This window comes from Elephas maximus, chromosome 1 (assembly GCF_024166365.1).
Source record: "Elephas maximus indicus isolate mEleMax1 chromosome 1, mEleMax1 primary haplotype, whole genome shotgun sequence".
Taxonomy (NCBI): domain Eukaryota; kingdom Metazoa; phylum Chordata; class Mammalia; order Proboscidea; family Elephantidae; genus Elephas; species Elephas maximus.
In genome coordinates this window covers 1,701,604-1,845,782 of record NC_064819.1, presented here as the reverse complement: position 1 = coordinate 1,845,782, position 144,179 = coordinate 1,701,604, and the positions used below count along the sequence as shown (strand labels likewise).

Below are 144,179 nucleotides of genomic sequence, written 5' to 3'. Positions count from 1 at the left end.
TACAGATAAACACAAGTTTAGAGAATTTGCAAAAACTAAACCTAGACTGCAAGAAATGCTAAAGGAGATTGTTTGGCCTGATGACCAATAATATCAGGTACCAGCACAATACAAGGTCACCAAACAGAACGTCCTGATATCAACGCAACTCAAATAGGGAAAGCACAAAAACAAACAAATTAAGACTAACTCTAAAAAATAAATAAACAAAATAATACACATAACAGGAAATCATGGAAATCAATAGATAAACGATCACAATAATCAAAAAGAGGGACTAAATATAGGAGGCATTGAACTGCCAGATGGAGAGTGATACAAGGCGATATAGAAGGTTACAAGTTAGCTTTTTACTTAGAAAAATAGGGGTAAATAATAAGGTAACGACAAAAAGGAATATCAACTCCATAACTCAAGAAAAAAGCCGAGAAAAACGTAACGACTCAACAAACACAAAGTTAAACATTATGAAAATGAGGATCTCACAAGCTACTAAGAAAAACGTCTCAGCACAAAAAAGCATGTGGAAAAATGAAATGACCAACAACACACATGAAAAGGCATCAAAATGACAGCACTAAAAACTTATTTATCTATAATTACGCTGAATGTAAATGGACTAAATGCACCAATAAAGAGACAGAGAGTCACGGACTGGATAAAGAAACACTATCCATCTATATGCTGCCTACAAGAGACACGCCTTAGACTTAGAGACACAAACAAACTAAAACTCAAAGGATGGAAAAAAATATATCAAGCAAACAATAAGCAAAAAAGAAGAGGAGTAGCAATATTAATTTCTGACAAAATAGACTTTAGACTTAAATCCACCACAAAGGATAAAGAAGGACACTATATAATGATAAAAGGGACAATTGATCAGGAAGACATAACCATATTCAATATTTATGCACCCAATGACAGGGCTGCAAGATACATAAATCAAATTTTAACAGAATTGAAAAGTGAGATAGACACCTCCACATTTATAGTAGGAGACTTCAACACACCACTTTCGGAGAAGGACAGGACATCCAGTAAGAAGCTCAATAAAGACATGGAAGGCATACTTACAACAATCAACCAACTTGACCTCGTTGACTTATACAGAACTCTCCACCCATCTGCTGCAAAGTATACTTTTTTTTCTAGTGCACATGGAACATTCTCTAGAATAGACCACATATTAGGTCATAAAACAAATCTTTGCAGAATCCAAAACATCGAAATATTACAAAGCATCTTCTCAGACCACAAGGCAATGAACCTAGAAATCAATAACAGAAAAACTAGGGAAAAGAAATCAAATACTTGGCAAATGAACAATACCCTCCTGAAAAAAGACTGGGTTATAGAAGACATCAAGGAGGGAATAAGGAAATTCTTAGAAAGCAACAAGAATGAAAATACTTCCTATCAAAACCTCTGGGACACAGCAAAAGCAGTGCTCAGAGGCCAATTTATATCGATAAATGCACACAGACAAAAAGAAGAAAGAGCCAAAATCAGAGAACTGTCCCTACGACTTGAACAAATAGAAAGTGAGCAACAAAAGAACCCATCAGGCACCAGAAGAAAACAAATAATAAAAATTAGAGCTGAGCTAAATGAATTAGAGAACAGAAAAACAATTGAAAGAATTAACAAAGCCAAAAGCTGGTTCTTTGAAAAAATTAACAAAATTGATAAACCATTGGCGAGACTGACTAAAGAAAAACAGGAAAGGAAACAAATAACCCGAATAAGAAACGAGAAGGACCACATCACAACAGAGCCAAATGAACTTAAAAGAATCATTTCAGATTACTACGTAAAATTGTACTCTAACAAATTTGAAAACCTAGAAGAAATGGATAAATTCTTGGAACAATACTACCTACCTAAACTAACACATTCAGAAGTAGAACAACTAAATAGACCCATAACAAAAAAAGAGATTGAAACAGTAATCAAAAAACTTCCAACAAAAAAAAGCCCTGGCCCAGACGGCTTCACTTCAGAGTTCTACCAAACCTTCAGAGAAGACTTAACACCATTACTATTGAAGGTATTTCAAAGCATAGAAAATGATGGAATACTACCCAACTCATTCTATGAAGCTACCATCTCCCTGATACCAAAACCAGGTAAAGACATTACAAAAAAAGAAAATTTTAGACCTATATCCCTCATGAACATAGATGCAAAAATCCTCAACAAAATTCTAGCCAATAGAATCCAACAACACATCAAAAAAATAATTCACCACGATCAAGTGGGATTTATACCAGGTATGCAAGGCTGGTTTAATATCAGAAAAACCATTAATGTAATCCATCACATAAATATAACAAAAGATAAAAACCACATGATCTTATCAATTGATGCAGAAAAGGCATTTGACAAAGTTCAACACCCATTTATGATAAAAACTCTTACCAAAATAGGAATTGAAGGAAAATTCCTCAACATAATAAAGGGCATCTATACAAAGCCAACAGCCAATATCACTCTAAATGGAGAGAACCTGAAAGCATTTCCCTTGAGAACGGGAACCAGACAAGGATGCCCTTTATCACCGCTCTTATTCAACATCGTACTTGAAGTAATAGCCAGGGCAATTAGGCTAGACAAAGAAATAAAGGGTATCCAGATTGGTAAGGAGGAAGTAAAGCTATCACTATTTGCAGATGACATGATCGTATACATGGAAAACCCTAAGGAATCCTCCAGAAAACTACTGAAACTAATAGAAGAGTTTGGCAGAGTCTCAGGTTATAAAATAAACATACAAAAATCACTTGGATTCCTCTACATCAACAAAAAGAACACTGAAGAGGAAATAACCAAATCAATACCATTCACAGTAGCCCCCAAGAAGATAAAATACTTAGGAATAAATCTTACCAAGGATGTAAAAGACCTATACAAAGAAAACTATAAAACTCTGCTACAAGAAATTCAAAAGGACATACTTAAGTGGAAAAACATACCCTGCTCATGGTTAGGAAGACTTAACATAGTAAAAATGTCTATTCTACCAAAAGCCATCTATACATACAACGTACTTCCAATCCAAATACCAATGTCATACTTTAAGGGGATAGAGAAACAAATCACTAATTTCATATGGAAGGGAAAGAACCCCCAGATAAGCAAAACATTACTGAAAAAGAAGAAGAAAGTGGGAGGCCTCACTCTACCTGATTTCAGAACCTATTATACAGCTACAGTAGTCAAAACAGCCTGGTACTGGTACAACAACAGGCACATAGACCAATGGAACAGAATTGAAAACCCAGATATAAATCCATCCACGTATGAGCAGCTGATATTTGACAAAGGACCAGTGTCAGTCAATTGGGGAAATGATAGTCTTTTTAACAAATGGTGCTGGCATAACTGGATATCCATTTGCAAAAGAATGAAACAGGACCCATACCTCACACCATGCACAAAAACTAACTCCAAGTGGATCAAAGACCTAAACATAAAGACTAAAACGATAAAGATCATGGAAGAAAAAATAGGATCAACCCTAGGAGCCCTAATACAGGGCATAAACAGAATACAAAACATTACCAAAAATGATGAAGAGAAACCAGATAACTGGGAGCTCCTAAAAATCAAACACCTATGCTCATCTAAAGACTTCACCAAAAGACTAAAAAGACCACCTACAGACTGGGAAAGAATATTCAGCTATGACATCTCAGACCAGCGCCTGATCTCTAAAATCTACATGATTCTGTCAAAACTCAACCACAAAAAGACAAACAACCCAATCAAGAAGTGGGCAAAGGATATGAACACACATTTCACTAAAGAAGATATTCAGGCAGCCAACAGATACATGAGAAAATGCTCTCGATCATTAGCCATTAGAGAAATGCAAATTAAAACTACGATGAGATTTCATCTCACACCAACTAGACTGGCATTAATCCAAAAAACACAAAATAATAAATGTTGGAGAGGCTGCGGAGAGATTGGAACACTCATACACTGCTGGTGGGAATGTAAAATGGTACAACCACTTTGGAAATCTATCTGGCATTATCTTAAACAGTTAGAAATAGAACTACCATACAACCCAGAAATCCCACTCCTCGGAATATACCCTAGAGATACAAGAGCCTTCACACAAACAAATATATGCACACCCATGTTTATTGCAGCTCTGTTTACAATAGCAAAAAGCTGGAAGCAACCAAGATGTCCGTCAACGGACGAATGGGTAAATAAATTGTGGTATATTCATACAATGGAATACTACGCATCGATAAAGAACAGTGACGAATCTCTGAAACATTTCATAACATGGAGGAATCTGGAAGGCATTATGCTGAGCGAAATGAGTCAGTTGCAAAAGGACAAATATTGTATAAGACCACTATTATAAGATCTGGAGAAATAGAAAAAACGGAGAAGAACACACACTTTTGTGGTTACAAAGGGGGGAGGGAGGGAGGGAGGGAGGGAGGGAGAGGGCTTTTTATTGATCAATCTGTAGATAAGAACTGCTTTGGGTGAAGGGAAAGACAACACTCAATACAAGGAAGGTCAGCCTAATTGGACTGGACTAAAAGCAAAGAGGTTCCCGGGGTAAAATGAAAGCATCAAAGGTCAGCGGAGCAGGGGCTGGAGTCTGGGGAACATGGTTTGAGGGGACTTCTAAGTCAATGGGCAAAATAATTCTATTATGAAAACATTCTGCATCGCACTTTGAATTGTGGCGCCTGGGGTCCTAAATGCCAAGAAGCGGCCATCTAAGATACATCAATTGGTCTTAACCCACCTGGAGCAAAGGCAAAGGAAGAACACCAAGGTCACACGACAACCAAGAACCCAAGAGACAGAAAGGGCCACATGATCCAGAGACCTACATTATCCTGAGACCAGAAGAACTAGTTGGTGCCCGGCCACAATCGATGTCTGCCCTGTCAGGGAGCACAACAGACAACTCCTGAGGGAGCAGGAGACCAATGGGATACAGACCCCAAATTCTCATGAAAAGACCATACCTAATGGTATGATTGGGACTAGAGGAATCCCAGAGACAATGCTCCCCAGACCTTCTGATGGCACAGGACAGGAACCATCCCCGAAGACAAATCATCAGGCATGAAAAGGACTGGTCAGTGGGGGGGAGAGAGATGCTGATGAAGAGTGAGCTAATTAAATCAGGTGGACACTGGAGAGTGTGTTGGCAACTCTTGACTGGAGGGGGAATGGGAAGATAGAGAGGGAAGATGGCAAAATTGGCAAGAAACAAGAGACTGTAAGGGCTGACTCAATAGGGGGAGAGCAAGTGGGAGAAGGGAGTAAGATGTATGTAAACCTACATGTGACAGACTGATTGGAATGGTAAATGTTCACTTGAAGCTTAATAAAAATTAATTATAAAAAAAAAAAAAGAATAGGCTGCCAAGAGAAGCCTGTTTCCTATTGAAGGAAGGGTTTCTAGAATGATATAACTCCCCAAGTAAATGAAAGAGGAGGCTATGCTATTCAAGGACTGCGATCACACACTGTACACCAGGCATTATGATTTCTGTGGACCCTTTAGGCCCTTTGCCTTTGTAGGCCCCTTCCTCCATCCTTCCTCCATAAAAAAGTATTAAATTACAGTTTACTACTGCATTGGTGGAGCCCTGGTGGCACAGCGGTTAAGCATTTGCCTGCTAACCAAAAGGTAGACAGTTCGAATCCATCAGCTGCTCCTTGGAAACCCTATGGGGCAGTACTACTCTGTCTGATAGGGCAGCTCTGAGTAAGAATCGACTCGACAGCAATGGGTACTGCATTGGTAGCCAATTATACTCATTTATTTTCTTGTGACTTAAAAATAAACTAAAACATTTTCATGGGCCGCTGAAAGTACTGCAAGTTCTGGGCACTGCACCTATTGAATGTTGTCTTGGATCCAGGACACAGCAAAGGGGAGGCAGCATGAAGTGGGCCCAAGGTCCTTCCCACAGACGCTCCACTGCTGGAGCTTTCCATTTCCAATATCCGAGAGCTTAGGAATATCTCATATAAAATCTGTGACCACGGTTTCTTGTTTAGCAGCAGGAAGAAAGCATATTGCCATGATTAGGCGCATGATTCCTGCAGTCAGTCGGATTAGAGGTGAACTCCAGTTCTTCCACTTCTTATCTGTGTGACCATGGACAATCACTCACCTTTTATGAGCCTCAGTGTCCTCATCTATAGTATGGGGAAAATAACTTGTACCTTACAGTGTTGTTGGCCGAAGCTAAGGAGAAGGTGGATGTAAAATGGTTTAGCCTGTGCTTAGGCACTTTGGGTAAGCATGCGCTAAATAATAGCTGTTACAATTTACTTCTTGTTTCTCTTTTGGGGCTTTGACATGAATTTAGTCACTTGGTTCAAAGTGCAAGGAAATCTTGGGGTAAGGATGTGTCCAGGTGACTAAGAGTGAGGTGGTCCTGTTGGAAAAACTCACGTGATGATGTAAGACACATGGACTAGTTCGTTCCAGGCCTAACAGGCAGGTCCCTGTGCTAGTTTTCAACCTTTCCTAGCTGAACAGTCTGGTTCCAACTTGCCATGTTCTTGCTATGCTCTAGATACCTAGCTTAGAGGCCCCAGCTTCCCCTGGACCCACCCAGCCCACTGTTCAGTTTCTGTCTTCCAGATTCTTCTTTCCCCTGCTCCTTCCCGGTCTCAAGGTTTTCCATTATGAGACAGTGACAGAAGGCTGGTGAGCCTCAAGGCTGGCATAACAGGCCTGTTGACCTGGGACTCTATCCCGTGGGGGATGTTACAACCCACACATGCAGCCCGTGGTACACAAAGTACTACGTATCTCTCTCCCAAGTTGTTTTTCAGGACACCGCTACGAGGGTGGCATCCTGCATATCTCTGTCAAGTTTTTTTTTCAGGACCCCACTATGGGGGTGGCACCCTACATATCTCTCTTGTAACTTGTTTTTCAGGACCCCAGCATAGGGGGTAATGTTACAAGATAACCCATATCCTGGGCTCCGACGCATGAAGTTCCACGTATCTTCCCTACAAGCTGCTTTCCAAAGATGAAAAGAATCAGCCGATCCCTGGGGCATGCACAGTGAGAATGGGTGCGACCTTAACAGTCTTGTCAAGTGGCCACTGCACAATGCTGACGTGACATTGTCCAAACTGACTCCACCTTGGATTCCAGATGCACACACACCTAATTTCCTAACCCCTGTATTTCTCAGAAAGCCCCAACTTTATCCCCAGAAAACAATGAATAAAACATGACATCCTACCTGCCTAAAACCGCTTATAAATTCCAGCAAAACCTCCATTCCAGAGAGAGACTGGAGGCTAGGATACGCAGAAGCCCCTCTCCGTCTCTCCCTTGCGAGCCTCTGGTTTCTTTCTGTCACTAGTAAACCTTTGATTGTGTGGAATCTCTGAGCCTCTCCTGGTCATTCTTGGTCAGTAGAAAGCAAGAACCTAAACAGGACTTGGTCCCAAGCTGGGGAGCCTTGTTCGGCGACAATTATTTTTCACCCCCTCCCCAAATTTAAGTTTCTTGTTTCTCTCAAAATTGCATTTTTCTAATTTATCCCTGCATTCCTCCATGTGTCCATGTACCGCACACGCAACACCTCATTTGCTCTTCCCCAGATAACGCTGCAAGGTAGTTACAATTGCCTTTATGTTACGGAGTCCCTGGGTGGTAGAAACGGTTAATGTGCTCAGCTGCTAACCAAGAGGTTGGAGGTTTGAGTCCACGCAGAGAGGTGCCTCGGAAGGAAGGTCTGGTGACCTACTTCCAAAAACTCAACCGTTGAAAACCCTGTGAAGGACACTTTTGCTCTAACACACATGGGGTGACCATGAGTCGATATCAACTCAACAACTGGAAACCAGTCAGTTTACAGATGAGGAAACAAACACAGAGCAGGTAAGACATTTCACCAAGGTAACACTGATGGAATTTGAATCTATATCTTGTGTCAAAGGCTTAGTTTGCTTTCTCTGTTAAGTAGGACCAGAACCGCAAATCTAAAAGAACTTTATAAATCAGAAGATTTTTTTCCCCTCCAAAACCTCTGTTGGTATAAACCAGGCCTGAGCTGATGTGGGAAACCCTGGTGGCATAGTGGTTAAATACTACAACTGCTAACAAAAAGATCGGCAGTTCAAATCCACCAGGCGGTCCTTGGAAACTCTATGGGGAAGTTCTACCCTGTCCTATGGGGTCACTATGAGTCAGAGTCAACTTGATGGCAACAGGTTTGGCTTTCTTTCTTTTTTTTTTTTTGAGCTGATATGAGGCTGGTTGTGATATTTATCTATCTCAATTAACATGATAAAGTTAGAACTTCCCTGTGCACTCCTCTTTCTGCCATAACACGGTATTAGTCAAAGTTCTAAAAAGAAGCAATAAGCCCCAGACCAGAGAATTTCCCTACAGGCCTGAGCTGGCCAGGGCCCCGATGTCCTAGCTGTGGTCCTGCACTGGACTCTGAACCCTAACCCTACTGCTAAGCCAAAGTGATGTTCCGGGTGGGCTGACAATGGATTTCTCATCCAGGTCCCAGAAGGGCTGATGTGAATTGGCAAAGCAGCTCTTCCCAATGAGCAAACATGGGCCCTAAACCCAATACCATTGAGTCGATCCCGACTTGTAGCAACCCTATAGAACAGGGTAGAACTGTCTCATGGAGTTTACAAGGAGCGCCTGGTAGATCTGAACTGCGGACCTTTAGGTTAGCAGCTGTACCACTTAACCACTAAGCCACTAGGGTTTCCAACATGGGCCCTAGCAGAGTAGAATAAATCTCTCAACTTGGCTCTCGAGGGGAGAGGATTGAATTCTGCTGCGGCAAGTGGGCCCATTGGGACACCTCATGCAGAAGGCAAAATAGCCAACTGAGTGTCCTTTGTGGAGGGTGCCAAGGTGTGTGGGTTACATAAGACAGCACATTCGTGTGTGTCCAGCTGACTGCCCTTCAGTAACAATCCCCTACCCTTCGCTTTAAAACGCTGGATAGACAGAGGTATACTGAGTTGTCATGGATTTAATTGTGTCCCACCAAAACACATGTTGGAATCCTAACCCCTATACTTGTGAATTTAATCCTGTTTGTGAATAGGGTTTTCTTTGTTATATCAATGAGGCTGTATCAGTGTAGGGTGTGTCTTAAACCTAATCAATTTTTGAGACATAGAAGGAGCAGATTAAGCACAGAGACAAGCAAGCACAAGTGGGGAAAGATAGATGCCACATGGAGATCGCTCAGAAACAAGGAACACTGGGGTTTGAGACACTGAGAAAAGGATTTTCCCCCAGAGCCGACAGAGAGAGAGATTTCCCTTATAGCTGGTGCCCTGAATTCGGACTCCAGCCTCCTAAACTGTGAGAAAATAAATATTGGTTTGTTAAAGTCACCCACTTGTGGTATTTCTGTTATAGTAACACTAAGAAACGAAGGCATGAATGTTCAAAATGGAATTACAGTAAAACCTGCAAAAGCCGGAAACCGTGTAAGGGGGAAATCTGTCAGAGAAGGAAAACCCAAATGTTTTCCACTAAAACGAGCAATAGAAAAGTGTCAAAGGTGGAAAACTTGTAGGACCTGGAAAAACAAGACAGTCCTGTCAAGTTCTGGCTCTCACTGGTTTCACTGTTTGTGGGTTTGAGTGAGAAACAGAGAGACAGCAGGTCTGTGTAATTTCTGTCATTTTTCTCCATAGTTAGTGGTGCACTTTATTGCTTTCTTCCTGATAAGAGGAGCTGAAACTCAGCCAGAAGTATAGCCTTTATCCAAGTCCCTGAGGTTTGGAAACCTGACAAGAATGTGACATGGGAAGAGATTGAAGGGTTCTGAAGGTGGATTTCTGGTGGAAACCAACTGCCAAACTGTCATTGGTGAGGCCCATGAAGGGCTGCTCTTCCTTTGGGAGCCATCAGAAGTGAATCCTGGTGAAGCTGGTTTACAGGAACATGCACTAACAGTCATTTCCACTCACTGGCTGTAAGCCAGGAGAGCTGCAGAGCCTCATCAAGTGGAGAGAAAAATAAGAGTGAGATTTAGCTACAAAAGCTCTCAAATCAACCCCCAACTTTATATGTCAGTTCTTCATCCTTACTCAAGAAATGGCGTAGAGTAGACCCTTGGCTTCCCCCTGCTTGGGTGATGTCATTTACGTGTCTGAATTTTGCCTTAGTGAAAAGATGTGATATATTCCTCACCAGCACAGGAGAAATAAAAACACTGAAATGACTGGAACAAAGCCTAACTGAACATCCTCTTGGGCAGAAGTGCACCGAGTACCTTGTCTTTTATTTCCTGAGTTGTCTCAGCAGAGGGGAAGAGATTGAGAGAGGAGGTTCAGATGGAAGGGGATAACATTGAGTGTGGGTACTTGTTTATTCCTTTATACTTTCTTATGGCTTAGATGAAAAGGCACAAAAGAGTCAATCACTTCTAATATCTTGAAGACCACAAAGACAGGTGGATGCCATCAGAGTCAACTGCTAGTAATGGAATAAAGTATATTCACAGTTGGAGGATTATAAATTTAGAAAGAACCCTGGAGATCATTCTACATTGCTGCTTTATTTAAGCGATGAGGACATTGATGCCTGGAGGGGCCAAAGGACATTCTTAAGTGACTGAAGAAATGCAGATTGAGAAACCACATGGAATATTTATTTACATGGCCATAAAGGTATCTCGGCGTAGTCCAGGTTCTGCTACCCCTTGCTACATCTTCTTCTTGATAAAGGGGAAGGGAATTCACCCATGTGAACTTCTATTTTCTCCTAGGTAAAATGAGAAAGCTGGATAATTCCAAGTGTGGACAGGCATGTGGGCACACAGGACATTCATGGATTGCTGGTGGAAACACAGATAGTGTAGCCATTCTAGACAGCAATTTGGCTTGACTTAGTCAAATTAATGTACACATACATTGTGACCCAGAAGTTTTACTCCTAGTTGTACTATTCCAGTGAAATTTGTACAATGTTTCACAGGGATATTGTGTGTATTACCTTGGTTAGGCCATGATTCCCAGTACTGTATAGTTGTCCTCCATTTTGTGATTGTAGTTTTCCGCTGAGAGGATTAGAGTGGGACTGTAACACCACCCTCACTCAGGTCACCTCCCTGATCCAAGGTAAAGGGAGTTTCCCTGGGGTGTGGCCTGCACCACCTTTTGTTTCTCATGAGATAAAAGGAAAGGGAAGTAAGCAGAGAGTTGGGGACCTCATACCACCAAGAAAGCAGCACCAGGAGCAGGGCGTGTCCTTTGGACCCGGGCTCCCTGCACCTGAGAAGCTACCTGACCGGAGGAAGATTGAGGGCAAGGACCTTCCTCCAGAGCCAGCACCCTGAATTTGGACTTGTAACCTACTAGAGAGAGAAAGCCTTCCCCTGGAGCTGACACCCTTCATTTGGACTTTTAGCCTACTTTACTGTGAGGAAATAAATTTCTCTTTGTTAAAGCCATCCACTTGTGGTAATTCTGTTATGGCAGCACTTGATGACTAAGACAGATACATAAAAGAATGCTTATTCCAGCATTAGTAGTGGTAGCAGGAAGTTGAAGCCAACCTGGCAGGCTTTGGGGGTGGATAGATAGAATGTGGTGGAGTACTTTGCAACAATTAGAAGTAGCAGATTTGATGTGTATGTGGCAACATGCATAGTCATAACAAACTGGTGCACAGTGAGAAAAAAGTAAAAATAGAACATGATCTATATCATATTTCATCAAATCTACATACCATCTGTCTGAGGCTGGATTCTCTAGAGAAGCAAAACCAGGAAAATTTATAAATATGTATATATAGAGAGAGAGATTTATGTTATATTATATTGTATTATATTGTTTTGTATTGTGTCGTGTCATGTCATATTGTATCATATCATATTATCCAGGTTCCAGCACGCTCTCAATAGAGGTGGAAAGCCACAAGCCATCTTTGGCTTTTCTGACACTAGGAATCCATTTGCATCTTTGTTTATAGAAAGACATAACCACAGTGATAGGGGTGGTGATGACAACGATGATGATGAATATTTCAGGAATGTCTAATTTCCAGAAGCTCTTTGGATGGTTTTCCAGTTTCTCTGAAGGAACATTACCAAATCAACCCAGTAAACAAGCAGATAATATACAAGTGAAGACTCTTCTGGGGGCCACCAGGAAACAGGCTGACTCCCTGGAAAGAGCCTTACACATTCCTGAAATAATAACATGTTCCCCTCGAAAACATAGAGCCTCTGCTTGAAGGAGAATTAAGGAAAAGAAAATGCTATGCATAAGGTGCTCTGGAAAGGAAGAGCGAGGACTAACGAGGTGAAATGAAAAGTGTATAATTTCTTCCTTTGGATTACAACAAGGAGTATAAACCCCTCTTAATGAATCAAATAGACCACTGATAAACATGCTGAAGGACTGTCCCCCCGCCAATGAGTTGTCGTTGTGTGCCATTGAGTTGATTTTTGACTCGTAGCAACCCCATGTGACAGAGTAGAACTACCCCGTAGGGTTGTCTAGGCTGTAATTCACAGGGAGAAGCCCTGATGGTGCAATGGTTAAGTACTTAGCTGCTAATCTAAAAGTTGGCCGTTGGAACCCACCAGATGCTCCACGGGAGAAAGACGTGGCAGTTTGCTTCCGTAGAGATTACAGCCTTGGAAACCCTATGGGGCAGTTCTAGTCTGTCCTCTAGGGTCGCTATGGTTCAGAATCAACTCGACGACAATGGGGTAGGTTAGGTTAGGTTAATGATGACAACGCTGGGAACCCAAGCTCCAGGTCAAATGTCTCTGTGTAGGTTTGGTGAGTGAGATTCTCGCTTTATGTAGGATGACTGGGTGAGATATTTAGAAGCTCCCAGGGCAGTAGCCTAACTTGTTGACTCTCAGTGCGGATAAAGCCCCTGGATCAATGAAGATTTTAATTTTAATTCCTCCCTCTTTTTTTTAAGGTCAAGATTATGTTTAAATACGTAGGATGCCATTTTTTGTATGTTTTTCTACTGCTCAGAGTGGGGTGCTGCAAAAGGAACTTGAATCATAAGGTAACCTGATTTTGCTGCTTATTTTAGGAACTTAATGTTTGACCCAGACCTTAAGATGAGAGGCAGAAAGGTATACTCTCATGACCCCTTTATCTCATCTAAGTACAGCAGACACCAACCTCCACACTTAAAATCCCGTTTGTTGAAACGTCTATTATCCAAAACCAAACTCATTGTCATTGAGTCAATTGCAACTTACGGTAACCCTACAGGACAGGATAGAACTACCCCATAGGGTTTCCAAGGCTGTGACCTTTATAGAAGCAGACTGCCTCGTCTTTCTCCTTTGCAGCTCCTGGTGGGTTTGAACTGCTGACCTTTCAGTTAGCAGCTGAGTACTTAGCCACTGTGCCATCTGGGCTCCTTAACAGTCGATTACTGGTGTGTGACATGGAACTTAAGATTCAGGGTTTTCTCTTGCTAGGATTGCTGTGAGTCGGAATTGACTCCACAGCGGTGAGTGGGAGCATTAAACAAGCAGCTGAAGAAAGCTCCACGTGAAATCCTTTGGGAACTGTGCCGTGTGTGAGTTAGCCCCACACTCTCACACACTGCAGTGTCTGAAGAAAGCAACCTTTTTCAGCATTAGGAAGGTGTTGGTGTGTATATAGGTGTGTGTGGAGCAATAGGCTCTGAGCAGACAGGGAGATGGAACAAGCAGAAGAATCTATTGCTGGTTTGGTTCTCCCTCTTCATCTCATCTGGGCAACCATTTTTGTTTATTCAAGTATCAGCTACAGTCAGAGAAGATAAGGTGTATGTAAAAACACTTCAAGGTTCACATAAATTAAGATGCATAACGCTGCCCTGTTTGCTGGCGTTTCTTTGATGCTGAGCCCCAGGTAACTGGGACCATGTGTCCATTGCGAGAGTGGAATCTATCTTCAGGAAAGCTCGAACAGTTCACACAGCTTCTGGAGAAATGTTCAAAGAAGACTGAGGCCTTCTTACTCAGCCACCTCATTTCATAAGATCTAACCATCCTTGGCCTCGCTTAGATTGTTAGTTAGAGTGCTTGAAAATCTGAGGAAAATTTGGAAAGGAATTTTTAAAGGGATTATTTTGACCTTATGTTCCTAGAAGGAGCCAGGGGATGGGAAGCAGACTCAAAGTAAAGAGGGCAACAGGCAGAGAGGTGGTAGTCACAGCGGTTTGCTCCTCCAAGGCCTGTACTTTTCTGTTTATTTTTTATTGAAAGATAATTCACACACTATACGAGTCAACATTTTAAAGCGCATAATTCAGTGGGTTTTAGTATATCCACAAGGTTGTGCAGCCATCACGGTGAACTGTAGAACTGTGCTCCTTAGAGCTCTCAAAAGCTGGTTTTTGGGAAGTAGACTGCCAGGCCTTTCTTCTGCGGTGCCTCTGGGTGGACTTGAACCTCCAACCTTTTGGCGAACCATTGAGTACTTAACCATTTTTACCACACAGGACTCCGTGCAGCCACTATGAGGATGGTACAGGACCAGGCAGTGTATTGTTCTGTTGTACGTATGGTCACTACTACGAGTTGGAACAACAAATTCCAGAACATTTTAATCACCCTAAAAAGAACCCTTGTACCCATTAGCAGTCTTATTAGCTTGTATATAGGCCTGCTTCAAGTATACAACATCATTCATTCAACAAACATTGTTGAGCACTTATCGAGCTCCAGAAACAGGGTACCTTACCCCTCTCCCCACCCCGGCCCGCTTTCTCAGCAGAACCACCCACAGCATAGTGGCTAGCATTATTTTAAGGAGCAAAATCTCTTAGAGTTACGGTAAAGTCTGCGGGTGTGAGACTGCGGGAGGTGGAAATGGGTCATTTGTCCACAGCCCAGTGAGGGTCACAAAAGATAAACTGTGATTGACAGAGAGTATACAGTGGGGTTACATGTACTTCAGGAAGGTTTGCTCTGCTGCTTAAAAAAAAAAAAAAGCTGCTTAGGTCCCTTTTAAATACTCACAGGATTTCGGGAGTCATTGCCTCCTGAAACACCAAAGGACGTGTTTGCCAGCCATCCAAACCCTGCACTTTTCCAGACTCCTACGCCTCACGTCCACATTTCCGGCTCTGTCTAGATCCAGCTGCAAAACTTCTTTCCAGCTTTGATGACTCCCATGTTCACTTCTTTCACTTAGTTTTCCTTTGCCTGTCTTTTCCGAATTCTCCCCTCCTCCCCCGGGCTGAATCTCCTTTGCTTTATATCAGCTCTTCCTGTCTTCTTTCATTTTCTTCCTTTTTGCTACCCTTCACCTCACACTCAAGGTACCCAGCAGTTTTGGGTGGGGTAGCTGCCACAAAAGTGACTGTTCAGAGGGAAAAGGTGTTACCTTCTCTTGGTGCACACTCAGGTTTGGAGAAAGTGTGACCTCTCCTCTGTGATCTTGTTTGCACAATGCCATTGTATCTAATTATATGAATATAAGATAATACTTAGGAAGCTTTAACTGTGAACCAGACACTTCTGCTAAACTCCTTACAGGCTTTATATTATTTACTCCTCACAATAAGCCAGTTGGGTTAGCGCCATTATTACCTCCAGCTCACAGATGGGAAACCAAGCCTTTGGGTGGCTGAGTCACTTGTTCAATGCCATAAGCTTGTAAATGGTGGAACTCACACCCCAAAGCTGCCCTGTTAGACTGCACAGCCGAAGCTGTAACTCTATCATGCCTTACTTTCTGTGTTTCCATCTTTCCTCTGACCCACGTCTCACACTAGCTCCCTCCTCTCTTCCTGAAGAGAACTTTGCAGGCAAGTTGGCCTCTTTCCAGCTTTGGTGAGCTGGAGTATCCTTGGCATGGTCTCAGCTCAGAGTTCCATGGGGCATTGTAACTGCTGGTACTGAAGCAATAAAATCTTAACGGTCTCCAGAAAGACGGCTATAAATTCTTCTGAAGTCCCATTCTGGGTGTAAAGGCTCACGCCTCTCTTCCCTTGCCTCTTTTCCTTCCACCCCCACCTCCGTTAACTCCCCCGGGTTTCATGAAAGGGGCCATGCATTAAAACCAGGCACAGAAATTCCAGCAGCTTCCAGCTACAGCCAAGGTTGTGCTTTGTCTGTGAAACGTTCTTAAACATATGCACGACAGACACACACAACTTTTGGTATCATTTTTGTTCAGGATCACATGTGGTACTTTTGGAAACAATATGAAAGACTAGAGAAAGAAGAAGCATCCGAGGAAAATGACCAAGGAGGACAGATAGGAAGCAAAGAATCACCTGAGCATATAAGGCCGCCCAGAAGAAAACTTTGTGAAAATGATACCCAAGGGATGCTCTGACAAGCCAGCTATGGTCTTTCTGAAAAATTCATTTGGCTGTTTGGAACTGAGCAGGGAAGTAAATATTAGCAGAAGCCTGAGAGGAAATGAAAACTCACTTCTTCCTTCAGGGGGCGAGGGAACAGGTCTCAGGAACACCTGGGGCCTGGAGCACAGAGAGTTACCAAGAGGCCCCTTTCTGAGTCTCCTTTCTGCCCAGCCCAGTAATTGACTTCCCTGCCTGAGAAAGTGACCGTTGGGATGGATACCTCGGAAGCCAATTGACTTGAGTTCCAGGCATCACCACACAAGTTCCTTTGACTTACCCCCCAAAGAGAGAGGCAGTCTGAAGGGGGAGCTTGAAGGCTGAGGTTCAGACAGAATGTCTGTGCTTGTCAAGGGTGGGTTAAGCCAAGTGGGCTGGAGCTTAAGAAATACAACAAAAGAGTTATACATCCTGTGTGGATAAAACCCAGAATGTGTTTCTCCAAATCCAGCTTTCCCCGTACCTTCTAAACCCTTGCGTATCTCACAGGAAATTAAATCTGTGGCTGTCAGGTTCCTTTACCCTTACCTCATTGAATGCAGGTTGGGTTAGAGAGCGGGCTCATGAACCAGAAACTGCTAGAATTTGTTTCTTTAATTAACTTCAAATGCCTTTCTCATCAAGATTGAAGAGTGGTGGTAGGGCCAGCAGCAACGAGGGCCCCTTCTTCACTGGCCAGCTGGATAGGTCTGCTTCTGAGGGGTGTGTGTGTGTGTATACATGTATACGTGCTTGTGTGTGTGTGCAAGTGTGTGTGTGCGTGTGAGAGAGAGAAGAGGAGGGATCAAGAGTGGATAATTTGCACCGTGCTTGTTTGGTGAACCCCAAATTTCAAATTTGAACCAAACGCTTAGAGAAACATTGGGAGCTGCGTTGTTCTCTTCCTCTCTTTAGACATTACTTTGGGGGTGGGTGGGGAATGCGTGAGCTTTTCTCTTCTAAGTCTTTTTTTAAGGGCCCCTCGAAGGCAGGAATTGTGTCTTATGCATTTCTGTTCCCTCAGAGTCTAACACAGTACCTGGCCCCCTGTCGTGCTCAATGAGTTTCTGCTGAAGGGAATTAGAAATCTTTTTTTCCTTTATTTTGGAAGTTGAAATCTTTAACCAAGCACAAGAGCCGTCCCTTTCAGCCTACTTTGGCCTTTTTTTCCCTTCTTTAAGTTTCTCTCCCAAGCTCCCAAATTTCTCTCTCCTATTTTTTTTTTTATACCTGTAGATGACTTTGGAAACCCTGGTGGCATAGTGGTTAAGTTCAAATCCTCCAGGTGTCCCTTGGAAACTCTATGGGGCCGTTCTACTCTGTCCTATAAGGTCTCTATGAGTCGGAATTGACTCAACAGCAGTGGATTTTTTTTGTGTGTGTGTGTGGTAGATGGCTTCAAGAAATCAAATCACATATTGCATTGGGCAAACCTGCTGCAAAATACCTCTTTAAAGTGTTGAAAAGCAAAGGTGTCACTTTGAGGACTAAGGTGTGCCTGACTGAAGGCATGGTATTTTCAATCACCTCATATGCATGCGAAAACTGGACAATGAATAAGGAACACCAAAGAGCTGAAGCCTTTGAATGATGGAGTTGGCAAAGAATAATGAATATACCATGGACTGCTAGAAGAATGAACAAATCTGTTTTGGAAGAAGTACAACCAGAATGCTCATCTCACATACTTTGGACATGTTATCAGGAGGGACCAGTACCTGGAGAAGAACATCATGCTTGGTAAGGTAGACAGAGGGTCAACGAAAAAGAGGAAAACCCTTGTCGAGATGGATTGACACAGCGGCTGCAACAATGGGCTCAGGCATAGCAACGATTGTGAGGATGGTGCAGGACCTGGCAGTGTTTCATTCTGCTGTATGTAGGGTCGCTAGAGTCAGAACTAACTCAAGGGCACTTAACAACAAAAGACTTCCAAATTCTTTTGTTCCCACCCTCTTATCCTGCCCCCATCTCTTCTTCTGCTCTTTAGGAACACTTACCATGGGAAAAGAAAGGCACTAACCAGATACTCTTTTAGTATCTCAAAGCAATATGGCTGAAATCACCCTTTTATGACTCTTTCCCCATCAGGGCTTCCCTTTCTGCACAGAGTCTAGGGCAGAAGCCTCAGACTTCTCTGCTCCTCTCTTCTGGCAAGTGGGGCAGTACAGTCCTGGGTGTTGGGGACACCGCTGGGCCTTGGAATCTGGGGAGGGACTAGAGGTATGGGAGAGAGAGGCTTTGTGAGGTAGTGAGGGTTGTGAGATGCACTCTGTGGTGGGGCTTTGCAAACTATGCTGCTGAAACGGGCGTTATCGTTACTGGTGAGAATCTCACCTCCTGGCTGGACACTCCAGGTTGGCAGTGCCTCTAAGATTTCTTTCCATCCCGTCCCAAATTCATAATAGTGTGTGACATCTTTGCCTTCAGTTTCCTATAGAGACCTAAGTCCGACTCTGCCATGAAGTGCTTAACTCTACAGAAGCATCTTATTGGCTGCCAAGACTCCTGTCCTTAACCTACCCCAGTTCTCCAACTTAGCATTCAACAGAAGCTCCTGAAGGGTTTGTTAAAACAGAGATTACTCGGTTCCACTCCCAGAGTTTCTCATTCAGTAGGTCTGGGGCAGGGCCCGAGAATTGGTATTTCTAACAAGTCGACAAGTGAGGCTGATGCTGCTGGGGAAACAAGTCACGCTGCTCAGTGCTCAGCGGGGTCTCTCGGGATGCGAGTGAGTGCCATTTATTGAGCTGGCTTTCTGCTTACCTCTTTGCGTGCTTCACTTCTTTGAATTCTCACCACGACCCTCTGAGGTAGCTTCTGTTAATATCCCCCATTTTAAAGAGGAGAAAACTGAGGCACAGAGAGGTTACCCAAGACCTTGCCCAATGTAAGTGGTGAAGCTGAGATTCAGAGCCAGCCAGTGTTGACTCTGAGGTGTGTACATTTAATCACCCTGCCATACTGCCTTAATGGTCTAGGGATTTTTCTCCATAAACGTCTCAGGTTACCTACCTTAGAAACACAGAGTTTTGTGAACAAAGTGCCCTTTCATTCTGGACCATCTCCTCCCCAAATTTCTCTTTGCTGCTGGCTAAGTGCAACAGGAAAAAACATACATTTAATCTACATTAAGGCCTTCAGACTATTTAGAGGGGAAGTCTGGTCTGACTTGGGAAAGAAGCCTGAAATTTTGAAAATTTTAAAGAAAGGCAGTTTTATTGCTTCCAACAACATATGATAATACAAATGAATGACTAACAAAGCACTTCCAGGAATTCCTCTCAGCTTTTTAAAATAAACAGATATGGCTCATTTGCATACAAACAACTGTACTAAAGATCAGGGGCTGATATATTTGAGTTCTTGTTAAAAATTCCTAAGAATTTTGCTGCTGAAGGATACGAGATAAACATACAAAAATCAGTTGGATTCTTATACACCAATAACAAGAAGTAGGAAAAGGAAATCAAGAAAGCAGTACCATTTATATTGTTGTGGTTAAGTACCAAAGAGCCAGCTCCGACTCATAGCAATAGCAAAAAGATAGAAACAACCTAAGTGCCCATCAACAGATAAATGGATAAACAAACTATGGTACATACACACAATGGAATACTACCTAATGATAAAGAACAATGATGAATCTGCGAAACATTTCACAACGTGTTGAATCTGGAGGGCATTATGCTGAGTAAAATAAGTCAATCACAAAAGGACAAATACTGTATGAAACCACTATTATAACAGTTCATGAAAAGGTTTACACACAGGAACATTCTTTGATGGTAGTTAAGTGGTAACTTTGGTGAAGGGTAAGACAGTACATAATACTGGGGAAGTCAGCACAGTTTGACCAAAGCAAGGTCATGGAAACTTCATAAACACATCCTGAGGGCTGGGGACCATGATCTTGGGGGACCTCTAGCTCGACTGGCATATCGTAGTTTATAAAGACAATGTTCTATATCCTACTTTGGTGAGTATCATCTGGGGTCTTAAAAGCTTGTGAACGGCCCTCTAAAATACTCCACTGGTCTCACCCTGTCTGCAGTAAGGGAGAATGAAGAAAACCAAAGACACAAGGGAAAGATTAGTCCAAAGGACTAATAGACCACAACTACCACAGACTCCACCAGACTGAGTCCAGCACAAGTAGATGGTGTCTGGCTACCATCACCTTCTGACAGGGATTATGATAGAGGGTCCTGGACAGAGCTAGAGAAAAATGTAGAACAAAATTTAAACTCACACACATACACAAAAAGAAGACCAGACTTACTGATTTGACAGAGACTGGAGAAACCCTGAGAGTATGGACCCTGGACACCCTTTTAACTCACTACTGAAGTCATTCCTTAGGTTCATCCTTCCACTAAAGATTAGACCCATAAAACCCGTTGCCACTGACCCTATAGCACAGAGTAGGACTGCCCCATAGGGTTTCCAAGGAGCCGCTGGTAGATTTGAACTGCTGACATTTTGGTTAGCAGCTGAGCTCTTTACCACTACGCCACCAGGGTTTCTAAAGATTAGACAGGCCCATAAAACAAACAATAATACACGTAGTTCAACCATATACACGAGACTCAATGGGAACACCAGCCTAGGGACGAGGATGAGGATGAGAAGGCAGGAAGGGCAAGAAAGCTGGAAGACTGGAATTGGGGAGCCCAAGGTCGAGAAGGGGAGAGTGTTGACACTTTGTGGGGTTGGCAGCCAATGTCACAAAACAGTATGTGTATTAATTGCTTAATGAGAAAGTTTGCTCTGTAAACTTTCACCTAAAGCACAATAGAACAAAACAAAAACAAAAATACCAATTCCCAGGCTGTACCCACGAGCAATTAAAACAGGATTTTTTGGGATGGGCCTAGACGTTGTACAGCCAGGGCAGAGAACCAGTGAGACAGTGTGTTTGGAGCAACACAGTAGGGTGCATGTATCTGGGAGCACAAGGTGTAAAAGGAGAAGGCAGGGCCTTTGCCAAATTACAATGAACTCCTGGGATGGGAGACTCTGTTGCTGCCCTGCTAGAACTCCTCACCTGCCCTTTCTATGCTAACATTCATTCTACCCCAGTCTTGGGGTGCTGGGTCCCAGCCCAGGCCTCCTCTTGGTCTGTGGTGCCTAGGGGCCTCACACTCACTTCCACTGGGCCCTGACTGGCACTCAGTGCTCCGACCTGAGCTGCTGGGTGGTTGCTAAAATCTGGCAGCCGCACAAAGCCCTGCAAGGCAGCGGTTTCTGAGTGATAGCCCTTCAGCCTCAGCCCAGGGTCTCTGGCTTTTCTGTTTGTTTTCTTTTTACTTTCTTATTTAAGAAGCTCAAGAGAACTTAAAAGCAGATCCTTGAAAGCTAAGCATTTCTAAGCACATAAAGGTGTCTCTGCAGGGCTTGGGTTGAAGAGGGTTTATTTGGGGGCTTTCATCTTTCTGTGGCTCCCCTTCAGTCTTCAAACAGCCCTTCTGGGATCTCATCCACCCAGCTCCTCCACTGGACGACCACCCCCACCACCTCCACATTTGAGGCCCAGAGGGTAAAGAAGTGGAGGGGGTGGCCAGAGGGGAGAGAGGGAGCCTTTGGCCCCATACTGGGCCCAGGGAGACGGTGTGAGAAAGCCCTCTCTGTCTGCAGCCCAGCCCGGTGGGAGTCAATTAATTCTGAATAAGCTAAATGGACAGAGGTATTTGCATTCACAACCTGACTGATGACCGTATAAAATTGATTTATGAATTAAAGTGCTTCCCCTCCCTTTATCCCAATTCAGGCTGTTAATTGATTATATGTGCTGCAGCGAAATTAAAGAAAAGAAAATTAAAAAAGAAAAGAAAAAGGAAAATGAAAAAAAGAGAGGGCCTTGCCCGGCCACCGCCAGTCTCAGGGCTCCCCAGGATCAGCCATTCTATTCATCACTTATCATTTTTTTATTTAAAAAGTTACTTTTCTCTTTGTCTCTACCCCACCCTGGCCCCCCATCGCCACAGGGCCAGTCTTCTCTGCTCGGCTGCCTCCCACTAGCTGATCCTTTAGGGTGTGAAGAGCTCCTGGCTGTTACCCTCCTGTCCCACCGGCAGGGAGGCGGGTGTGGAGGGATAGCCCACGGCCCCAGGAGCAGTGGATCCACAAAAATTTGAGGAGTGAGCAAAGGTGTCTTCCATCTCTGCCTCTCCATTGGTGTTGGTCCTTCATGTTGTCCCTTTTCTGACTATCACCTTTTTCTTTTTTGACTGCCCCCACTCCACATGCGCACAGTCAAAATTTCCTTCTAGAAAATTCTCTCCACAACCAGTTCTCAAAAAGGAACGCTATAATGATAAAATGATAAACATTTTCATGGCTCACTTTTCTCAGCAGAAATTTACCAAAGGAAAAAAGTTTTAGATAAAGGAATACATCTCTAGTTGTAAAGTTTTTAGGTCCTTCCAGCTAGGGGAGCAAGGTTTTCTCTGTGGAAAGAAGGTCTTGAATAGGGGCAGTGGCTGGTCACGGAGCTGAATTTAAAGCACCTAGATAGCACGAGGAAACCCTGGTGGCGTAATGGTTAAGTGCTATGGCTGCTAACTAAAATGTCAGCAGTTCGAATCCACCAGGTGCTACTTGGAAACTCTACGGGGCAGTTCTACCCTGTCCTGTAGGGTCGCTATGAGTCGGAATCGGCTCGACGGCAGTGGATTTGGTTTAGATAGTATGAGAAGAGGTTTGGGAACTTCTGGGACAGAGGCTCTGAAAATGACTAGCTGTATGTCTTTGTGCAAGTCAATGAGCCTTTCTTGCCTTCACTAACTTCTATTTGAAACAGAGATAACTGCCTAACAAAGCTGCTGTGAGGTAAGGTGATGCACCTGTTGAGCTGAGGTAGTGTATGTAAAGCCCCTTGAAGAGTGGCTCAGCAAATATCACAGGTGCTCTGCAAACATTACAGCCTACTTCCTTGCTTATTCTGCTTATGAAACAAGTCAGAGCTGACCCAAGAGTTTGCTGGTAGTAGAGTGAACAATGGCTTTCCCTGAATCCAAACCCAGTGTTGTTATTTAAGCGACAAATGGGAGAACTATTTTTCATTGCCAAAAAAGATCTTGAGGCCTAGATGGTCTTCTATGCCTCTGTATCCTCAGAGTTCCTGGTACACACATGTGCACGTGTGTGTGCTCACACACACAGACACACATACAAAACCCGTTGCTGTCGAGTCTATTCTGACTCATGGCAACCCCATATGTTACAGTGTAGAACTGCCCCATAGAGTTTTCTTGGCTGTAATCTTTACGGAAGCAGATCGCAAGGCCTATGTTCCAAGGCACCGCTTGGTGGGTTCAAACTCCCAACCTTTGGGTTAGGAGTCAAGTGCAAACCATTTATTCCATCCAGGGTCCTAGGTACATAAAATACATCATAGTTAAAGCATCTCACTCAATGCATCATAGCTGCTTCTTGTCCTTTTCTTTTCTCCCTTCTACCTCAGAATTGCCAAGATTTTATCTCAAGTTTCTACTACTTCTTTTCCTGCCTCAACTGCTGCCTTTAGAAGCCCACTTCCTACTCCACTCCTTTTACTGTATTCTGACGGGTGCAGTGTTGACTCCTTTCCTCTAACGTTTTCATGGGAAGTTTTATGGGTAATCCCATATTAGGTGCTGTTTGTTGGCCATATTTCACAAAAAGTTAAACCAAGGTAGGGGGAGTTTGGAGTCCCCAGGTAGTGCAAGCAGTTAACATGCCTGGCTCCTAACCAAAAGATTGGAGGCTTGAGTCCACCCAGAGGCACCTTGGGAGAAAGTCCTGGGGACCTACTTCTGAAAAATCAACTTTGAAAACCATACAGTACACAGTTCTACTCTGACATGAGTTGGAGTCCCCATGAGTTGGAACCAACTCAAAGACAACTGGTTAAGGAGATACTGATTGGGCCTGGCCAGAAGAAGCCCACTTTATTGACACCTGACACGATGCTGTCATTCCTCAGCCAGGAGTCGTTCCAGAACAGACCTCTGAACAAGAATGTCAAGTGTGAACTTGGAAGAGCCACCACGAGAAAATTGGAAACTGAACCCTCTTTGGGGAATGTTCAAGAGGTGAGCTTTGTGATGGGAATGCTTCAGGTGCATGTGTAGGCAGCTCCAAAAGAGGAGCTAACCTGGGGGGGAGGCTGTCTCCTTACAGCCTCAGGACAGCCAACCTGCTATCTCCTTGATTCTGGGCCAGGCATCTATCACCTGGCTGGTCCTCACAATTCCTTACTGAAATGCAATAAGGGGAGGAAAACGCTTGGAGCTCTTTTCAGCCCTTTACTGCTTGGGATGCTTAGGGTGGCTAGAAAATCTGAGAGCAGATGAGCATTGAGGGCAAAACCTGTGGTGAGTTCAGAAGCACCATGGCGTAGGTGGGCAGGGACCGGCCAACAACAGGGCACCTCCACAGTTTTGCTGGTGGAAGACCTACATTCATAGAAATGAGCAAAAAAAAATTTTTTTAAATACACATGGAATTCAAGATGACAACAAATTAGCAGAAAGGAGGAATTGATGGAAGAAATCTAAAGTGGATAAAAAAAAAAAGTGGATAGCTCTAATTAATAAGAACCTCCCTTTTCCAGGTGGAACAAAGAATTCGATGACTGTTTCCTTGACACAGAACCAGGGTTAAAAAACATACATGTGGCCTCCTAGATGGCACAAACCTTTAAGCACTAAGCTACTAACAGTGGTTTGAGTCCACCTAAAACCCACTGCCGTCGAGTCGATTCCGACTCATAGCGATCCTATAGGACAGAGTAGAACTGCCCCACAGAGTTCCCAAGGAGCGTCTGGAGGATTCAAACTGCCGACCTCTTGGTTAGCAGCCGTAGCACTTAACCACTACGCCACCAGGGTTTCCAGTAGAAGGCACCTCAAAAGAAAGGTTTGGTGATCTATTTCTGAAAGGTTATAGTCACTGAAAACCCTGGGGAGCATGGTTCTACTCTGATACACAGGGGCTCGCCGTGAGTCAGGATCAACTCAATGGGAATTGGTTTGGTTTTTTTTTTTTTTTTTGGAAAGGTGTTAAAAGTAGGGTTTAAGTACAGCATCTAGCTAGCTGGGGATTGGCTTCAGAAGATGAAAGAGCTGTCTGCAGCACATTTCTGGAAATGGCATTTCCAAATGGTTTCTAGAACATTCTAGAATGTTCTCCACAATGGCAGCCCCTTGGAGCTCATCACGCTCTGGTCTAGATCAGCCATCAGGCGGTTGGACATAATTATGACTTTAATCTCTGCGATGTGTGGAGTTTGGAGGAGGACCAAGAATAATCATGAGAAAACAGTCATCAGAACCTTGGAACCAGCCCACAGACGGGAAACTGTGGGGATTAAAATCCTGAGAGGCTGGCTTCTGCTGTTCACCTTCAAAATGACAGCCATTTTGCCATTATTGACTTTTGATCTGCTTGTTTGAGAGATCCTGCATACATGTTAAATTTTTTTTATGATCTTTAATGAGGGCAGAAATGATTTCTAAAGACATGGAAACAGCTTGCTAACACGTACAGAAAGGGCATAAAGTCGTCGCAAGGGTTGGTCTGAGTGGCATCTCTGCAACCGAGCTCAGGACGGGCCACAAGATGTGGATTCTGCTCTCACAAGCAGAATCTGATCCTCTTAAACAGCGACTTCCTTGGAGATTTCAGGGACAAAGAGGATGAAACGGCGAAACCCATACTTACGGTGAGGAGTGCAATCTGCACAGAACGAATGAAGAGTTGTTAAAACCACAAAAATGAGGTTCCAGAATCAGTTCTGTCATAATAGGCCAATCAGACATTCCTGGTGGGTCACTCAGCCACGTGGATGGTTTCTTTGAACACCTCCATCTCTGGTGTCCCGTGGATCAGTTTCCAGGGTTGTTTGCTTTCCAGGCCCAGTGAAGATATTTCTCCTGGTCTATCTCCTCCATAAATGTTACAGAGACTGCCTCTTCTTTTGTTTAGAGGAAACTCCATCTTACTTCTGAGCTGTAACTTCACCGTGTTCCAAAATTCTAGACAGTCTTCATCATACAGTCCCACTACTACAGAGGAGTCCAAGCTCTTCTCCAGCTGCCATCTCTGCTGCTGTGTAGACTTCTTTTCCACCTCAGGTTATCTTCCCAGATGCCAAAATATGGCCCAGCCCAGACCAACTTTTCTCCTATCCCAGCTGTAATATTTTGTCTTTGCTCTTGTTCTCAGCAGTCATACTTCAGGGAAATGTGTGATTTATATATAGCCTCACCCTAACTTGGCTCAACAAATCTGTCTAACCGACAGAATCAAGCTTTGTAGACTCTGCAGAGGAAAAAAAAGAGCCCTTTTGCTAGGAACCTAGTTGTGAAGCTAACATGTGCATGTATTAAGTGACTAGAGAACAGTTCCAAGCCAGATAATAAACATGAACTTGTTGGTGAGACGTTGACTATGCACATTTAAGTGCCAAGAGAATCCAAGAAAGGAATAAATACCCATGGGAAAGGCTTTCAGTGAAAACGTTAGGAAGAAAACTGATGTGTAAACAGATCCCTGAGAAAGATCTAATAGAAAACTTGCTTGGTCTAACGTACCTAGTTTCCTTTGGCCAACAAAAGTGATTAAAAACAATCACAGTTTGAGTCTCAGGGACAAAGATACGGTATAAGAGTAAAACCAGCCCAGAAGAAAAGAAGTGAGGTGAAATAATAACAAAAAAAGTCACCAACTGTATATTTTTTTCACTTTGAGTTCTTCAGAACACTTTCCGCGCTTTATCTGATGCTGACGTTTCCCAGGTGATTTCAGAATGCCTCCTATGTTATTCTGTCCTTGTGCTTTCATCTTGCCTTAACTCAGAGTGGTACTGGAATAAAAATTAAAAGGGTAAAAAGAAAACCAGTAGGTCCAAAAGTGAAGTTGCCCGTCATACCAAGGGAGACCCAAATAGCAAGTCACAAATGGTTGAGAGCAGACTGAGAGGAGAGGTGAGGGGTAGGGAAAGCGAGAAGGTGAAGAACAATATTGATTATGTTTTGGAAGACAAATTACTTGCAACTCTGCAAAGGAACAGGCTGTTGGAAAACCTGGTGCTTGGCATAACCTCCAAGGGCGAAAACAGATGTTCTCACAACAGAGTTTACGCAATTAATATTCTGTCTTTGAAACAAGAGGGTAAAAATACCTCATAGGAGTTGTGATGATAACCAATGCATAGAAAGCAGTTACAACAATGACTGGCACAGAGTAAGTACTGCAGAAGTATGGGCTTTTATCATTCATATGTAAGAAATAAACACAAAAGAAAAAAAAGCAATCACAAAATCCAGATACTCTTGATATTTTGTTGGTGTATTATTTCAAGTAACCACATATTGGCTCTTTCCCAAATAAATAATATCGAGGATGGGAATGAGACAGGATCTATGTATGTCTGCGTGGGTTAGAAAGCTTAATACAAATCCATATCTTCGTTCAGATGAAGAAATAAATCTTCACAATTATATCAAAATGACTTTTGATTGCCTGATATTAAGAGGTCCAAACCCTGTGAGTGCTCAGCCTATTTTAAAACACTCTAGTTTTTTGGATTAAAGACTGGTTATGGATAAAACAGCTTTGATGAGAATTAAGAGGGGCTTGTTCTATTTTTTTTTTTTTTGTTCTATTTGTTCTATTAGTGGAGCTCTGGTGGAACAGTGGTTAAAAGCTATGGCTGGAGAGGTGGAGCCAAGATGGTGGACTAGACAGACGCTTCCGGTGAGCCCTGTTTACAACAAAGACCCCAAAAAACAAGTGAAACGACTATATTTGTGACAAGCTGGAAGCCCTGAGCATCAAAGGCAAGCTTAGAAAACGAACCGAGGGGCGGGGGAGGAAGAGACCGTTCTGCAGTGGAAAGGAGTTACCAGACCTGAATCACAGGGAGCCCTCAGGTACCATTCCCAGAGAGGTGGCGGCGGTGGGCTGGTACTAGTGTTCGGCCGCAGTTTCCTCAGGGAGAAGCAGCCAGCCATACAGGCTACTCACACCTCCAGAACCTGAGAATAACGGCACTCTCGGCAAAAGCTAAGTACTTCCATATATTTTACTGCGCCCCCTGCCCCCAAGCCAGCTTCAGCAGCTGAATTCCCTGGGCATGAGATAGGCCCTGTTGAGCACCTAGAGCCATTCTCCCAGACTTGGGGAAGGAAAAAATTTGCAATTGGGGAAAAGATAATTTGCTAGCTCCACTAACTGGGGGAGTTCAGGACAGATGTGGCTCCTGTCCAGGCATAAACCATCCGTGGACTTTGAGCACCTTTCCCTTCTGCATGGACCTGTGTGGGCCTATTTCAGGAGAATAGGCCCCTGTTGGCAAACTCCAACCATTTCAGCTGTGCGTGGGGGAGGTGGGTGTTTGATGTTTGACATTGCTTTGCCTATGAAACAAGGTCCTCACCTACCCACATCAGGGACCTAAGGACTGGTAGCTCCACTCAGGTCACCCAGCCACCCGTGACAGGGGTCCAAGGATAACTGGTACCTCCCAGTCCTTTCAACCAAAAACTTTGAGTGCCCATGGTCCATCTGCAGAACCCACACACCTGCACGCTCTAGGGAACAGGGATGCATTTTCCTCAGAGACACTCAGGGGTGGGTTCTCAGCCCCCTACCTTGTTCAGAGTGTGACCCCCTGCTGCAATCAGATACCGGTATATTCACCAATCACCCCTGCCCCCTAAGACTGTAGGACAGAGTCTGTACCACACACTTGATCATCAGCTACCTGGAAACCTGAGCTGATTTTATACAAGAAAACTGAATGGACTCCTAGACTGAATGATAACAGCTCTAACCAGCTGGGGACAGGACACCAGAGCTCCAAAAGCAAAAATAATCAAGCTAGCTCACTCAAGCAACCCACAGGGGTATACTAAAACAAAACAAAGCAAGCAGCTATGACACAGTAAGCAAGCATAAACTAATACAATAACTTGTAGATGGCTCGGAGACAACAATCAATATCAAGTCACATAAAGAAACAGACCATGATCACCTCAACAGGCTCTCATAACAAAGAATCCAGGGATCTTCTAGATGAAAGTGCATTCCTCTAATTACCAGAGGCAGAATACAAAAGTTTAATATACAGAACCCTTCAGGACATCAGGAAGGAAATGAGGCAATATGCAGAACAAGCCAAGGAACACACAGATAAAGCAATTGAAGAAATTAGAAAGAGTATTCAGGAACATAATAAAAAGTTTAATAAGCTGGAAAAATCCATAGACAGACAGCAATCAGAAATTCAGAAGACTAATAATAAAATTACAAAATTAGACAACTTAATAGAAAGTCAGAGGAGCAGAACTGATCAAGTAGAAGCTAGAATTTCTGAACTCAAAGAAAAACCAGTTGGCACTAATATATTTGAAGAAAAATCAGATAAAAGAATTAAAAAAAAATGAAGAAACCTTAAGAATCATGTGGGACTCTATCAAGAGAAATAACCTACGAGTGACTGGAGTACCAGAACAGGGAGGGATAACAGAAAATACACAGAGAATTATTGAAGATTTGTTGGCAGAAAACTTCCCTGATATCATGACAGAGGAGAAGATATCTATCCAAGATACTCATCAAACTCCACACAAAGTAGATCTAAAAAGAAAGTCACCAAGACATATTATAACCAAACTTGCCAAACCAAAGATAAAGAGAAAATTATAAAAGCAGCAAGGGATAAACGAAAAGTCACCTACAAAGGAAAGCCAATAAGAATAAGCTTGGACTGCTCGGCAGAAACCATGCAAGTAAGAAGGCAATGGGATGACAAATTTAAAAAAATTAAAGGAAAAAAATTGCCTGCCAAGAATCATATATCCAGAAAAACTGTCTCTTAAATATGGAGGTGAAATTAAGACATTTTCACATAAACACAAGTTTAGGGAATTCATAAAAACCAAACCAAAACTACAGGAAATACTAAAGGGAGTTATTTGGTTAGAAAATCAACAATATCAGGTATTGACCTAAGACTAGAACACTGGGCAGAGCAACCGGAAGTCAACCCAGACAGGGAAATCAAAAAAACAACAAAGCAAGATTATAAAAAAAAAAAAAAAAACCTCAAAACAGGGTAACAGTGATGTTATTACATAAAAAAGACAAAATTAAAGTAATAAAAAGGGACTAAGAAATGTAATCATACACCTTCCACATGGAGAGGAAGATACAGCAATAGAGAGAAATAAAAGTTAGGTTTAAATTTAGAAGAATAGGGGTAAATAATAAGGTAACCACAAAGGAGACAAACTATCCTACTCATCAAAATGAAATAAAAGAAAAAAAACAGAGACTCAGCAGTAACAAAATCAACGACAACAAATATGCAGAAAGGACAATATATAAAGATAATCTACTTGGCACATAAAATTAAGTGGGAAAAAGAAACTCAACAACACACGAAAAAAGACATCAAAATGATAGCGCTAAATTCATACCTATCCATAATTACCCTGAATGTAAATGGACTAAATGCACCAATAAAGAGACAGAGAGTGGCAGAATGGATTAAAAAACAAGATCCGCCTACATGCTGCCTGCAAGAGAGACACCTTAGACTTAAAGACACAAACAAACTAAAACTCAAAGGATGGAAAAAAAATATATCAAGCAAACAACAATCAAAAAAGAGCAGGAGTAGGCAATATTAATTTCTGACAAAATAGACTTTAAAGTTAAATCCATCATAAAGGATAAGGAAGGACACTATATAATGATCAAAGGGACAATACAGCAAGAAGATAAAACCATATTAAATATTTATGTGCCCAATGACAGGGCTGCAATATACAGAAAACAAACTCAATCAGCATCGAAAAGTGTGATAGACAGCTCCACCATGAAAGTAGGAGACTTCAACACATCACTTTCAGTGACGGACAGGGCATCCAGAAAGAAGCTCAATAAAGACATGGAAGATCTAAATGCCACAATCAACCAACTTGACCTCACAGACATATACAGAACACCACCCAACAGCAACCAAGTATACTTTCTTTTCTAGTGCACATGGAACATTCTCTGGAATACACCACATATTAGGTCATAAAGCAAGCCTTAGCACAATCCAAAACACTGAAATATTGCTAAGCATCTTCTCTGACCATAAGGCCATAAAAGTGGAAATCAATGACAGAAAAAGCAGGGAAAATAAATCAAACATGTGGAAACTGAACAAAAAAAAGACTGGATTATAGAAGACATTAAGGATGGAATAAAGAAATTCATAGAAGCCAGTGAGAATGAAAACACTTCCTATCAGAACCTTTGGGACATAGCAAAAGTGGTGCTCAGAGGCCAATTTGTATCAATAAATGCACACATCCAAAAAGAAGAAAGGGTCAAAATCAAAGAATTATCCCTACAACTTGAACAAATAGAAAGAGAACAACAGAAGAAACCCACAGGCACCAGAAGAAAACAAGCAATAAAAATCACAGCTGAACTAACTGAAATAGAAAACAGGAAAACAATTGAAAGAATTAACAAGACCAAAAGCTGGTTTTTTGAAAAAATCAACAAAATTGAAAAACCACTAGCCAAACAGACAAAAGAAAAACAAGAGAGGAAGCAAATAACCCAAATAAGAAATGAGATGGGGGATATTACAACAGACCCAACAGAAATTAAAAGAATCATACCAGATTACTATTAGAAATTGTACTCTAACAAATTTTAAAACGTAGAAGAAATAGATGAGTTCCTAGAAACACACTACCTACCTAAATTAACACTGACGGAGGTAGAAAAACTAAATAGACCCATAACAAAAGAAGAGAGTGTAAAGATAATCAAAAACATCCCCCCCCAAAAAAGCCCTGGTGCGGATGGCTTCACTGCAGAGTTCTACCAAAGTTCAAAGAGTTAACACCACCGCTAATAAAGGTATTTCAGAGCATAGAAAAGAATGGAATACTACCAAACTCATTCTATGAAGCCACCGTATCCCTGATACCAAAACCAGGTAAGGACACCACAAGAAAAGAAAATTATAGACCTATATCCCTCATGAACGTAGATGCAAAAATCCTCAACAAAATTCTAGCCAATAGAATTCAACAATGTATCAAAACAATAATTCATCATAACCAAGTGGGATTCATGCCAGGTATGCAGGGATGGTTCAACATTAGAAAAACAATTAATGTAATCCATCACATAAATAAAACAAAAGACAAGAATCACATGATTTTATCAATTGATGCAGAAAAGACATTTGACAAAGTTCAACACCCATTCATGATAAAAGCTCTCAGCAAAATAGGAATAGAAGGAAAATTCCTCAACATAATAAAGGGCATTTATACAAAGACAACAGCCAACATCACCCTAAATGGAGAGAGCCTGAAAACATTCCCACTGAGATCAGGAACCAGACAAGGATGCCCTTTATCACCGCTCTTATTCAACATTGTGCTGGAAGTCCTAGCCAGAGCAATTAGGCTAGAAAAAGAAATAAAGGGCATTCACATTGGCAAGGAAGAAGTAAAAGTATCTCTATTTGCAGATGACATGATCTTATACACAGAAAACCCTAATGAATCCTCAAGAAAACTACTGAAACTAATAGAAGAGTTCAGCAGAGTATCAGGACACAAGATAAACATACAAAAATCAGTTGGATTCCCCTACACTAACAAAAAGAACATCGAAGAGGAAATTACCAAATCGATGCCATTTACAGTAGCCCCCGAGAAGATAAAATACTTAGGAACATATCTTACCAGAGATGTAAAAGACTCATACAAAGGAAACTACAGGACACTTCTGCAAGAAAGCAAAAGAGACCTACGTAAGTGGAAAAACATACCTTGCTCATGGATAGGAAGACTTAACCTTATAAAAATGTCTCTTCTGCCAAAAGCGATCTATACATTTAAGGCAATTCCAATCCAAATCCCAATGGCATTCTTTAATGAGATGGAGAAAAAAATCTCCAACTTCATATGGAAGGGAAAGAGGCCCAGGATAAATAAGGCATTACTGAAAAAGAAGAGCATAGTGGGAGGCCTTACTTTACCTGATTTTTTTTTTTTATACCCCACAGTAGTCAAAACAGACTGGTACTGGTACAACAACAGATACATGGACCAATGGAACAGGATTGAGAATCTAGACATACATGCATCCACATATGAACAAAGGCCCCAACACAGTGAAATGGGGAAAAGATGGTCTTTTTAAAATATGGTGCTGGCATAACTGGATATCCGTCTGCAAAAAAATGAAACAAGACCCATAGCTCACTCCATGCACAAAAACGAGCTCAAAATGAATCAAAGACCTAAATATAAAATCTAAAGTGATAAAGATCACAGAAGAAAAAATAGGGACAAAGTTAGGAGCCCTAACACATGGCATAAACAGTATACAAAACATTATTAACAATGCAGAAGAAAAACTAGATAACTGGGAGTTCCTAAAAATCAAATACCTATGCTCATCCAAAGACTTCACCAAAAGAGTAAAAAGACATTTTTACCATTTTTCCTATTCTTAGAGAAATAAGAGCCTTTACACAAACAGATATATGCACACCCATGTTTATTGCAGCACTGTTTACTATAGCAAAAAGATGGAAGCAACCAAGGTGCCCATTAAGAGATGAATGGATAAATTATGGTATATTCACACAATGGAATACTATGCATCGATGAAGAACAGTGAGGAATCTGTAAAACATTTCATAACATGGAGGAACCTGGAAGGCATTATGCTGAATGAAATTAGTCAGTCGTTAAAGGACAAATATTGTTTAAGACCACTATTATAAGATCTTGAGAAATAGTTTAAACTGAGAAGAAAATATTCTTTTGTGGTTACAAGAGGGGGAGGGAGGGGAAGTGGGAGAGGGGTATTCACTAATTAGATAGTAGATAAGAACTACTTTAGGTGAAGAGAAAGACAACACACAGTACAGGGGAGGTCAGCACAACTGGACTAAACCAAAAGCAAAGAAGTTTCCTAAACGAACTGAATGCTTCGAAGGCCAGTGTAGCAGAGGCAGGAGTTTGGGGACCATGGTTTCAGAGGACATGTAAGTCAACTGGCATAATAAAATTTATTAAGAAAACGTTCTGCATCCCACTTTGAAGAGTGGCGTCTGGGGTCTTATACGCTAGCAAGCAGCCATCTAAAATGCATCAATTGGTCTCAACCCACCTGGATCAAAGGAGAATGAAGAACACCAAGGACACGAGGTAATTACAAGCCCAAGAGACAGAAAGGGCCACATGAACCAGAGACTACATCATCCTGAGACCAGAAGAACTAGATGGTGCCCGGCTACAACTGATGACTGCCCTGACAGGGAACACAACAGAGAACCCCTGAGGGAGCAGGAGAGCAGTGGGATGCAGACCCCAAATCCTCATAAGACCAGACTTAATGGTCTGACCGAGACTAGAAGGACCCTGGTGGTCATGGCCCCCAGACCCTCTGTTGGCCCAGGACAGGAACCATTCCCAAAGCCAACTCTTCAGACATGGATTGAACTGGACAATTTGTTGGAGAGGGATGCTGGTGAGGAGTGAGCTTCTTGGATCAGGTGGACACTTGAGACTAGTTTGGCATCTCCTGCCTGGAGGGGAGATGAGAGGGTAGAGGGGGTTAGAAGCTGGCGAAATGGACACGAGTAGAGAGAATGGAGGGAGAGAGCGGGCTGTCTCATTAGGGGGAGAACAATTTGGAGTATGCAGCAAGGTGTATATAAGTTTTTGTGTGAGAAACTGACTTGATTTGTAAACTTTCACTTAAAGCACAATAAAAAAAAAAAAGCTATGGCTGCTAACCAAAAGGTCAGCAGCTCGAATCTACTAACCACTCCTTGAAAACCTTATGAGGCAGTTCTACACTGTCCTATAGGGTTACTATGAGTCTAAATCAATGGCAACAGGTTTGTTTAGGGTTTAGTTTCCGTTAGTAGAATCCTCTTCTAGCCTTTGAGCCAATGCTTCAAATCTGCCAGAAGAATGAGTTGACCACATCCTTGAATTTCCCTGGTGGCCCTCAAGTCCTTGTACCGCACCAAGGGTTTCTCCTTGGTTTGGGAGGGTTTCCTCACCTTGGAATGGCCCCTGCGGGTCTAGCCTCATCCTGGTAGATGCAAGGAGAAGAAAGAGTTCCCCGATGGTGCTGACTCCACAGTTGCGCCTTTGGTGGAGGAAAACAACATGTGGCTGGAAAGCACCGCTCGTCTGACAATTTGGAGAGCAACATCACAGCAACTGCCTCACTGAACTTTGCTTACTTACTTTCATGGAATTGCAAAGTGGGGATAACAACATCTTAGCTGCCTGGATGATGGTTCTTCCCATTCCTTCCAGCTTTCAAGATCTATGAGTCTAATAGATTGCACCTCCAAGGACAGCCCTCTGGTCCTCAGTTCCTCACGGCTACCTCAGAAAGAGGGAGAGCCCTCAATTCGTATTTCAACCCCTAATCTTTCAAAAAGTCACATTTCAGTCCTCCAAAATTGCTTTTTCTCAAAGTTCAGGAACTTTGCTTCATCTGATTTCCTAGAGACATTTCCCAGGAGACCAGAGGCAAATCTACCATGAAATGACGTTGGCTAATGCAGCTCCAACGTGTAGAGCAAGGAGTCAGTCCCACTTCATGGGGGAAAACTCGTCTTTGCAGAAGTTGGTGAAGAATTCGAGCTGTTTTAGGAAAAACTAGTCCTGTAAGAAAAATGTACAGAAAATTCACCCCTGATGTCAATAAGCCAAAATTTATGGTTAAATTTTTTGTGTGTGAGAAATTGAATGTTTATGTAAATATTCTTTTTGAAATGAAGAACAAATGCAGAAAAGAAAATGTAACTAGAAATAAAAGTTGAAGTCCTAAGTTTATAGGCGCCTTATAAATAATTCTGGTTTTGAAAAACACCTTGAGATTCTTAAAATTGTTTCAACATTTACAACTTTACATGATGTTCACAGTGGAGGTAACCGCTTTTACTTTTATGTTGAACATCTTTATATTAAAGGCTATATTCCTTAAAGGCATGAATTTTCAAAACATAAAAATCCTTTGAAAGAAGGTTTTCTGTGAGTCTGCAGGATCGTTCTTCAAGGTGGGGTAATGGTGTCCCTCTTCCAATTTGTAATTTGGAATAAACAGTTTTAGTGCATAAGTATAATCGTTAACAGAAAGAAAAAAAAGTCCCGTCTTATAAACACATGAAACTGCTCAATAAATAAAGTCTTTAGAACAAATTTTGATTTCAATTCTGAGAATGAAGTTTTAAGAAGCTGGCTGTTTTTGATGCCGAAATGGGAGTCTGTAGCTGTTTTCTGAACCCCTGGAAGAGAGGGCTGATTTGCGGTGGAATCCTTGGAGCCTGCCATCATATATTACAATATGTTGTAAATCCAGAGGGTACAATATAGATTTCACAGGAGGCTCTGGGGTTAATTGAAATTCCATCTGTTTCTTCTCTATGGCAGACCCAGTATCCTGGGATATTAGCTCAGGATAAGATAGGACAGTTACAATTTTTTGTTTGTAGGCTAAAGTAGAAGTTTGCCTAAATTTGCTCTTCCCTACTTTCTACATCGTGGCTTCAATTAAAAAAAAAAAAAAAGTTGAAAAGACAGGCTTTATTTTCCCCCGCAGCTGCCCCCAGGCAGCCCCCTCCCTCCCAGTGCATGCCGGGTAATGCCATGTATTCTCAGGCTCCCAAAGGCCCCCATTACTGTCAATTAGTTACGGAATGCTATAGGGATTCATGCCTGACAGCTCGGTAAAGGCAGGAGAAATGGGCTCAGTAGGGAGCGAGGGGCCTGATTCTTTTTTGTCCACAAGAAATACCTTTCTCAGCAAGGCTTTTTAACAGCCTTCCCTTCTTTCTTGCCCTCTGTCCAAGTGCCCCCCACGAGCCCAACACACACCATGTCCATATGCTCATATATTCATACACCGACGTGTTTTGCGTGAAGACCCCGCAGCACTGTGAGAACTTTCTGAGCAGGGGCTCAGAAATGTGGTAACCTCTGAAAATGACAGAGCTTAAAAATTCCCATTTATGTCTGTGCTAGAACCTGACACCTAGCTTCCTCTCTTCTACAGCTTTGCTACTTGAAAAGCAGAAACTAGGGCTGCTTGGCCACAGACCCCGAGTTGGGGGCCCATGGCACCTGTGGCTTGGGCAGTGGGTTGTGGTTGGTGATCTGCTACCACGCCCAGGTCTTCCTGACTTCTTTCTCTTCTTGCCTTTCTCTCCTCTCCTCCCTCCCCCTCCTCCTCCTTCCAGGCCTAGGTCACACCACTTACTCTGGAGACACAAGGTTCTTGAGAACAGGATTTTGTTTTATTCATCCTTGTTCTTTCTCTCCCATCCTTAGCCATCCCCAGTACTTACCATCACAGCACCTTCCTCATGACCTTTGCATTTTCTGTCCCTGTGCCTGGAACACCTTCCCCAGGTACAAATACTGCCTCCTTCTCTTCATTTATATCTTAGCTCAGAAAACACGAAGGTCTTCCCTGACTTCCTAAGCGAAAGTAGCAACAACTCATTCCCAATTGCTCTTTCCTATTATTTTATTCTACTCATAGCCCTATACATGATCTGATATTGTATTATTTAATGATATAAATTAAAAAACCAAACCTGTTGCCTTTGAGTCTATTCTGACTCATAGGAACCCTACAGAACAAAGTAGAACTGCCCTATAGGGTTTCCAAGGAGCCACTGGTGGATTTGAACTGCTGACCTTTTGGTTAGCAGCCGACCTCTTAACCACTATGCCACCAGGGCTCCATTTGATGATATGGTTATATGCTTATTGTTTGCCTCCCTCTTTAGAATAAGTCTTCACGAGAACAAGAGTTCGCTTTGTTCACCATCGTAACTCCACTCTCTAGAATAGCACCTGGCACAAGTAGGAGCTCAATAATATTTGTTGAAAATGACTGACTGACTGAATGAATGAACGAATGAATGAACATTTAATGTCATTGGTGGTTTTTAGGGTTAAGGAGAACCCAGCATCACATCAAAATGGCTTACCTATTCCTGGCCTCTTGTCTTTACTCTTTTATATGAGTACAAGGCTTTTTTTTACTATCTAAAACAAAGATACCCCTACGAAAAGGCTAACAGGAAAATAACAAATTCTATAATGCTTAAGAGGCGGTGGCTCAGTGTGGTAGGATCCTTCCTTTTATGCGGGAGACCTGGGCTTGATTCCTGGCCAATGCAGCTCATGTGTAGCCACCGCCCGTCTGTCAGTGGAGCCCTTCATGTTGCTGTGATGCTGAAGGGGTTTCAGTGGAGCTTTCTGACTAAGATAAACTAGGAAGAAATGCTTGGCGGTCTACTTCCAGAAATCAGCCAGTGAAAACCCTATGGATTACAATGGTCTGTTCCACATCTGCTCATGGGGATGGTGCAGGACCAGGCAGCATTTCATTCTGTTGTGCATGGGGTTCCCAAGAGTCAGGGACTGACTTGACAGCAACTAACAATAACGTAATGCTTAGAATGATTATATTTCTCCAGATGGATTCGAGAAAGATGACAGAATAAAAATTATAGAAGACGACACACTAGGGAAGAGACGTTCCCTGGGTCATTTCATGGCTGGGTTCTGAGCAGTGCTGGTCCCTTCCTCCCCTGGTGCCTGGCTTCGCACAGGTGTTGAGAGGAGTCACCCAAGGACAGTAGCAGGGAGACACACTCATCCTGTCTAATCCAGGCATCTATGTGCATGCAGAGAGGCAAGGACCAAGAGGACAATGTGGTAGAAACAAATGAGGACCCAGAGGGGGATGTGAGCCTTGGAAGGATTCCCGGGTCCCAAAGTAATCCATTAATTTATTTCAGGGCTCTTGAAATCTTGGTCGTTATTAGGAAGACAATACCTAGAGCAGGACTCTGGTTTGCAAAATATAGCTATTTTGTATTGAGAACCCATCACCACCCACGTATTGCTTTATGATGCCTGCAGAATCATCAAGCTTCACATCAGTGAACTTCCAGTGATGTCTTCTTAACAAATTCTGTGTGACTTCAGTGCTTTTCAAAGTTTAATGTGTCTGTGACTCACCTGGTCAGTTCTAAGTAGGGCCTGAGAGTCTGCATGTCTGACAAGGTCTCAGACGATGCTGTTGGTGGTGGTCTTCAGAAAAGCATGACTTCACCACCATGGGAAGCAATGAAGGGAGCTTTGTGAAGAATGGATTGGTTTTAATCTGAATTAGAGAAGCTACAGTTTCATTAATAAAGACTTTGACACCTCAGAGGAGAAAAAAAGATGTATGTTATATCTCTGATTCTTGCGTCTCTTTTGGTAAATAAGCATAGGAGGTGCTTGGAGATAGTATTATCTCATGACCTAGAAATACTGAAGTTGTTTTTTCCACTATGATTTTTGTTTTTTTCTACCTACCTGAATCAGATCCGATTAGAAAAAAAAAATTTTGGGGGGGGGGTGGGGGGGTGAGCCCTAAACAGTAGAGTTATTTGACATGACGTTAAAAAAAAAAAAAAAAAATCTGCCATTCTGTGACAAGTGACATTACATGGAAAAGAAAAATAACCATCTGCCTAGTTTCTCCTTTCTTGGTCTTCTGCTAAAGACTGTGATGAAGTACCACACATATAGTTCCACTGGCAGCCAATAAATAAGATTTTGTTAGGAAAGAAATACAAAAGAACATTCATACCTGCACACAGTTAATCCTGCCCAAGGTGTTTGCTCTCATAAACAGACAGGCTTAGGGCTCAAGCCACAGAGACAACTTGTATTCATAAATCCATGGAATCGCAGAAGAGGACAGCTAGCATTTACTAAGTCTGAGCTAGGCACCATGAGGAGGGGGGTCTGGATACAAAAGGAGCTGACCATCTAGTTAGGATGATAAAGTAGGAAAAATTAATCAATAATTTAAAGTGTAAATGATTAAAAAATGTAAACTAATTGTAATGGATTAAATTGTGCCCCCCCAAAATGTGTGTCAATTGGCTAGACCGTGATTCCCAGTATTCTGTGGTTGTCCTTCATTTGTGTTTGTAATTTTACCTTAAAAAGGGTTAGGGTGGGATTGTAACACCACCCTACTCAGGTCAGATCAGCGATCCAATGTAAAGGGAGTTTCCCTGGGGTGTGGCCAGGAAAGGGAAGCAGGCAGATAGCTGGGGAACTCATACCACCAAGAAAGTAGTGCCCAGAGCAGAGCGCATCCTTTGGAAATGGGGTCCCTGAGCCTGGGAAGCTCCTCGGCCACGGAAAGACGGGGGACAAGGACCTTCCTCCAGAGTCCACAGAGAGAGAAAGACTTCACCTAGAGCTGACACCCTGAATTTGGACTTTTAGCCTACTTTACCGTAAGAAAATAAATTTCTCTTCGTTAAAGCCACCCATTTGTGGTGTTTCCGTTACAGCAGCACTAGATGACTAAGACTAATTTACATAATTTCATAAAGTGCAGAATAGCAATGTTTTGAGAATTTATAGGACGAAGAGATTCATTTCAACTGAAATAGCCAAGGAAGGTTTTCCAAAAGGTCGGATTTGAATTGGAATTTAAAGGAAGGTTGTACCAGGAAAAATGGAAATAAGAGGGAAAGAAAGGCCAGCCTTGTGTAAGGACGTGAGTAATTGTGTGGCTACAAGAGAATGTGAATTGTTTGGGAATTTATGAGCAGGGCAGTTTTTCTAGTGTGATTTATTTATTTAGGGGAAATACGGTAGAGAAAAAAAATGGTAGGAATGACAGAGTTAGGATCAGATTAAGGAAGGTCTTAAATGCTACACCAGGGCAGTTGGATTTGATTCTCTAGGTAATGGTGAATTCTTGGGTATTTTGAACAGAAGAGCACATTGTTACAAAGGTGTTTTAACAGGTTCTTTGTCCATAGTCCAAATATGAGGGATAAAGACCAGAATTAGAAGGTGGCAAAGGAATCTGAGTGGATGGAATAGAGGGCTCATCTAAAGGAATCCTAGACTTTAATGACTTTTGGGACATTATAGTGAATGGGGGCAGAGTCCAAAACGAGCTTGAGGCTTGAAGTTAATAGCATGGTAAAGGAATGATTGGGGGGGGGGATAAATTCAGTTTGAGACATTTTAAGTTTTACGTAATAGTAAGACAGGCGAGTGGAAAAATCTAGCAAATGATTAGGTGTGACAGTGTGACCGTGCTGAGAGGTGGTTTGTAACTGAAGTCGCGGCAGTGGAAGGCATTACCAAGGAAAAGTGTGCAGAGACTGGATCTTGGGAAATGCCTGTCTGGAGAAACAGCAGCCGTAGAAGAAACAGACACACACGGAGTGGTCAAAGAAGTCAAAGAAAGGGGGAGTGTCAAGACAGAGGCAGCAGATCACAGCATCCAGTACTACAGAAGAGCCACAGAACCTCCATCTAAGGAAAGGCTCTTGAAGGCAACTAGTGCCTTTCCTAGTGTGGCCACCACAGTGTGATAAGGGTGCGAGTCAGGCGACAAGAGATGAAGACCTGAGCAAGTCATAGCAAAGTGGGACAGAACTTTGAACTTTCTATTAAAAAAGGAAATAATAGGATGGAAATTAAAAAGTACAGTGAAGTCAAGTGCTTTTGTTTTTTTTATTTATTATAGCGGTAACATAGATGTATTAGTTTATTGATTAAGGAGAAGAAAGAGGAGAGAAAAACTGATGGTGAATAAAAACTGCAGAGGGACAAGGCCTTGAGGTAGTATTTTAACCTGGAAGTGAAGCCACACCTGGAGGTCACCTTTCAGCCAAATAATGGATTGGCCTACAAAATAAACAATTAACACTCCTGAGGAATGTGCTCCTTTAAACACCCAGCTATAGGAAACAAACAGTCAGGTCAACATTTACATAAAAGCAAAGATGAGAAGGCAAGGAGGGGCAGGAAACTGGAGGGATGGGAACGGGGCAGGCACGGTGGAAATGGGGAGAGTGCTGACATGCTGCAGGACGGTAACCAATGTCATGGAACAATTTGTGTATGAATTGTTGAATGGAAATCTGATTTGCTGTGTAAACTTTCACCCAAAACACAATAAAATTTTTTTTAAAGATTAAAAAAAAAAAAAGACTTCGAGGTGTGTCTTAGTCATCTAGTGTTGCCATAACAGAAATATCACAAGTGGATGGCTTTAACAAAGAGAAATTTATTTTCTCACAGTCTAGTAGGTTACAAGTCCAAATTCAGTGTGTCGGCTCCAGGGGAAGGCTTTCTCTCTCTGTTGGCTCTGGAGCAAGGTCCTTGTCCTCAATCTTCCCATGGTCGAGGAGCTTCTCAGGTGCGTGGACCCTGTGTCCGAAGGACGTGCTCTGCTGCCAGTGCTGCTTTCTTGGTGGTATGAGGTCCCCAACTCTCTGCTTGCTTCCCTCTCCTTTCATCTCTAGAGAGATAAAAGATGTTGCAGGGCACATCACAGGGAAACACCCTTTACCTTGGATCATTGAGGTGACCTGAATAAGGGTGGTGTTACAATCCCACCCTAATCCTCCCAACATAAAATTACAATCACAAAATGGAGGACAACCACAGAATACTGGGAATCATGGCCTAACCAAGTTGATATACACATTGTGGGGGAACATAATTCAATCCATGACGAGGTGGTAAAATCCCAAAGGAGTCAGACCCTCTGGAAGGAGGGTGCAGCGATGGAGTCACCCATCACCTCAATAAAGGAACATGTGAGATTGTTTTGAAGTTCTGGGTCTTCAGGTGGAGGGAAGGAATGGAGGTGCTTGGCCTGGCCATTGTGCTAGGAAATTGGCAAAAAGTGAATGAAAGTATTGCTAAGCAACAGTTGAGTGTAAATTTGCAAAGTCTCTGCATGAACCCAGACCTAAAGATGGTAGACAGTGAGCATGACTCAGGGATGAGAACCGGCACAGCAGCCTGGACGAGAAGACGTGGGCAATCAAATGCGAGGTGCTGTCAGAGTCCACATGGGGTTACCACATCTCGTTTAAGAGAATCCAGAAACTACCACATATCAACAAGAGGAGGATGACTGAGGATGGTGAGCAAGAGCCACTGAGAGACCGTTCCAGCCCTGAGCATTGCAATTTAAAAGGCACTTGCAGCACGTCAACTGAAGGACGCTGTTTACTGAGCACCACGTACTTGCACTGGGTGTAGGCGTATTGGGGATTGAGAAGTATGAAGCAGTCTCCACCTTAAGAGCCTGCAGTGTCATTAGGGAGAGGAGCTAAGCACAACTGGACCCTGGAGAACTTTCACATTTTGCAGTAGAGATGTTGTTTTCAGCTGCTGTCCAGTTGGCCCCCAACTCATAGTGACCCCATGCACAATGGAACAGAAAGCTTCCCAGCCTTGTGCCAACCCTAATGATCAGCTGGAGAATCGAACCATTGTGATCCACAGGATTTTCAGAGTTAAGACTGCCAGGCCTGTCTTCCTGCTCCCTCTTACGCCAGAAGCTCTGCAGAAACCTGTCGCGCATCACAACAACACACAGCCTACACAGACGGATGGGTGGTGGCTGCACACAAGGTGCGTTGGCCAGAATCCAACTTGGTTCTCCCACTTGGAAGGTGAGAATCCAACCACTGAGCCACCACTTCCCTTGCAGTAGAGATAGGACTTTAGATGAGGAAGAGTCTGCTGGAGCTGAATGAAGCGGCCAAAGGGGCAGAACAGAGTCATTTCTTTGGCCACCTTCTTCACATTCTCCCCAGCTCTCTACAACCAGGCCACCCAGCTGTGGCTTTCAGATTGGACATGGAGCTGAGAAAAATGTAACTGTGTTTTTTTTTTTTTTTTTCCTTATCATATGAGAGGGGGGACCTGAAACCTATACTTACCTTCCTGCCCAGAGAAAGATTAGAAAACAGCACCACCTTCCCTCTGTGCTGGCTTAGGGTGCTTTGCTCAGGAGAGCAATCTGGATTAGGAGGCAGCAACAGGTTTGCTGGAGGTTAGGAGAGGCTTGGCAGCTTTGGTGAGAAGGCAACAGCCCTGAGCAACCCCACTGCTCACCGACTGAGTGAGTGAACAACCCTCCAAGCATCCCTATGGGCTGTGCGGGCCAGCCAGCTTTGCAGTTACTCTCTCACTCCCACCCCCACCCACTCCCACTGCTGCCTCTCTGCTCCCCCTCCAGCTCAGAGCCTGCTATTGTGATCGTTCAAGCCAGGGGAGGAATCCTGGCTCTGCCACTTCCTAGCTGTGTGGCCTTGGGCAAGTTGCTTAACAAGACTGAGCAATTTTTGCGTAACAGATGCCTGGCACTAAGCAAGTGCTCTATATTATTGTCATTTTTCAATTTCACTTTCCTTCCCATCATCTTCATTTATGACTAATGAAAATGATTATTTTCATCCAGCCACATGGCTCAGTAGCAGAGCTTTATTCCACTCAATTGATCTGGTTCAAGCAGCCCAGCACTGAACTAACCCATTGCTGTCGAGTCGATTCTGCCTCCTAGCGACCCTATAGGACAGAGTAGCACTGCCCCATAGGGTTCCCAAGGCTGTAATCTTTACAGAAGCTCACTTCACATCTTTCTCCCACAGAGTGCCTGATGGGTTCAAATTGTCAACCTTTTGGCTAGCAGCTTAGCAGCTGAGTGCTTAATCACTGCACTACCAGGGCTCCTTAATGCTAGACTAAAACAAACAAAAAACCAAACCTATTACCATGGAGTCGATTCCGACTCAGAGCCACCCTAAAGGACAGAGTAGAACTGCCCCATAGAGTTTCCAAGGACAGCTTGGTAGATTTGAACTGCCAACATTTTGGTTAGCAGCTGTAGCTCTTAACCACTATGCCACCAGGGTTTCCAACGCTAAGCTTATAACTGTTATTTGACTAATGCCTCTGTACCCAAGTGAAGGTGAACACCTTAACCAGTCCTGAGAATTTCAAATGACTGTGTGCCTCAACATCACCTGGAAAACCACACACACACACACACACACACGCACGCACACGCACACACACGCACACACACACACACACTGAGCCCCACCCAGACCTACTGAATCAGAATCTTGAAGAGGTGAACCCTGGAATCTGTGTTTTTGAAAATCTTCCACCCCCGGTTAAAAACATTGTACCTGTGAGAATACATACCAATATTACTTAAATAATAGAATTATTCCCTATTAAGCGATGTAAGCACAGAGGCTTGTGTTGCCTCAGTGACAGGCTCAGTAACAAATCAAATGGGATTTATCTAACCGGGGACTCCACATTTCAGAGGAGTCTATCAATAAAAAATTTTTTGCGTCTTTTTTATTCGTTCTTTCCTCTAAGCTAAATAGAGTTCAGGCTTGTGTTCGAGCCAATCTTTTATTTTTGCTGTTTTTTTGGTTGAAAATCCCCATTACTCCATCACGGATCTCTACTTTACCTGTCCTCAGGTGACTCTCTTTCTAAAGAGTCAAGGACCTCCTCCCTGTTCAACCTCTCTTGACTTTCCTAGGTGGGAGGAGGGTGCGTAATAGATGCAGGAGGGATTAGCGGCTAAGTGTGGGATGCCTGGGGAAGAGGGGAGAGAGCCAGGGTGGCCCATGGCCAGGAAGTGGGGTTCCCCGAAGTACAGGTCTAGCCAGCTGATGGAAAATTCAGCAAACCTATGCTGAGTGAATAACTTTTCAGACGTTTCTAATGTCTTGCTCAGTGCCCCACACTTTTAGGGGTGTGTGTGTGTGTGTGTGTGGTGCAGAGGTGGGGTGGCTGTATACTTAGAGTTGAAAATAAAAAAGCTCCCTCTATTGACTCCTGAATGGCTGAGATAAAGAGAACCACATGGAACTCATTGTGAGAAATGAGAGCTCAGAAGCTGGCCTCCTTTTTCTCATTATTGGGCTATTCTTTCCTTCCTCCCACCCCTCCCACCTCAAAATGTTCTCCCAGCCCCCACCCAGCCCCCCAGACCCCTTTCCCTCCAACAGCCCAAAGACTCTCTTTTCAAGCTCTCACTGCCATGGCCCCTCAACGGAGCCCAAGACCTCCATTCAAAGTCACTGGTTTGGGTAAAATCCCTTATTCTCCCCCTCCCCACCCCCTGCCCCCTCAGTTGAGGCCTGGTTCAGACCTTACAAAACAAAACAAAACCAGCCCTATAATTGATGGTCGCTGCTGGAGGACCTCCACTCTTGCCCGGGGACTCCTACTGAGGGGGAGCCCATTCCCCAGGAGTCCCCCCTCCCTGCCCCCACGCCCGCTGTATCCCCCTGGTTAACAAGTGCGCACTGCTATTATCCTGCCCCCTATCATATTTATTCCCTTTCAGAGCTGATCTGCACTTTTGTCAGTGGCAATGGAGGCATCTTTTGACATTTTAGCCTCCTGCCTCCTGGGGGGGTGATGACAGCACTGGCCACAATGGCGACCTGGTGCTTCAGAGTCCAGCAAGCAACGCGGAAATGAGGAAGACTAGAACAAAACCCCAAACAAGGGGGACTGGAGAGGAAAGAGAAAACCATCGTCACTTGTTAGTGACCCAATGGGAAAGAGGCAAGGGAAGGGGGGCGCTGATGCTTTGGATGACAGTCGTATTTCAAAGAATTTTATTTCCCAGCCAGGTGGCCAAGTGGTGAGCTTTGTTATCACACCTCACTCAGCTAAGCTTCATTTCTCAAGTTTGCTAAATCTCGAGCAAATGAGGGAGAGAAACAGAGGCAGAAGCTCACAGGATTCAGAGAGAAATCTTGGCAAAGAGAGAAAAAGGGAGAGAGAAATAAAATGTATTTTTGGCGTTCTTAATATAACACACAGTTACTGTGGCTAATAAATTTGGCAAGGTCTCTTGTGTCTTTTTAGATATAAAACACAGGGAATGTTACCAGAACCCCAGACTTTAGTGATTACCAACCTTTCCGGATTCTTCCATATTCATTTCCAGTAGGAATTTCGTGGTCATGGGACAGAAATAATGCCTAAGAGTGTTGTTTCAATTAAGGACTGCAGAGAGTGCTGAAATATCCATGGAGAGGAACATAAAGGAAACTCGGCTGATTAATTTTCACTTGACCTCCCAGAGAGCAGCATTTGGATACCAACTGCACAAGGCGAAAGGAAGCTGAAGCCAGCGCGGATTCGCAGGAGGCCGAGATAGAGCTGGGCTGGAGAGCTGCTGAAGGCAGGGCCCACAGCCAGCTCCTCCCTGGACCACAGCCTTCGTCTTTCACGATCTTATTTCTAGGAAAGAATGTATTCATTCTGATGAGGAACTCTGAAAGACAAAATTCCAACACACTCCTCTGTATGTTAGGAGAACGCTAAGGGGAGAGGTCAGCCTGTGGGATTAGTCACCCCCTGACTCGGTTTTCTTCCCTTATGAGACAAAATGAGGAGCCTCATTCAAAGGTGAGGCAGAGGGAGACGCTCCAGGTCTGTCTTCTCTGATCATGTTCTTTCATTTTTCCAAATGGTACATTGTATTCATAAAACCTGCCCTTCCAAATTGCTCAAAGCATTCACAAACATAAATTAGGTCTGACAACAGTGGTAGGTTGCAATTATTGTTACCCTCATTTTACAGATGGAGAAACAGATTTAGAGAAATTAAATCTTGATGCAAGGTTACCCAGAAGCACCCTGGTAGAATTAGGCCTGGGATCTGTAATTCCTTCTGTGAAACCCACCCACCTTTCTGTAAGAGCAATGGCTTCCAACACATCCTTCAATAATTCCCATAGCCTATAGTTCAGCGCACAGCAACAATAGCAATTCATAATTTTATGCCCAAGCCTCCCTCTTGTCTCCTTCTGGACAAGCTTATAGAGTGCCCATCAATGACAGTATCCTGTAGGGTACTGTAATGGTGGACACAATGTTATGCATCTCTCAAAACCCATAAAACTGGATATCACAAAGAGTGAACTCTAAGGTAAACTGTGGACTTTAGTTAGTCCTAATGTATCAATATTGGTTAATCAACTGTACCAAACTTGAGATGTTACTAACTGGGGAAACTGTGTGCAGGGGGTAGAAGGGGCGTGTGAGGACTCTACTTTCTACTCAACTCTTCTGTATATCTAAAACTGCTCAAAAATAGTGTATTAACAGGCTGATGACTAAATAAAGATGCCCATTATACATTTTAAAATCTCTACTGCAATATGAAATCTAAGATTCTCACAGGTTTACTTCAGAATAAGCCCTTCACTCCAAAAGAAAGACCAGACTTGCTGGCCTGACAGAGACTAGAGAAACCCTGAGAGTATGGCCCCCGGACACCCTTTCAGCTCAGTAATGAGGTCACTCCTGAGGTTCAACCTTCAGCCAAAGATTGAACAGTCCCATGGAACAAAACAAGATTAAAGGGGTGCACCAGCCCTGGGGCAGGGACTGGAAAGTAGGAGGGAACAGGACAGCTGGTAATAGGGAACCCAGGGTTGAGAAGGCGGAGTGTTGACATGTCACGGGGTTGTTAACCAATGTCAGACGACAATGTGTGCACTGTTTGATGAGAGGCTAGTTTGTTCTGTAAACCATCTAAAATTCAAAAAAAAAAAAAAAAAAGCCCTTCAGTCTTTACTTTGTTCTCCAACACACAATCTGAACTCACGCTATGCTTGACTTACTTGTATTTGGAGGCAGAAACAGGCTGCCTGGCCCAATTTCCCATTCTCAGAAGTATAGATACTCCAATTGGCATTAGCAAAAAAAAAAAAAAAAATTGTTCCGTGATATTTGTATAGAGCTTCACAGTTTATTAAAAAATCCATAAAGTGCCCTTCAGTTGAACATCACTAAAACCCTGAGTTTTACAGATGAGGAAGCTGAGTCAGGCTTAAAGAGGTTGCATGTCTGAGGTCACACAACTAGGAAGCTGCATGGAGGAACAAGCACCCAGGTCTCCTAGGACTTCCCATCAGAATGCTTCATGCTACTGCTGGAGAGAGTGGCTAGGGAATGAATTCTTCCTGTTTCTACTGATGAAGTTAACCTCAGTAATATAGCCTCTGAAAATCACTCAGCCTCAAAGAATATTTGTAGGTTCCATAGAACAGAATATTTCTCCAGTCTTGCTAAGGAACCTAGGATAGCTACTTAAAAATCAGAAAGACTACAATAACCAAAACCAAACCTGTTGCCGTGGAGTAGATTCTGACTCATAGCAACCCTAAAGGACAAAGTAGAACTGCCCCATAGGGTTTCCGAGGCTGTAATCTTTACAGAAGCAGACTGCCTCATCTTTCTCCCCAAGGAGTGGTTGGTGGGTTCGAACTGTTGACATTTGGTTTGCAGCGGAGTGCTTAAAATTAACCTTTGTGCCACCAGGGCTGTAGAAAGACTGCCACGAACATAAAATAAGCTGTAATCTAATCTTGATGTGGGGACATGAGATTTTGGTGACATTGAAAATGTTGAAATGCTCTGCCACTTTGTGGACCTACGTTATTCAGACAACCTATACATGTTCTGGGGTCAAAACTATCACCAATTTCAGAAAAGAATATGTGTTCTGTAGACGTTGAATGAAGTGTTCTATAAATGTCACTTAGTTCAAGGACATCATCTATGTCTACTTTTTTCTTTTTTTTTGGAATGTTTTGGTCTAGTTCTTCTATCAATTGCTGAAAGAAGAGTGTTAAAATCTCCAACTGTGACTAGATTTTGTCTGTTTCTTCCGTTTTCTTCCTCTTTAATTCTGTCCGTGTGCTTCATGCATTTTGAAGCTCTGTTATGAGGTACAAACTCACTTATGATTGTTCTGTCTTCCTAATGAATCGATTCCTGTGTCATTATGACGTTGTGAACTATCCCTCTGGATCTCTGGAAATACTATTTGTCTTGAAGTCTATTGCATCTGATATTAATATTGCCATTTGGCACTATGCCGTTTGTCCCTCTTATGCTTACGGCTTGCCTGGTTTCCCTTTTCTATCCAGTTACTTTCAACCTATATATCATCCACTCTGAATCACTACATCTAAATTCCTGTTTATGTAACAGCCTTTTGTGAGCTTAACTAGAGTAGGATGTTGAAAGTATGGTGATCTCTACATCATTCAATAAGACAAAGTTTCTGAACCAAAAAAAAGTCAAGATCAGCACCCCAACAAGGTGCAGATGGCCCAGCTGACCAAAGTGGTTGCTCCTTTGACCCATCGTCTTAGTCATCTAGTGCTGATGTAACAGAAACACCACAAGTGGATGGCTTTAACAAAGAGAAATTTATTTTCTATTTTCTCACAGTCTAGTAGGTGACAAGTCCAAATTCAGAGTGTCAGCTCTAGGTGAAGGCTTTCTCTCCCCGTCAGCTCTGGAGGAAGGCCTTTGTCCTCAATCTTCCCCTGGTCAAGTAACTTCTCAGGCACAGGGACTCTGCGTCCAAAGGACGCACTTTGCTCCTGGTGCTGCTTTCTTGGTGGTATGAGGTCCCCAACTCTCTGCTTGCCTCCCTTTCCTTTTATCTCTTGAGAAATAAAAGGTGGTACAGGCCACACCCCAGGGAAACTCCCTTTACCTTGGATCAGGGAGGTGACCTGAGTAAGGGTGGTGCTACAATCCCACCCTAATCCCCTCAACATAAAACTACAATTACAAAATGGAGGACCACCACACAATACTGGGGATCATGGCCTAACCAAGTGGATACATTTTGGGGGGCACATAATTCAATCCATGACACCCGTGTTAACCTCATCATCTGAGTTCTCCATTTCTTTTCTCCTTCTTCTCATTCAGACTTTCCCCAAGCCTTCTCACACTTCTGATTGCCATCTTTTCTCTTCCTTTCCAGAAAATAAACACTAGTCCATGACCTTGTCCCCTTCTACCAAGATCATTAAGTTTTTCTTCACTCCAGCATCCCTCCCTCTCAATCCTCCAACCGAAAGGCAAAAAGTAGGGCATCTCATTGAGTTCTTTCTTCCTCCTGGGACTTTCTCCTCAATGCTGCCTTTGTTTTCTTTTTAACCCCTGGGTTTGGTAACCTATCTTGTATGCCTTTTAAAATAGCTTGCATTTTTCATGCCTTTTCTCTTCTTTACATTCCTCCATAAAACTCCTTTCTCCTGATTTCCCAGTTTTTTCCTCCTTCCCAGCCACATCAACTTGACTGGATGTCTCACTGTTTATTCAGTGTTTTGTTTATATCTAAATCAGACAGTCAACGCCTTAAGGCTGGGGTTTCATTCTCAGAGTTCCATGCTTTGCCAAATGCCATCTGTACTTACCACACTCTATAAATAATAAATAATCAGGCCAAAGAATCAGTAAACGGGTGCCAGATTACTGATTAGCGTTAGTACTCAACACATCGAGAGAGCTGCTGCTGCTGACACAAGAACTTTGTCTCCAAGAAAACCAGAGCAATGAAAAAACCTTGGAAAAGATACTTGGTCACAATTCAGTTTGGATGAGGGAAGAGGACAAACTGACTCTAGAGAGGAAGGCTCCCAGGTTTCTCATCATCTGTCTCTTAAAGGCATTTCCATGTATACATCCACGTACCTATTCCCCTCTCTCTCTATGTATCTATCTACCTATGTAGGCATGTACCTATCTATCTATCTATCTGTCTGTCTGTCTGTCTGTCTGTCTATCATCTATCTGTCTACACAGACACACACCCCTGGATCCCATCATTCCCACTGAATTCAGGTAGACCATTTAGGTGGCAACACAAAGTAGGTCAAGGATGCTGGAGTTTCCCTCATGAATACATTCCTCACAGCCTTGGTAGAAGGAGGGTCCTCTGAGCTCTCCTAGGGATGTAGTTTGGGGTGGTCCCAAATCCCTTTGCATTCTTCAAAATTACTGAGGCCCCCAAAGAGCTTTTGTTTATTTAGGTTCTACCGATTGATGTAGACCATGTTAGGAATTAAAACTGAGAAGTTTAAAAAATTCACTCAATAATTCGTTAAATAACAATAACGAATCCATTACATGTTAACATAAATACCGTTTTATGAAAAATAACTATATTCTCCAAAACAACAACAAAAACTTGTAGTGAGAAGCGTGACATTACTACTTGTTTTCAGATCTCCTTCACGTCCGCTTAGTGTAAGATAGCTGAGTGTTCCAATTTGCTTTGCATTCAACCTGTTGCAATCTGTTGTTTTGTTTCAAGTCAACAGTGCAGCCTCATACAGATACGTACTTGGAAAAAGGAAGAACATTTTAATACCTTTTTCAGGTAATTGTGGATATTCTCCTTTGATACTACACCAAAACTTGTAAGTGGTACTTTCTGTAAAGGTTAGTTACCATATGAAATCTAAAATTACATCATGAATATTTTAACAATCTGTTGGGTGGTGTAGTGATTAAGTGCTATGGCTGCTAACCAAAAGTTAGCAGTTTGAATCCACCAGGCGCTCCTTGGAAACTCTATGGGGCAGTTCTACTCTGTCCTATAGGGTCGCTATGAGTTGGAATCAACTCAATGGCAGTGGGTTTGGTTTTTGGTTTGGTTACATCAAAACACATTGGTCTGTCATGAATTTTGAATGGATCTTTTACCCACTCATGATTTTGAAACATCATATATGGACCATTTGCAAAATCTTGATTCATTGAGTTATGCAGACCTTCTGGATGCCAACGTATTTCATTCGACAATGTTAAAAAGGATATCTGTTCACATCAGAAATTGAAAGGCTGTCAAGCTCAGAGTGGCAGATACAAGTTTTCCACAACTTTTCACTTGAAAATTGCTGCCAGTTGTTTTCCCTGAAGTGGCAGGCTCACTTCATCCATTTTCAAGAGAGTATCTGCCAAATACCCATTCTTTCACGAAAAAAAAAAAAAAAAAAGAAAAGAGTATTACATTAAAAAAAAAAAAAAAAAGCCTGGTTGAGCTCTCGACTCAAATAGTCAAAGAAGTTCTTTCTCCCAGAGGAGCGTCATATTTTAGTAGGTAGCAGAAGTAGTTCACGTGTACTTTCCATTTCATTACACAGAATGCTGAAAAGATGTGCTTTCAAGGCTTGAAATTGCAATACAATTAATATTTTTACTGCTTCATCAAGGACATTCTTAATTGAAACTGGCGTTTTTCTTTCTACTGTGAATGTGTGGCTGTGAAGGCTACCATGACTGCCAGGACAGTTGGGTGATGGTGTTGTTTCTTGGGAACGCACCAGCGTCTCTACCCATTGTTACTTTTGTACTATTAGTGCAAATATCAACACAGTCAAAAATGGAAAATGACATCTTCATATTATTGTGAAAATGGTTTGACCTTATGGACCCTGTGAAAGAGTGTTGGGGATCCCCAGGGGCCTGAGGACTACGTTTTAATAACCCCTGCTCTATAGTGTACCAAGGAAGTCCTGGCACTTTATTTTCCTGATTGCATCCAGGTTTCAATCAATCAGAGCTAAGTTAGATCCACTATTAGAGCTACTCCTAGCCATTCTGGTTAATACTTTGGATCCAGAATCTCTGTTTAGTGCACCCACATCAATGAATTAGACCGGTCTAGCATTATATTTTTTCCACCTTGATCCATTGGATCCTGTCATTTCTCCAGGTTCCTGTCAGAAAAAAATGGGTAAAACTTGATGAATATTGAAACTCTTCATGGGTCTTCAACTTTGTGCATTACCCTATGGGCCTGTTGGGACTTGAGATTGGTTGTAGGTCTAAAAGCAAGAAGAGTATGTGAGGGTAGGTTTTGGAAAGATCAGCAAGGCTGTCCATGACAGTTTTGTCTTAGCTTCCTGTTGTTAGGTGTCGTGGAGTCAGTTCCAACTCGTAGCGATATTATGTCCAATAGAAACACTGCCTGGTTCTGTGCCAATCTCACAGTTGTTGCAAAGCTTGAGCCCATTGCTGCAGCCACTGTGTCAATCCATCTCATTGAGGGCGTTCCTCTTTTTCACTGTCCCTCTACTTTACCAAGCATGATGTCCTTGTCCAGGGACTGGTCCCTCCTGATAACATGTCCAAAGTATGTGAGACAAAGTCTCACCATTGTTGTTTCCAAGAAGAACCCTGGCTGTACTTCTCTCAAGACTTGTTCATTTTTCTGGCAGTCCATGGTATATTCAGCATCCTTTCCCAACATCGTAATTCAAAGGCATCAAATCTTTTTCAGTCTTTCTTTTTCATTGGTCAGTTTTTGCACGCATATAAAGCAATTGAAAATACCACGGCTTGGGTCAGGCGAATCTTAATCATCCAAGTGATACCTTTGCTTTTTAAAGATTTTAAAGAGGTCTTTTGCAGCAGATTTGCCCAGTGCAATGCATAGTTTGACTTCTTGACTTCTGCTCGGATGTTGATTGTGGATCCAAGCAAAATGAAAATCTTGACAACTTCAATCTTTTCTCCGTTTATCATGATGTTACTTATTGGTCCAGTTGTGAGGATTTTTGTTTTCTTTATGTTGAGGTGTAATCCATCCTGAAGGCTGTGATCTTCTTCACTAAGTGCTTCAAGTCCTCTTCACTTTTAGCAAGCAAGGTTGTGTCATCTGCATATGGTAGATGCTTCTTAGTGCTTAGTCTCCTAGTGCTGGTGTAACAGAAATACTACAAGTGGGTGGCTTTAATGAACACAAACTTATTTTCTCGTGATTCTGTAAAACAAGTCCAAGTCAGGGTCTTGGCCGTGTCAATTCTTCCTTGTAGGTAGTCCCAGACGTTCCTTGGTTCCTAAGCCTGTGGATGATCCTCACACAGTATTTCTTGCCCCACTCCCTGTGTGGGGCTCTGTGTCTATTTTGCTCTTCTTATAACTCAGAAGTGAGTAGGTTTAGGATTCACCCTACACTGGTCCGACTTCAACTGATTAATTGCTTACATTACATTAGATTGCATTTTGGTAGGTCATTACACTGCGTTTCATTACATTATGGAAGATGATTACATTACCTTACATTAAATGTAGAAGTCCCTGGGTGATGCAAATGGTTAAACACTGGACTATTAACTGAAAGATTGGTGGTTCAAACCCATCCAGAAACTGCTCAGAAGTAAGGCCTGGGGATCTTTTTCTGAAAAGTCACAGTTTTGAAAACCATGTGGAGCAGTTCTAGTCTTCACACACGGGATCGCCATGAGCCTGAATCAACTCGACAGCAACTAACAACAGCAATATTAGAAGTAAGGTCATTACATTACGTTACATCCATAGGTATACAGGTTAGAATTCCAACACATATTTTGGGGGGACACTATTTAACCCAGAACAAGATTCTTCTTCGGGCAAGGGGAGACTAACCTCCTCAGACACAGAGGAAGGACTGCTTTACTAGCAAAGAAGACCCAGCAAAATTTAGGAACTTAAGGTCCCCAGTTTTATCCGGATTTGGCCACATGTCCCCATTCAAATTTGAGTTGGAAATTTCAAGCCCTGAGCTCATTATTTTTTTTCTCTCAAGTCCTCCAGCATAATAAGAAGTATCCAATGGTTAAACTATTTCTTCACAAAATTCCTGAATATTTACAAATTGGCCTTGCTGGCCGGTATAAGCTGACTCCAGCAGGTCACTGCCCGGAACCTTCCCTCTTTTACCTTCATTTCTCTCTCATTTATCATCTTACTCTTCTCTCCACTCCTCCTCCTTAGTCAGAAAAGATGGGCTTTCTTTCTTTCCAATATACCACATCTTTCTTCTATTATGGAGAGTTAAGTGTCTTGGTTTAACCATACAATTAATCACCCAAACCAGGAGTTTTCTGAGCAGGAAAGGGGCACTATGCATTATTCACTGGGACAACAAGAATAGACAAGGGCTGTACCAGGAAGCTGGAACGTATGGTTACCCTACCCATCACCTAATCTTACAACCGGACATTGTACCTTCTATAAAATATAGGAGATATTTTATGATCTGTGGTCTCCATGATTCCTTCCTAAAGAAACTTAAGAAATCTGATTTTCAAGCCTGTTGTCTTGTTAAATAGGCTTCAATGTGGAGGGCTACAAGGAAGCAACCTCCAGTTTCACATTTGCACATCTTTTCTGTCAATAAACCTAATTCTCCTTACAGGCCATTGAAAGGAAAGTCCTGTTGAAGTCAGGGTAGGATACAAAGTCAGGTCTGCCATCAAATAGTATGTGACCTTGGTAAGCTCCTTAACTTCTTGGAGTCTCAGTTTCTTAGTAAGTGAACTGGGGAACTGGAGTTTAATGTAGAGAACCAGGCAGCAAGGAGTGGGACAGCCCTGTAGGGTAACCAGTGCATCTCGGTTTGTTGGGGATCATCCTCGTTTTAAAACTAAAACTTAGTGTTCCAGGAACCCCTCAGTCCCAGGCATACTGGGACGATTGGTCACTCTACAATTAAGCGGAGTTGTTATGAAAATGATCTATCTTGTGTCCCTGGGTGGCACAAACCGTTAACGAGCTTGGCTTTTAACCAAGATGTCAATGTTTGAGTCCACCCAGAGTCTCCTCAGAAGCCTGGCAATCTACTTCCAAAAAATCAGTCACTGAAAACCCTATGGAGCACAGTTTTACTCTGACACACATGGGGCCGCCATGAGGTGGAACTGACTCAATGGCAAGTGGTTGGGGTAACAGTGCGTCTCACCTGGATGGTGCTGCTGCGTCAGGGTAGGGCGAGTGGGCAGCCCGAGGACAACCGCACAGCAAGTGGTTTCCTTTTGCTTTCCTCCCCATCTTTGCAGCCCTACTTCACTCCCAACTGTTTGGGGGTCACCATCTCTTCAGTGGACATATGTATGGATGATGATGAGCTGGTCCCTTCAGTCATTTCAGTAATGCAATTAACTATTAGGTACAAAGTAGGAACTTTGAAAATTGAGCTCAGTTAATCTTTTTTTCTCCAGTCTAGGCCCCAAAATGAGCCACTAAAGAAAACCCCTGCGCTGCTCTTACCAAGACAAGTCCACACCACCAAAGCAGGGCTTTTATTTGTTTTTTCACTTTTGTTGGAATGACCGCTGCCATCACAGAGGCAGAACGATGGAGCTGCGCATCCTGACCATCCCTCTGGGGACCAGTATGGAGTTGTTCCTTCACAAGGACTTTATTTAGCCTGGCTTAATGAGAATCTCTCTCCTTAAAATATAGCATGATTTTAATGCTGATGAAAGGGGCTGGATGGTAAGTGCAGAGCCAAATCTTCCATTCCTGGAGAAGGTCTAGCTGGTGTGGTCACTGAGCATGTTTCTCTCCCCGAATCTGAGAGGTGCAAGCCTGACTGGTGGCAAATAGCTATAGAGGGGACCCTTTAACCTCAGGGACTCTTTCTAACTCTGACACCCCTGCCTCCGCTGCCCATTGTGCTGGGCAAAATAAATGACTCTTGCAGAGGTAAGGTTTGGGACGACACCCACCTTTGCCATCTGGAAGGAATTGAAATAGCCAGCTCTTTTTTGGGTAGTCTTTGGAAACAAAGGTTGTGATTTAAGAAATTATGGCTTGGACTTCAGTTTAGGACAAAAGACACTGTTTTCTAATTACACCAGATGGAACATACTTAGCACCTCGGTTATCAGGTCTTTCACCATGCATCCCTTTTCTAAAGGGATGTCAGAATTAATAAACCTAATTCTTCTGAGACAATACATACCCTTGTGCAAGTTGGAAAGAGGGAATCCATGAGCTTCAGTCCTTCCTTTAATCCTCCCCTACCCAACTTGTGAGGGAGTCATACTGGAGGTCACAGTAAGGAAGAGCAAAGATCAGGAATCAACACGATACCTGGCACATAGTAAGGATAATGGATGAGACTTGGTTCTCAGCCCTGGCTGTGTCATTAACTAGCTGTGTGACCCTGGTGCCATTTCACCTCTTTGCTCTGTTTCCGTAAGTGCAAAGTGAGGGTGTCAGGTTGGGTAATCTTCAAGGTCCCTTCCATCTCTAAGAGCCAATGAATTCTATGCTTCAGTAGCTTCTCTACCTTTTCTTCTTTGTTTGTATTCTTCTCTGCCTCTTTCCCTGGAAACCAAACTGGCTGATGGACGGCCCTGGCTGGGGATGAGGAGGAGATGGCAACTAAGGCTGGCTAGGAAAAAACTCTTATGTTCCTCTCCTCCCCTGCTTTCAAGAGGAGCTGTCTCATGACACCAGATGTCCTTGCCCTCTTCTGGAGACTGGCTCCACAGAAGCCCCACTGTCCTTTCTTGGACACTCCTCATGTTCCTTCCAACTAACTCTACCATCCTCAACCTTGCGGGTGCCTCTGTATATTCCTGGCGGTGGTGTGCTAATAAACTGGCTCTCTGAAAACAAAGCCCTGGTTTGTAGTGTTTGTCCATTTTCATGGTGTAAACAGACCTTTCACGGCCAATTTCAAGCTATCAATAGTTTAACAACCAGCTCAAGAAATTTCTAAATATTCAACAATCTGCTCTCACAAGCAGGTATGAAGCAGTTCCAGCATGCCGCTGGCCAGACATAGATCTAAAGAGAGTCTAAGTAGAGCCTCTACTTCTTTCCTCAGTCCATGCTGTCAACACAATGCAGTGTACACAGCTGGGAGCCCAAGTGAAGTCCTTGGCTGAGTGAGCCTTTTTGTGCCTTGACCAGTACAATCTTCCTTGACTACATGATCTCTTTGGGCAGTAACTGTAATAATTGTAATAATCCTAGACCCTAATTTATTCTACTTATTGTGGCATTTTTGTCAGGTTACAAATTCATTTGGTTTATTTCTTTTTCTTTCCTCTCCTGGTCCTTTGATTTTTAACACATACACACACCCATGAAAACAAAATAACTGCTAAGCTTCCTTGTTTGTATATTAGAAAAGAGAAGGTGCTTCCAGAAGCTTAAAGCAGCGTGAATTCCACCACACACTGGAGTTCTCCTGTGGTCTTGTCAGTTTGTGATTTACCGAAGGATTTGTTCTTGAAACTCCATACATGGAGATCTCTGAGAATGGAGGGTCAGGTAGGGGGAGGATTTTAGAGACCAACTTCCCATTACTAGCAAATCAGATGGGACTACACATTGTAGGCCTTTCTCCAAGCCGTACTAAGTGAAAAAGCCGCCATCGGTTGGGCTCTTTCTCCTTTTACCTCTTCTCTTGTTTAACTTTTGCCCTAACTTTGTTGTGCAAGCTTGCTCAGCAGGGCTGTGCCACTGGTGGCTCAGGGACAAAGTGTCCTTTTTCTAGGCTGAGATGTTTCCTTTGAAGCCAGTCTTGACTTTTCTTTCGACTATAATGTAAGCATGAAAATATGAAAATGAATAGCACAAATAAGGTTTTGGCTTTCTCCAGCAACACAGGGAGCCAGGAAAGGCAAGAGCAGAATTCAATGGTTCACCCTCCTTTTCCATTAATTTGCTTTCGATTTCTCTTCCAGGATAAATATCTGACAAATTTCCTCATTAGTGAGAAGCTGGAAAAAATGCAACAACTTTGACTCAGGTGGGTTAATGCTACTCTACCCTGGAAGTCTTGGTCTGTGGAGTTTAGTGTTGGGCTTAAGATTTCTACCAGGCCACATGGCAAAGACTAAAGAAGACAATGATGTTGCCTAGTGGGGATTCAAGGTTGGGATAAACACGGACAGACATCATACATCAAGGCTCAGGGCGCTGGCAGAAATGTGCCCACGACAAACTGCGTTGCCTGCTTATACTCATTCCCAGGAGTACAGTCCACCGTCTAACGTGGAAAAATACAAGAAGTCCTCTAGAAATAGAGTAAAGCCTTCAACATTAAAAGTAGTCAATGTTCTTCACAGACTTCAGGAGTCAAAGCATTAGGAGGTCAATTTCAAGTTAGATTAGGGAGCAGTGACTCGTGCACATTTTAAAAAATTTTTTATTGTGCCTTAAATGAAAGTTTATGAATCAAGTCAGTCTCTCATACAAAAATTTGATATATATAAAAAAATTATACCTTGCTATATACTCCTAATGAGACAGCACACTCCTTCCCTCCACTCTCTTTTTTCATGTCCATTCAGCCAGCTTCTGACGGCCTCTGCCCTCTCATCTCTCCTCCAGACAGGAGATTCCAACATAGTCTCATGTTTCTACTTGATGCAAAAAGTTCCTTCTTCGCCCGTGTCATTTTCTATCCCATTGTCCAGTCCAATCCCTGTCTGAAGAGTTGGGTTTGGGAATGGTTCCTGTCTTGGGCTAACAGAAGGTCTGCGGACCATGACCACTGCCAGGGTCCTTCTAGTCTCAGTCAGATCATTAAGTTTGGCCTTTTTATGAGAATCTGAGGTCTGCATCCCACTGCTGTCCTGCTCCCTCAGGGGTTCTCTGTTGTGTTCCCTATCAGGGCAGTCATCAGTTGTAGCCAGGCACTATGTAGTTCTTCTGGTCTCAGGCTGATGTAGTCTCTGGTTTATGTGACCCTTTCTGTCTCTTGGGCTCTTAATTACTTTGCGTCTTTGGTGTTCTTCATTCTCCTTTGCTCCAGGTGGGTTGAGACCAACTGATGCGTCTTAGGTGGTCCCTCGCTAGCGTTTAAGGCCCAGACACCACTCTCCAAAGTGGGATGCAGAATGTTTTCTTAATAGATTTTATAATGTCAATTGACTTACATGTCCCCTGAGACCATGGTCCCCAAACCCCCTCCCCTGCTACGCTGGCCTTCGAAATTTCTTTGCTTTTGGTTTAGTGCAGTTGTGCTGACCTCTTCTGTATTGTGTGTTGTCTTTCCCTTCACCTAAAATAGTTCTTATCTACTATCTAATTAGCGAAAGCCTCCTCCCTTCCTCCCTCTCCCCTCTTGTAACCATCAAAGGATATGTTCTTCTCTGTTTAAACTATTTTTCGAGTTCTTATAATAGTCGTGCACATTTTTAAGGGGGCATTTGAGGTAATTTTGAGTGGGCATAGTCAGAGCCAGCCTGAAGCAAAATTACAAGATTTATCTTGGCATCCTTTACTTGGGCTATTCTATCATCTTGTCTTCCTTTTCAAGTCTTATGACTCCCCACCATTTCCAGCACCCTCCCAACTCCATCCTTAACTGTGTGTGAGACACTGAATACCTGCTAAACAGGGAGGCTTCCAGAAGAATGTCATATGGTGGGTTTGTTAATTTAGTACCCAGTATTGATGTAAATATTTTCTTTGTATTGCTTCCAGCCCATTGATGTTCACCTCTGCCTGCATACTTAGAATCTCTTGGGAAGTCTTTAAAAATGCTAATCCTTTCCCTTTCTATCTTCCCTTCTCATCTTCATCCAAGAAAACAGGGCAGTGAAGGAGAGGGAGTGCTGTGATGATTTGGTGGTTGGAGGCACCCTGGTGGTAGAAAAAGAAAGTGGGAAAGATGCGGAAGAGGCAAGAAGAAGAGGAAGCTGGAGGGTTGAGGATTGGTTACATTCAGCAAATAAGTTAATTGATAGAGCAAGTAGCTAAATATACTGAGAATAGTCAGATCCAGTTTCTCACCATCTGAAGAGAGATTTACAAACATGGAAACAGGTAAAGTTAGAAAGATCCTGAGATGTTGGGTTAAACTTGGAAGTATTGATATAAACTCATAAATACACAGATAAATGTAAAAATAGTTATAGCTGTATGTAGCAATGAACACACTGAGTGTCCTGATCGTGGTTTTTAAAATACTATCCTCCACTAAAAGGAGCCATGATCTTTGGATAAATGGCCAATTCTAAGGCTATGAACAAGGAAAGAACAAGACGAGCCTAAAACATGTTTGCGAGTGTGTGTGTGCTTGGTCAAAGTTTACACAACAAATTTAGGTTTCTATTTAATTTCTATAAATATTGTTGGGTGACATTCATTACATTTTTCACATTGTGTCAACATTTGAATTATTTCTGTTCTGGTTGTTCTGTTTCCATTAATCTAGCTTCCTTGCCCTCTCTTAGCTTTTCCTCTTTGCTTTAAGGTAAATGTTGACTGTTTAGTCTCAAATAGATGATTTTTTAAAGGAACACAGTACTCGTGGGGGATAGTGTTTATTTTATGAGCCAATCTGTTATTTAGCTGAAAGGTAACCTTTGGGAGTGGCTTCAGGTCCAAATTTAAAGGGTATCTCAGGGTGATAGTCTGGGGGTTCCTCTAGTCTCCACCGATCCAGTAAACCTGGCCTTTTCTGAGAATTTGAGTTTTGTTCCACATTTTTCTCCCATTCTATCTGGGACCATCTATCGTGTCCCTGGTCAGAACGGTCGGTATTGGTAGCCAGGCACCATCTAGTTCTTCCGGTATCAGGATAGATAAGGCTGTGGTTCCTGTAAGCTATTAATCCTGCAGGCTAGTTTCTTCTTCGAGTTTGTTTCCTTCTCCCTCCCCGCCCTGCCTTTTTTTGAATCAGAATCTTTATTTCACTAAAGTTACAGAGTAGATATATGTTTACTTTTGTAAGAAACTGCCAAGCAGTTTTTCAAAGTGGTTGTACAATTAACACTCCCATGTGCAATGTGTGATAATTTCAGCTGCATCATATTCTTGCTAACATTTTGTATTGTTAATCTTCTTGATTATAACCATTCTAGTGAGTGTTTAATGGTATCTCATTGTGAATTTTATTTGCATTTTTGTGAGAACTAAAGGTATTGAAAACTGTTTGATGTGTTTATTGGCCATGTGTCGATTGTCAAGTGTTCCACCCAACTTTTCTTTATTTATTATCATTACACAGGGTTTATTTATTTGTTTGTTTTTACTAAAACAGCATAACAATGGCAACCGTAATCTACTGGGCTCCATCTATATTTCCTGGGATATTGATATCGCTTTTTTTAAATTTTATTTTGTTGTTGCTGTTGAAAATATATACAGCAAAACATACATCAATTCAACTGTTTCTACATGTGTAACTCAGTGACACTGACCACATTCTTCAAGCTGTGCAACCATTCTCGCCTTCCATTTCTGAGTTGCTCCTCCCCTATTAACATAAACTCACTGCCCCGTAAGGTTCCTATCTACTCTTTCAAGTTGCTGTTGGCAGTTTGATCCCATATAGACAGCTGGTAAAAGAGCATAATGCTCAAGGCAGACTTTTTTTTTTTTTTTTTTACTAGTTAAGCTAAACTATTATTTGGATTTAAGCAGACTTAAGGAGATATTTTTGGTTTAAGCTTTAGAGATTATCTGAGGGCAATAGTTTCAGGGCTTCATCCAGCCCCTATAGCTCCAGAAAGGGTGAAGCCAATGAGAATTTGAAATTGTCTGCATTTTATCCCTTTTGATCAGGATTATTTTATAGAATCTTTAACCAAAATGTTCAGTGATAAGTCCTAGCTAGAGCAATAAGGGGAAACCCTGGTGGCATAGTGGTTAAGTCCTATGGCTGCTAACCAAAGGGTTGGCAGTTCGAATTTGCCAGGCGCTCCTTGGAAACTCTATGGGGAAGTTCGACCCTGTCCTATAGGGTCGCTATGAACCAGAATTGACTCAACGGCACTGGGTTTGGTTTTTGTTTAGAGCAATAAGGAAATGAAAAGAAATAAAGGGCACCAAAATTGATAAGGGAGAAATAAAACTATCCCTATTTGCAGATGATGCGATACTATGCATAGAGAACCCTTAAGACCCCACAGGAAAACTACTGGAACTAATAGAAAGATTCAGCAGAGTAGCAGGATAGAAGATAAACATACAAAAATAAGTTGGATTCCTATACACAAATGAGTATTATAATGACATGTGCAAAGACCTGGAGATAGAAAACCAAAAGGGAAAAGCACACTCAGCATTTCTTAAGCTGAAAGAACTGAAGAAAAAATTCAAGCCTCGAGTTGCAATATTGAATGATTCTGGGGGAAAATATTAAAGGATGCAGGAAGCATCAAAAGAAGATGGAAGGAACACTGTCACTGTACCAAAAAGAATTGGTCGACATTCAAGCATTTCAAGAGGTAGTACATGATCAGGAATTGATGGTACTGAAGGAAGAAATCCAAGCTGCACTGAATGCATTGACAAAAAACAAGGCTCCAGGAATTGATGGGATACGAATTGAGATGTTTCAATAAACAGATGCAGTGCTGGAAGTTCTCACTCTTCTATGCCAAGAAATTAGGAAGACAGCTATCTAGCCAACTGATAGGAAGAGATCCATATTTATGCCTATGCCCAAGAAAGATGATCCAAATATGCAGAAATTATCAAACAATGTCATTAATATCACACTCAAGTAAAATTTTGCTGAAGATCATTCAAAAGCAGCTGAAGGAATATATTGACAGGGAACCACCAGAAATTCAAGCCAGATTCAGAAGAGGATGTGGAATGAGGGATATCATTGCTGAACTCAGATGGATCCTGGCTGAAAGCAGGGAATACCAGAAAGATGTTTACCCATGTTTTATTGACTATGCAAAGGCATTCGACTATGTGGATCATAACAAATTATGGATAATATTGCGAAGAATGGGAATTCCAGGACACTTAATCGTGCTCATGAGGAGCCTGTAAATAGATTAAGAGGCAGTCATTTGAACAGAACAAGGAGATACTGCTTGGTTTAAAGTCAGGAGAGGTGTGTGTCAGGGTTGTATCCATTTACCATACTTATTCAGTCTGTATGCTGAGCAAATAATCCAAGAAACTGGACTATATGAAGAAGAGCTTAGCATCAGCATTGAAGGAAGACTCGCTAACAACCTGCAATATGCAGGTGACACAACCTTGCTTGCTGAAAGTGAAGAGGACTTGAAGCATTCAGTGAGGAAGATCAAAGACCAGAGTCTTCGGTATGGATTATACCACAACATAAAAAAAAAAAAAAAAAAAATCCTCACAGCCAAACCAATAAGCAATATCATGATAAACGGAGAAAAGACTGAAGATGTCAAGGATTTCATTTTACTTGGATCCACAATCAACACCCATGGAAGCAACAGTCAAGAAATTAAATAATGGAGCCCTCTTTAATACATGGCATAAACAGTATACAAAACATTACTAACAATGCAGAAGAAAAACTAGATAACTGGGAGCTCCTAAATATCAAACACCTATGCTCATCCAAAGACTTCACCAAAACAGTAAAAAGACTACCTACAGACTAGGAAAAAGTTTTTAGCTATGACATTTCCAATCAGCACCTGATCTCTGAAATCTACATGATACTCCAAAAACTCAACTACAAAAAGACAACCCAATTAAAAAACGGGCAAAAGATATGAACAGACACTTCACTAAAGAAGACATTCAGGTAGCTAACAGATACATGAGGAAATGCTCACAATCATTAGCCATTAGAGAAATGCAAATCAAAGCTACAATGAAATTTCATCTCATTCCAACAAGGCTGGCATTTATCTAAAAAACACAAAATAATAAATGTTGGAGAGGCTGTGGAGAGATTGGAACATTTGTACACTGCTGGTGGGAATGTAAAATGGTACAACCACTTTGGAAATCGATTTGGCGCTTCCTTAAAAAGCTAGAAATGGAACTACCGTACGATCCAGCAATCCCACTCCTTGGAATATATCCTAGAGAAATAAGAGCCTTTACACGAACAGATACATGCACACCCATGTTCACTGCAGCACTGTTTACAATAGCAAAAAGATGGAAGCAACCAAGGTGCCCATCAATGGATGAATGAATAAATTATGGTATATTCACACAATGGAATACTACACATCGATAAAGAACAGTGATGAATCTGTGAAACATTTCATAACATGGAGGAACCTGGAAGGCATTATGCTGAGTGAAATGAGTCAGTTGCAAAACGACAAATATTGTATAAGACCACTATTATAAGAACTCAAGAAATAGTTTAAACAGAGAAGAAAATATTCTTTGATGGTTACAAGAGGGGGCAGGGGGGGCGGGAGAGGGGTATTCACCAATTAGATAGTAGATAAGAACTACTTTAGGTGATGGGAAAGACAACACACAAAACAGGCAAGGTCAGCACAACTGGACTAAACCAAAAACAAAGAAGCTTCCTGAATAAACTGAATGCTTCAAAGGCCAGAGTAGCAGGGGTGGAGGTTTGGGGACCATGGTTTCAGGGGACATCTAAGTCAATTGGCATAATAAAATCTATTAAGAAAACATTCTGCATCCCACTTTGGAGAGAGGGATCTGGGGTCTTAAACGCTAGCAAGCAGCCATCTAAGATGCATCAATTGGTCTCAACCCACCTGGAACAAAGAATAATGGAGAACACCAAGGACACAAGGTAATTACAAGCCCAAGAGATAGAAAGGGACACATAGACCAGAGACTACATCGGCTAGAGACCAGAAGAGCTAGATGGTGCCCAGCTACAACCAATGACTGCCCTGACAGGGAACACAACAGAGAAGCCCTGAGGGAGCAGGAGAGCAGTAGGATGCAGACCCCACATTCTCATAAAAAGACCAGACTTAATGGTTTGACTGAGACTAGAAGGACCCCGGTGCTCATGGCCCTCAAACTTTCTGTTTTCCCAGGACAGGAATCATTCCCAAAGCCAACTCTTCAGACAGAGATTGGACTGGACAACGGGTTGCAGAGGGATGCTGATGAGGAGTGAGCTTCTCGGATCAGGTGGACACTTGAGGGTATGTTGGCATCTCCTGCCTGGAGGGGAGGTGAGAGGGTAGGGGGGTTTAGAAGGTGGCAAAATGGATACAAAAAGAGAGAGTGAAGGGAGGGAGTGAGCTGTCTCATTAGGGGCAGAGCAATTGGGAGTATGCAGCAAGGTGTATATAAGTTTTTGTGTGATAGACTGATTGGATTTGTAAACTTTCACTTAAAGCACAATAAAAAAAAAAAAAAAAAGTACCACACTGGGCAAATCTGCTGCAAAAGACCTCTTTAAAGTATTGGAAAGCAAAGATGTTGCTACCGGGTGGAAACCCCAGGCGTTTGGTCGGCATGACTTGTACTGGCCAATAACAAGAGACTGAGGTGAGAGAACAGGAAAGGCACCTTTATTTCATTGTACAAGAAAAGGAGTCAGAGCTGCTGCTGCCAAGACTGCTGGACAAAGGCAGGCAGGCAAGTTACTTTTAAAGGGGTTTACAAGAAGGGAGTTCATATAAGTTACATCAGCAACATTCTTAATTACACTATACAGGCACAATGGGGTTTACATATAACCTCCAAGCAAGAACAGGATTCAAATGCAAAGCTGAGGGAGGGGGCGAGGGAGGGAGCCAAGCAAAGGAAACGATTTTTTAGTACAATGCTGTAGAGGAGGAAGCTAGGTAAAGAAACAGCACAGTGGAGGCTCTGTCTCAATGTCACCTTGAAGACTAAGGTGTGCCTGACCCAAGGGCCCCCAAAAAATAAAATACTTAACAAGAAATCCAACCAGGGACATAAAAGATCTATACAAAGAAAACTACAAAACACTACTACAATAAACCAAAAGAGAGCTACATGAATGGAAAAACATACCATGCTCATGGACAGGTAGACTCAACATTGTGAAAATGTCAATTCTACCAAAAGCAACCTACAAATACAATGCAACCCTGATCCAAATACCAACAGCATTCTTTAATGAGATGGAAAAAGTAATCATTAACTTTATATGGAAAGGAAAGTGGCCCCAGGTATGTAAAGAACAAAGCAGGAAGCCTCACACTACCTGATCTCAGAACGTACGATGCAGCTACAGTACTCAAAACAGCCTGGTACTGGTACAGTGACAGATGCATTGAGCAATGGAACAGAATTGAGAACCCAGATGTAAATTCGCACACCTACGGTCACCTGATCTTTGACAAAGGCCCAAAGTCCACTAAATGAGAAAAAGTTAGCCTTTTTAACAAATGATGCTGGCCAAACTGGATGTTCACCTATAAAAAAAAGAAACACAACCCATATATTACACCATACACAAAAACAAAACTCAAAATGGATCAAAGGCCTAAATATAAAACCAAAAACTATAAAGATCATGAAAGAAAAAATAGGATCAATGCTAGGATCCCTAATATATGGCAGAAATAGGATACAAACCATAAGTAACAATACACAAACACCAGAACATAAGCTAAATAACTGGGATCTTACAAAAATTAAACACTTAGGCTCATCGAAAGACTTCACCAAAACAGTAAAAAGACAACCCACAAACTAGGGAAAAAATTTTGGCTATGATATATCTGACAAAAGTTTAATCTCTAAAATCTGTAGGAAAATCCAACACCTCTACAACAAAAAGACAAATAATTCAATTAAAAAATGAGCAAAGGATATGAACAGACACATCACCAAAGAAGACATTCGGGTGGCTAACAGACACTTGAGGAAAAGCTCATGATCACTAGTCATTAGAGAAATGCAAATCAGAACTACAATTAGATACCATCTCACCCTGACATTACTGGCACAAATCAAAAAAACAGAAAACAACAAATTTTGGAGAGGCTGCAGAGAGATTGGAAATCTTATGCACTGTTGGTGGGAATGCAAAATGGTACAACTGTTTTGTAAAGTGATAATGCTGTTTCCTTGAAAAGACAAAAATAGAAATACCATATGATCCTGCAATCCCTCTCCAAGGAATATACCCTAGAGAAATAAGAGCCATCACATGAATAGATATGTGCACACCCATGTTCATTGATAGCAAAAAGATGGAAACAACCTAAGTGTCCATCAACAGATGAATGGATAAACAAACTATGGTACATACACACAGTGGAATACTACACAATTATAAAGAACAATGGATTACTGGGCTGAAGGCCGAGGACCATGGTCTCAGGGGACATATACCTCAACTGGCATAACATAGTTTATAAAGAAAGTATTCTACATTCTACTTTGGTGAGCAGCTTCTGAGGTCTTAAAAGCTTTTAAGCGCCCATCTAAGGTACATCTACTAGACCCAACCCGTCTGGAGCAAGGGAGAATGAGCAAAACTGTAGGCACAAGGGAAAGATTAGTCCAAAGGACTAGTGAACCACAACTACCACAGCCTCAACCAGTCTGAGTCCAGCACAACTAGATGGTGCCCAGCTACTTCCACTGACAGGGATCACAATAGAGGGTCCTGGGCAGAGCTGGAGAAAAATGTAGAATAGAATTCTAACTCACAAAAAAAAACAAAAACAAAAACCAGACTTACTGCTCTGACAGAGACTGGAGAAACCCTGAAAGTACGGCCCCCAGACATCCTTTTAACTCAGTACTGAAGTCATTCCTGAGGTTCATCCTTCAGCCAAAGATTAGACAGTCTTATAAAACAAACAATAACACACGTAGTTCAATCATGTATATGAGACTAAATGGGCACACCAGCCCAGCGGCAAGGACAAGAGGCAGGCCCAGGCCCAAGCCAACTGCCGTGGAGTCGATTCCGACTCATAGCGACTCTATAGAACAATGTAGAATTGCCCCATAGAGTTTCCAAGGAGTGCCTGGTGGGTTCGAACTGCAGACCTTTTGGTTAGCAGCCATAGCTCTTAACCACTACGCCACCAGGGTTTCCAAGAAGGCAGGAAGGGATAGAAAAGCCAGATAAACAGAAATGGGGAGCCCAAGGTTGAGAAGGGGAGGGGGGAGAGTGTTGACATGTCTTGGGGTTGTCATAAAACACCATGTGTATTAATTATTTAATGAGAAACTAATTTGCTCTGTAAACTTTTACCTAAAGAGTGATAAAAAATAACAAGAAGAAAAAGGGGGGTGGGAGGGAAAGTTCAGTAATGGTAGCTGGGCACCATCCAGTTTTCTGGTCTCCTGGCAAAGGAAGCAGACATTTATGGAGGCAATTAGCCACCATTTCCATACCCTCCTCCTATTCCTGACCCTCCTTCTTCCTCTGTCGCTCCAGGAGAATAGAGGCCAATTGTTATGGTTTGGATAGCCGCTTGTAATCTTTTAACACTCCAGGCACTAGTGAATGACTAGGAGGTAGAGCAGAAGCACTAAACGCTTTCTTAGACCAATTAACTGTTTCACCCAATTTTTAAGTTGGATTGTTTGTCTTCGTATTGTTGAAATGAGTCCTTAATATATTCTGGATGTGAGTCCTTTGTCAGATATATGTTGTGAGGTGGTTGCATTTTTTTTTCCCCAGTCTGTGACTTCCATTTTTCTTCTTTTTTTAAATTACTGTGCATTAGGTGAAAGTTTACAGTGCAAATTAGATTCCTGTTCTAATAAAGTATTGCATGGCCTTGGCTTCATTCCCCACAATGTGTCAGCACTCTCCTCATTTCCATCCTGGATTCCTCATTTCCTTTTGTCCTGATCTTCTACCACTTCCTCCCTCTTCATCTTTGCTTTTGGGCAAATATTACCTTCTTGAGCTCGTATAATTGATTGTTCTAAGGAGCACGTTACCCTCGGGTGTTATTTTCTTTTTATGGACTGGAAGGTTGTCTCCAGGAATGGCCTCAGTTCCAGGTCAGAAGGGTGTCTTAGGACAATAGTCTTGAGGAGTCCTCCAGGCTCCGTCAGACTAGTAACTCTGGCTTTTTTTGTGAATTTGATTTTTTGTTTTACATTTTTCTCCCACTCTGTCCAGGACCCTCTATTATGATCCCAGTCAGAGCGATCAGTAGCGGTAGCCAGGCACCATCTAGTTCTTCTGGTCTTGGGGTCATGTAGACTGTGGTTCATGTGGTCCATTAGTACTTCAGACTCATTGTTCCCTTGAGTCTTTAGTTTTTTTTTTTTTTTTTTTAACTCTCCTTTGCTCCGGATTGGAGGAAACCAATAGCTGTAACATAGATGGCTGCTTGCAAGTTTTTAAGACCCCAGACTCTACTCACCAAACCAGAGCCTGCAACATCTTGTTATGCCAGAAAAATAAAGCTCAGAGAATGATAGGAAACTGTCAATAGGACATACAAGTGTGCTTGAAAGGGCTCCCACTGTCCAAATCTAGGACAAATAAAACATCAAAATAAATAATGAAAAACTTTGGGTTGAAACTCAATGAATAATACAAGAATCCCTGAGTCAATATGTTACAAATAAATGAATGAATAAACAAATGAGGGAGTAGAAAAGCTCTTCCCTACAGTAGAATGCCAACTAAAAAGGTAGAAGCATGGTGGAAATAGATAAGCACTATTTGGCAATCATTACTGTAGTGGTTGGCAAAGGCAGGACTCATTAATGGATTGTAAAGTGATCATATGTTTGATGAGGAATAGTATATTAGTATAATATTAGAATATCTCCCTCACAAGATACTAATCAAGTGCTAGGGGATATGGTGAGTTCACAGTGGAAAACTTGGCAGACACAAATTTGACTAGGTGTTCAAGGTTAACATCACTGGGATAGGCTGACCGAGTATAGCCTCCTGAAAAAAGCACAGCAGCATTCAGTGGTATTTCTGCCAAGAATAAAAGGCTTGAGTCTGAGAAAATATTGACTAATCCAAGTTGGGGGTCATCCTGCCGAGTGAAAGGTCTGTACTCTTTAGGACTGTTAAGAGCAGGGAAAGGAAGGAACTTTCCCATACTAAAGGAAAACAATTCATGTTTCAGGGGTCAGTGGAATGGAAGGTGGTGTTGTTAGGTGCTGTCAAGTTGGTTCAGACTCACAGCGACCCAGTGTACAACAGAACGAAACACTGCCCAGACATGTACCATCCTCACAATCATTGTTATGCTTGAGCCTATAATTGTAGCCACTGTGCCCATCTATCTCATTGAGGGTCTTCCTCTCTTTTGCTGACCTTCTTTACCAAGCATGATGTCCTTCTACAGGGACCGGTCCCTCCTGATAATATATCCAAAGTATGTGAGAATTATTCTTGCCATCCTTTATTCTGAGGAGCATTCTGGCTGTACTTCTTCCAAGACAGATTTGTTCACTCTTTTGGCAGTCCATGGTATATTCAATATTCTTTGCCAACACCACAATTTAAAGGCATCAGTTCCTTGGTCTTCCTTATTCATTGTCCAGCTTTCATATGCATATGAGGCGATTGAAAATACCACAGCTTGGGTTAGCCGTACCTTAGTCTTCAAGGTGATGTCTTTGCTTTTCAACACTTTAAAAAGGTCTTTTGCAGCAGATTTGCCCAACGTAACGCGTCTTTTGATTTCTTGACTGCTGCTTCCATGGCTGTTGATTGTGGATCCAAGTAAAATGAAATCCTTGACAATTTCAATCTCTTCTCCATTTATTATGATATTGCTTATTGGTCCAGTTGAGAGGATTTTTGTTTTCTTTATGTTGAGGTGTAATCCGTACTAAAGGCTGTGGTCCTTGATCTTCATCACTAAGTGCTTCAAGTCCTCTTTACTTTCAGCAAGCAAGGTTGTGCCATGCATAACGCAGGTTGTTAATGAGCCGCCCTCCAATTCTGATGCCCCATTCTTCTTCGTATAGTTCAGCTTCTTGGGTTATTTGCTCAGCAAACAGATTGAATAGATATGGTGAAAGGATACAACCCTGATGCACACCTTTCCTGACTTTAAACCATGCAGTATCTCCTTGTTCTGTTTGAATGGCTGCCTCTTGATCCATATACAGATCCTGCATGAGCACAATTAACTCTTCCAGAATTCCCATTTTCTCCAGTGTTATCCATAATTTGTTATGATTCACACAGTCCAATGCCTTAGCATAGTCAATAAAACACAGGTAAACATCTTTGTGGTATTCCGTGCTTTCAGCCAGGATCCACCTGACATCAGCAATGATATCCTTCATTTTATACCCTCTTCTGAATCCCTCCTTTTTTTTTTCTGAATCCCTGGTAGTATAGCGCTTAGGAGCAACAGCTGCTAACCAAAAGATTGGCAGTTGAAATCCAACAGGCACTCCCTGGAAACCCTATGAGGCAGTTCTACTCTGTCCTATAGGGTCGCTATGAGTTGGAATTGACTCGACGGCAATGGGTTTAGTTTTTTTTTCTTCTGAATCCGGCTTGAATTTCTGGCAGTTCCTTGTCAATATACTGCTGCAGTTCCTTTTGAATGCCCCGTTAGGGACAGTCCAGAGCACCCAGGACCTCTCCCCACCTCCAGTCCTTGATTCTAGCCCCAGGTAGGTCAAATGTCATATGTTTGTTATTTGGAGGACACAGGCAAATTAACTGGGGCAGTCAGTGCTTCAACCTAACCCCTCCCACCCAAAGGAATCACCATGTCCAGAATAGACCAAGGTCTGTGTTATATTATTGGAAGGTAGTGCTGTGCTAACCTTGATTTGCAGACTGGGAACATTGTATGATGGCACTGTAGAAGAGTGCTCCTGTGTTTGCCAGGTACACACTGGAGGATTTAGCAATGATGTACCCTTCTTGCAACTTTTCTGTTGGTCTAAAACTATTTCAAAAAGTAGAATACATCTCTGTTCTTATAAACCACCCCATTTGTGGTGCTTTGCTACAGCAGCCCCAGGACACTAAGACAGGCCCCATGGGGAGTAAGTGCAAGAAACAGAATGATGACTTCTGCGATTTTTCTCACAGTCACTTGTTTTCATTTGGATCAAATGCGCACAAGACATGATGGCCCTGTTCTACCTCATCAGAATCTCTGAAATATCCCTTCTGATTGTCCTGTTAGAGTTAAAATCTACGATCCCATATCATTCATTCATTTACACTGATAACAATCTTAAAATTACAAGCAGCACTCATTCACACAAATGTTCATTGAGCACCTGCTATGTGCACACCCTGGTCGGGTACCTATGACACATCAATGAACAAAAGGAGGAACATTCCCTGCCCTTGTAGCCCTTCTCTGTTAGGTGGTGATTTAAGTGTATTGTACATAGGATGATTGAAGGCCAGCCTGTCCCATCTCACACAGTTGTGTAAGACATACTGTGTTCATTTTGTCTGAAGATAGGAATTACTCATACTGTTCCCATAAGCAACACCCTCCCACAATACCAGGAAGCTTCAAGAAGCTCTTTTGAAACTTCAAGAAGCTCCTTGGTAATTCCTATGACCCACACCCCTTCTCCTTCAGGCTGTGGTGGACACTTGTGGTCTTCAGAAGCAATCCAACACTTCTTAGCACTGGCTGGCTACTGAGTAGGCCCACATAGCCTGGTGTGTCTGAGGTAAACACATGTTTTCCGAGTTAGAAATAGAGCACTACCTCTTCATTATCGTAACTTCCAAATACATGGCCTCAGAAGGGGTGAGCACAAACCCTACACAGGCTGTCTTACCTCTTCAGCCCTAAAGACCCTGGGGCTGGCTGACAGAGGCCGGCTGAAGAGCCCAAGGTTTTGCTGGGCTTAACACAGTGTCAATTCAGGAGAGGTGGAATGTTGACGCCTTGGGCCTGGAGGGAGATTGGCAGCCTGAAGGTTGAAATGGCCCCTCTCCTCTGGGTCAGCTTGGATAGGAGCCCTGGCTTGGCCTGGAGCCTGGCCTGACTTCCCCAGGGTGGCCCCTGCAATGACCCCAGCCTGACTAAGGCTGCCCCGGATGTGAGAAATGCACGTTGGGGAGATGCAGGCCAGGATGAGGTGGGGGCCGGGGCAGAGGGATGTTTGATGAGAAACTCAGCTAAGGGTTTGTTTTACCACAGTGTAGACATTGTGGTTTTGCCAGAATCACATTCAGGTTCATGTGCATTTGATTTCATGAAAAATCCAGGGCCATTTGCCCAGGAGTGAAATGAGTCGACCCAGCTCAGCCACAAATGATATTCTGGCTAGAGATAAAGTTCCTGTGGAGATGGAGGAAATCTCCCTTTTCTAACTTTAAAGGGTACTGAGGGGCAGTGTGGTCAGGGAGGAAGGACAGTGGGAACCTGGGTTCCAGTGCTGCTTGGCCACTAACAAGCCCTGTAAAGTAAGGCAGGCCAGTTCTCCTCGCGCCTCGGTCTAAAATGGCGGGAGTGGAATGGATGGCCGCAAGGCCCCTTCCAGCCTAAGCATTCTGTGAGTCTATGCAAGACTGACTACATAATGTATGGGGCCCAGTGCAAAATGAAAACGCAGGGTCCCTTGTTTGAAATTCGTTAAGAATTTCCAGACAGTGACAGCCAATGGAGCATTTAACTAAGTACAGCCCTTCTAAGCACGGGTCCTGTGAAACTCAGCATTATGTCCATGAACCCAGGCTTGATTCTCCGCATGTCCCAGTCACAGCTCTTTTCTGATTACATTTGATGGAGAATCTTGGCCTTGTTGTTTACTAGTGTGTAATCCTGGGTTACTCACCCGACTGCTCTTTGCCTCAGTTTCCTCACGTGAAAAATAGGGATAATAACATGCATCTAATGGGAGCCTGGTGGCGCATTGGTTAAGACTTTGGCTGCTAACCATAACGTCAGCAGTTTGAATCCACCAGCCTCACCTTGGAAACCCTATGGAGCAGTTCTACTCTGTCCTATAGGGTCGCTATGAGTCGACATTGACTTCACGGCAACAGGTTTGGGGTTTTCTGGTTTAGTAGGAACATTTCAAGGACAAAAGAAAGCCAAGCAGAGCATGTTGTAGGGTTCAGTAAACATCAATCGCCAGGGTTGGAAGGTGCCACGGATTCACATTCAACTGAATTCCATCTGAGGCAGGATTTTACAGAGCTGTTGCTTTTTAAAGCAAGGTTGTGTGCTGCTAGAGGGATACTCAGATTCAAAACAGACTTTCTTTTTTTGCCAGAAAAAGTCATGAGTGGTTTTTTACAGTAACTGTATCTGCAGCACTCTGCTTTCTGGACCACACACTCTACGGTTTAGGAAGTCGTTCCATTCTCAATTGTAGATTATATTTTAGGCTTGTTACTTTTTTCACACAGTTCCCCATCCTCCCACCGCTGTCTCCAGGCGTTCAGGACTGCAGACGGGTTTTGGGAAAACTTTGTGTTTCACATCCATTTAATGGGTATTATTGTTTTCATTGGCTTTTACTTCATGTGTATCCATACTTGCCTTTTCTTCTGATCTTGTTTAGCCAGAGAGGATGACCAGTCCTTCTTGGGGCACTTCTCTGCTCTAGTTAATGCTCTGTAAGGAGAAGTCAGCTTCCATGGTGTAGGAAACACCACTCATTCATATATTCATTCACCGTCTCATTACTTATTGTGTTAGACATGTTACCAGACACTGGGAACACAGAGATGAATTACGACCTTTAAGAAGCTGACCACCTAGGGGGAGTGGCAAATAAGTAAACAGAAAAAAGCACAACAAAGTAATTATTGTTACAAAGATTGGGGGGATAAGAGGGAAGGACTCTCATGAGTTCAGTTTCTTCCTGGGTGAGTCAGAGATCAGGATATTTGAGCTGGGTCTTGAAGGACGAGTAGGGGTTTTCTAGAAAAAGATATGTCCAGCTGAGATTAATCCTGAGACCTCACTGCTGCTTTGCAATGCTTTAAATCCTCTCTTGTCAATTACTGGAAACATTTTCATATGCAGTGAACTCCCAGCTTCACACACCCTTGAGGCCTTTGCTTGGCACCCCATCTACACTCCTACTTAAGCAGAATGATAATTCTAGAGGTGTGGCTCCTCCACTCCCCTCCTCCTTTATCTTAGTTATGTGGTTTTCACTACTTCCCCTTCTTTCCTTCTTTCTCAGATAAACGGGGTCCTTACTCTTTCAAAAGCCAAACCTTCCTCAGGGAGCCCAGTCCCATCCAACTGCCCCCAAGACTTTGCCCATGAAGTGTTCTCTCTCATAGCTTCAAAATCTCCTAGTTTCCAGTTCCTTTCCCTCCATCAACAAACAAGTTCCAGTCTCACACAACCAAAAAACAAAACCTTTTTTTGAACCCTGCTATCCCCTCAAGCTATTGTGTTGTGGCTCTCCTTCCTCTTAGCAACATGCTTCGTGAGGAAATCTGTTTCTTCTGTCTCAGCCATTATTTTCTCCCTGCTCTGCCACTCCTCACGTTCTAACAGTCTGGCTTTTAGCCCCTTCACCCCCTGAAACTCGTCTCTGAAAAGTCAGCAGGCCTACAGATCAACAAATCCAGCAGCCTGTCTCCAGTTCTCGTTCTCAGCAACTTCTGCATCATTTACATCTGTGGACTGTTTCCTCCTGGAAATGTTATTCCCTCTCAGCATTGTGCTTCCCAGCTCCCCCCTTTCTCCTGCTTGCCTCCTTTCAGCCCTCACAGTTCTGACTCGGTGCCTCTTCTCCTGTCACAGCCCACTCCTCAGTGATCCCATGTCCTCCCTTGGCCTCAGCCATGTGACTGGCTCCCAAGCCCTGCCTTTGGTTTCTCCAGTTCTCTAAGCCTCACTCTCGTATTTCCAACTGTTCTGTGATATTTTTATTGGGGTGGCTCACTGACACCTTGTCTTAGTTTACAAGGGCTGCCATAAAAAAATATCACAAAGTGGGTGGCTTCAAAGAACAGAAATGTATTGTCTTTCAGTTCTGAGGCTAGAAACCCAAATCAGGGCATCAGTCTTGTGGGTTCCCTCTGAGGGCACAGAGAGGAACTGTTTCTGCCTCTCTCTTAACTTCTAGTGGCTGCTGGCAATCCTTGGCATTCCTTGGCTGCTTGTAGACCTATCTGTCTTCACACAGCACCCTCCCCTTGTGTCTGTTCTCTCCTTTTATAAAACAGCCCTCAGTCAGGGAAACCTCTCAGACATAACTAAACATCTCACAGGATAAAGTTCCCAAGCTCAAAGGCAAAGGACCATTGATCTGGGGGACAGCTACATCGACTGGCACAACATAGTTCTTAACGTCAATGTTCTACATTCTGCTTTGGTGAGTGGCATCTGAGGTCTTAAAAGCTTGCAAACGGCCATCTAAGATACAACTATTGGTCTCTTCTAGCCTGGAGCAAAGGAGAGTGAAAAAAACTAAAGACTCAGGGAGCAATTAGGCCAAAGGACTAATGTACCACATGAACCAGAGCCTACACAACTCTGAGACCAGAAGAAGTAGATGGTGCCCAGCTACCACTACTGACTGTTCTGATTGGGATTACAACAGAGGGTCCCTGACAGAGGGAGAGAAAAATGTAGAACAAATGATCAAATTCACAAAAAAGACCAGACTTACTAATCTGGCAGAGACTGGAGGAACTCCTGTAATTATAGCCCACAGGCACCCTTCTAACTCAGAATTGAAGCTGCTCCCAAAGTTCACCTTTCAGCCAAAGATTAGACACACCTATAAAACAAGCAAGAACATATGTAAGGATCATGTTTCTTAGATCAATCGAGTATAGGAGGTCAAACCAGCAACAAAACAAAAAAGAGAAGGCAGGAACGGACAGGAAAACTGGATGAATGGAACCAGGGAACCCAGGGTCAAAAGGGAAAGGGGGAGAGTGCTGACACAATGTGGGATTGCAACCAATGTCACGAAACAAGTTGTGTATGTATTTTTGAATGAGAAACTAATTTGCTCTGTAAACTTTCACCTCAAGCACAATTAAAAAATAAAATAAAATAAAAGCACTCAAAAGGGATTAGAGTTAGGACACACCATAGTCTGGTATGGTTTCCTTAACTGATAACATCTGCAAAGAGTACCCTGTTTCCTCAAACAAGGTCACATTCACCACTATGAGGTTTAGGACTTCAGCATCTCTTTTGGGGGGACACAATTCAATCCACAGCATACCTCATAGGCTGGACTCATTTCATTCTCCCCTTTGCTCCTAAGTGATGCTGTCACCATCCCAGCACTCACCCAGCATGACATAGTTATTCCTTACTCTTCTCTCTCCCTAGCCCCATAGCCAATTAAGTACCAAGTCCTGTCCAGTGTCATTGTGAAATGGTTTCTACCATCTTGGCTCTTTTAAAAGTAACGGTTCTTACCTTACCCATGGACTACTGTGGTTACCTGATAATGCACCTCCATTCTTTTCCACCCCAGGTGAATTAATCTTTCTAAAGCTTCTCTCTGATGGTGTCACAACCCCCTTCCTTTAGGCACTTGGGGCACAGTGGTTAAAGCGCTCAGCGGCTAATCGAAAGGTTGGCAGTTCAAATCCACCAGCAGCTCTGTGGGAAAAAGATGTGGCAGTCTGCTTCTGTAAAGATTTACAGCCTTGGAAACCCTATGCGGTAGCTCTGCTCTGTCCTAAAGGGTCGCTATGAGTCAGAATTGACTTGATGACAGTGGGTTTGGTTTGGCCTCTAGATAGTAACTGTTTTTAAAACAGCCTCTGATTTTTTTATTCAAGTCAACAAATTCTTACTCAGAGGCTAGTATGTGCAAAGCACTATATGAGGAGCTGCAGAAGTAAAGAGGAAGACACACAGTCTTTGCTTTCAAGGAGGAGAATCCGGTTTTAAGAGAGAACCTTGGAGAACCAGAATGGGGACAGCTAGCAAAGAAGAGAAAAAGCAACGGCCCTTTGAGAAGGAGATCACTGTGTGTATGTGTGTCTAGGGTTGTGAAAAGTAGAGGTAGTGTGTGGAGCAGGATCCTGACAGGTAGAAATCAAAGTAGAACTTTCCAGGTGAAGAAAATAATTTCAACAATGGTGTAGAGATGGGAGGAGTCCCTGGGTGGCACAAATAGTTAAGTGCTCAACTACTAACCAAAAGGTTGGTGTTTCAAACCCACCCAAAGACTCCTTGAAAGAAAGGCTTGGCAATCTACTTCTGAAAGTTCACAGCCTTGAACACCCTATGGAGCACAGTTCTACTCTGCACACGTGGGGTGACCAGAAGTTGGAATCAACTCAGTGGCAACGGTTTTGATTTTTTTTTTGGTAGAGATGGAAAAAGTATCACACGTTTGGAAGAATAGTGAGTAATTCTGTTTGTCTGGAGCATAGAGGCCTAATGGAGGATTGAAATTTAACTTAGTTTACCCTCCTTGGTGAAAACTAAAATCCACATATTTCTTTAGGAAACGTACAGTGAACGATATAACTCAGGACTTGGCTTATACTTCAACAGAAACATTTATTTGAGGGCTGTGTGCTTGTTGAGTCGGGATCAACTCCACAGCAACAGGTTTGGTTTTTGGTTGGTGTGCTTGTTGTGTGTGTGTGTGTGTGTGTGTGAGTGCACACACATAGACACACGTATGTAAGACACCATGGTTAGTGTGGTTACACACGCCTTGCTATTGAGGAGCTTGGAGTCTCTTCAGAGAAAGAGGGAAGAGTGAACAAATAACTGCAACTTCACATGCCAGATGCTATTAGTCCAAGCAAAGATTTGTGCATGTCTGGGGCTGCCTCGAGGAGGGAACGGAAATTAAATTGGCATGGATTGTAAGGAAAACCATGTAGGTAGGTAGCTTTGATTTAAGATTTAAGGAGTAAGTAAGAGTCAGTCAATGGAAAGTGGGAGAGCAGGGTGTTTAGGTAAAGGGAACAAGAAGAAGTGTATGTGAGAAGGTGTGTGAGAATGTGCTCACAGGAGGTCAAGTGGTCCCAAAGGGCCAGAGCAGTGGTTCTCTGTGGAGGGGTCATTTTTCTCCCCCAGGGGACATTTGGCAATGGCTCCAAACATTTTAGATTGTAATGATTTCGTCTGGGGCATGATGGGGTGGGTGTGGTGAGGTGGGGGGGTAGCATGCTGCTAGTATCTAGGGGGTAGAGGCCAGAGATGCTGCTAAATATCCTACAATGCACAGGACAGTCCACCACAACAGAGTTACCCCATCTAAAACATCTCTAGTGCCGGGGTGGAGAAACCCTGGGCTGGAGTGCAGCAGTCCTGGGAAGAAGCGGCAGAAGATAAAAGAAGTGGCAGGAGACTGGTGTTAAATTGTGAAAGGCAAGAACTTAATTTTTATTAATTTAATTGGTCTAATGTTATTCAACAGTATTCATTTATAGTAGAGTTCAATAAAAAGTGACAAATGCTTAGAAGTGACAAAACAGCATTTTCTTTATAAAATTCTATAAACTTTGTGCTCATTTGGACAAAGCACTCAGCCTTACCCACTCCCTGGTCACTGGCTGGATTCCTCTGCCTCCCTCCACCTCTCCACTTCCGCCACCCTGCCCTAGGCACCAAGGGTTATCCACAGAGCCTTCCACTGAGCTAACCCACCAAGTACTTGACCTGAGCTCAGGGTAAATGCAGACTCAGTCCCTCTAACACTGGAACCAGGAAGTGATCACTTGTCTAAGATGAGAGGTGGATATGAATTCTCAGGAAAGCCTGGCTCTGGTTCAAGCCTAATATTGGATGTTTGTTAACAGAAGTCTGGTGATTGCTTTTTCAAAGCCCTGTTAATGTTGGGAAAGCACTGAATTCAGGCACAAGAAGTGCTCTCTCCACATCCTTCTATTATGAATTCCCCCTTCCCCCGGATATTAGATCCACTCTATGATCAGGAGGTTAATAACTGGCATTAAGTTACTAAGGACACATAGGGACTCTATCACTTATCTGTCGGTTTGTCGTACTGGGACGGCTTGTGTGTTGCTGTGATGCAGGAAGCTATGCCATTGGTATTTCAAACACCAGCAGGGTCATCTCACCCCTGGAGCACAGGTTTCAGCAGAGTTTCCAGACTAAGACAAACTAGGAAGAAATGCCTGGTGTCTACTTGTGAAAATTACCCAATGAAAATCTTATGGGTCACAAGAGAATATTGTCTGATATAGTGCAAGAAGACGAGCCCCCTAGGTTGGTAGATACTATGCAATAGCTGCAACAACGGACTCAAACATACCAACAATCATAAAAAGGTGCCAGATTGGATAGTGTTTCATTTTTCCATATACAAAGTGGTCATGAGTTGGAGCTCACTTGATGGCAACCAACAACAACAACAAGAAGACTATTTTGAACCTTTAAACACACAGTCACTGTACCAAAAAGAAACGATCAATGTTCAACCATTTCAGGAGGTGGTATATGATCAAGAACCAATGGGACCGAAGGAAGAAGTCCAAGCTGCACTGAAGGTATTGGCAAAAGACAAGGCTCCATGAATTATTGATGGAATGCCAATCGAGATGCTTCAATAAACAGATGTGAAGCACTCACTCGTCTATGGCAAAAAATTTGGAAGACAGCCACCTGGCCAACCAACTGGAAGAGATCCCTATTTGTGCCCATCCCAAAGAAAGGTGATCAAACACAACGCAGAAATTATTGAACAATATCATTAATACCACACGTAAACAAAATTTTCCTGAAGGCAATTTAGAAAAGGCTGCAGCCATACATCAACAAGGAAGTACCAGAAATCCAGGCCAGATTCAGAAGAGGATGTGAAGTGAGGAATATCCTTGTTGATGTCAGATGGATCCTGGCTGAAAGCAAAGACTACCAGAAAGATGTACCTGTGTTTTATTGACTATGCAAAGGCATTCAACTTTGTGTGAGTCATAACAAATTATGGTTAACACTGAGAAGAATGGAAATTCCAGGACACTTCATTGTGCTCATGTGGAACCTATACGTGGATCAAGAGGCAGCCATTTGAACAGAACAAGGGGATATGGCGTGGTTTAAAATAGGAAAAGCTATGTTTCAGGGTTGTATGCTTTTACCATACTTATTCAATCTGTATGCTGAGCAAATAATCCAAAGACTATATGAAGAAGAATACGGCATCAGGATTGGAAGAAGACTCATTAACAACCTGTGATATGCAGATGACATAACCATGCTTGCTCAAAGTGAAGAGGACTTGAAGCTCTTACGGATGAAAATCAAAGACCACAGCCTTCAATATGGATTACACTTCAACACAAACCCAAACCAAACTGAAACCCATTGCAATCAACGCAATTCCAAATCAGTGACTTCAAGATAAAGAAAACAAAAATCCTCACAACTGGGCCAATAAGCAACATCATGATAAACAGAAAATACTGAAGCTGTCAAGGGTTTCATTTTACTTGGACCCACAATCAATGTCCATGGAAGCACAGTGAAGGAATCAAATGATGTACTACATTGGGTAAGCCTGCTGCAAAAGTCCTCTTTAATACCGTAATAAGCAAAGATACCACTTTGATGACAAAGGTGCACCTGACACAAGCCATGGTATTTTCAATTGCCTCACATGCATGTGAAACCGGACAATGAAAAAGAAAGACTGAAGAAGAATTGATAAGTTTGAATTGCGGTGTTGGGGAAGAATAGCGAATATACCATGCATTGCCAGAAGAATGATCAAATCTATCTTGGAAAAAGTACAACAAGAATGCTCCTTATAAGTGAGGATGACAAGACTATGTTTCACATACCTTGGACATGTTATCCGGAGGGAGCAGACCCTGGAGAAGGACATCATGCTTGGTAAACAGAGGGTCAGTGAAAAAGAGGAGGACCTTCAACGAGATGGATTTACACAATGGCTGCAACAATAAGCTCAAACATAGAAAAATTGCGAGCATAGGGTAGGTCTGGGCAGAGTTTCCTTCTGTTTTACACAGAGTCGCTGAGTCAGAACCAACTTGATAGCACCTAACAACAACAAAGCAATGTTATCATTTCCCAAAGTACAGGGAAGAACAAGGGCAGAGCCTTTGTTCAGCTTAAAAAAAAAAAAAAAAAGACTGATTACTAAAGGCTATATACTAGTGGTTCTCAAGATTTTGAACTCAGGGAACATTTTCAAATTCTGGAGTTTTTGATGACACACCTATAGGGGTTAAATGGGATCCACTGTTATCACACTATAATGACACTAATACATTGATGTTAAAAGGATACAACCCACGTGTCCACAATTTGAAAAGGCAGACAATTCTCCCAGGCTTAGAAAGTATATGACCCAGAGTAGTGTTTCCAGATGAAATACAGGTCACTCACTTAATTCTGAATTCCAGATCAACAATGAAGATTTTTTAGCCTAAGTATGTCTCATGCAAAATTTGCTTCTCTGAAATTCATATCTAACTGGGATTCCTGTATTTTGATTTGCCCTCCTGGTAACCCTACCAGAAGGAGGAGGAGATGAGAATCTGCTGTTTATTCAGTCGGACCCTGTGCCCTTGTGTTTCTCTAGGGTGAGCATCTTTTCCTTTTGATGACTGTTGTTAAGTATACACACAACATGGTCCTAAACCCAAGTCAAGTAGCTACTTCAGCTAGTATTCAACAGAAGAAATTGTGATGTTTTAATGCTGGAAGGGGAAAAAGATTGCCTGAGTTGGACTTACTATGCTGGTCTCCGATGTGGTAAATGTCTTCAATATTTTCTTTATTTGACAAATACTAATTCAGCAAATAAAGAAGTAACTAAATTGAGCATCTGAACTTAGGCAGTTAGGGTAGAGTACAAAACCAAACAGTTAAAAATTCCTGTTTTGCCCAAGAGACAGAAAGGGCCACATGGACCAGAGACTTACATCATCCTGAGACCAGAAGAACTAGATGGTGCCCGGCCACAACCGATGACTGCCCTGACAGGAAACACAACAGAGAACCTCTGAGGGAGCAGGAGATCAGTGGGATGCGGACCCCAAATTCTCATAAAAAGACCAGACTTAATGGTCTGACTGAGACTAGAGGAATCCCGGTGGTCATGGTCCCCAAACCTTCTGTTGGCCCAGGACAGGAACCATTCCCGAAGACAACTCATCAGACAAGGAAGGGACTGGACAATGGGTTGGAGAGAGATGCTGACGAAGAGTGAGCTACTTGTATCAGGTGGACACTTGAGACTGTGTTGGCATCTCCTGTCTGGAGGGGAGATGGGAGGGTAGAGAGGGTTAGAAACTGGCAAAATGGTCACAAAAGGAGAGACTGGAGGGAGGGAGTGGGCTGACTCATTGGGGGAGAGTAAGTGGGAGTATGGAGTAAGATGTATATAAGCTTATATGTGACAGACTGACTTGATTTGTAAACTTTCACTTAAAGCACAACAAAAATTATTAAAAAAAAAAAATTCCTGTTTTCATGGAGCCTAAGTGCTCTTGGGGGAGATGTCCAAGGCTAGTTTTAATATCCTTAGTTTTTGCCATAGGGTTGACCAGAGTCATATACAACTCCATGTATCATTGGCTTTGTTACAATTGAGCACCTTGTCGCTATTTGAATACATCTGCTTACTGCCCTGATCATGCTTTCTTATACAAGGGGAAGTCAAAAGGTATTGCTACAAAAACCATAGAAACCTTTATTAAAAAAAAATATTGAAATGTGAAGCTATTGTTTCTCAACATATCCTCCATATAGGCCTGTACACTTCCAAAGGTGGCGTTTCCATCTCTCTAATCCTTCCCTGGAAACCCTGGTGGTGTAGCGGTTAAGAGCTACCGCTGCTAACCAAAAGGTTGGCAGTCAAATCCACCAGGCGCTCCTTGGAAATCCTATGGGGCAGTTCTACTCTGTCCTTTAGGGTTGCTATGAGTCAGAATCAACTTGACAGCAACAGTTTTGGTTTGGTCTTGAATCCTTCCCCGAAGAATTTTGTGCTCTTCAATTTATGCTACGTCAGAATGACAGTTTTGGCATCCTCAAGGGACTCAAATTGTGTTCCTTTTAAATGTTCTTTGAGATTTGGGAACAAAAAGACACCTGAAGGGGAAGATTAGGGTTGTAGGGTGGATGGGGTAAGGTTTCCCAAGGGAACCCTCGTAGGACAGCCCTTGCTACCCTCGAAGAATGAGCAGGTGCATTGTCATGGCGGGAAAAAATTCCTCGGTGCAACTTTCCTGGCCTCTTTCTCACCAATGCAGTTTTCAATTTTCTTAAAACTTCTTCACAATAAGCCCCTCTGATCATCCTGCGTCCTTCCAGAAAATCTATCAAGACTACCCCTTTGGGATCCCCCAAAAACAGTCACCATAACCTTCTGAGAGGTCTTTCCTCTCTTGGCTCATTTTTGAGGACTTTGTGACTGTCTTCAAAAATGCTTGATACAGCTAAAAACTTGTTTTCTGTGGGGCAGCATGCCCATAAACTTGCTGCAAAGCTTCGATGATTTGGGAAGATGTTCACTTGAGTTTTGTTAAAAATTTGATATTACCCCGACCTGAAAATTGTTTCTTTTCCAATGGCACAAAATGTATTCTTTTTTTCTGAAGGCACCCTAACAAGACTAAGACAAGTGTATTACTGAGAGAACTTGCCTGCAGCCATCCACTGATCACAGTGACGTGTTTAAACACGTTTTGTTGGGAATAAGCACTGCGTTACGAGCTGGTGCCCTCGTAGCAATGCTTTCTGACTTACCCTCATGCACTCCTGAGGCGAAGTCATGCTATGACGGCACCTCCCACAGTAAATTTTACGAGAATAAACCAACAAACCAGTTGCTGTCGAGTCGATTCTGACTCGTGGTGACCCCGTGTATATCAGAGCAGAACTGTGCTCCACAGGGCTTTCCACGGGTGATTTTTCAGAACTAGATCACTAGCCCTTTCTTCTGAGGTGCCTCTGAGTGGACTCGAACCTCCATCCTTTTGGTTAATGGCCTAACGTGTCAATGCCTGCACGGCTCAGGTATAAGAATCAATAGCAATAAATACCGGCAGACAAGAGAAAGCTTTTAGAATCATAGCTCTCCTAACTGAGAACTGTTTGTTTCTTGATGTGTGTATGTGTGTATGAGTGTGTTTGTGAGTGCATCTGAGTGCACAGTGAGTGTCTTGGGAATGTGGGGCCACAGAGACTATCTCCTTTCTATCTGAGTCAACCCTGATTTCTTTCTACCTTTCCTTAACCAATTTAGTCTCAAAAGCAAACGCTTGAAAGATTCCAGTAAGCATTTTGGCACTGAAGATGCTTGGGGCTTGGTTCCTTACCTTAGCAGACACCGAAGCGTGGCTTGGCTCTGTCCCTTGGCATAGCACTGGGGTGTTATGTTCCATTGCAGGGCCTGGTGGGAGAAGGCACTGCTACCTTTTCAGAACCTCGCCAAGTCAGGCACAGGCTTGCTGGCAGCCACAGTGGAGGGAACTTACTGATCTATGCCCAGCTCTTAGGAGGTAACTGGCAAGAGAAAAGAAAGGAAAACAAGCTACCAAATCCCTATACACCTTATAAATTTGTCTTGGAAATGCTGCCTCAAGGTTGTAAAAGGGTAGAAATAATGATTCTATTTTTTCCAAGGCAGAATTCTTGGCATTTAAACTTAAATGTAGAGTAAACACATCCAATTATCTGACTAGTATCTGTTTTTGTGTCTAGCCATCCCCAGTGTCAGGTGAGTCTGCTCCTTTAACGTAAATTTAGGTTATGCTACTCCTGCCCAAACCTGTTCCCCTAAAGACTAGAAAACCCTGTGGGACAGTTCTATTCTGTCACATTGGGTCACTATGAATCTACTATCAACTCCAGGGACCTAACACCACCACCACCCAAACCTAGGGCGTCAGGTCACGGGACCTTATTCCACCTTAGAGACCAAATCTTGAAATCACGAGCATGTAACCCGCCTGCAAGTTGTTTCTTTGATGACCTGGATCTCCTCTGATGGGCGCCATTCCGTCTGAGGTTGTGGGACCTGAATCCCATTGGCGGGACCAAGTGCGGTTTAGGTTCCTCTGCTTGACTTCTAACTGAAGCCCGAAGGACCAAGTTACAGAGGGAATCGGGCACAGCCTCTTGCTGCCACCTGGTGGAAGATTCAGGTATTGAGTTTTGTTAAAGGTATTGAACAAGCCAGAGCTGTCATAAAAGCCTGATTTTCGTTTCCTGGGCAGGTGTTGTTAAGGTGTCAATGCAGAGGCCCACGGGGGAATAAATTACACTTAAAGCTGATGGTACGAACGGTTAACTCGCTGAGCTGCTAACCGAAAGGTTGGTGGTTTAAGTCCAGCCACAGGCGCCTCGGAAGAGAAGCCTGTCCCTCTACGTCTGAAAAACCAGCCCTTGAAAACCCCAAGGAGCACAGTTCTACTCTGACACACATGGGGTCGCCATCAGTTAGAAGTGACTCGACAGCAACTTGTTTTTGGTTTGGACGCTAATTAAGTTACACTAAAATGTGAATCTCAATGCTGTACTAGAAAAAGCCATTAAATCAGCGGGGTTTGAACTGCTGGTCTGTAAGCAGGGGATTTTACAGCAAGCGGGGCTCTAGTTGTCACCCATTTTGGGGTCTTTGAAGCAGTGGAGGTCACTGGCATCAGACTGGTCAACAGGAAAAGTAGAGCTGGGGTACGAGTGACTAAGGATCCCTTCTGTCCTGCCTTTTAGCTGTAGACGGTCTGTCTGCTCTGTGGATGGGGAAGGTTGTTGTGCGCTGTGCCTTACTGAAGGGTGCCAGGAGAACACTCACCCCGTCTGCCAAGCATTTTTAAGATATGTGAGGCTATCATTCTTCAGGAAACTCAGACCTGGAATCCATCTTGGCTCTGTACACAATTCTTATGTCTGTGTTTTCCAAAGGCTTTTCTCCTTCCAATCTCTTCCTCAACTGTCATTTCAAGCATCATGAGTTATATAAAAAAATCTTATGAAATTACCCTCAAAATGGAAACTGTCATTGGCATAGTGGTTAAGTGCTACGGCTGCTAACCAAAGGGTCGGCAGTTCGAATCCGCCAGGTGCTCCTTGGAAACTCTATGGGGCAGTTCTACTTTGTCCTATAGGGTCACTATGAGTCGGAATCGACTCGGTGGCACTGGGTTTCGTTTTGGTTTTTTTGCTCATTTGACTCAGGAAAATTATAATTTGTAGATATTCCGTATCTTAGACTAAAATCAATACTTAAAAATTTAGGTCAAAATCCAAGTAAAAACTCACTGCAGGAATTCAAATGAAATGTATTTTCATCTCATACCTTCTAAGAGTCCCCCAGTGCAAGGTGAGGCTGTCTTCTTAAAACTTTGTATGCAAATTACATTTCAAAAGAAAATGTAGCTCATTTTTAAAGCCCTAAAGATGCTAAAATTCTCGAAAAGTGTAGCCAGGTAGAAGCATGTGTTTTTAATTAAATCCTGTGACAAGATATTTTTTAGAATCAAGGACATGTTTTGGAGACTCGTGCATGGGAAATTGACACATTACGTATAAGTGTGTGACTGACCTTTCAAATGCATCCTAGTGACTTCTATCTGGAGCTACCATGGTTTATGAAATAATAAAAAAAAGTAAAACTCGTACTTGGTTCAAATTGGAAGTTTTGTTTGTTTTTTCACCCATGAGTTAATTAATTCAGCATTTATTTTATTTAGCAAGTACTTACTGAGCATCCATGCTCCGGCACCGTGGTGACACACATCACCTGCATGGACGTGCTCACAGGATGGAACAAGCGGACCACAGTCTGTGTCATGACAGAGTGAGAGATACAGTGAGATGGGGGTTCAGGGAGGGAAGGGGTTAGTCCCAACTCTGGGGTAGGGGAGGCTGTGGCATCTGAATTGAGAATGAAAGGACGCATAAGATTGGACAAAGAATTATTCTGCCTGGCAGAAAACAAGAAACGCCTTCCTAAAGAATAATTTTTGTTAGGAAAATAAATCGTAGGCAGCTATTTAGTGCCACAGAAATGCCTTCCCCCCATGTAGGTGTTTTGAAATGTGAGAACTAAAAGCTGTTCAGATACAGTCAATTCTTAATTTATCCCTGAACTTTACATATGAGATTTCTTCCCTCCTCCCCAAAATACTACTTGCTCCCCTCCTCAAAAGCAGCAAAGAAAGACATGGGGGATAACTATTTTATTCATTCTTTCCAACCATATCTTTTCCTGAAGTTGCCAAGGTTATTCATCTTATAAACATTTTTTATGCACCCACTATATTCCAGGCACCCCGCTAGGCACCGGAAACAACAATTAGCAAGCACACACTATCCTTTTTCTTAAAAAGATTGTAGTTTAGTGGTGGAGACAATTAAGCAATAAGTTAAAAACTCAGAATTGAGTAAGAAAAGCAGTACAGCATAGCGATCAGTAACCTTGGCTCTGGTATAAGCCAGACTGGATTCAAATACGAGCTCTGCTGAATACTTGTCATAGGACCTTGTGCTAATTAATGAACCCTTTGGACTTCTGTTTTTGATAGAAATATATTTAAGCTCACCTAAAATCCAAGCAGGAGTTCCTGGTTGGCAGTGGCTTTCCTCCAGGCAATGATTCCATCCTGCGGCTTTGCCATGCTCTAGGATCCATCCTAACATTTAATGGAGAAAGAGAGTGTGGAGGAGTCACAGGAGCTTCTGAAAAGCAGTGGCTGGACACGGCATCTGATGGCAAGGGCTCAGCCACATGGCCGCACTTAATTCAGAGGGACTAAGAAAGTGGCCCGCCCATCTGTGCACCCTGGAACAAGAGGAGACCATGGGTCTTGTGGAACAGCCAGCAATCTTCGACACAAGCTTTATAAGCCATGTTCTGGAGTTCAGGCTTTCTCCTGGAGTTAATAAGCCATGAAAGTAAAGGAGTAAAATAATCTTTTTTTTGTTTGTTTGTTTTAGAAAAGTCATTCTGTCAGCTGTAAAGAGAATGATTCAGATGATTGACTGGATAACTGGTGGATAGTTATTTATTCAGTGAGACAAAGAGGAGCAAGTTTTGAGTGAGCAGATGAGTTCAGTTTGGGACCGGTTGGACATGAGGTGAAGAAGGACCGTGAGGTGAAGATACAGGTACATACTCCAGTTACCTGCTCTGAAGTCTGAAAGTTCAGGAGAGAAATCTGTGCTAGGTTTGTGAGTTTTCAATTTATGGAGGTTGCATAGATTCGAAAGTTTTCAATTTGTGGAGGTTGCATAGATTTGTGAGTTTTCAATTTATGGAGGCAGCCATGGGAGTGTGTAGAGTGAGAAGACCAACATACAAGGAATTGACGAAGGAGGAGGAACTGACAAAGGAGACTGAGCTGGAGCAGCAAGAGAGAAGGAAAACCAGCAGAATGTGACATCACAGGTGCCATGGGAAGAGATTATTTCAAGGAGGAGGTGGTCAACAGTGTCAAAGGAAGACACTGAATTTTATTTTCATAGTTTCATGTCAGAGTTGTGGCTGAATACACAGGTTATTCTGTTTATCCACCGTTTTCCCTCTGTGCCACTGAGGGCTGAGCCCTGTATACTTTATCGCTTGGGCTTCCTTGCCCTCTGGCCTCCAGTTGGGTTTGGCCAGTGGGAGGGGTTGACAGATAAGAAGGCAGAAGAAGAGAGACGGGGGAATCTGTTTCGTCATTCCCTCCCTGCTTCCGTGCCCTGTCTCTGGCGATAGCTGTGCCCCACTATGACGTCTGCTTCCACCCGGTGTCCTCTTCTCCCTATTTCCTCTGTTGGTCTTTTCAGCCCTAGGAATGATAATGGCTCCCCACTCTCACTACTCTCTAATTGCCTCACTGGCCCATGTTCGTTCTCCTAACCCTGCCTTCGTTTTAACCATCAGGAATGGATTCTGCTTCCTGCTGGGACACTGACAATGTAATTTTAGTAGAAAGGTGGAAACCATATTGCCTAAGAGTGAGTAGGCGGTGAGGGACTTTCAAGGACTTTGGTTGTAAAGAGGAGGAGAGAGAGAGAGGACAAGTGGAGAAACCCTGAAGTAGCAGGAAGACATTTTTTTCTCCCTAAGCTGCACCACCCGTGGAAGCAGTGGTCAAGAAATCAAACGATGCAATGCATTGGTCAAATCTGCTGCAAAAGACCTCTTTAACGTGTTAAAAAGCAAAGATGTCACCTTGAAGACTAAGGTGCACCTGGCCCAAGCCATGGTGTTTTCAATCACCTCATATGCATGGGAAAAAGCGGGGTAATAAATAAGGAAGACCAAAGAAGAATTGATGCCTTTGAATCGTGATGTTAGCAAAGAAAATTGACTATACCACGGACTGCCAAAAGAACAAACAACTCTCTCTTGGAGGAAGTACAGCCAGAATGCTCCTTAGAAGCAAGGATGGTGAGACTGCGTCTTACATACTTTGGACATGTTGTCAGGAGGGATCAGTCCCTGGAGAAAGACATCATGCTTAGAGTGTCAGCAAAAAAGAGGAAGACCCTTAATAAGATGGACTGACACCGTGGCCACAACAGTGAGCTCAAGCATAACAATTGTGAGGATGGTGCAGGACCGGGCAGTGTTTCTGTTGTGCATAGGGTGGCTATGAGTTGGAGCCGAACAACAAGATGCAAGAGACTTGTTTATATGTAAATACTGGTGGGAAAGGGCCAATAAAGCAGGATTTATAGTTAATAGTGTAGAATTGATTAATTGCCTCAAGTATGAAAAGGCAGAATTTGGGACACAGAGCACAGATGGACGGATTCCTCATAAGAGAGTGCAGGTAACCTTATTTCATTGAATTGAAGGGATGGAAGACAGGATGAGCAGGGGTACAAGTGAATTTCAGTGTGGTATTAGGCAGTTGAGAGAGTTGTTGTCTGAAGACTTGCCTTTTTTCTGTAATTACAGAAAATTCAGAGTAAGATTAATATCTCTGGGTGATGCAACTAATTAAACTGCACTAGGGAAACCCTGGTGGCGTAGTGGTTAAGAGCTACAGCTGCTAACCAAAAGGTTGGCAGTTCGAATCCACCAGGTGCTCCTTGGAAACTCTATGGGGCAAGTTCTACTCTGTCTTCTAGGGTCGCTATGAGTCGGAGTTGACTCAATGGCAATAGGTTTGGTTTTGTTTTTTTTGTGCTAATTAACTGAAAGGTTGAAGGTTTCAGTCCACCCAGAGGTGCCTTGGAAGAAAGGCCTGGTGATCTACTTCCAAAATATTCACCATCGAAAACCCTGTGGAGCACATTTCCAGTCTGACAGCAAGTGGCAGTGGTGGTGACGGGGTAAGCCTAGGTGTCGTGGATGGAATTGTGTCCCCCCAAAAATGTGTGTATCAACTTGGCTAGGCCATGATTCCCAGTGTTGTGTGGTTGTCCCCATTTTGTGATTGTAATTTTATGCTAAGAGGATTAGGGTGGGGTTGTAACACCACCCTTACTCAAGACACCTCCCTGATCCAGTGTAAAAGGGGTTGCCTTGGGGTGTAGCCTGCACCACCTTTAATCTCTCAAGAGATAAAAGAAAAGGGAAGCAAGCAGAGAGTTGGGGACCTCATACCAGCAAGAAAGCAGCACCAGGAGCAGAGCACGTCCTTTGGACCTGAGGTTCCTGTGCTGAGATGTTCCCAGACCAAGGGGAGACCGAGGACAAGGACCTTCCTCCAGAGCCGACAGAGAAAGAAAGCTTTCCCCTGGAGCCGGCGCCCTGAATTCGGACTTCTAGCCTACTGGACTATGAGAGGATAAATTTCTGTTTGTTAAAACCATCCACTTGTGGTATTTCTGTTATGGCCGCACTAGATGACGAAGACAGTAGGACTAGACTTTTGCCAGGACAGTGTGATGGGAACGTAAAGGAGCAAGGAATTGAGGATTTTGGCAAGAGATGCGTTGGGAGAATCTAAGCTATACAGGAATGAACGTGGACGGGTGTAGGCACTGACAGGTCACAGTGGTGGGTTGAGGCCTGGTGATTCAGTGAGGTGTGAAATTTCTCACCCATAGAATTATAAGCAGTCAAATGGTTGGTTTTTATTTTATTTATTTTTATATTTTAGATACGGTTATTCATTTTGCAGAAGGAATCAAAAGATTGCTTTTTGGCCATAGAGCTAGCATGGAAGTTTTTTTTTTGAATTGTGGTAAAACTATGTATAACACATTATTTTGCCAATTCAACCTTTTTTACGTGAATAATTCAGTAACACTGATGACATTAATCATGTTGTGCATCTATCGCATGTATCAAATGATTATTGATTATTGTTTTAAGTCCATAATTGGGGGGAGGTGGTATTATTAACCAGCAATAAATGATACACAGACACATATAGTGTCTCCCCCCCCCCCTTTTTTTAACCTGTAGATGTCAGTGATGAACATTCCTGCATTGACTTTTCCTTCTACCAAGGGACTATGCTGTTGAACTTATTTGAGTCTGCAAATTGAGTAAGAAGTCATGTCTCCATTTTCGTGCTCGTCAGGTTTCTGGCCCCTGTGATATTTTAACAGGCTGATATTTAATTCCCACTGATTTCGTCGTCAATCAGCCAGGAAACCCTTCTTCGGGGCTGTTCTATTCTGCCCTATGGGGTCCCTAAGGATCTGAATTGACTTCACAGCACACAACAATACTGCTCATCACGGTAAATGCTCCAGCCCTCTGGTGTTCATATTTGCATAACTACCTGCTGACAATTAAGTGATACAGCTGCTAACCAAAGGGTCGGTAGTTCGAATCCGCCAGGCGCTCCTTGGAAACTCTGAGGGGCAGTTCTACTCTGTCCTATAGGGTCGCTATGAGTCGGAATTGACTCGATGGCACTGGGTTCTGGGTTACCTGCTGACAAAGACAATATAGCTTGTAGCATCCTCCTCCCAGCACCAGAGAACAAAGTATGGAAAGGTGGAATTGGAGCTGAGAGGTGACAGCTGAATGGGCCAAAAGTCTGTGTGTGGATATGTTGGTGAGCAAGTGCTGAGCCCGCACGTACACGTACACACACACACACACATCTTAAGACTGTGTGGTACACACTATTTTGGCATAAAAATACGTTTTATCTCATTACAATAGCAACACATTTATTTAATACCCACTAAACTCACTGCCGTCGGAATAGAAAAATAATTTCATAGAAGAAAACTCCATCCTACTACTGGGAAGATAGCCACTGTTAACACTTCATTTAGATTAGATCTCTTTTTTTTCAATGTGCAAATGTTTTTTTTTTCCCCCATGGAATCACATTGTACATAGTTTTCTAAACTGCTTGAAAAAAACACCTTGAGGTATTATAAAAAATTGCTCACACCCACACATATTTACTTTGAGCAGTGGTCTTCAAACTGCCCCAGGAAGCGTCGGGGAGCCACTTCTAGGGGCTCACCAGACTTGCTTAACCACTGTGATTCTGCTTTCGTTTGTCTTACATATTTGATTTCTGTACAATATTTTGAGGTGAAAAAAAAAATTCCACTGCCAAGATGTTAAAAAGGAACTGACTCACTGCACGGAAACAGTCTTTTCCCATTCTTCGTGCTTACAACAACTAACGATAGGGTCACACCTGAATCTTTCACATAGCCCTAGTAACATGGGATGCCATACTTTTTACTCTATCTGATAAAGTATCCCAAAATTGTTTTTAGGAGTTCCTGGTGGCGCAAATGGTTAAGTGCTCCACCACTAGCTGAAAGATTGTTGGCTCAAACTTGCCCAGAGGTGCCTCAGAAGACAGGCCTGGTGATCTGCTTTCAAAGGGTCACAGTCTTGAAGGCCCTATAGAGCACAGTTCTACTCTGACACATGGGGGCACCAGGAGTCGGAGTCCACTCAACAGCACCTGGTATATCACATACTCAAGGCAGAAATCTGGAAGTCACGCCAGATGCTCCACACCAGCATTTACTTTCTACCTCCAACACTGATGCTTGACTTTAGGCCACCATCATTTCTTTTCTGCGTTTCTAATGGACTCACATCTAATCTCCGTATCTCCAGACTCATCCCCCACAAATCTGTTTCCCAGAATGCTCTTCTTCTAATGCAAGCTGATCAGAAATTGCTATGCCTAAGACTCAGTGACTCCTTCATCACCTACAGCAAGGGTTCCCCAACCCAGACTACCATCGAATGGAACTCCCAAACCCAGACCACCATTGAATAGGGCTCCCCAACCCAGACTACCATCGAATGGAACTACCCAACCCAGACTACCATTGAATGGGGCTCCCCAACCCAGACTACCATCGAATGGAACTACCAAACCCAGACTACCATCGAATGGGGCTCCCCAACCCAGACTACCATCGAATGGAACTACCAAACCCAGACTACCATCGAATGGAACTACCAAACCCAGACTACCATTGAATGGGGCTCCCCAACCCAGACTACCATCGAATGGAACTACCAAACCCAGACTACCATTGAATGGGGCTCCCCAACCCAGACTACCATCGAATGGAACTACCAAACCCAGACTACCATTGAACAGGGCTCCCCAACCTAGACTACCATCGAAAGGGGCTCCCCAACCCAGACTACCATCGAATGGGGCTCCCCAACCCACACTACCATCGAATGGGGCTCCCCAACCCAGACTACCATCAAATGGAACTCCCAAACCCAGACTACCATCAAATGGAGAATCTAAAAACAGATTAGAACCCTAGTCAGATTTACTGAATAAAAATTTCCAAAGTGGGGGCTGAAAAATCTGTATTTTTTAGAAGCTACCCAAATAATTTCGATGATTAACTAAGTTGCAAGACCGCCAGTCTTCAGGATAAAATCCAAATCCTGCCCATGATTTGACCCTTCACCCCAATCCCCAATTTCATCCCTTAGCACCCATACTGCTCCAGTAATACCAAGCCAGGGCTAGTAATTCTTCAAATCCAGTTTAACAACTCTGCCAAGAACGTTCTTGTTCCCTTGGCTCCTTGGAAATGCCTATTCATTCTTCAAAAACCCTATTCAAGCATCATCTAGCCTTCCATTCAGTCAGTAAATACGTGTGGACGGTCTACTATACTCCAGGCTCTGAGTTGAGCATTGATATACAATGATCAGTCAGATATATTAGTAAGGAGCCCTGGTGGCACAGTGGTTAAATACTCAGCTGCTAACTGAAAGGTTGGCAGTTCAAACTTACCCAGTGGCTCTGATGAAGAACGATGTGGCAGTCAGCTTCCGTAAAGATTTACAGCCTTGGAAACCCTATAGGGGAGTCCTACCCTGCCCTATAGGGTTGCTGAGTCGGAGTTGACTAGTTTTTTTAAGCATATACCCATAGTACTGCCTTCCTTAGGCTCACATGCCATTGGAGAATAAATACAACACAGCGTGGTAAATGCTGTGAGAGGCCAACACTGGGGATTAAGGTGGTACATAAGCGGGGGCCTCTATACCAAGTTATAGCGGGGATAGGATGGTCAGGAATAATTACCCAGAAAATGACCCCAGAAGGGAGACTGTGTTTCAGGGGGATGGTGTACTAGGTAGAGAAAGCAGTGTGTGGAAAACACGTAAAGCATGGCAAACGCTTCAATAAGGTAAGTGTCTTAGTTATCTGGTGTTGCTACAACAGTAATACAAGTGGGCGGCTTTAACAAAGGGAAATTTATTCTCTTCAGTCTAGGAGGCTAGAAGCCTGAATTCAGGGCACCAGCTCCAGAGGAAGGCTTTCTCTCTCTGCGGGATCTGGAAGAAGGCTCCTTTTCATCAGTCTTCCCCGTGCAGGGACCTCTGGTCCAAAGGATACACTCTGCTCCCAGCACTATTCTCTTGGTGGTATGAGGTCCCCACGTCTCTCTGCTCGCTTCTCTCTTCTCTACCTCAAAAAAGACTGGCTTAAAATACAAACTAGTCTTATAGATTGAGCCCTCCCTCATTAACATAACTGCCAATAATCCTGCCTCATTAACATCATAGAGGTAGGATTTACACACATAGGAAACCACATCAAATGACAAAATGGTAGACAACCACACAATACTGGGACTCATGGCCTAGCCAAGTTGACAGATATTTTTATTTTGGGAGAACACAATTCAATTCATAACAGTAAGGCTAAAAAACCCCAAACCAAACCCCTCGCTGCTGAGCCGACTGAGACTCATGGCGACCCTATGTATTACAGGGTAGAACTGCCCAATAGGATTTCCTTGATTTTCATCTTTATGGAAGTAGGTCATCAGGCCTTTCTTTCACGGTGCCACTGGCTGAGTTCAAACTGCCAGCCTTTAGATTGGCAAACCGTTTGTGCCAACCAGCACCTTAAGGCAAGTCTAGATGCATTAAATAGCAAAATAACAACATTAATATGTAAGATACGTATTGTATGCTAGGCACTGTTCTAAAGCACTTTACGTGTATTAACTCGTTTTATCTTTATATAACGACTGTGAGGTAAATGCTATGATTTTTATTTTCTTTTAACTATAACAGCTCAGGCTGCTAACTAAAAAGCTAGCATTTCAGATCCATCGGTTGCTCCTTGGAAACCCTATGGGGCTGTTCTCCTCTGTCCTACGAGGTCCCTATGCGTCGGAACTGACTTGAAGGTGACGGGATTTTTTTTTTTTTTTTTTTAACCCATTAAGTAGTTCCAAAGCATTCCCAAGTAACTGGGGTCCCTGGCTGGCACAAATGGTTAAGCCGAAAGGTGGACCCACCTAGAGGGGCCTCAAAAGAAAGATCTAGTGATTTGCTTCTGAAAGGTCACAGCCTTTAAAATCCTACATACGGAGCACAATTCTGCTCTGCACACACGGGTCGCCCCGTGTCAGAATTGAGTGGAGAGCAACTAACCACCACCACAACCCAAGTGGTTCTGACGCACCGGTCAGATTTTGGTAACCAGAGGGTAGATAACCAGCTGGGTCATTTCCAGCCCAAGCCTATTTTGGTTGCACAATTCTGTGCACTTCCAGGGCCCCTCCTACCAGCCTCCTCCCAGGGAGGTTTCCTCCCCTTTCGTCCCCCCCCCCCCCACAATCAACACCTTAGGAAGCAGCAGTCAAATCAGGAGACCCAAGGCACTGGGCAAATCGGCTGCAAGAGATCTCTTTAAAGTGTTAAAAAGTACAAGACATCATCCTGAGGACTAAGGTGTGCCTGACCCAAGCCCTGGTGTTTTCAAAGACCTCATAAGCATGCAAAAGCTGGACAATGGATAAGGAAGACCAGAGAAGGACTGACACCACTGAGTTGTGGTGTTGACGAAGAACACTGAATATACAACGGGCTGCTAAAAGAAGGAACAAATCTGTCTAGGAAGAAGTGCAACCAGAATGCTCCTTGGAGACAAGGATGGCGAGACTGAGTCTCACATACTTTGGACACGTTGTCTGGAGGGATCAGTCCCTGGAGAAGGACATCATGTTTGGTAGAGGGTCAGCGAAAAGAGGAGGACCCTCAATGAGATGGATTGACACAGTGCCTGCAACAGCGGACTCAAACATAGTAATAACCATGCGGATGGCGCAGGACCAGGCAGCCTTTCCTTTCGTTGTGCCATAAGGTCGCTGTGAGTCGCTAACAACAACAGCCCCTCCTTCCCGGGAGGTGGCGTCCCCTCCCCCCTCCTTCCCGGGAGGTGGCGTCCCCTCCCCCCTCCTTCCCGGGAGGTGGCGTCCCCTCCGCCCTCCTTCCCGGGAGGTGGCGTCCCCTCTCCCCCCTCCTTCCCCGGAGGTGGCGTCCCCTCTCCCCCCCTTCCCGGGAGGGGGCGTCCCCTCTCCCCTCCTTCTCGGGAGGTGACGTCCCCTCTGCCCTCCTTCCCGGGAGGTGGCGTCCCCTCCCCCCTCCTTCCCGGGAGGTGACGTCCCCTCTCTCCCTCTCGGAAGGATTCGTCCCCTCTCTCCTCCTTCCCCGGAGGTGGCGTCCCCTCTCCCCTCCTTCTCGGGAGGTGACGTCCCCTCTCTCCCTCTCGGAAGGATTCGTCCCCTCTCTCCTCCTTCCCCGGAGGTGGCGTCCCCTCCCCCCTCCTTCCCGGGAGGTGACGTCCCCTCTCTCCCTCTCGGAAGGATTCGTCCCCTCTCTCCTCCTTCCCCGGAGGTGGCGTCCCCTCTCCCCTCCTTCTCGGGAGGTGACGTCCCCTCTCCCCTCCTTCCCGGGAGGTGGCGTCCCCTCCCCCCTCCTTCCCCGGAGGTGGCGTCCCCTCTCCCCCCCTTCCCGGGAGGTGGCGTCCCCTCTCCCCCCCTTCCCGGGAGGTGGCGTCCCCTCTCCCCTCCTTCTCGGGAGGTGACGTCCCCTCTCCCCTCTCCCTTCCTTCCCGGGAGGTGGCGTCCCCTCCCCCCTCCTTCCCGGGAGGTGACGTCCCCTCTCTCCCTCTCGGAAGGATTCGTCCCCTCTCTCCTCCTTCCCCGGAGGTGGCGTCCCCTCTCCCCTCCTTCCCGGGAGGTGGCGTCCCCTCCCCCCTCCTTCCCCGGAGGTGGCGTCCCCTCTCCCCCCCTTCCCGGGAGGTGGCGTCCCCTCTCCCCTCCTTCTCGGGAGGTGACGTCCCCTCTGCCCTCCTTCCCGGGAGGTGGCGTCCCCTCCCCCCTCCTTCCCGGGAGGTGACGTCCCCTCTCTCCCTCTCGGAAGGATTCGTCCCCTCTCTCCTCCTTCCCCGGAGGTGGCGTCCCCTCTCCCCTCCTTCTCGGGAGGTGACGTCCCCTCTCCCCTCTCCCTTCCTTCCCCGGAGGTGGCGTCCCCTCTCCCCTCCCCCCTCCTTCCCGGGAGGTGACGTCCCCTCTCTCCCTCTCGGAAGGTTTCGTCACCTCTCTCCTCCTTCCCCGGAGGTGACGTCCCCTCTGCCCTCCTTCCCCGGAGGTGACGTCCCCTCTCCCCTCTCCCCTCCTTCCCGGGAGGTGACGTCCCCTCTCTCCCTCTCGGAAGGTTTCGTCCCCTCTCCCCTCCTTCCTGGCTTAACTTGGTCTCGCCCACTTCCGCCGTTCGCGGTCCCTCCCCGCCCCTCAAGATGGCGGCGATGCGGCCGGGGCTGGAGCCGTGGAACCGCGTGAAGATCCCCAAAGCGGGAAGCCGCAGCACAGTGACAGTCCGGGAGCCCGGCGCGGCCCTTGGTGAGTGAGGAGTGAGATGCGCCGGCCAGGGAGCGGCGGCAGCAGGACAGACAGACGTTTCCGGCGGCGGCGGCCGTCGGGCGGTGCACGTGGCCGGGGGCGGGACTTCCTGCGCCCGCGGCATGCTGGGACCGGACTGCAGTCTGCGGAGCGGCCCTACGGGCTCGGTCCTCGTCGGTCGGTCCTTCGCTGAGCCGTGCGGCTAGCGCAGGGCCGGGCCGGAGCGGGGAGGGGTCGGGGCCGGAGCGGGGAGGGTTCGGGGCCGGAGCGGGGAGGGGTCGGGGCCGGAGCGGGGAGGGGTCGGGGCCGGAGCGGGGAGGGGTCGCGGCCCGGCCCCGCGCCCCGGAGGCCGCTGGGCGGGGGAAGGGTCACCGGGGGCCGCTGCTCCCCCGCGGGCTCCCGACGGCCGCCCCCGCGCCCCTGGCGGAGCCACCCGTCCCATGGACTTCGGTCGCGGGCTCTGCGGCCCTGCAGTTCCTGGTCTCCAGGGTGGGCTCGTCCCCCCCAGCGGTCGCCGGTCGTGGGGCGGCGTCCCCGTAAACCGACGTGGTCACCGGCGCGTGTTGCTATTGCTGTGAACACCCGGTAGTTAGTAGCTCGGCGCCACAGCCAGATGGTCTGGGTTCGAATCCTGGCTTTTCTGGTTTGCTGGAGCGTGGGGGACTTCCTTGAACTGTGTCTTCGTTTGCCCGTTTTCAAATGGGGATAAAAATAGTGCCTATGTTGTAGGGCTGCTGAGAAGAGGGTTAATATTGCACGGAAAGCATTCGGAACACTCCTGACGTGCTTTACCCCAACCAAACCCAGTGCCCTCGAGTGGATTCCGGCTCATAGCGACCCTATAGGACAGAGCAGAACTGCCCCACAGAGTTTCCAAGGAGTGCCTGGCGGATTGGAACTGCCGGCCTCTCGGTTAGCAGCCGTAGCACTTAACCACTAAGCCACCAGGGTTTCCTGACGTGGTATATAAACACTGAAATAATAACTTGTTATTAATACTTAGTACTTGGAACCGACCTAAACCTCATGTCTTGCCACTTGCTCTCCAATCAACGATACCAGTTTACAGGCTCATCTGCCCTCTTCCTCTCTTCGGAAATTGCTTATCAAGATTTGTAGTGGGCGTGAGAAATTTCAGCCCAACAACTACCTCCAAGGAGCGCTAGTGGTGCAAAGGTTAAGGTCTGGGTGGCTGGCTACTAGTCCAGAGTTCATGGTTGGAACACACCAGCTGCTCTGCAAGAGAAAAGGCCTGGCAATCTGCTTCTTGTTATAAAAGCTCATGAAAAGACCTACACATAGAAACAATCTTTGATGGTTGGGGGGGCGGGGGAGGGAAAATCACTTAAGTAGACAACACATAAGTGGTAACTTTGGTGAAGGGTAAGACTGTACACAATATTAGGGATGTCAGCACAACTTGACCAAGGCAAGGTCAGGGAAGCTTAATAGACACATCCAAACTCCCTGAGGGACAGAGTTATTGGGCTGAGGGCTGTGGGGACCATGGTCTTGGGGAACATCTGGCTCAACCAGCGTAACATAGTTTATAAAGAAAATGTTCTACATCCTACTTGGGTGAGTAGCGCCTGGGGTCTTAAATGCTTGCGAGTGGCCATCCAAGATACTCCACTGGTCTCAACCTGTCTGGAGCCAGGGAGAATGAAGTAAATCAAAGACACAAGGGAAAGGTTAGTCTAAAGGACTAATGGACCTCATGAACCACAGCCTACACAACCCCAAGACCAGAAGAACTAGATGGTGCTTGGCTACCACTATTGACTGCTCTGATTGGGATCACAGCAGAGGGTCCCGGACAGAGTAGGAGAAAAAGGTAGAGCAAAAAATCAAATTCACAAAAAAGACCAGATTTACTGGTCTGACAGAGACTGGAGAAACCCCAAGAGCTTCGTCCCAGACACCCTTTTAACTCAGTACTATAGTCACTCCTGAGGTTCATCCTTCAGCCAAAGATTAAACAGGCCTGTAAAATAAACCCCCTATGTGTCTGTCAGTTTGTCGTACTGTGGAGGAAGACTCATTAACAACCTACGTTATGCTGATGTCACAACCTTGCTTGCTGAAAGTGAAGAGGACTTGATGTTACTTACTGATGAAGACCAAAGACCACAACCTTCAATCCTCACAACTGGACCAGTCAGCAACATCATGATAAATGGAGAAAAGATTGAAGTTGTTAAGGATTTTGTTTTACTTAAATGCACAACACCCATAGAAGCAGCAGTCAAGAAATCAAAAGACATATTGCATTGGGCAAATCTGCTGCAAAGGATCTCTTTAAAGTGTTGAAAAGCAAAGATGTCACCTTGAAGACTAAGGTGTGCCTGACTCAGCCCATGGCATGTTCATTAGCCTCATATGCATGCGAAAGCTGGACGATGAATAAGGAGGGAAGACCTAAGAAGAATTGAAGCCTTGGAATTGTGGTGTTGGCGAAGAATATTGAATATACGACGGACTGCCAAAAGACCAAATCTGTCTTGGAAGAAGTACAGCCAGAATAACAACAACATAAACAATAATACACGTATTTCAACAATGTGTATGAGACTAAATGGGCACATCAGCCCAGAAGCAAGGATGAGAAGGCAAGAGGGGACAGGAAAGCTGGTAAAGGGGAACCCCAGGCTGAGAAGGGGAGAGTGTTGACATGTTGTGGGGTTGACAACCAGTGTCACAAAACAATGTGTGTTAATTGTTTAATGACAAAACTTATTTGCTCTGTAAACTTTCATCTAAAGCTCCCGCGCGCGCGCACACACACACACACATTACAGCCTACAGAACCCTATGGAGCAGTTCCACTTTGCCTCATGGGGTCCATGTGAGCCAGAATCAACTCCATGGTACCTAGCAACAACAGCAAGTACCCCATCCCTAAGGCAGTACGTCTTAGCTTCAGAAGATTGGGAATGTAAGAGCGTTCTCCACGTCATCTGTAGAAACCTGCCATTTTGTGACTTCTGCCTCGGGTGCTACTGCTACCCCTGGAGCTGTAGTGAACACATGAACTTCACTGATGGAATCAGGCATTGAGCAAATAATCGTTTTCAGTCACTATGGTGGTTTCTCTTTTGAATATATTCTTAGGTATCTTAAAGTAGTACCCAGATAGTGTTGATTTTTAAGAGTATGAGCTTATTCTGTCTTGCTTATGTGCATAGCAAAATGGGGAATTTAGAGATGTTTACAACATGAGTCACGTGTTCAAGGTACTTGCTATATGGTTGTACACTTAATGCCTGACTGCAAAGTATTCATATCAAAAAACCCAAAACCAAACCCACTGCCGTCAAGTTGATTTCGACTCACAGCAACCCTATAGGACAGAGCAAACTGCTTCATAGGGTTTCCAAGGAGCGCCTGGCGGATTCGAACTGCCAACCTTTTGGTTAGCAGCCGTAGCTCTTAAGCACTATGCCACAAGGGTTTCCATTCATATCAAAGATCATTCAAATCATGACAAGATAAAGAAATAAGTTCTTGTTTACCAGGTGTTCATGATTTTCTGGACTTTTTATTATCTGTCACCATTTTTTCTCTCACCTACTTAGAATAATTACGTTCTTACGATTAAGACTCATTATATTCATTTGTTCTCATCCTTTAAACAAATAAGAAGGAAAGATGCCTCTTTCTGTGCACTTTTTATACACTATACTTGACGTAGAAACATATACTGAGTCCTACTAAAATCTCCGCTTTAGGCCTCTGCGTGGCAGCTGTCATTAAAGAGTGCAGCCTCATCACACGGTTGCTGAAGAGCCAAGCCCTAGATGCAGAAACAGATGTGTTGTGTGCAGTCGTTTACAGCAATCACAACAGGATGGGCCGCCACAAGCCCCATCTGGCCCTCAAGCAGGTGAGGAGGAGGCCCTGTATTTGATACCAACACTGCCATTTGCTCTCGGGTCATTTTGGGAAATCTCAGTGTTATTTGTGATTTATATGTCTTCAGCTCATAGTTGCATGTGAACTTTTTTTTTTTTCCTGATAGCATGTCACAAAATGATTCTTTGTTAGCAAGAAAATATGTTCCAATCAATTCTTGGCCAGTCTTGTTTCTAGTGTGAAAAAAATTCTTTTCATTACAGGCAGTAAAGAAGTAAGTTATAGTGCCTTTGCTCCTCAGTTCAGAGATACGGTAGTTTGAGCAAAAGACAAAATGTTGGACGTTAAGAAACAGCTGAGTGTAATCAGAACCCTAAAGCCATAAAAAAGGATGAAACTGTGGCTGGTTTATACCGGGTTATATAATCTGATCAGTAGAATAGTAATCGGGTGTGTAACGAGATGTGGTATAAAGTGGCTTCGTGAAATATTTGGAGCTTAAGACAAAATTAGGCCCTCCAGATCAGAGCTTTAGATTTCTTTACTCTTGGAAAAAAAAGGTATTCTAGGCCATTCAGTTTGTTTTCATACTTTGAAAATCTGTGTCTCTTTGGCTCCTGGGTCACATTAGTGGCCCTGTCTGCCTTCTGTACACAGGAACTTGAGCTGTTCTCCCTCTTTCAGGTTGAACAATGTATAAAACGCTTGAAATCCATGAATTTGGAGGGTTCGATTCAAGACCTTTCTGAGTTGTTTTCTTCCAGGTAAGTGATCCAGTTGCCTTGTGAGGTGGTGGCCTGGAAACTTGATGTCTTGGTCGTGATCTCCCTTTGGACTTTCTCTGCCTTGGTTTTGGAATATAACCAATTACATGTCTGCCGGACAACTCCTGTTTTAATAAAGGCCACTTGGTGCTTTTGGTAATAAATACCCTTCCTCTGGCCTGTGGGAGAGACTGGAGGGACATTGAATTCTGGGCTACAGTAAGTTGTAATGAAGTGTCAGTGGGTTGTTCTGAGCACAGCTACCTCATATTGACCCTGTCTGAGTTTAAAGCAAGTCTGCATTTGAGTTGGAATGCACTCGACGGCGCGGGGGGCGGGGGGCGGGGTTGGTTTATATAAATGCTTTATATTTAAAGATGAAAATAATAATACTTTCCAATTTTTGTCAAGTGAAAAGCAGCCTGTAACTACCAGAGAATGTGTGATTCCCAGTGAACCCGTGGTGGAATTGGTGTTGCTGAAGGTTTTGGGAGCCTGCAAGTTGTTACTCCGCCTGCTAGACTGTTGTTGCAAGACATTTCTGTATCCTTGAAGCAATGTCAAGATCTTCTTCCAACAGGGAATTGTTTGGATATATTTATTAATACTTCTTTTTAAAAGCTAGGACTCTGTGGGAGTTATCACCTGTGGGGAATTCTAAAATGTTGCTTCTTGGCCTCCTTTTCCCAGGAATTCCTGACCAGGCCATTGCCAGAGCCTGCCTGTTTCTATCTAGCATGTAGTACCCTACGAGCGTTAATAGCTATAATGCCTAATCTTAGAAACAAAACCTTAGACGTGGAATGTAATAATGGGGCCTCTGGTAGAGCATGTATTACTTTTTAAGTCTCCGTCCCTTAAGTACAACGTGTTTTAAGGCTTTAATACCTTCAAGAAAATTCTTTTACTTCACATCTATTCTTTCATAAACATAACTTAGAAAACTCAAATTATTTTGGTTTTGTTTTCTAACCTTGACTTGATTCTCCAGCTTGACCGTGAAACACCTTGGTTTGCGAGAATTCATCATTTTAAACCTTGTGATGGTTGGGCTGGTGAGCAGGTTGTGGTACGTACATGCCCTGAAATCCTTTGTTCCTTTTCACCTCTCTGCCTCCGTCTAGGCTTGCCATTCGTAGTTTTTATGTGGGATCCTCAAGGGACAGTGGCTCCCTTTCTTCATCTGATCAGAGTTTATTTGGGGTTATGCCAAAGGACTGGGCTTTGAATCTGAAATCAACCCAGCACTAAACAGCTAAACAAACGTATTCCTAAAATTGTGGTTGGTGCTGTCGGGTCAGCTCTGACTCTCAGTGACCCTACAGGACAGAGTAGAACTGCCTGCCCCATAGGGTTTCCAAGGAGCGGCTATGAACTGCTGACCTTTCGATGAGCAGCTGAGGTCTTAACCACTGTGCCATCAGGGCTTCTAGATTTGGGATCTGGAATACTAAAACGTAGTAGCTGTGATCATAAAGCAACTAGACATTTATGGTGTTCTGGGACTGGCTGTGTCACTTGATTCTTTCACCCACGAGGTTTCTAATTTTTAATGGCAATGAGAAATACAATTTTGGACTTTCTCTACGTGCTTTAGCATCTTTTCTTCCACCTGAAACAGCACTGCTTCTTGACATATGCTTACTTGATGTAAAGAACTCTGGTAATACTTGAAGACTAAACAGGCCTTCTCTTGCGTGCCTCAGTATGTACCGTGAAACCAATTTGATGGATAACTGGATTCAGAATCTGCCTTGATTTGTAAGGATATCTGTTTGGGGCCATTTAAAACAATTAGGATGATAAGCCCTGATTTAAATGTAAGAAAACTGGGAAAACAAAAATAAGAGAAAATTTGTTCTCTCTTTGGAGGTTGAAAACCTTGCTTTCATGTCTCACTTAATCTGGGTGTCTCAAGTACTGTCTCCAGTCAGCTTCCTTTTATTCTGCTTGTTTTTAATCAGAGTTAACAATGTGACCTGACCCTATTATTTTAAAATGTCCAACATTTATTATTTTCTTTTCTGTAATGAAAATAGCTTTAATTTTTGCTGATTATAATAATAATGCATGCTTAGTAAAGAAGTTCAAACAGTACAGAATAGTATGAAGAACCTCAAATTTGCTGAAAATCCCTCTCCACTCAGAGATAACACGTAAGGTTTTGACGTGCATCCTCTGAGCCGTCTCTCTGGGTCATACTTTAAAATAGTTTTGAGCAACCTTTTGTACTTGGATTTTTCTGTTTGGGCTGAATGAATCAGGCTGTTTGCAGATTTGTACTATAGCGTTTCTTACCTACAGTGGAGGAGCTTGGAAGACATTTATTTTCAGCTTTGAATCTGTTGTGGTTATTACGCAATTTGTAAATTGTAACTACTGGCTAATTCATGAACTCTTGTCTCTTTCTCTAGGGTTCTCTATAAAGGTGTTTTAAAAAGGCTGATTTCTTTATATGAACCATTGTTTGGATTGCTCCAAGAGGTCTCCAGGATTCAACCAATGCCTTACTTTAAAGATTTCACCTTTCCCTCTGATATTGCCGCATTTCTCGGACAGCCCTATTTTGAGGTCTTTAAGAAAAAAATGTCTACAGCTTTTGCAACTAAAGGGGTAACTAAGTTGCTGAATAGACTGTTTTTAACAAAAGAGCAACCACAGATGTCAAGTGAAGAAGCCTTACTTAGAATTACCAAAAAAGCTAAACAAATGAAGACCAATACAGAGAATAACGTGGATCTTGGCCAGCCAGTAAGGAGTAAGAAAGCCTGCAGAGGTAATTTGCTTTGATCTAGCACATACTCTGATAAAAGCTGTTGAAATTCTAATATAGTTGTGCATTTCATGGAGAGAAGTTCAGCATCTCCCTTAATTTTAACCCACATTGATTATCTTTGGCAAAGTATGATAATACCTGTTTTCTAAGCTTGAGAATTTAAAGTTGTTTGTTTCTGTTGTTGCTTCATAGTTCTTTGCTTGCTTAATTCTCTTTATTTTATAGTTATTTGGCAAGAAATGTTCTCATGCACTTAAGAGTTTGTTGTAGATTAGAAAATAGAACGCCTAAGTTTTTTATCTGGGATCTTTTCCATCTACAGAAGAGTCGTCAGAATTTGATGTGAGGGCTTTCTGCAAACGGCTGCAACACAGAGCTACTCAGGTTTGTCTGCTGATTTTAATACAGCTTCTTAGTTTAGATCCTGGCGGTCACTCACCGGCGGTAGGGATTTGAGCTGCTCTTTTTATCCCGAGCTCTAAGCTCAGTGCCTTCTTGGTCCTCAGTGCATGCTTCCGAGTGAACAGATGCACTTCTGGGGGATTTTAATGGCTCCAGTTAATCCAGTTACTGGAATGCCCTCAGAAACGTTGTAGTCAGAGTGTCGCTAGGATTCTAAGGTGACCCCAGGGATCCGTCACAAGCGTGGGTCGCACTGCGGTCGCAGAGTATGGGCTTTGCAGTCAGGCAGCAGTGGGGGTGGGCCCTGGCTTCGGCACGTACTAGCTGTGTGACCTGATGTACTTTCGTGTGTGTGTGTTTTAGGTGAAAGTTTACAGCTCAAGTTAATTTCTCATACAAAAATTTATAGACATATTGTTATGCGTCACTAGTTGCAATCCCTCTAATGTGAGAGCACACTCCCCCATTCTACCCTGGGTTTCTTGTGTTCATTCAAGCAGCTCCTGTCCCTTTCTGCCTTCCCATCCTGCCTCAGACAGGAGCCACCCATTTAGTCTCCTGTATCTGCTTGAACTAAGAATCAGACTCCTCACAAGTATTATTTTATGTGTTATAGTCAAGAATGGTTTTAGTTCTGGGCTAACAGAGCATCCAGGGGCCATGTCTTCTGGGGTTCCTCCAGTCTCAGACCATTACGTCTGGTCTTTTTATGTGAATTTGAGTTCTGCATCCTACTTTTCTCCTGCTCTGTCAGGCACTCTCTGTTGTGTTCCCTGTCAGGGTGGTCATTGGTGGTAGCTGGGTGCCATCTAGTTCTTCTGGTCTCAGGCTGATGGAGTCTCTGGTTTATGTGGCCCTTTTGTCTCTTGGGCTAATATTTTCCTTGTGTCTTTGGTGTTCATAATTCTCCTTTGCTCCAGGTGGGTCAGGACCAGTTGATGCACCTTAGATGGTCACTTGCTAGCTTTTAAGACCCCAGACACCACTCACCAAAGTGGGATGCAGAACATTTTCTTAATAAACTTTGCGATTGGCCTAGATGTCCCCTGAAGCCATGGTTCCCAGACCCCAGCCTCATCTACTCTGCTCTTCCAAGTGTTTGGTTGTGTTCAGGTAACTTCTTAGCTTTTGGTTTAGTCCAGCTGTGCTGACTTCCCCGGTATTGGGTGTTGTCCTGCCATTCACCTGAAATGATTCATGTCTACAATCTAGTTAGTGAATACCCCTCTCTCTCCCTCCCCACCCTCGTAATCATCAAAGAATGTTTTCTTCTGCATTTAAACATTTTCTTGAGTTCTTATAATAGTGGTCTCATGTATTTGTCCTTTTGCAACTGTTACGTAAGTTTCTAGGGTTCTCCATAGCTCTATTTCCTAGTAATGGTATATACTTTATAGGGTTGTGCCAGTTTTAAATGCATGTAAAGTGTTCAACACAGAGTCTGGAGTACGGTAAGCACTTACTTGGTATTAGATATCACCGTTGTCATCACCCTTATTGTCACGAGACTTCTATTCCTTTCTTCCTGTTGGGCTTCAAGCTTTGACATGATTTCTCTCGTTAGCGTCTGTAATTTCTGTTTGTCCAGGACCTAGCAACAGGTAAGTGTATCAGTACCACCCTCTTTGACCTGACAACTACTTGGCTTGTGTAACCCTCTGTTGTCTCAAAATCTTTTTCTTCTGGTTTCCTTCATGGGTTATTTCTTCCATTCTATATAAGAATTCTTAATCATTTTTAATAAGTCAGAGTACTTTCTGGAGCCTTTATAAGGACTCATTCTAGCATATTCTGTTCAATTATGAGTTCCAGATGGAGGAATAATAATAACAGCTGATGCTATTTACTCTATGCCAGGCATTGTTCTGAACGCTTTCTGTGTGTTGATGTGTATAATTCTCGCAAAACTCCTGTGAGGCAGGCACTGTTATCATTGTTTCCATATTTCAGATGAGTAAAGTGAGGCATAGAAAGATCAAGAAACTTGCCCAGGCCACATAGCAAATAAGCAACAGAGCTGGGATCTGAATGTAGGCAGTCTGGTTTCATAGTCTCTGTTCTGTACACCAGTCCCTAGAATAGTTTTCTTAACTCTTTGTCTCAGGGAGAACTATGGTCCGTCATGACCCTTGAAACTTCTGTAGCCCATCTGTCTGCTCCTGGGTGAGCTGGTTTTGAAACTGGTGGGTCAGGTCCCTCTATTCATGACCAGTCGTGACCACGTTTTTAGTAATTAGCATTAATGTGCTCACCTTCTTTCAGGCCAAACTTCTCTTCCCCATCACCAAATATTAACTTGATAGGCCTCCACTTTTATATCTAGTTTTTTTAAGGTGAGAAATTTGGAAGAAGGTAGGCTATGAATGAGGGATGGAAACACACATAGAACGTGGCATATTTTCATAAAGAAATAGTAGAAGTTGGTAAAATCCAAACTTGATGATGTAGAAAGATAGGGTTAAAGAAACAAAGAAGATGGGTAAAGTGGAAATGTTGCCTGGTTAAGCATATGTAACATGCATTGGACAGTCCTTCCCTGAGGGCCTTCTCTGCTAGGTGCCCTGTAAGGCCTTACACCTTCCTGTCCTGAAGCATTTTGAATAACATTTGTGACCCATCACTGAGGAGGGTTGCTTAGGATGTAGAAGTGAAAACAAGCTGTGGTCGTCTGGTGGTATAGAGAAGGGCCCCGTTGATGATCTGCCCATCCCCGACAAGTGTTGGCCAATATTTAATCATGTGGAGCTTTATTCTGGTACATATGTTAAATTGAAATGAGCATTAGAATGTTAAGTCCCCTGTGTAAAACTGAATTCATCTACAGATGGGACCTGTCATAGTACAGAGGGAAGAAAAAAAAAAAAAAAAACCAAAACCACAAAACTTGTGTTAGGAGCCGTGGAATAAAAATTTAAAAACTAAGTCTTTTAAGACAAAAAGAAAGCTTAGTGAGCAAAAAAAAAAAAAAGTTTTCTGTCTTTTTTAAAAGACTGATTATTTTCAAATTTTGATCGTCTTTTCTCGTTGGTTAGTTTGACAGCTTTTCCTGGTTGTCATATATTTACAGGTCAGTAACATTCAGTATTGTTTGTCTCATCTTTCCACATTTCAGGAGACCAACTTTGAGTTTAAATGTTCTCAGTCCAAAATAAAGGCAACTAAACGTTCTTCTCAGAAAGTAACAGGAACTTCCTGTGTCAAAAGCTTTGTGCAAAGATTCCGAGAGGCTGAGACTTTTAGACAGCTTTCTGAAGAAATCCAAATGGTGATTGTATGGTGCAGGAGCAAAAAACTCAAAGCTCAGGCCACCTTTCTGGGTAACAAACTGCTGAAAAGTAACCGGCTTAAACATGTGGAAGCCCAAGGTTATAGGTAGGTATATCACAAAAAATTATATTTCTTTACTTTTTCTGCTGTCGTTTAAGGCAAAAATGTATACATCCTGCTCACCTTTCTTTAAAACAGGATGTCTGTCCAGAGCCCTAGGGGGCTAAGAGTGGGATCTACTCTAACTGCAAGGTTGTTTTTGCTTTGGTGATGTGGACAAGGCTATGTCATACATCACAGGGAGGAAGAAAAAAAACTCAGGTTATTAGCTTTATTCATTTATATTCTTCATCGTTCTGTCTGTTTATTCAGAAAACGTTAGAGTGTCTGTTTTGCTAAACCTGGGAAGACCCTGCGGGGATAACCGAGGCCGACCGAGTCCTCCCAGGGCTCTTGCTCTGGTGGGAGAGACGGCATCTGCTGACAGCTTCAGTGCGGCGGGGTGAAGGCTAAGCAGTGGGGTGAGGGCTGGAGAGTGGGGTGAAGGCTGGAGAGTGGGGTGAGGGCTGGAGAGAGTAGGGTGAGGGCTTGGCAGCAGGGTGAGGGCTGGAGAGCAGTGGGGTGAGGGCTGGAGAGCAGGGTGAAGGCTGGAGAGCAGTGGGTTGAGGGCTGGAGAGAGAAGCAGAGGTACTGCCTGCTGGGAGCACACACCAGACTGCCGGGGCCAAGGTCAGCATTAACGTTCACAGGCCCAGGACTCCGTGTATTGATTTAGTCTTTTCCTGTGATTCTCAGATTCACAGAACTGCTTAAGGATGGTTATCTTTGATTGGGAGCCAAATGGCCTGAAGCATTATGTGAAGATAGACATTTCCGAGGTTTATATTTTTTACTGAAAAAATAATAACCATGGGAACAATGTCACACACAAAAAGGTATACAGGTCCTTATTCCCCCTTCACAGAGGCAATCGCTCCGGCCAGTTTTTATGGATGCTTCCAGAAAAACTCCGTGCAGCCACTGTAATTTCTGTAGGTGTAGATGGTAGCTCTTCAGGGCTTTACCGTGGATAAACCACTTTAACTGCCGAAAATCTGTTCAACTTTCTTTTAAAAATTATCGGAAAGATACTCCCTTTTTAGGAAACTGTAAATATATAGTGAGGGTTTTGTACCATGTTTTGATTAAAAGCCAGGGCAGAAGTTGTTCAATGTTCCTAAGGGTTGAATTGCTCAGAGAGGTTTGACACTGGGAACCCCAACAGGCCTGCAGGCATCAGAAAGGGATCCCTTCTAGGGCAGAAACTCAGCCCATGCATCCTGCTCACCCCTGGACTTAAAGTCAGGGTTGGGTGAGGCAGAGGATACGATTAAATACTAACAACAAGGGTAACAAACTGGTGTTTATTAGATTAAATCATTTTTCTGCACACCTTACAGACACCATGCTCTTTCATACGGCTCTATTTTGCTGTTTCAGTAATACATTTTATCTGTAATACATCTGACAGCTGGCTTGATATTCACAGTAACTCTGAGGTGGGCGGTATGACTCCCATTTTGTAGACGAGGACTCGGTTCAAGGTGCGAGAACTGGTGATCTAGAACTCAGTTCGGGTCCTTTGATTCCTTTTTTTCATTTTGCCCATTTCTACTCCAGGTATTTCAAAGTCAGTGTTTGTAGTAAGACAAGAAAATGGTTTAGAAACAAAGAGATCATGAATTAGTACGTTATGATGGTCTTCCTCAAAGTTTTACACTCGTTGGAAAAAATAACAGGGGTGGGCGGTGGGCTGAGAGTCCTGGCCATGCTGACCTCTGCAGCTCTGGTCATCCCCCATAGTGAGGTGGCAGCCCCAGTGCTCACATGCCTTGTGGCAGTGCAGCCTAACCGGAGGCAAAACACCTAAAATCATCAGCTGTCTGAGCTCTGGATTTCCAAACTGGCAGTCACAATGCGGGCAGCTCAAGGCTGCAGTCTGTGCAAGCCCTGTGTTCTAATTCTTCACTTTTATTCCTTTTTCTGTATCAACTTCCTGCCCCAACAGGAGTTGCTCATCCAGATAGGGACTGACCTGAACTGGCAGATTTTGCCCGTTGGGATATGTCTTTCTCCAGCTCCTTTCCTGTCACATTTTGAGCAGGTTCGCAGGCAGCAGGGAAGAGCTCCGATACTAAAGCCTGGAGGTATCTTCACTGCTAAGCTACCTTGCTGGGCAGTTGCATGAGTTGCGTTACTTCAGGAGCATCATGGAAATGTATCTGCCTACAACCTGAATTGGAAGTTGGGATCTGAAAACACAGATTTCGGTTGAAACCCCTATTTCCTTATTTTTCATTGTGATTCTGGGATTGCAAACAGCCGTGTTGTCGTTAGGAGCTATCAGGTTGGTTCCCACTCATAGCGACCCTATGTACAACAGAATGAAACACTGCCTGGTCCTGTGCCAGCCTCACAATCGTTGCTGTATTCGAGCCCATTGTTGCAGCCACTGTGTCACTCCATCACTTTGAGGGTAGCAAAAACGGCTTGGGGGTGGTGTTTGATCTCCCACCCCACAAGAGGGAAGGAGAATTAAGATCAACAGCCCAAGTCTGATTCCTGTGCAGACAGGGGTTAGACACGCCTCCTCTCTCTGCCATCTTTACCAATTCTGACACCAACTGTCCTTTCCATGGCAATCTTTACTTTCCTGCTGGGTTCAGTGATTCATTGTGGTGGCCACACAGAACTCATAGACCATACTCAAGGTTATGGGACTTATTAAGGAAGTAACAGGTTACAATTCAGGATCAGAAACACTCAAGGGTATAGTTCTTCCATCAGGACAGCCTCTTCCCAGCACTGTTCGCAGGCGTACCTTCTCCCTGGCCCTAGGCCTCTGCCTAAAGGCACTCAGCTTTCTAGCTCCATGGGCTGGGAAGCCCACCACGCTGTCTCCTGCTGCCAGGTCTCTCCTGCTACTGCTTCTCACCATCTTCAGGGTTACAGCTCGCTTGCTGTCTCTTGGTCCCCAGAGCCTTCAACTGCAGGGACCCCGGGGTCCAAAGGATGTGCTGCCTCCTGACTGTTCTTCCTTGGGGGTAGTAGGCTCTCCTCTCTACTCTGAAATTGGCTTTCTTTTAAGGCAAAATTGCCCAATCCCCTTGGTGGGCCACAATTATCTTATTTGCACCCAAACCAAACCAAACCCAGTGCCGCTGAGTCGATTCCAACTCATAGCAACCCTATAGCGACCCTATCTATGAGTCTTACTTGCACAGTCCTGCCTAATCACTTGGGTGGGAGTTACAAGACCATGGCTAAAAAGGCCACACCAAAGTGATCCATTACATCACAAGTGTCGTCCTCTTTTTTGCTGACAGTCTGCTTTACCAAGCATGATGTCCTTCTCCAGGGATTGGTCCCTCCTGTTAACATGTCCAAAGTACATGAGATGAAGTCTCGCTACCCTTGCTTCTAAGGAGCATTCCAGCTGTACATCTTCCAAGACATACTTGTTCGTTCTTCTGGCGTCCATGGTATAGTCAGTATTCTTCTCCAGCACCTTAATTCAAAGGCATCCATTTTTCCTTGGTCTTCCTCATTCATTGTCTTTCTCATGCATATGAGGTAACCGAAAACGCCATGGCTTGGGTCAGGAGTACCTTAGTCCTCACGGTGACATCTTTGCTTTTTAATACTTTAAAGAGGTCTTTTGCAGCGGATTTGCCCAATTCAGTATGTCATTTGATTTCTTGACACCTGCTTCCGTGGGGGTTGATCGTGGATCCAAGTAAAATGAAATCCTTGGCAACTTCCATCTTTTCTCCGTTTATCATGATGTTGCTCATTGGTCCAGTTGTGAGGATTTTTGTTTTCTTTATGTTGAGGTGCAATCCATACTGAAGGCTGTGGTCTTTGATCTTCATTAGTAAGTGCTTCAAGTCCTCTTCACTTGCAGCAAGCAAGATTGTGTCATCTGCATAACGCAGGTTGTTAATGAGTCTTCCTCCAACCCTGATGTCACATTCTTCATACAGTCTAGCTTACCAAATTATTTGCTCAGCATACAGACTGAATAAGTATGGTGAAAGGATAAAACCCCAACACACACTTTTCCTGATTTTAAACCATGCAGTGTCCCCTTTGTTCAAACTGCGTCTTGGTCTATGTACAGGTTCTGCGTAAGCACAATGAAGTGTTCTGGACTTCCCGTTCTTCACAGCGTTATCCGTGATTTGTTACGATCCACACAGCCGAATGCTGTACATAGGCATGGGACTTGCAAACAAGTTGTGGACTTTCTTTTGTATTTAGTTGGCAGTTGCAGTTGCTAAAGCTAGAAAAGTGATTGAGAATGTTTTTCTACATCTTAACAAGCTCACGTTTTTCCTTTGTCTCTGTCCTTTAAAGCTTGCCAAAGAAATTAGAGTGCATAAAAACATCTGTTTGCAACTGCATTCTTGGTGGCTCAGGTAACAGAACTTCAAAGCCTCACTTGAGACAAAGAAGGTCACAGAACACATTTCTACCGAGACAAAGGAAACCACAGAGAATGCTGCCGTCAACCCTTTCAAAGGAAATTCACCAGCTCCCTCAAGGGAGGATGCAGAAGGGTGCTGCAGATACCAGCGCTGAGGGAGAACTCTCTCACCTCACAGTTGCTGGAGCTCGTCTCCACCCTCGCAGTAAGCAGCACTTAAGTAGCAGCGCTTCCAACCCTGTCCTGAGAACCAAGGAGGAACAAAACCATGACAATCTCACAGGAGGCAATGAAGATGAACCTGGTTCAGGGACAGTGACTCAAACAAACGAACAGAATCCACCAGGAACTCTTAAGGAGAGAGATGACATTGATGACATTTTTGCTTTAATGGGAGTTTAGACGTTCATCGCTTTTAAGTGATCAACAAGCTGGTCCAGGGCTCTGCTGTTCTAAGTGGAGCTGCTGCTACCTGGAAGTACCGCCTGGGCTGCAAGAATCGCTGCTTTAGTGCCACACTGCACAGGAGTTTTCCGTTCAGTGAACGCATACAGTATCTTTGTGTCATTTAACAAACATTTATTTGGCTCCAGCGAGGAGCCAGGGGTTAAGATGAAAAATCTGCCTCAGCCTGCCCTTGAGAATTGGATATAATTCCTTGACTGAGGCTGGTATGTGCCTGAAAAACTAGACAATTTTATGATTAATCAGGGAATTAACAGTTGTAATAATTAGGTTTGCAAAACCTGACTGTGTTCCTTGATGGACGTGGGGTTGGGGTAGAACTGGGGAGCATTTAGAAAGCCCCTGAAAGGTCAGTTGCCTTACTGGCTCTGTCACGGGTAGGTCCCTCTCAGCATACTGTTTCTTACTTCTGATGGTTGTGTTGTCTTGCTCGTATAGGTTAGAATTGATAGTCAAAGGGATTGTTTTGCCACTAATTGGTCACAACCATTACTTCATTTGTTCATGTTATCTCATGGGTCCACATTATAATGCTTCTGAAGTCCTCCAAAAGGTTTTTACTGTTTTATTTGGGTGCTTATAGGCTGTACATGAAATATAACAGGATAACAACGTAGGAGTAGGCCAGTGTTGTGGATTGAATTGTGTCCACTGAAAATGTGTTGTAAATCCCAACGCTCACACCTGTGCTTAGAAGCCCATTTGAGAATGGGTGTTGTTACATGCTTGAGAATGTGACAGCATCGGTGCAGGGTGTGTCTTGCATCTCTTTTGAGATACAAAAGCACAGAGCTGGGTAAGATGGACGCCACGCCACATGAAGATCACCAAGGAGCCAAGGAACAGAGGCTGAAGAGAAAAGGACCTTCCCCCAGAACTGCCAGAGAAAGCCTTCCCCTAGAATTGGCGCCCTGAATTCGGACTGCTAGCCTCCTAAACTGTGAAAAAATAAATTTTTGTTTGTTAAAGCCATCCACCTATGTTGTGATAGCAGCACTAGATAACTAAGAAAGTAAAATGAAAAAGCCAACAGACACAAAATAGACCCAAGAATGAGCCAAATATATAAATTTACAATCATTTGTAATGATGTGAAATTTGAGGTTTCTTTCAAATGTTGCAGCTTACTAGAATTAGGTTAATAACCTTCGATTTGGTAAGTAGTTGTTATACCCTCAGGTTTTATAAATTGTTATAGATTTACAGAAAAAAAAAAAAAGTGCCATAGTATATACTACAGCCGTCTTTTCCTGGCCCTCCTGTCATTTTCTGTATTTCCTTTCTGTTCTTTTGGGTGGCCTGGTCCTTTCCCCGTCTGGCTGCTGTACATTTTCCCACTTGCCTGTACCAGTTTCTCAAAACTTTAGGCTGTCTTAAGAATCACCTGGAGTGTTGTTGAAAAATGCAGAATCCCTGCCCCACCATGAGATTGATAAAGATGGGTTGGGGTGGGGCCCCAAGTCTGCATTTTTAACAAGGAGCCCAAGAGATTTTGATGCCTGTGGCCCACGGTCCAGTTAGATAAACACTGGTCTGTGTACTTTCTTGAAACCTTGTCCAACATCCTATTTAATTCAGTGTTTTAACCTCTAGCTATTTTTCACTGTTTATATTCTTCCTGGCTTCCTATCAAGTGGTAGTAATTAATTTGTACCTTAAAGTGTGAAGAAAACCAAGATGTTGCTCATGGTTAAGTCTAGAAACTGCCATTGGAAAATGAAGGTGACTTAGTTAAGAGAACTGGTTGTTGACTCTAGGACCTGGTTTATTTCCTGGGAGTTGTTTATTCTCATGTACCCACTCCCCTTAAGTACCCCATTTTTTAAGACTCTGTCCCAATTTTTGATTCAGAAGATATGGTTAAAAATATGTTCCCTAGGAGCTAGATTGGAGATGATGGTGTAGTGGCTAAGTGCTCCGGCTGCCAACCAAAAGGTCAGCAGTTCAAATCCGCCAGGCACTCCTTGGAAACTCGACGGGGCAGTTCTGCTCTGTCCTACAGGGTCGCTAGGAGTTGGAATCGACTTGACGGCAATGGGTTTTTCGTGTTAGGAGCTAGATTTAGGGTCCAGTCTTGCTTTTGCTTCTATTTGCATGACTCCACTGAGCTCGTCAGTTTCCCTGGGCTTGGGTTTCCTCACCTGAAGTGGCATTGTTCCAGAATCAGCTTTTATAGCTGAATGGGACTTGGGAGATAATGTGTACCCTTATTTGAAATATCCAAGTGGTTCAGTGAGTTGTCTGAGGAGGGGGAACTATAAAACCTGGACTGGACTATCAGCATTTTTTTTCCCTACTTCATTAATGCTCCTTTGGAGTAAGTTTCATCATCTTCCATTTTCTATCTCCCACTCCTTACAATTCTGGCAAAAATAGTAAAAACTTCATATATGTCCACAAAATAATTTACATATTTATAAGGAATGTGGTATTCTATATAATTTTCCCAAATAACTGAAATTTGTTGTAAAACTTAAAAATTGAAAATACACCAATATACTTATCCAGAAAATGAGATTAGAAATAACTGGTCAGGGTCACATCATAATCAACACCATCATAACGAGTAACAATGCAATTGTACTCTTTCTGGTGGCATTCGAGCACTCAATTTCTAAGAGCGATGTATGGAACCTCCCATGTGTCACTTGTCCCCTTGGCCTTACTTAAGCCACTGCTGTGGCAACCAGAGTAGTACGGGAACACACCTTGCCTCTGACCCTAGGCTTCTGACTTAACTGCTGGAACTTCCTGGCACTTAAGCGTGTACAACCTGGAAGAACTGTAAGGCCACCTCCCCTCCCCCTGCCCTGACAATTCAGATGGGCACTTCACAAGGCTCCTCAGAAGGTCCCTCAAAATCAAGCACTAGTGGCCTGTCGTGGGGGCCAACTCAATGCATTCTTGATTGGTTTTCCTTCCATTTCACTCCGACACTGGAGTCACTTCTCAAATAAACTACCTGTACGCAAGCTTTGGTCTCAGGTTCTGCTTTTAGGGCAGCCAAGGCTAAGATAAGCAGTGACGTAGCACTGGCAGGCATTAAGATGCTTCTGAGATAATCGACATAATTCACTTATCACCATACATTTTACTTCAGGCATGTCTAAAGTCTTCTGCTCAAAACACTGCTGGTTAGAATAAAATAAACCAGGTCTATCAACTTTTAAACAACTGAAAATATATTCAGAATTGAGTTCTTTCAAAAAAGTCATAGGGGGGTTTTACAGCAATTTTTTTAATCTAGTTTTTTTTTTTTTTATATAGCTAGAGGGCAGTTCTACTGTGTCCTACAGGGTCCCTGTGTGTTGGCATTGACTTATGGCAACAGGTTTTCTATAGCTATTACCTTTAACATTCAGCCTCACTTTGAAAAGTTAAACCACTTCTGTGATAAGTCCATTAACTTCAGCTCAAGGTACGGCTTTCTCTTTCTATTCTGAATCTTTAACAAACCAGTTCTAAATTGTCACACTACTTTCTTTTGCCTTTCGCAAATCACAGTTTTGCCACTTAAAGCTGTTTTTGTCTTGCCTTTCACTGGAGAACATGCTACTTCCTGCATGACAGGATTTTTTTTTTTGGTGACAAATTTACCTGTGGTTGCTGCTGTATCCCTCGGTTGTCTTTGCTTTACAAATGTGCAGATGTCCTCTTCATATGTATTGTTGCTGTACTTAGGTGCTGTGGAGAGTCAGTTCCGACCAATAGTGACCCCTACGTAGGACAGAAGGAAACACCGCCGGGTCCTGTGCCATCCTCACGATCACTGCTATGTTTGAGCCCACTGTTGTAGCCACTGTGTCTGTCTATCTCTTTGAGGATCTTCCTCTTTTTTGCTGTCTACTTTATCAAGCATGATGTCCTTCTCCAGGGACTGGTCCCTCCTAACAACATGTCCAAAGTATATGAGATGAAATCTCGCCATTGTCACGTCTAAGAAACATTCTGGCTGTACTTCTTCCAAGACAGATTTGTTCGTTCTTCTGGCAGTCCATAACTACAAAAAAAAAAAAAAAAACAAAACCCCAAACCCGTTGTGATCAAGTCAATTCCCACTCCTAGCGACCCTATAGGACACAGTAGAACTGCCCCAGTTTCCAAGGGGCACCCAGTGGATTCCAACTGCCGACCTTTTGGTTAGCAGCCATAGCTTTTAACCACTACATTCTTCGCCAACACCATAATTCAAAGGCCTCAACTCTTCTTTGGTCTTCCTTATTATTGTCCAGCTTTTGCATGCATATGTGGGGACTGAAAAAACCACGGCCTGGGTCAGGCATACCATGTACATTACCTCATGTAATGCCATTTTAATCTTCATCACTTGTAAGGTTACAACAACAAACGAGGCTCCAAGAAATCACACAATTTGTCCAAGATCCAGCATCTAATAAGTATTAGAACTGGAAATAGAATTCTGGTCTTCTCGTTCTGAATCCTATGTTCTAACCACAGAGGTGAATGATCCTAGCCAGAAACTACTGGTATTTCTAACATGGACTGACTGAAAATTTTCAAGAATAATTTTTTTTAATATTCAAATAAAGACTCAAGAAAGAAGCTACAGGCATACAAAGGAACATTTATCCATCACCCTACTTCAACACACAAGCAGCCCTTTTACTTAGCCTATTTTAATATCTAAAATATACATACATAATAGCCGTTCTTTAAAAGACAAAAGCCCAATAAAGAACATGGCCAGCCCTTCTCTACACAGCAGTAGTTAAGTCTTCCTTTTACGGACTTCTGTACGCTGCTGCTTTTGCGTTTGTTAAACAGGAAAAACAGCTAATATCTGCTCTAGTGAACAGCGTAATTCAATCATTTATAAACTTTTTTCCTCAGACAACCTTCTTTGGGAAGACACAGATTTTAAGGCTGAAGCAATCCTGCAAGTTACACGGCATTTAAAACAACGCTGAAGCTCTTCTAGGTGTCAACTCCAGCCGACGCAAAGACTTTTCAATCTTCAGCTAGACTGGGAGTTGTCAATCCTAAGGTTTCCTGTTATATTTGCTATAAAGCATTTCAACAGATGGATTCCAGAATAGGTTACAGCACTGTGAAAAGAAAAGGAAAAATCACTTTCTTCCTTGTATTAGGTATTAGAACTGAATTAATATAAATTTAAAAATATATTTACAAATGCAAGTTCCATCTATGAAGCAGAATTTCCTTTACTTTGTTCTATCTTCCTGCTCTTTGTCTAGCCTCTTCTAGTATTCTAAAATCTGACCCTACACATCATCTTGTCCATTTCCTTCATGAGTCTAAAAATTTCCTGTCTTCTCTTCTGGAAACCCAGTGGGGCAGTTCTGCCCTGTCCTGTAGGGTCGCTATGAGTTGGAACTGACTGAATGGCAATGGGGGGGATTTTGTGTTCTATGTTCTAGAAGTCTTGGTTTCTTTAGTTATTTTTTAAATTTATTTATTTTTATTGTGCTTTAAGTGAAAGTTTACAAGTCAGTCTCATACAAAAATTTACATACACCTTGCTATGTACTCCTAGTTGCTCTCCCCCTAATGAGACAGCACACTCCTCCTTTCCACCCTCTATTTTCGTGTCCATTCAGCCAGCTCCTCTTCCCCCTCTGCCTTCTCATCTCACCTCCAGACAGGAGCTGCCCACATAGTCTCATGTGTCCACTTGAGCCAAGAAGCTCACTCCTACCAGTATCATTTTCTATCTTATAGTCCAGTCCAATCCCTGTATGAAGAGTTGCATTTGGGAATGGTTCCAGTCTTGGGCTAACAGAAGGTCTGGGGACCGTGACCTCTGGGGTCCTTCTAGTCTCAGTCAGACCATTAAGTTTGGTCTTTTTATAAGAATTTGAGGTCTGCATCGCACTGCTCTCCTGCTCCCTCAGGGGTTCTCTGCTGTGTTCCTTGTCAGGGCAGTCATTGGTGGTGATCGGGCACCAGCTAGTTTTTCTGGTCTCAGGCTAATGTAGTTTCTGGTTTATGTGGCTGTTCCTGTCTCTTGGGCTCATAATTACTTTGTGTCTTTGGTGTTCTTCATTCTCCTTTGCTCCAAGTGGGTTGAGACCAATTCATGCATCTTAGACAGCCGCTTGCTAGTGTTTAAGACCCCAGACACCACTCACCAAAGTGGGATGCAGAATGTTTTCTTGATACATTTTGTTATTCCAATTGACCTAGAAGTCCCCTGAAACCACGGTCCCCTGCCCCTGCTACTCTGGCCTTTGAAGTGTTTGGTTGTATTCAGGAAACGTCTTTGCTTTTGGTTTAGTCCAGTTGTGCTGACCTCTCCTGTATTGTGTGTTGTCTTTCCCTTCACCTAAAATAGTGCTTGTCTACTGTCTAATCAGTGAATACCCCTCTCTCTCTCCCTCCCCACCCTGCAACCACCAAAGAATATTTTCTTCTGTGTTTAAACTTTTTCCTGAGTTCTTATAATAGTGGTCTCATACAATATTTAAGTTTGTTCTTTTTTTGGTGACAAAAATGCAATCACCTTAATAATTTAGATTCTTTTTAGTTTTTTATAAATCACCATTACCATTATCTATAATTTATCCATTCTACTATGTCTGTCCATCCGTACATCCATCCATCCATCGGCATGGAGACTAACCACATGGTTTCTCAGGCACAGATACACTATGGTTTTACATGCAGGTAAAGTCTTTTCTGCTATTTGTTAATTCCCTTCTTGACTGTGCAGCATGTTAGACTTTTTGACCAAAGTGCCTGCTTGAAAACAGCCCATAATGACTCTTGAATTAAAACTGAAGTTATACATATACAGTCCAAAAGAGAAAAGCTGGATAGTCTGCCCACTAAATATGGCACTTTGAACTCATCTGCTATATTTTTGGCAACTCAGATAATTTCTTCTTAGTTTTTATCTGCTTGGCATTTCACTACATAGAAAATCATAGAAACAATTATACTTATGTATTTTTTCATACCATTTATACTTCTCTGTCCTGCTGGGGAGGAGTTGCAGACATAAGGCTAGCACTTAGGTTTCGCCTACAGGTGTAAAGATGTATCTACCCCACACCTCCATCTTTCCCCTACCAACAATATACAGGAAGAGAAGGAAATAACACTTGATTTTTTACATGAACCACTTTGTGGAAAGGCCAGACTCCCTTCTAGAGGGATGGACGGGGGCTTGGTTATGCTGAAGAGCAGAGCCTGCCAACTTCCTGCTGTGTACAGTCACTGCAGTACAGCGAATGCTGGAGTTCCTGAAGGCCAGAAACCATGGCTGTCTGACACTAAGGACCATGATCTTTCAATTTCAGCAAATACCTCTCTGGGATTCACTTGACTTCTCTGACTTGTAACCTTCTCTGTGAAATAGAGATGTTTACTGTGAGGATCATTAAGTGTTTGAATTCAGTATTTGTACCCTCCCTGAAGGCCACTGTTTTCAGATAGCTCTAACTGTTCTTCTCAATGCAGGGCCACAGTCTGATCTGACTGGTCTAGTGGCACACAGCCCACAGCAGCCTGGGACTATTGCTTCATCATTCCCTTGTTTTGAACACCCTAGTTCTATTAATGTAGCTCAAGAAAACACTGGCATCCTTTCCCCAGCCCCATTACACTATTAATTGATGTTCAGTTTGTGGTAAAGTAAAACGTCCAATTTCTTTCAATAAACGTTGCAGCTAAGCCATGATCTGCCCTTCCTGTCTGTGTTACCATTTTTAGCTGAAGCCTCACTTCCTTCATAGCAAAGGTTCAAAGCAGTAGCTGTTTTCATATGACAATGTTGAGGGCTCTAAGGAGAACTGAGATTTCATCCCTGCCCCTAAGACTTCCCATTGTACACAAGGACTTGATGGCAGTGGGTTTGGTTTTGGTTTATAAGGACGCAGGCCAAGGAACATGGTGGATTTTTTTCATGTAAGTGAGGGGAGAAGGAGCATTTTGTAGGAATGAGTGAAGATTTGATTTTGACAAGCATGTTCATGATTCCAAACAACTGAAGTCTGATCTAGATTGCAGAACCTAAAATGACATTAGGAGATGGTTTTCATACATAATAAACTATTACTTGTATTCCTTGTGTCCTCATAGCAACTAGCATAGTGCCTTTCACAAAGAAATCAGAGTAAGAAAATTGCCACACCTCTGCTACAGTACAAATTACTAACTGTATCCAAGGTAAACAAGGAAAGTACAGGCCCACGCTTCCTCACTAAACCATATTACATAGTGTCTCAAAAGTTACCAGCTCAGATAATGACCAGTCTTTCTAACATATATGAAGTATTTCTTCTTTATATATGGTCCTTTTAAAAGAAAATTCCCTTACGACCAGTATTGGGGTTCTTTTTTTTTTAATTGAGAAAGAGGTGGTAGCATCTTTATTGTGGGTGTTGTTTAGTTAATTTTAAAAGGCAAAAAGCTTTCACTTCTGCCATGGTCTAGGGTTGAGCTAAGCTGAGGAAGGAAGAGAATAAAGTGCAGAGAAAATCCAACGAGAACCAGCAGAAGGAAGAAAGAATATAGGGGAGAAAAAAATAAAGTGCTGTTGGACTATACCAGCAACTCATGGCCAAGTGCACAGTCTTCCAAACTCCTTGAATTCTAAATGATACCTTAACTTAAGAAAGAGTAATTTAAGACCAGAGGCTGCTAGGACTTAGTTATAAAAACAGTTAACCTCTTACCTTACAGGAAATAACTGAGGAAAACATCCTTGTGTCTGAGTGTCAACAAATTTCTGGATCTGAAGCACTTGTTTTAAAAGATGTCCCTTGGAACATTTGTCAATTTTTGTTAATACCATCTATAAGGAAACAAAGTTTTAAGCACTGGAAATTAAGTATTTCTTAGTTTTACACATTTTAACTATGATTTTTCAATTACAACTATGTGACATGTCCAAGTTTCTTCATCTCCCTGTGCCTCAATTTCCTTATGGTAAATAAAAACAATGCCCACTTAAAGGGGCTGCTGTGAAGATGAAACGAGCCAACGTACGCAGCCTGTGAAGTAGTCACTGTGTTTGCTATGTAACTATGCTTCAACAACACAGGGCAGGAAGATCCTGGATTCAAGGTCAAGTGAAAAAGGACTCAGGAGCCACATCTGCAGTTGCCACAAGCCACATGTCTCACATGATGACTACATACTTTGTGGTCTAAGACATAAATGAGTATTAAGCTGAACCATACAAAACTGCCAACATATGATCATTTTCTATCTATGAAATGGTTCAACCTGTATCTAATGACCTAATGGAAAAACCAGAAATCAGCTTATTTGTAAATTGTATCCACTATACTTATGTTCTAAGTAAGCCTAGAATTTTACTTGTCCAAAAACAAAGACCTGCTGAAGGAGGATCAAGGCAAAGATGATTGCAAAATCAATTAAAAAATGAAACCTGGATCCATCACATATTTCTGGGAGATGAATTTCTATAAATTTAAATTTTCTGACTAATCACTTGTTTTTCAGTCATAAAAATAGTAAAGGCGAAAGGAGAGTGAGGAGATGCAGAAAGTGACCCATGAATCCCTCCAAACAGAAGTCTTTCCTCATAAAAGTGAATACGCTGATATTTAAAAAAATTAATTCCTCCAGTGCTACCCCTTTTCCAAAGAAGAAAATACTGTATGTTTTCTAGTTACAACTGAAGACAATAATGCATATATGTGTATAGGAATGTATATGCGAGTAAATGCATGTGCGCGTATAGGTGTATCTGCAGGCATGTGTATATACACGTCTGTGTGTGCTGCACATATATCCACATATATACAACCACACAGACGGCACAGTTAAAGAGGCTTCCCAGACAGATCCAAACAACTCATGGGACTGGTTTACTGGGTCACAAGGCTTGGGACCATAGTCTTGGGGGACAAGTTAGTCAACTGGCATAACAGTTCACAAAAATAATGTTCAACGTCCTAGTTTGGTGAGAGGTGTCTGGGGTCTTAAAAGCTTGCAAGTGGCCACCTAAGATACAACTATTGGTCTCTACTCAAATGGAGCAAAAGAGAATGCAGGAAATGGAAGGCTTGAAGAAGAAACTAAACTAATCCATGGGACTAAGAGCCCACATGAACCACAGTCTCTTCTAACCTGAGACCAGAAGAACTAGATGGTGCCCAGCTACCTACCGACTGTTCCAACCAGGGACACAAGACAAGTTCTTGGATAGAATGGAAGAAAAATTAGAATGAAATTCAAATTTCTAAAAAAGGCTAGACTGATAGAGACCAGAGGAACCCATAAGACTACCACCCTAAGATAACCTTAGAATGTGGAATTGAAGCTATTTCAGCAGGTCGCCTTTTGGCCAAATAATAGATTGGCTTATAAAATAAACAGTATCACCAGTGAGTAATGTAAGCCCTTAAACAATGAACTATATGAGAACAAACAGTCAACATTTGCCCAAAAGCAAAGGTGAGAAGGCAAGAAGGGGAAGGGCAGCTAGATCAAAGGAAACAGAACAGAATGGAAATAATGAGAATGCTGACAACTGCAACCAGTGGTATGGAACAATTTGTATAAAAATGGTCCAAACCAAACCCACTGCCATTGAGTCAAGTCCCACCCCCGGGGACCCCATAGGGTTTCCAAGGCTATAACTCTCTATGGAAGCAGACTGCCACATCGTTCTCCCAAGGAGGCACTGGTGGTTTCAAACCGCCATCCTTTTGGTTAAAGGTTGATCACTTCAACCACTGCACCATGAGGGCTACATAAAAATTGTTAAAGGGGAACATAATTTGCTGTGTAAACTTTAACCGAAAACACAATAAAATATTACAAAAAAAAAGAACTGAGAGGGGGCCAAGATGGCTGACTAGGTAGACGCTACCTCAGATCCTCTTGCAACAAAGACTCGGAAAAACAAGTGAATCGATCATATACATGACAATCTACGAATCCTGAACAACAAACACAGATTTAAAGAGTTGACCTGAGTGACAGAGATGGAGAACGAACAACTACGGGGAAGCAGCGACTGTTTCCGGAGCCTGGAGCCAGCATCCCAGTCAGGTAACCTTGGCGCCGGGCTTAGGACTGGGCGCAGGGGAGCTGAACACAACATCCTGTGTAGGCACAAACATGGGGCGCAGCCCTATCCCCCTGAACTGACCCCAGGAGGGGGCCCAGCCAGTCCGTGTGGGCAGTGGGAGGAGAAGTCCCCGGGAGGCAGCGACTGATTTTGGAGCCGGGAGTGCAGCATCCCAGCCGGGGAACCTTGACGCTGGGCTTTGGACTGGCAGCGGAGGAACTGACCACGGCTTCTGCAGGCCTGACCCTCGGGGGCAATCTCTACACAGCCAGCACACATAGGCGACACGCCCCTTGGGAATCTAAGATAAAATAGTCATCCCAAGCAAGATAAGCAACTTTGGCAATATTCTGGGGTGCTACTCTCTCCTGTTTTTCTGAACCCTCCCCTCCCCTTCCCAGGCGGCTTCATTAACATTGGAATTTCCTGAGCCAGAGGGAGAACGGCTCCGGCTCTGCGGCTTTTCTTTTCCCTTTTTTTTTCTTTTTGGTCTTTTCCTAACCCATTCTCCCGGCCTGAGAGAAGCAACCACAAAAAACCCGGGGACCAAAAATCCTTCCCTAATTGGACTAAAAACACAAAACCAGCTCCAGCCAAGCATATATGATCCATATCTCGGGATTTCATCCCTACAGGGAACAAGGTGGCTATTATAATGCAAAGGCAATTCTGATAGGGATCTGACTGCATTTTTTTTTTTAGCGGATTTACTGGAAAAACAAGTTTCCCAGGTCTGATATCTCTGCTTATTCAACAGAGCCCTAACTGACCCACAACAGGGAACTGAGGGCTGAAGCTGCCCCCAGACCACCTAGCCTCTTGCCTTAGGGGTCTAAGGAGGGTGACACCTACCAATCTGTAGAGGTACTTGCATTGAGGGCCTAAGGTACAGCTGCAGAGCCCTCCCACCAAGGTGCTTTAGGAATAGAGACACACCTACCTCACTGACACTTGGGGAAGCCTGTCAGCATCCTGCACCCCCGGAGTGTGAACCCCAGCTGCTAATAGAATCTGGTGCACACAACTATCACCACTACTTCTCAAGGTGGATAGGTGTTAGGGTGCAGCACACACTTGATGACCCAAAATCAGATTCTACTCAAGAATAGTGAATAGACTCAGGCATATATATCTGGCAAAAGCCCAAACCAGCTGGCAATAGGTCGTAAGTAAGTCAAGGGCTACAACAAACAAGACAGCACAATCTAGTAGACCATCCACGTATATTGAAAGAAAACAAAACAAGATAAGACTCAGTGAGCAAATATAGAATAAATCACTACAATATCTTAGTGATGGCTCGGAGACAGCAGTCGATATCAAACCACATAAAGAAGCAGACCATGACAGCTTCTACAACCCCCCAAACAAAAGAATCAAAATCTTTCCCAAATGAAGATATAATCCTGGAATTATCAGATACAGAATATAAAAAACTAATTTACAGAATGCTTCAAGACATCAGGGACGACCTCAGAAATGAAATAAGGCAAACTGCAGAAAAAGCCAAGGAACACACTGATAAAACAGTTGAAGAACTCAAAAAGATTATTCAAGAACATAGTGGAAAAATTAGTAAGTTGCAAGAATCCACAGAGAGACAGCATGCAGAAATCCAAAAGATTAACAATAAAATTACAGAATTAGACAACGCAATAGTAAGTCAGAGGAGCAGACTCGAACAATTAGAATGCAGAGTGGGAAATCTGGAGGACCAGGGAATTAACACCAACATAGCTGAAAAAAAATCAGATAAAAGAATTTCAAAAAATGAAGAAACCCTAAGAATCATGTGGGACTCTATCAAGAAAGATAACTTGCGTGTGATTGGAGTCCCAGAACAGGGAGGGAGGACAGAAAACAGAGAGAATAGTTGAAGATCTGCTGACAGAAAACTTCCCTGATATCATGAAAGACGAAAGAATATCTATCCAAGATGCTCATCAAACGCCATTTAAGATTGATCCAAAAACAAAAACACCAAGACATATTATCATCAAACTTGCCAAAACCAAAGATAAAGAGAAAATTTTAAAAGCAGCCAGAGATAAAGGTCTTCTTCAAGGGAGAATCAATAAAAATAAGTTCAGACTACTCAGCAGAAACCATGCAGGCAAGAAGGCAATGGGATGACATATACAGAGCACTGAAGGAAAAAACTGCCAGCCAAAGATCATATATCCAGCAAAACTCTCTCTGAAATATGAAGGCGAAATTAAGATATTTACAGATAAACACAAGTTTAGAGAATTTGCAAACACCAATCCAAAGCTACAAGAAATACTAAAGGAAATTGTTTGGTCAGAAAACCAATAATATCAGATACACAACACAAGGTCACAGAACAGAGCATCCTGATATCAACTCAAATAGGGAAATCACAAAAACAAATTAAGATTAATTAAAAAAAAAAAATGCTCGAAACAGGGAATCATTGAAGTCAATATGTAAAAGATCACAATAATCAAAAAGAGGGACTAAATACAGGTGGCATAGAACTGCCATATGGAGAGGGATACAAGGCAATATAGGACAATACAAGTTAGGTTTTTACTTAGAAAAACAGGGGTGAATATTAAGGTAACCACAAAGAGGTATAACAACTCCATAACTCAAAATAAAAACCAAGAAAAACATAACGATTCAGCAAACATAGAGTCAAATACTATGAAAATGAGGATCTCACACAAAGAATGTAAGTGGAAATTGTCAACAACACACACAAAAAGGCATCAAAATGACAACACTAAACACTTATTTATCTATAATTACGCTGAATGTAAATGGACTAAATGCACCAATAAAGAGACAGAGAGTCTCAGACTGGATAAAGAAACACGATCCGTCTATATGCTGCCTACAAGAGACACACCTTAGACTTAGAGACACAAACAAACTAAAACTCAAAGGACGGAAAAAAATATATCAAGCAAACAATAAGCAAAAAAGAAGAGGAGTAGCAACATTAATTTCTGACAAAATAGACTTTAAACTTAAATCCACCACAAAGGATAAAGACGGACACTACATAATGATAAAAGGGACAATTGACCAGGAAGATATAACCATATTAAATATTTATGCACCCAATGACAGGGCTGCAAGATACATAAATCAAATTTTAACAGAATTGAAAAGTGAGATAGACACCTCCACAATTATAGTAGGAGACTTCAACACACCACTTTCGGAGAAGGACAGGACATTGAGTAAGAAGCTCAATAGAGACACGGAAGACCTAATCACAACAATCAACCAGCTTGACCTCTTTGACTTATACAGAACTCTCCACCCAACTGCTGTAAAGTATACTTTTTTCCCTAGTGCACATGGAACATTTTCTAGAATAGACCACATATTAGGTCATAAAACAAACCCTTGCAGAATCCAAAACATCGAAATATCACAAGGCATCTTCTCAGACCACAAGGGCATAAAAGTGTAAATCAATAACAGAAAAATTAGGGAAAAGAAATCAAATACTTGGAAACTGAACAATACCCTCCTGAAAAAAGACTGGGTTATAGAAGACATTATGGAGGGAATAAGGAAATTCATAGAATGCAACGAGAATGAAAATACTTCCTACCAAAACCTCTGGGACACAGCAAAAGCAGTGCTCAGAGGCCAATTTATGCCGATAAATGCATACATACAAAAAGAAGAGCGAGCCAAAATCAGAGAACTGTCCCTACAACTTGAACAAATAGAAACTGAGCAACGAAAGAATCCATCAGGCACCAGAAGAAAACAAATAATAAAAATTAGAGCTGAACTAAATGAATTAGAGAACAGAAAAACAATTGAAAGAATTAACAAAGTCAAAAGCTGGTTCTTTGAAAAAATTAACAAAATTGATAAACCATTGGCCAGACTGACTAAAGAAATACAGGAAAGGAAACAAATAACCCGAATAAGAAATGAGAAGGGCCACATCACAACAGACCCAACTGAAATTAAAAGAATCATATCAGATTATTACAAAAAACTGTACTCTAACAAATTTGCAAACCTAGAAGAAATGGATGAATTCCTGGAAAAACACTACCTACCTAAACTAACACAATTAGAAGTAGAACAACTAAATAGACCCATAACAAAAAAAGAGATTGAAACAGTAATGAAAAAACTCCCAACAAAAAAAAGCCCTGGCCCAGATGGCTGTACTGCAGAGTTCTCCCAAACTTTCAGAGAAGAGTTAACACCACTACTACTAAAGGTATTTCAAAGCATAGAAAATGATGGAATACTACCTAATTCATTCTATGAAGCCACCATCTCCCTGATACCAAAACCAGGTAAAGACATCACAAAAAAAGAAAATTACAGACCTATATCCCTCATGAACATAGATGCAAAAATCCTCAACAAAATTCTAGCCAATAGAATTCAACAACATATCAAAAAAATAATTCATCACGACAAAGTAGGATTTATACCAGGTATGCAAGGCTGGTTTAATATTAGAAAAACGATTAATGTAATCCACCATATAAATAAAAGACAAAAACCACATGATCTTATCAATTGATGCAGAAAAGGCATTTGACAAAGTCCAAAACCCATTTATGATAAAAACTCTCAGCAAAATAGGAATTGAACGAAAATTCCTCAACATAATAAAGGGCATCTATACAAAGCCAACAGCCAACATCACTCTAAATGGAGAGAGCCTGAAAGCATTTCCCTTGAGAACAGGAACCAGACAAGGATGCCCTTTATCACCGCTCTTATTCAACATTGTGCCAGAAGTCCTAGCCAGAACAATTAGGCTAGACAAAGAAATAAAGGGTATCCAGATTGGCAAGGGGGAAGTAAAATTATCTCTATTTGCAGATGACATGATCTTATACATAGAAAACCCTAAGGAATCCTCCAGAAAACTACTGAAACTAATAGAAGAGTTTGGCAGAGTCTCAGGTTATAAGATAAACATACAAAAATCACTTGGATTCCTCTACATTAACAAAAAGAACATCGAAGAGGAAATAACCAAATCAATACCATTCACAGTAGCCCCCAAGAAGATAAAATACTTAGGAATAAATCTTACCAAAGATGTAAAAGACCTATACAAAGAAAACTACAAAGCACTACTACAAGAAATTAAAAAGGACATACTTAAGTGGAAAAACATACCTTGCTCATGGATAGGAAGACTTAACATAGTAAAAATGTCTATTCTACCAAAAGCCATCTATACATACAATGCACTTCCGATCCAAATTCCAATGTCATTTTTTAATGTGATAGAGAAACAAATCACTAACTTCATATGGAAGGGGAAGAAGCCTCGGATAAGCAAAGCATTACTGAAAAAGAAGAAGAAAGTGGGAGGCCTCACTCTACCTGATTTCAGAACCTATTATACAGCCACAGTAGTCAAAACAGCCTGGTACTGGTACAACAACAAACACATAGACCAGTGGAACAGAATTGAGAACCCAGATATAAATCCATCCACATATGAGCAGCTGATATTTGACAAAGGTCCAGTGTCAGTTAATTGGGGAAAAGACAGTCTTTTTAACAAATGGTGCTGGCATAACTGGATATCCACTTGAAAAAAAATGAAACAGGACCCATACCTCACACCATGCACAAAAACTAACTCCAAGTGGATCAAAGACCTAAACATAAAGACTAAAACGATAAAGATCATGGAAGAAAAAATTGGGACAACCCTAGGAGCCCTAATACAAGGCATAAACAGAATACAAAACATTACCAAAAATGACGAAGAGAAACCCGATAACTGGGAGCTCCTAAAAATCAAACACCTATGCTCATCTAAAGACTTCACCAAAAGAGTAAAAAGACCACCTACAGACTGGGAAAGAATTTTCAGCTATGACATCTCCGACCAGCGCCTGATCTCTAAAATCTATATGATTCTGTCAAAACTCAACCACAGAAAGACAAACAACCCAATCAAGAAGTGGGCAAAGGATATGAACACACACTTCACTAAAGAAGATATTCAGGCAGCTAACAGATACATGAGAAAATGCTCTCAATCATTAGCCATTAGAGAAATGCAAATTAAAACTACGATGAGATTCCATCTCACTCCAACGAGGCTGGCATTAATCCAAAAAACACAAAATAATAAATGTTGGAGTGGCTGCAGAAAGACTGGAACTCTTATACACTGCTGGTGGGAATGTAAAATGGTACAACCACTTTGGAAATCTATCTGGCGTTTTCTTAAACAGTTAGAAATAGAACTACCATACAACCCAGAAATCCCACTCCTCGGAATATACCCTAGAGAAATAAGAGCCTTCACACAAACAGATATATGCGCACCCATGTTTACTGTAGCTCTGTTTACAATAGCAAAAAGCTGGAAGCAACCAAGGTGTCCATCTACGGATGAATGGGTAAATAAATTGTGGTATATTCACACAATGGAATACCACGCATTGATAAAGAACAGTGACGAATCTGTGAAACATTTCATAACATGGAGGAACCTGGAAGGCATTATGCTGAGCGAAATTAGAGGCAAATGGACAAATATTGTATAGGACCACTATTATAAGATCTTGAGAAATAGTATAAACTGAGAAGAACACATACTTTTGTGGTTACGAGGAGGGGAGGGAGGGAGCGTGGGAGAGGGTTTTTTACTGATTAATTAGTAAATAAGAACTGCTTTAGGTGAAGGGAAGGACAATACTCAATACATGGAAGGTCAGCGCAACTGGACTGGACCAAAAGCGAAGAAGTTTCCGGGATAAACTGAATGCTTCAAAGGTTAGCGGAGCAAGGGTGGGGGGTTGGGGACTATGGTTTAAGGCGACTTTTAAGTCAATTGGCAAAATAATTCTATTACGAAAACATTCTGCATCCCACTTTGAAATGTGGCGTCTGGGGTCTTAAATGCTAACAGGCGGCCATCTAAGATGCATCAATTGGTCTCAACCCACCTGGATCAAAGGAGAATGAAGAACATCGAGGTCACACAATAACTAAGAGCCCAAGAGACAGAAAGGGCCACATGAACCAGAGACCTACATCATCCTGAGACCAGAAGAACTAGTTGGTGCCTGGCCACAATCGATGACTGCCCTGACAGGGAGCACAACAGAGAACCCCTGAGGGAGCAGGAGAACAGCGGGATGCAGACCCCAAATTCTGATAAAAAGACCATACTTAATGGCCTGACTGAGAGTAGAGGAATCCCGGCGGTCATGGTCCCCAAACCTTCTGTTGGCCCAGGACAGGAACCATTCCCGAAGACAACTCATCAGACATGAAAGGGACTGGACAGTGGGTAGGAGAGAGATGCTGATAAAGAGTGAGCTAGTTATATCAGGTGGACACTTGAGACTGTGTTGGCATCTACTGTCTGGAGGGGGGATGGAAGGATAGAGAGAGTTGGAAGCTGGCAAAATTGTCACGAAAGGAGAGACTGGAAGGGCTGACTCATTACAGGGAGAGCAAGTGGGAGTATGGAGTAAGGTGTATATACACTTATATGTGACAGTCTGACTTGATTTGTAAACGTTCACTTGAAGCTCAATAAAAGTTAAAAAAAAAAAAAAGAACTGAAGAAAATCCATGATTTCAAAAACTGGTACCAAATCACCTAAAACCAATTTAGCAATATTTAGGTATCTTCACTACGTAAGACTATGTTCATTAATCCCTGGACTCCTTTAAGTTATTTCTGATATCTCAAACGGCCTTTGCAAACCCCAGGAATTCCATATGACACAAAAAAGTGGCTGTCTAGTAACATGGTTTGGTTTGCACTGAATTCCACTGTTATATTTTGTAGGTGTTTTCTGACATTTGTTTGAAACCAAATTTTAGTCACTGGGTTCTTCACTCTTCCTCAAAAAGAAACTTAAAAGAGTGCTATTTCATCTAGAAGCCTCACAGAGCAAAATTAATGGGGATAACATTTACCGGTCTGCATTGTATTCCAGGTCAAGTGAAAGACAGAACACTGGTAAGATACTCCCAGGAGGAATTTTGTTTTTCTTTAAGAATATAAAAATCCTACTGTGTGTGCTGAAGCCTGCTTTGTTCTTGGAATCGGTCTTAAATCCCAAGCTGGTTCAGAAGTTTTCATCTGTCGCTGTTATATTTACATTCTGATAGGTACTATCTGCCAAGCTGCTGTTGAGGAGCTACTAATAGGTTTGGGCAAATGTTTATACTGCCTTAAAAAAATAAAAAAACATGAAAAAGGAAAGCATTTAGGAACATTAAATGAAAGCTCTGAAAAGCTATTTTGCTTTGACTATAATTTCAAAAACTTAAAAGTCGAGACAAGGAAGAGAGAATAAAAGTGCCACAGAACTTATTTTAATGTTAACAGTTGATAATGGAAAAGATTATTCAAAAAGTATTCTTTAACTTCTTTATCTCTATCTTCTGAGGAGGCAAGACCTGCTCATTCATTAAAAAGCACACACACAACACACACATAGAACTGGTATTTCTAATAGCAACCATGACTCAAAAGAAATACTTACCACATAAGGTAATGCAAATTCTTCACACATTTCTATGGCGATACTGTCTGTTTTTTGGATTCCAACAACACTGTCCACTAACAAAAATGTTCTCGTCAAGCTGTAAGAATGGAGAAATGAAGATTAATGGCAATATAAAATATACTCATTCATTTATCCCCTTCTCCCAACCCATACTAGACTAAGAAATTTCCCTTTGAATGATAATTGAACAAAAATTTAAAAATTTCTTTAAGCCAAAGGAACTCTCCATTCACCAGAAAGTTCTTCATACAGTCTGAGAGGTTTCAGTGCTATTTATCTTCAATAACTAAATTCACTAATATGAATTTATTTCAATAGGCATGTATTCAATGTAAGACACTCTGTCTGGCACTGGAGATAACTGTGAAGGAGCCCCTTCCTCTAAGAGTTTAGATTCTAGCAGGAGAAAGAGACATGAATCCAATTAAATTATCACAAAAATGTTTAGCATTCTTAATACTACCTTAAAGACCCCAGCATGTAACAGGAACCAGGCACACTACGCTTACGTTTTTTATGTAAATATTTCATCTTAGTTTCTCTGAAAATTGACATTAGCCTACAAAGCTACAACGAGCAAAATATATACGAACTGTTTATACTTCAAAAGTTTAACATTAATTTTTCTATCTATTGTGCAATTCTGGAAACAAAACTGTCACTTGACTACTGGTGGAGACAAAAGGTAACCTTCACAGAAGATGTGACATCAGAAGCCCTGTAAGAAAGATCAGAATTTACTGAAGTTTATTTAAGTCTGCTACATCAACCAACAATTTTCATTTTCAAAATTAACCAGCTAAGAGTTTAATTTTTAAAATTTAAGCTAAAAATCAATAAACTAACCCTGCTGAAGTACTTTATATATCCTCGATTTAGGAAAACACTTGAATTTAAGATTAGGTTTAACTACAGGCAGGAACCAATCAAGCAGTACATACTTGGTCTTACACACTGTACTCCAGAATATTACGAGAAGAAAATGGGCCTTCTAAAGTAAGTCATTTGATAAAACTGAAGTGTTCATGTACAGAATGATAGAAAGGTGCTATAGGGTTACATGTGTAACTATTATAAGAAAAATTTTTTCTTACTTCCTTCGTTCTTTTAGATAGGTCTCTACCATGTCAACAAAATCTTCAGGTGCTCTATAGCCATAACCTGGCATGTCCACCATTGTAAAATATTTTCCAACTTTGAAAAAATTCATTTTCTTTGTGTGCCCCTGATAAAGTAAATAGAAAAATAAATGGTGTCTTAAAATATGTCCTTTATACATTTCTTGGCTCAAAATGTTTTCCACCCAGGTAATCAACAAGTATTTATTAAAAGCCTAAGTGTTCTGTGTAAAATTCTAGCTATCCCGATGACAGTACAGTGAAAGAAGACAGAGGGAAGTGGCTGGGTATAAGCTCAGATCATACTACTTCCTCCCAATTAATTCTGTTTTAATCATAAAACCTTCATGATTTAGAAGAAATTTAGATTCTATATTAGAAACATACAGGCCAAATATTTTGGAGTCTTTCCTGATTCATTAACTTTCTCTCTTGGTGAAAAAGTCAACCTATTCTACATGGTGTGACTCCGTTAGTCAGTATTTCTAATGAATAATGTATTTCAACTTTTAAGAAAATGAATTATGACACAGACAGATTAAAATTCTTACCCTCAGGCATACAGGTTTTCATGAATCCTAGATCCAAAGCCTGATACAGAAAAACCTAAGAAAGCTGGAACCTGTGTGAGGTGGAACCCTGTCAGGGAAGGAAAACTCAAATATTTTCCACTAATAGACAGTGAAACAGAAGGTACCTGTCAGAAGACTGTACCCTGTCAGAAGCAGAAAACTTCCGATATCTGGGAAAACAAGGCAGTTCCATCAGGTTTCGCTGTAGTTTAGTAAGCCTAGTCTATTGTTTCCCTAAAATCAAGAGGTTTGCGTGTTTTAATGCTTTCACTAAGCAGTCTGTAAAAAAAAATGCATGATTTTGTAATTATAAAATATTTGTGCAACAAAAATGGATGTAAAGATGATAAAAAATAGTTTATTCATGTTTTTGTGTCCACTTTTATTAATCAGAAAAGGAAAGATTAAGATACACAATTTAAAAAGCTAATCGGATGGAACTTAGAACAGATATTCTCAGAGGAAAGATTTTTATAAATGGTGATTAGGCTCCTAGGTCAGTGTATCTGTGTATCTACGTGAAAATGACCTGCAAATTACAAACTGGGAACGTTGAGAAGATAGTTCCTCCATGTCCTCTCATCACAGGCAGTGACAGTTTAGCTAGGTTATGTGGTGAGGCAGGACAGAAGTGAGGATGGCAGGGTTAAGGAATGACAACAGGCTGGGTTTGTCAATGCTCTGTTTCTGCCCGTCATTGGCGATGGAACCACAGAACCAACTGTATGAAGTGGAGAGGAAGAGAAGACCAGTGAAGCCTCAAGGAAGGGTGGCCACATGATAAAAGGGAGGCAGTGAGCATTAGCACGTGGAAAGGCCTGTCACGGCGAAGGTGTTTGGGGGTGAGTTTTAAGGAGCGGGGGATCTCAGATATTGGTAGAGAGGTCTGTGTCATTGAGGAGGAAGTGAAAGGAATTTAAAAAAAGACAGGAAACTACTATAGCAGACTGGATTGGATAATAAGCAAATAACCTGGCTTTGGGTAAACCAGGGACTGTGTCTCTCTCTCTCTAGCTTTATATATCTATTAAATAAAAAACCAAACCCACTGCCGTCTAGTCAATTCTGATGCAGAGCGACCCTACAGGACAGAGTGGAACTGCCCCATGGAGTTTCCAAGGAGCGACTGGCAGATTCGAACTGCCGACCTTTTTATCTATACACATGCATAAATAGACTCCAAACCAGAAATCAAACCTGCTGCTGTTGAGTAGAATTCAACTCACAGTAACTCTACAGGACAAAGTACAACTGACCCAAAGGGTTTCCAAGGCTGTAATTCTTTACGGAAGCAGACTGCCACATTCTTTCTCCCACAGAGTTGTTGGTAAGTTCGAACTGCTGACTTTCCGGTTAGCTGCCAACTGTTTAATCACTGGGCCACTAGGGCTCTAGCAGCAAAGTATAAAAAGATTATGTTGTTGTTAGGTATCAGTTCCAACTCATAATGACCTTATAGCACAGAGCAGAACTGCCCTATAGAGCTTCCAAGGAGCAGCTGGTAGATTTGAACTGCCGACCTTTTTGTTAGCAGCCAAGCGCTTAACGACTACCCCACCACAGCTCCAAAAAGATTATAGGAGGGGAAAAAAAAAAAACAAACTTTAAAACTGTTCCCACTAAAATCAGTGTAGAACTAGAGGATCACTGTCCTAGAAGCAAATGTAGAATGACAACATTACTGTTGTCGTTAGCTGCCGTCGAGTTGGCCGGCCCCTCACTCATGGCAACCAACGATAAGCTGCCGGGCTCTGTGCCATATCATTGTTGGCTGCAGGTCAGACCGTTGCGATTCATAGAATTTCCACTGACTGATTTTCTCAATCAGATCACCAGGCCTTTATTTCTAGTCCATCTTAGTCTAGAAGCTCTGCTAAAGCCTGTTCAGCATCACAGCAACATGCACGTCTCCAATGACAGATGGGTGGTGGGTGCACATGAGGTGCACTGGCCAGGGACTGAACCTAGGTCTTCTGCACGGAAGAAGAGAACTCTACCACTGAAGCACTACTGCTCCCATAAAATGGCAAGAGAAAACTTTATCTGGCAACTCTTTGGAAAACATCTGAACAAAGGAAAATTTCTTCAAGCTATTGATGAGAGTGACTAAAATAAATCCAGCCACAATGTTTTTTTTTCCAGAAAAATACACAGGCATTAATGACATGTTTTACTTCACTACCTGCTTAGAAGAAACCACTTCTCCAGGAGCTTAGATAACAACTATGATTTCTTGCACCTCTTAACATTTATTATCCATCTCAATCAATTCAGAGACAGTACAGGTATATTTTAAAATGTCAACATACCGGTGTTTTGGAGATTCTGACTTCAACCTCTGGGGCCAGTGAAAATAAAGCCTTTAGTAGGGAGGATTTTCCAACATTGCTTCTGCCTATAAAACACACCTTATACAAGAAAAAAAGAAGATAATTGAGTATTAGAGCATATATATGTATTACACGCTGTATCAGCTACAAAACTCTATCAAGCTATTTCCAATCTTACCTACCCACATAAAAAGTGGTTTATGTTTGGTCAAAGCTCAAATTCTAACACACAGCTAATATGTACTGAATGATTACTAATTAATTGTTCTATGCACTTAATATATTTTCTTATTACAGTATTTCTACAAGACATGTAATACCATTATTCCCATTTTACCAAAGGAAAAAAACTAGACGCAGAGAGATATTAAATAACTGGACCAAAATTACACAGCTAGAAAATAAAGGAGTTGGGATTTGAAATTAGGACACCTTTTTTGGACCCCCAGTGGCACAGTGGTCAAGAGCTTGGCTGTTAAGCAAAAGGTCCGCAGTTCAAATCTACCAGCCGCTCCTCGGAAACCCTATGGGGCAGTTCTACTCTGTCCTATAGGGTTGCTGTGAGTCTGAACTGACTTGACGACACCTAACTACAACGTATTCAGATCTGTGCTTTTAATTACACTATGCTACTCAAGAATATCTGGAGCCCTGGTGGCACAATGGTTAAGAGCTCAGGATGCTAACCAAACCGTTGACAGTTCAAATCCACCAGCAGCTCCTTGGAAACCCTACGGGGCAGTTCAACTCTGTCCCACAGGGTCACTATGAGTCAGAATCCAGTTACTCAAGGACATTTGCAACATTTGTTAATCATTTTGTATTTACAAAGCTTTTTAAGTAAAAAAGAGATGCATTTCAACCAAATTGGCTATAAAGTACCATTGCATGTCTAGAACTACATTATCTCACAAATCCCAGAGTAAGCAGTAACAATTAAGAGGTCATTCTTCTTCCTTGACCTCTCTTGTGCCAATTAGCCTTTTCTCCTTTAGATCTGTGTGGTGTGGAAAGCAACAAAATATTCCTGACACTAACCTTTAACACGCATGGCTCTCATTTTTAACATCAGTACTGACAGGGGGACAATACAAACCAGTGATTCTAATGAGGCCAGTATCACCCCCTGGGGGGTGTTTTGAAAATCTGTGAGGGTATTTTTGATTATTAATACAATTGGGGGCTTTTAGCAGGAAGGGGCCCGGGATACTAAATCCCGCATGAACTTTGAATGTTCTGCCAGATTAAACCCAATGCTAAAATATAGATGATATATAAAACTGACATTTTCTAAACAAGTTACACGAAGTCCAGTAATTTAGAAGCTTAAACTGAAAAACTGGCGTAATGTCAAAATTATTAAATGATTTATGTACTCCCTGAATTCTGGCTACTCAACTTATTGCAGCCATTCTAAATGTATTTAGAAGAACAGTTTCAGTGCAGTAGTGCAGTTACTGCAAATATGGAAGGAGGGTTGAGCTTTCCTTTCGCAGACTTAGCACAAAACATTATTAGTCTTTAGGACACCCACGAAAAGAACATTGAGGAAATTTTATTAATAAAAAGTTATTTAAAAACCTTTCACATCTTTGTCATCTATATATAGTAATCATTTTTGCACAATAAGAAATTTATATTGTGCAAAAAATACAGATTATAAGGATTACCTCACTTGTGAGACTATGAAACTTCCTCATGTTCTTCACTTTAATTTGTCTCGGCATGTTTTCAATTAAATTCAATTAAATAAGAAAAGAATAATAAAATGAGTCAATTTTGTTAACGCGTAGCTAAAACCTTTTAAAACCCCCCAAAAACTTTTAAATTATTCTATATTCATTACCAAAGTAGTTAAAACTACATATGCTTATTTGTGTGTGTGTCAGTGTTGTATCCTCTCAGCATACGTATATCTGTATGCTGAGGAAATAACCCAAGAAGCTGAGCTATATGAAGAAGAACAGGGCATCAGGATTGGAGGAAGACTCATTAACAACCTGCGTTATGCAGATGACACAACCTTGCTTGCTGAAAGTGAAGAGGACTTGAAGCACTTACTAATGAAGATCAAAGACCACAGCCTTCAGTTTGGATTGCACCTCAACATAAAGAAAACAAAAATCCTCACAACTGGACCAATGAGCAACATCATGATAAACCGAGAAAAGACTGAAGCTGTCAAGGACTTCATTTTACTTGGATCCCCAATCAACAGCCATTGAAGCAGCAGTCAAGAAATCAAAAGACGCATTGCATTGGGCAAATCGGCCGCAAAATACCTCTTTAGAGCAAAGATGTCACCTTGAGGACTAAGGTGCGCCTGACCTAAGCCATGGTATTTTCAATCGCATCATATGCATGTGAAAGCTGGACAATGAATAAGGAAGACCGAAGAAGAAATGATGCCTTTGAATTGTGGTGTTGGCAAAGAATATTGAATATACCATGGACTGCCAAAAGAACGAACAAATCTGTCTTAGAAGAAGTACAACCAGAATGCTCCTTAGAGGTAAGGATGGCGAGGCTGCGTCTTACATACTTTGGACGTGTTGTCAGGAGGGATCAGTCCCTGGAGAAGAACATCATGCTTGGCAGAGTCAGGGTCAGCGGAAAAGAAGAAGACCCTCAGCGAGGTGGACTGACACAGTGGCTGCAACAATGGGCTCAAACATAACAAGGATTGTGAGGATGGCGCAGGACTGGGCCGTGTTCCGTTCTGCTCTACACTGGGTCGCTAGGAGTCGGAACCGACTCGAGGGCACCTAACAACAACAACATGCTTATTGAGTTAATTACATGTGTCAACACAAAGCTAGAAAATTAACCAACAAAACGCTTCAAAATATCTCTCTTTCGTGGAAAAAACAAAAAAACGATAGCAAAGCCTCCGCCCAGGCCGCCTCCGGTTCGACATCTGACGGCAGGGACAGGCTGTCCAGTACGCACGGCACCAGAGCGGGCTTATTTCCCTGCGGCGCACAACGTTACCTGTTTTCCACCACGTCACGTGCAGCCGCGCACTAGGCCGCTAGCGGCCCGCGCCCGCCTTTCCCACCCGCTAACCCGCCCCCAGCGCCCCGCGCGCCGCGAGCAGAGACGCACTCACCTCAGGGCGGAGCAGGCCCGGCGCGTGGTCCAGGCGGACGGCGGAGCTGACGTACTCGATGCGGTGCCGGGCCGTGGACGTGAACAGGTCGTCCGCCCTCGCTATGGCCTCCAGGCTCGGCTCGAAGAGCCTCAGGCGCAGGCTGGGCCTCGTGTCCGGGGCGAGGTGCCGCTCGAGCTCCTGCAGCGGGAACACCAGCTTCGTGAGCTGCCTCTGCGGCAGCCGCAGCACCTCTGCAAAGGGCTGGGACATGCTGTAGGCTCCGCTCCCTCGCTCCCGTGCCGCCGTCACCTCAGAGACCGCCTCAGCCCACCCGCGGCCTCAGTCCCGCCATTTTTCTTCCAGAAGCCCCCGCAGCGAGACGTCATTCTCCGTAGCCCGGGCTGCGCGTGCGTGATTCCCGCCCCCGCTGCGCCTTCTGGGAACTGTAGTCTTTGCGGAGCTCGCGCGTTCCCTCGTGAGCGCTTGGTGCCCAGCGTGGGGGAGGTGGCTTCGACTGCCCGCTGCATTTCCGTAACGCCGGGTCCTGAGGAGCGGGTTTTCACCGGGCTGCTTGTCGCTCTCGGGAGGCGCTTAACAGCTTTTAGAGGCAAAAAGACATAGCTGGCACTATGGCTGTGAGCCTCAAGCGAAGGCGTGAAGCTGTGAAAGAATGAAGTGTGAAGCTCTGGTGGCCCGTTTTATCTTCACAGTTTCTGGTTGTCTGACAGATCGTTGAGGTTTGTCGTAAATAAACATCAGGAGGAAGAGCACTTTTGCAAAAAAGGAGAAGCCTGGTGGAAAATGTGGTTGAAGAAGGACCTGGTTTTCAAGGGAGGGACTGTATTCACATTTCAGTCTTCTCTAGAGCTGCAGGAAATGCCATTAAAATGCGAAGACTTGTTGGGAAGCACAAGCAAAACAGGTCTGCAGAGGTGTGACAGAACTGTTTTGTGGAATTTACATAATGACATCTTATTTCAAAAGTTTATTTTCAAAAGCAGTTCAAAATGGTGACTGATGGAATGGGAGATACAGATACCATACGATGAAATGAGTAACTGAAATGTATTGTCGTGTGGCCAGTCCATTCTGGCTCAGAGTGAACTGCCCCATAGGGTTTCCAAGGCTATAA

General features: G+C 42.9%; 2 protein-coding genes and 2 long non-coding RNA genes across 23 annotated transcripts; 1 reads left to right on the top strand and 3 right to left on the bottom strand.

Moving 5' to 3' along the window:
• Window positions 1-53,123: 53,123 nt before the first annotated feature.
• LOC126071955 (uncharacterized) lies at window positions 53,124-58,478 on the bottom strand. The gene is made up of 3 exons (XR_007516429.1): window positions 57,800-58,478; window positions 56,795-56,994; window positions 53,124-55,340 (listed from the first exon to the last, which is right to left on the bottom strand). It is a non-coding gene; the product is annotated as an uncharacterized LOC126071955 (long non-coding RNA).
• Window positions 58,479-86,517: 28,039 nt separating this feature from the next.
• LOC126071952 (uncharacterized) lies at window positions 86,518-111,315 on the bottom strand. The gene is made up of 4 exons (XR_007516427.1): window positions 109,664-111,315; window positions 89,897-89,986; window positions 89,056-89,136; window positions 86,518-87,480 (listed from the first exon to the last, which is right to left on the bottom strand). It is a non-coding gene; the product is annotated as an uncharacterized LOC126071952 (long non-coding RNA).
• On the top strand, window positions 98,345-120,408 carry NEPRO (nucleolus and neural progenitor protein). 20 transcript variants are annotated; one of them, XM_049876037.1, is made up of 11 exons: window positions 98,345-98,941; window positions 99,341-99,430; window positions 99,586-100,406; window positions 104,135-104,289; window positions 104,943-105,022; window positions 105,434-105,565; window positions 106,014-106,091; window positions 107,437-107,798; window positions 108,121-108,182; window positions 111,313-111,572; window positions 115,863-120,408. In XM_049876037.1, the coding sequence occupies exons 3-11, from the start codon at window positions 100,304-100,306 to the stop codon at window positions 116,332-116,334; spliced, it is 1,704 nt and encodes a 567-aa protein (XP_049731994.1). In that variant the 5' UTR covers window positions 98,345-98,941; window positions 99,341-99,430; window positions 99,586-100,303; the 3' UTR covers window positions 116,335-120,408. The 20 variants fall into 20 exon arrangements, with proteins under 20 accessions (XP_049731994.1, XP_049731954.1, XP_049731987.1 ...); XM_049875997.1 differs by having other exon boundaries at window positions 99,251-99,430; XM_049876030.1 differs by having other exon boundaries at window positions 98,345-98,972.
• A 22-nt stretch (window positions 120,409-120,430) lies between these two features.
• Window positions 120,431-143,386, bottom strand: GTPBP8 (GTP binding protein 8 (putative); the record flags this gene model as incomplete). The annotated part of the gene is made up of 6 exons (XM_049876447.1): window positions 120,431-121,463; window positions 125,055-125,173; window positions 135,913-136,012; window positions 137,031-137,161; window positions 139,936-140,034; window positions 143,066-143,386. Coding segments are annotated over 6 exons (861 nt in total), but the record flags the coding sequence as incomplete, so codon positions are not given.
• Window positions 143,387-144,179: the final 793 nt, after the last annotated feature.

Excerpts from the sequence above, each read along its gene's own strand:
- NEPRO (XM_049876037.1), top strand. The coding sequence starts at position 100,304 with ATGGCGGCGATGCGGCCGGGGCTGGAGCCGTGGAACCGCGTGAAGATC. Across the intron at positions 106,092-107,436 it reads GGGCTGGTGAGCAGGTTGTG|GGTTCTCTATAAAGGTGTTT; the intron begins GTACGTACATGC and ends CTCTTTCTCTAG. Across the intron at positions 107,799-108,120 it reads GAGTAAGAAAGCCTGCAGAG|AAGAGTCGTCAGAATTTGAT; the intron begins GTAATTTGCTTT and ends TTCCATCTACAG.